This window comes from Calidris pugnax, unplaced genomic scaffold (assembly GCF_001431845.1).
Source record: "Calidris pugnax isolate Ruff unplaced genomic scaffold, ASM143184v1 scaffold252, whole genome shotgun sequence".
In the NCBI taxonomy this organism is placed as follows: domain Eukaryota; kingdom Metazoa; phylum Chordata; class Aves; order Charadriiformes; family Scolopacidae; genus Calidris; species Calidris pugnax.
Window position 1 is genome coordinate 4,684,852 of NW_015091118.1, and position 144,179 is coordinate 4,829,030.

General features: G+C 41.1%; 2 protein-coding genes across 3 annotated transcripts; one reads left to right on the forward strand and one right to left on the reverse strand.

The window, feature by feature from the left end:
• Positions 1-29,750: 29,750 nt before the first annotated feature.
• CCDC67 (coiled-coil domain containing 67) lies at positions 29,751-73,302 on the forward strand. Its single transcript, XM_014958257.1, has 13 exons — positions 29,751-29,821; positions 36,305-36,476; positions 37,818-37,913; positions 43,321-43,455; positions 46,593-46,706; positions 49,135-49,347; positions 53,072-53,217; positions 53,843-53,948; positions 56,659-56,856; positions 57,890-57,976; positions 61,004-61,203; positions 66,419-66,719; positions 73,129-73,302. The coding sequence occupies exons 1-13, from the start codon at positions 29,766-29,768 to the stop codon at positions 73,300-73,302; spliced, it is 1,998 nt and encodes a 665-aa protein (XP_014813743.1). The 5' UTR covers positions 29,751-29,765.
• A 9,506-nt stretch (positions 73,303-82,808) lies between these two features.
• On the reverse strand, positions 82,809-115,567 carry SMCO4 (single-pass membrane protein with coiled-coil domains 4). Of its 2 annotated transcripts, none has more exons than XM_014958266.1 (2): positions 115,390-115,567; positions 82,809-83,702 (listed from the first exon to the last, which is right to left on the reverse strand). In XM_014958266.1, the coding sequence occupies exon 2, from the start codon at positions 83,578-83,580 to the stop codon at positions 83,401-83,403; it is 180 nt and encodes a 59-aa protein (XP_014813752.1). In that variant the 5' UTR covers positions 83,581-83,702; positions 115,390-115,567; the 3' UTR covers positions 82,809-83,400. The 2 variants fall into 2 exon arrangements, with proteins under 2 accessions (XP_014813752.1, XP_014813753.1); XM_014958267.1 differs by lacking the exon at positions 115,390-115,567 and adding an exon at positions 114,772-114,863.
• Positions 115,568-144,179: the final 28,612 nt, after the last annotated feature.

Sequence of the window (144,179 nt, forward strand, 5' to 3'; positions counted from 1 at the left end):
CATTGGAGGGTTGGAAACGGAGAAGTGTAGAGGGGTCCCACCTGTGGGGAGGAGTGGACAGGACAGGTGACCCAAAACTGACCAACAGGGTATTTCATCCCATCTGCATCATGTCAGTATAAAAGCTGAGGGATCAAAGGGTCACCCCTCTTTCTTCAATGGCCAATGTCCGAAGAGGACCCTGTCTGTTAATCTGCCTTTGATCCCTATATGTGTGTTCCTGACTCCACAGCTGGAATCCAGTTCCCGTCTGTCGCTGAGTCCAGTCTGGGGATTCCCCAGTGCCTGTCAGAGGTGTCATCCTGAGATACAGTTTGATACAGTTTTGTATTTACTGTACCTATTTCATTGTTTCCTTCTAAATTTTAATATTAATATTTCATTAAAGTAGTTTACTTCATTCTAAACTTGTAAATCTCTTTATCTCTCCCCCTTTTTCCCCTGGGGGTAGAGCATCTGTTGCCATCATAGGCCAATTCAGCTTAAACCACAACATCACCAAATCTAGGAACTTGGTGACAGCAGAGGAGGGACGCCCAGTCAGGTTCTGCTACTGTTCTTCCATATAACCAGTGCAAACGAAAGAATCCAGATTCCCAAACAATTATTAGGAGTGACTTATTTCATGCGTTTTACCCATCTAGAAAGTAGGATCACTTCCCATAATACAATGTCATAAGCAAGTTTTGTCAGCACTTTCCCACATTAAAATGATGTGAAAATATTTAAGAAATCAGTCATTAGACTACTCCTTGAGGAACTCCACCCCTGACTTTCCTCCGCTCAGTACATTGCCCTTCAAAAGCACCTACTGCTGTCTCTCCTCTAACTAATTCCTTATTCACCTGAAATTTCTTCTGCTAATTTGCATTTTCTCCCATTTCCCATATGGTGTGGTAGGCCAGACAGATGACATTGATGGCATTTCTTTTGTCTAGAAAATGAGTTAGCAGAGAAGGATGTCAGGCTATTCAAATGCGATTCACATTCAGTAAACCCAAGCTGCAATTTATCTCATCCTCCATTTTTTCACTGTCTCCGGTTTCTTTTTCCATCAAAATATGTGTCAGGGCCCTGAGGGCACTAATAGGCCTTAATTGCCCTGACCAGCCTTGCCTGAGGCTTCCACCCACCCCTTCCAGCTCCACTGGAACCGCCAGCCCTGGCTGTTCCCTGACAATATGTTCTCAAACTTCACATGCTTTTGAGATCAGAATAATGGGCCTGTAGTTACATAAATACCACTTTTAACCATCCTTAAATAACATCACTGCATTTTCATGCTTTCCCTGGCTTGAGATCTCTGTTGGAAGTACTGTTATTAAACCAATTGCTTCGTGTATTCTCAGGTCTCTTTACAGAGAAATCTGTAATGGAGATGACACTCTCCTCCTGACCTGAACACATCGATCTCCCTGACGTTTTTGTATGCACTTCACTTCTGGTAATTTTTATTTCTACACTCTTAATCACAGAGCTGTCCTGCCTTTGCCTGTATGTTCAGAGTCATCACCTTTGCTAAAAACTAAGAAGCACAACAGCAATTAATGCTTCATCAGAAAACTTCTTTCCGTAGATCCTCCTTCAGTGAGGTTGTTGGATACAAGCCTAACTTAGAGGCCAGTGGGAGAATCTGCATGTTTAAGCACTTCACTCTGTTGGACACTTGCACCCAGATGCCAAGCTTGCTGTCACAAGATTAGTGACATTCTGCACTTTAGCTCTCAAAATGTAGTCTTCAGGCATCTCAAGGAGCTGACACAGGTGTCAAGAGACACTTTCCAAGGCTAAATGTTGGAGCTTGCATTTTAATACAGTCCATTATTACAGGCAAATATTCTCATCTAAGAGCCATGCACCATATGGTTATCCGGTTTCAAGCAGATTGCTAACCCCAGACCGCCTTAATGCAAATAAATCGTGGCACTCTCTTAGTGCATTGGAGACTGCATCTGTTCTCCTGCAGCTGTCACTGCTGCCGCAACAGAATGATTTATGGTTCTAAACTTCAGCTCGTTACGAGATGGCACATGGAGAGACACAAGTGCCACCATCAGTTTTGGGGACAGATGGAAGTGTAGCAGTGTCACAAACTTGAGACGTTATTTCCTGATAATATCAGAGCTCTCTGATGGACACTTCTTTGGAGAAACATGCCTGGATACTGGTTACTCACCAACATCTGCATGTTTCTTTGGTAACTGGAGCAATGCTTAACATCTGCCGGTTCAACTTGTCATACATGACGTGACATTCATTTAAAACATTTGTCTGCACTGGAGAAATGAAGATCAATACATAGCTTTAGAGTACAAACAAGAAAAGACCTTTTCTAATAATTTGTTGTTTGCACTTCAATTTAAAAGTGATTTTTAAAAAATTGATTTTATATATATATTCAGTTTAGAGAAAACAGACATACTACTTGTTCAAGAACCAGTAATGAAATATATTCAGAACTTCACTAATAAAAACCAGCTGCAATCTTGGTTTTAAGTTGTTTTTTCTTAAAGATAGGATGAATTTCACCTAACCTTCCCAATCTATTATAAATATGTGTCTTTTGTGGCTCTATGGACAATGAAGGGCAATTCCTCCTGTCTTAAAAATAGATATCAAAGATAACTACCTCTTAAGTAAGTGCAGAAGACATTTTTTGTAGTATGTGCCAAAATTTAACATCAACATCAAGACTTTTCTAAACATTAAGGTTAGGAATTATCAAGGCTTGCTAAGATTAAATGATTCATTCATCTATTTGCCCGAATTTTTTTCACAAGCTCCTTGCCCCAGCTTCCACCTGCCAGTTGATTGTACTATCACATATTACGAAGAAACTCTTACTGATGTCTGGACTTTTTAAAGTATTTAACCGCAAATGCAAGTAATTTCAATTACAGACTATTTGAACACCACGAAAATAATTCAAGCAGCTTGAAATACTACCAAACACCTTGAAGAAATTTACTTCAGAGACTCTTGGTTTTTCCCATTCTTCCATTTCAGCTTTCAGAATTACCACACTGTGTACTTGGAGAGCAGCAGAAGATGATTTTCTTCATTATCACATAACACCTTAGACAGCAAGATGAGAGGGACCAGAAATGCATTTCTGTGTAGCCTTTCCTCTCTTTCATGACCAAATTGGAGCAACTGAATTTCTAGAGCCTAATAATTTTATACACCAGTACAGGCAGACTATTTTTGATTGAGCTTTTCATTCATACCAAGAATCTGTAAATGACACCTGATCTGGTCAGAAATTCCCTGTAACAAATTGTTGTACTGGAGTCTTTCATTGACATTACTTTTTTGATGGATACTCGCCTGGTTTCATGCCAGCTTGCCTGCTTCATCAGCAGCCACCAAAAGACCCCAAAAAACTTTAGATGCCCCAGCTTTTTACCTCTGTGACTACAGTGGATTAAACATGACAGCTAAATTCACTATTTCTTCAGAAAACTGTGGGTTGACTAATGAAAGAGCATGCACTTGAGTAGTTACCTCTACATTCAGGTTCTTAAGAGCTTCGTCCTGTCCTGAACTAGAAAACTTGTTCAATCTCCAACTCCAAGGCTCTCTGACTCTCACACTCAACCAAGCAGGATGTTGTAGAACAGCAGCCCTCCAGATCCCCAGAGTGTATCTGCAGCTAAATATTAAGGAATTTGGGCTCCATTAAAATTTCTGGGGTATTAACTTCTCATCCCAGTTCTCAAAGCTATTTTTCATGGATGTAGAATTTGCTTTTTCAGCAAGCTGTGAACTAAACCCCTTGCACTAACAGATGTTACGGTGCATCTCAGTAGGCATCTCACAGCTCACTGGAGTTTTTATATTTGTTTGATGCTGTGCTGCAAGATTTTCAGGGGTTTTAGATGTGCAAAATTTCAGCTAGACACTTAACAGGATTTTCAAAAAGGACTATAGACATATCATTCCACTGATTTCAAATGTGCTTTTGCCTTCTGTATATTGAAAACAACCATTTGTGAAGTTAGTATTATTGCCTCTATGACAAATACTTTGCAACGGAGGACAACACTCCCTAGATTAGAGTTTTTTACAGTCTATGCATTATGAGAATTATTGATATTCTAAGGTTGTGATTTAGAACCTAGAAGGTATGTAAAATGCAAAATTATTGTCAACCTATCACTGTTTTCTAAAAAACATATGTGTGGATTTCCATGCATGAATGGAAACTGGTCTTTGAGAATACACATATATAAATTTTAGGATATTGGGCCAAATTCTGCCTCGATGTAAACACAGTAAAATCTCAGTATTTTACTGAGAATTCATAGACTGTAAATCAAGACAGATTTTGGCCAGTGCTGAGCAATAGAAACGTACCACCGTTGGAAGAGCTATAAATCACAAATTTAATTTTTCTATTAAAATTGAGCTGGCTTAGGCAAACTTCAGTTCTCACTCAACTGCTTTGCCTATATGAGACAGAAAAAGTACTATGCCAACCTTATGCTTTCAAGTGAAAATACATCATCAATGTTATTAGTTATTTAAGGATGGATCCAAAGCTTGTGGAAGTCTGCCACTTATTTTAATAGACTTTGGATCAAGTCTGTCAGAATCATAAACAGATTAATAGTAAATAGAAATAGAAAATACTACAAAAAGCAATCTCAATCATCCTTCATTGCTTTATATCTCCTGCTGTTAGAAAACTACCCTATGGAAGTTATAAACATATTTCTGATGTGTGAAACTGCATATGCAGGTGAATCTGCATACAGAAATAAACATCCTTCATGTTTTATCTTTTGTTTTCTGCATTTTATATATAGGCTGTTTCAACTTGAAACACAGCAGCCTGAAAGCATGTGGGAAACTTGGTAAAAAATGTACCTTATAGTTTCAACATTCTGAATGAAACAGAAAAGACAAAGTAATCATTGCTGTCTGAAACTGTATCACAAAAAACTATTTTTAGTTGAGTTTAAAATGTTTTTGTAGATTACCAACGATTATGTACAGAGAGACTTATTTAAAAAATCAATGGCTGTCAGATTGATATTCTTTAGGAAAATGACTAATGCCACCAATTTTCTAAACGTAATCATAATTTTTGTGATACTTAGTGCTTTTCTTGTAGTTCCAGTTTCTTTGAATACAGTAATAATGCAGTAATCCCGGGCTTCATTGGAAGTCAAATTAAGTTTCTGATCCCTAGATTTGAAGAGAAAGCAGCATGCCAAGGGACAAAAACCAAACAGCTAACAAAAGGATCAATTAAATCTGTAGGGTTTTTTATCCCAAATCATAGTTATTGGAACTATTAGGATTTAGCAGTGCTGAACTACTATTAAGGATACAAAAAAAGCTATGCTTGCATCACTTGGGGTCTTATTATATTCTCATTATATCATTATATGATTATATTCTCATTTATGCTGTGTTGATCAATGTAATTTTGGGGCTGAAAGTAAAATTTGGTTTGTGAGGCAATTTTTCTTATGTTATTGGCAGACCCTTTTTCCCCTTCCTGGTCTCAAAAAAGACTGGAACCCCAGGCAGTCCCCAGGAGGAGTCAGTTTAGCAGAATCACTCAAAAAGAGAGCAGAAGCAACGGTAAAGGGATTCAGAAAATATGGCCTGCTATGAGAAGTTGAAAGAAAAGAGCATGTTTGAATGATTTTATATAAAATGTTGCCAAAAAGGGGAAAGGACTAATTTGTTCTGCATTCCTGTGATGGACAGGATGAGAAGTCACAGGATTAAGCTGCGGGAAGGATCATTTAGTTTAGGTATTAGTGAATGTAATTTGATATGGTTTTATAATAGCCCTTTGACCTGTCCCTCACAATTCCCAACCCTGAATGTGTATTAGGGAAAAAGGGCATTTGTATATAGTCTAGTCTTTGTAACAGAAAAAAAGACTAAGGCATTCAAGTGTAAACCTGCTTAATTAGCTAGATTCTTTGATTTGTGGAAAGTGAAAAGATCAAGGCGACAGAAAAGTGGGAAGTGGTGATTTACAGCTGCTTTTGCCATACCCTTCAAGCATACATTTTATCATAATGAATCCATAATGCAGAATTTCCCACATCTTAGAGAAATTATCCCATCATTCCTCTTCAATTAAATAAAAAAATGAATCAGTCTCTTGAACAACACTAATCCAGGCTCTTTCTAAGACATTAAAACATACACTCAATCCTAAATTTCACATAACCAGTTGCATTACAAGACTTTGATGTAAAGGGGTTATGCCAACCACCAAAATTTTAAATTTCTGCCAATCTTCTCTTTTCAATACAGCCTAGAAAAAATGTGTAGTTACATTTATTTACTCCTTTCACCTGGAGGTATCAAAGTGCTTAAAAAACTTCAACTGTCCTCACAACAATCCCACAAGTTAGCAAAGCATTAGTGTGACCTGTTTAAACCACCAGAAAATAGAATGACAAAGACTAAATCATTTTCTTGAGATCATGCAGAAAATAAGTGGTTATCATTACAGCAGATTAAATAATTCTTTCCTATTCACTAGATAGTGCTTCCTCTCTAACCGCAATAACATCATGATTGTTTATTTATGGTAGAATTTATTTATGGTAGAATTGTGCTGAAATAATTCCACTACATTGCAATAACTGATGGAAATAAAATGCGAATCTGGTCCATCATGTGTGGCATTTCTACTTCTGTTGTCATTTGCCCTTTGTCTCAATTTTAACACACAAATTTGGTGTTTCATAATAGTGTCTGATCAGATCGAGCTTCCAGAGCATCCAATTTACTGAACCTGAAAGTGGAATTCCTCACCAGGGAGAACCAGGCTCAGTAGAAGTGGTAAAAGGTCAGCTGCAAGATATTTTGCTTTCTAAACTGCATGTGGAAATGATATTATTTGTGCTGTACCATAATAAGATGGATCTCCATTTGACAAGGTAACAATACAGAAACTTTGTTGTGCTGATACCATCTGTCAATAATGCAATTACTTAATTAAATGAGGTACCTGATATTTCAATTAAAATTAAGGAATAGAAAGGATTTTAAAATGATTCAATTGTTGTCCACCTGGATTTGGATTATCTACAGGTCCCCCCTCTCTGGTTAACCTGTGCCAGTGTTTCACCACCCTCATTATAAAAAAAAATCTTCCTTATATCTAGTATAAATCTTCCATCTTTTAGTTTAAAATCATTACCCCTTGTCCTATCACAACAGGCCCTGCTAAAAAGTTTGTCCCCATCTTTCTTATAGGCCTCCTTTAAGTACTGAAAGGCTGCTATAAGGTCTCCCCGAAGCCTTTTCTCCAGGCTGAACAACCCCAACTCTCTCAGCCTGTCCTCATAGGAGAGGTGCTCCAGCCCTCTGATTATTTTTGTAGCCCTCCTCTGGACCCTGGAGCTGGATGCAGTACTCCAGGTGGGGTCTCACCAGAGCAGAGGGGCAGAATCACCTCCCTTGACCTGCTGGCCATGCTTCTTTTGATGCAGCCCAGGGCATGGTTGGCTTTCTGGGCTACTAGCGCGCATTACTGGCTCACATTGAGCTTTTTGTCCACCAGTACCCCCATGTCCTTCTCAGCAGGGCTGCTCTCAATCCATTCACCCCCCAGCCTGTATTGATACCAGGGGTTGCCCTGACCCTGGTGCAGGACCCTGCACTTGGCCTTGTTGAACCTTATGAGGTTCACACGGACCCACTTCTCGAAGTTGTCCAAGTCCCTCTGGATGACATCCCGTCCTTCAGGCATGTCAACAGCCCCATTCAGCTTGGTGTCATCACCAAACCTGCCAAGGGTGCACTCAATCCCATGGTCTATGTCATTGATGAAGATATTGAAAAGTACTGGTCCCAGTACAGACCCCTGAGGGACACCACTTGTCACCAGTCTCCATCTGGACATTGAACTGTTGACCACTACTCTCTGGCTGCGATCACCCAGCCAATTCCTTATCCACTGAATAGTCCACCCATCAAATCTGTATCTCTGTGATTTAAAGAGAAGGATGTTGTGGGTGACCATGTCAAAGGCCTCACAGAAGTCCAGATAATCAACATCCATAGCTCTTCCCTTGTCAACTGATGTGGTCACTCAATCACAGAAGGCCACTAGGTTGGCCAGACAGGACTTGCCCTTGCTGAAGCCCTGCTGGCTGTTTCAGATCACCTCCATGTTCTCCATGTGCCTTATGCGTCTTGCTGACACTGAACCATTACGCTTCACCCTGCGTATTAAACCCTTCAGATAACTGCAGATGAAAACAGATCTACAGCAGATGGGAACAGACCCGGGTTCCTCAAATAAATACTTTTTTGTCCACCTAGCAGAATACATGCAGTAGGTTTCATCCACCTCTGGTTTGCCTCTGCTGACATTAATTAACATGCAAAGTAGTTGTTTAAAGTCACGTTATTAGATCAGTGGCTTTCATTGAGTGCTCACCTGGGCATCTCTGCACTGCTTCTCAGAGGTCCACATAAGGTAGTTAAACAAATAGATCTCAAGTATCTTAAACTTTCTCCACTGAAAAGTTTTCAATAGAGAACGATTATTATTAAATTGGATCCATATATTACTTTGCAAAAGAAAATGTAACAAATCAAACAAGAGAAGTGAGTTAGCTCTGTGATATTTTTTCCAAAAAAGTGTATCTTTAAGCACATAATGGTGTTTGTTATTTCATTTTTGAATTCTTCACCATCTCTTTTTGATATTGAGGTGCCCAGAACAGTTCATTGTTGTGACAGTTTCTAATATCTAACAGCCATTTAACATCTCTGTGCACTCTGTCTCCTGCATCTTTTCACAGTAGGAGCTATATATTCTCCCTGCCCCAAGGGCACTAACTAGTCTGTAGTTCTTTTTTTCTCTTATTTTGCTTACTTTTTCTAGGAAGACAATATGATTGACGTCTCCCTGGAAAATGTCAGGCAGCATTCACTCCACTCTAACTCAGCTACACCAGTACCCTTCAAAATTTATTAAACGAACCAGTCTTTCTATGACTATTATTACTTACTAGTTTTACTGCAGGAATACTGCAGTGCCTCAGCTTCATCTTGTTAGGTACTCCAGCAACACACAGCAAAAAATTGAACCTATTCTGAAAAAAAGAGGAGGGGAAATGATATGACAAATAAATGAGAGAAAATGCAAACCAATCATAGGAAATATTTTTTGCCAAATTAATTACAGAGGGGAAAACAGAGACAATGAATGTAATTCTGGTGATGGGTAGGTGAGCTACTTAGTATATGCAATTGCAAAAAAGATGCTCTGTCCTCCAAAATATGAACAGACCAATCTGGAAAAGGCAGTGCATCCTGGAGCGAAGGGAGAGTGTGAATCCTCTCTATCTTCTGCAGGCTGGAGGGCTAATAGCAGACAGAGCTTTTAACATATTTGTGGACTCCTTCTACCCTATATTGTGATTTAACTACCAGATGTCCATGCATTCCTAGTTCTTTATAACCAGCTTGGTATCTGGATTCTGTGATCTCCTTAAGGGCATGAACAGACCCTTGAATCCCTAAAAGTCCCTGTTGAAATGGAACTTCACTGGCTTTACTTCTTTTCAGAAATTCACATTTCTTTCCATATCCAATATCATGTGCCCTCTGGTGGATTCACAGTTTGTCTCTGAATTGTGAGCATGGTCATAATGTCTGAAGGGCAGTAATATTCTGAAAGCTAATATTCTGAAAAGAAACCTCAAATGGCACTGGCTGGATGCACCTTTAATCGTCTCCTTGGTACCTCTACTGCAAGCTGTTTACTTTGGCATATTTGAAAGACCATACTGTTATTTGCCCTAAAACTTGCTGCAGATTGATTTGATAATCATGCCAAGTTCTTTCTGTTTCTGATGTCTTCAGTCCTAATAATTCAACTCATTTATCAGTGGCAGTAAAGGAATGGAATGCCTCTTGCTGTGCAGTGCTCGCAGAAGTACAAGTGAAAGAATTTTATCAACGTTACGTGTCCAGAAAGTGCTATGAAACACTCAGCATGGTTCCTATATGTTGTACTTCTGAATTCACAGAACCGTAACCATTCTGGTTTGTCCACTTTTCTGACTTTCACTGTACTTTCAGAGCAGTCCTTGACACAGATGAGTTCAGCCTGCTGAGGACACAATGCTCTAATGTTTACATTGAAAAGCAGATTACCAGAAACAGAGAGGTTAGTTTCAATCCTTTGTTAATTATAAACTTAATTTCTGCTTTTAAAAAATTAACCTCAAGGAAGAATCAAAATCTTCCTTCATGTTGTAGTCTGTTCATACTCTTTCCTACTGCAAATAAAGAATACCCTGTAATCTGTTTCTTGAACAGAAGAAAAAGCAAAATATTCAAGCCCTGTAATATCTTAGTTTCTTTGATCACAGCTGGGTGGCAATATAGACTAGAGACACTAATGACTTGTAATGAAGAAGTATTCCCCACATATTCAAACACAGTTTACCTATCATTTTTCCACCTTCCACAAATAACACGAAGAAATTCAAACAGCTTTTTTAGAAAAAAAGTTTATACAAAAGTGGATGAAACAGGAGACAAAACTAGTAGGCACCAGGTAACCACGATACTAATTAGCTGTTGTTTTCTTTCAAGCCTTTATCTAACCCATCTATTTAGATTGCACTGCACCATTAGACTTCCTCTTCTGTCTATGGGTATACTTCTACTCCAGGCTCTGTCATCTGATGATAAGAAGGTTTTTGGAAGTCATTAAGTCTTCAAGTCATATAAAATACATGAAGACAGGCAACAAGGATCAGGATGCAAGACTCCTTTCCTCTCATCAGAGCATGTTTTCTTCTCACCAGTCTGCAGAATGCAGCTCTCTTTATTTTTCTCCTCTGGTTTCATTAAGCATGAATTCTTCTACACACAGTATCTTGATGCATCAGGCTACCTTGTGTAGAAGCCATAAAAACATGGCTCCAATAAAAGTGATAGAAAGTACACCCTACCAGAGATCCTCTAGACTTTGGAAGGCCAAGATCAGTTTTGCAAATTTGGGGTTTTTTCTAAAATTTGCTAACCACAAGGTTGTGGTGCAAGAAATATCTCCCACCATTACTGTCAGACTCCAGCATTTGGTTCTCTGATTCCTGAAAGACATGGATGGGATATAGGAATGGGACATACATAAAACAGACACACACTCTGGTAAAGTCAGGTTCCAGCTCAAATATAGTTGTGCACCTTGTGTTTCCTGTTGCATTCTCCAACTAGGCCCTTCAATGTGGTATGTAGTCAGAAGACTGTCTGTGCAATGTAAAGGAGCAGTATTAGAGAACTTTCTTTTTAATACTTCTGGCAGTGAACCCAGAAAAATAATAGCTGTATTAAATAAACAGTGATCATTCTAAAATACTTCTAAAATGTGGGAGACTGGCTAGCTGAGAAGGGTCACATAAACATGGGTCAGCTAGTCCAGCAAGAGCTCAATAAGCACCATACTCAGCTTATCTAGCTCCCAACAACTGCAAGGACGCTCTGGCCTTGAAGGCAGCTGTGGTCCAACAACAGAATATCTGTGATAAGGTAAACATGTAACCATAAGAAAAGAATTATGGGTGGAACTGTCTTTTTTAGAACTAACCAATAATGAGCTCGCATTTTGCAATATGTATGAGCTAATTATGTGTGTGCATAAAAGAATGATAGTGTGTCTAAATAAACAAAGCTTGCTGATCACTCATATTGAGTGCTCATGTCTTCCCTCCGTCGCGACACTAAAATTCTCTAATTATTGTATCAATCTGTCTTTTTGTACATAGAATTTCTTCATCAGAAATAGGAGACAATAAATTATAAGCAAAAGGTTCAAAATGTAGTAAAAATGTGGCAGCCATTGAACACAAAGATGTGGAGAGAAGTGTCCAGCAGAGCTGGTTGATATTCAAGGATCACCACCTCCAAGTTCAAAAACAATAAGGTAGAAATCAAGCAAAGGTGGCAAGAGGCCTGCACAGGTGAGGAAGGAGTTCCTAATTGAACTCAGACATAAGTGTACAAGAGGTGGAAGCAGGGGTTGGTTAGAAAAGCCAAAGGCAACCTGGAGCTGAATGTGGTGAGAAATGTGGAGGACAACAACAAAGGTTTCTTCAAGTACGTTAGCAGCAAAAGGAAAATCAGGGAAAACATGAGCCCACTGCTGAATGGGGCAGGGGAACTACTGACAAATGACATGGGAAAGGTTCTCAAAGCCTTTTTTGTTTCAGTCTTACTGATAAACCTGGCCTTCAGGAATCCCAGCCTCTGAGACCAAAGGAAAAGTCTGAGACCAGAGGGAAGACTGAGAAGGATAGGGCTGTTCAGCCTGGAGAAGAGATGGCTCAGGTAGATCTCATCAACATGTATAAATACCCGGTGGGAGGGAATAAAGAAGAGGCAGCCAGGGTGGCCAGTGTGACACCCATCTACAAGAAGGGCCAGAAGGAGGATCCGGGCAACTACAGGCCCGTCAGCCTGACCTCAGTACCAGGAAAGATCATCTTGAGTGAGCTCTCATGGCAAGTGCAGGGCAGGCAAGGGGTCAGGGCCAGCCAGCATGGGTTCATGAAAATGAGGTCCTGCTTGACCAACTTGATCTCTTTCTATGACCATGTGACCCGACTTTTGGATCAGGGGAAGGCTGTGGACATTGTCTACCTGGACTTTTGTAAGGCCTTTGACACCGTCCCCCACGGCGTTCTCCCGAGGAAGCTGGCGAATCATGACATAAACAAGTGCACTTTTCACTGGGTAAAAAACTGTCTGGATGGCCGTGCCCAGAGAGTTGTGACTAATGGGGTGAAATCTGGTTGGAGGCCGGTCACCAGTGGTGTCTCTCGGGACTCAGTTTTGTTTAATATCTTTATTGATGATCTGGATGAGGGGATTGAGTGCACCCTCAGTAAGTTTGCAGATGACACCAAACTAGGTGGGAGTGTCGATCTGCTTGAGGGTCAGAAGGCTATACAGAGAGACCTGGATAGACTGGATCAATGGGCCAAGGCCAAAGGGATGAGGTTCAATAAGGCCAAGTGCCAGGTCCTGCACGGGAATGGCCTGCCCAGGGAGGTGGTGGAGTTACCATCACTGGAGGTATTTAAGAAATGTGTAAATGTGGCTCTTCAGGGCATGCTCTAGCACCTGAGATTGTTGAGATTGTTGGGTGTGGTGATTGTTGTGGTGATGGGGTGTTGGTTTTTTTGTTTTGGTGTTGTGGGAGCTTTTTGGGTGGTTATTTTTTGGGGGGAGGGGGGGGTGGTTTTTTGGGGTTGGTTTTTTTTTTTATGGTTGGACTTGATGATCTCAAAGGTTCCTTCCAACCATGAAGATTCTGTGATTCTGTGACTTCTCACACTAGTGGCCAATGAGAGGACAAGATGTAATGTGCACAAATTAAAAACCATGAAAGTCCATCCACTCTCGCTCACCCTGCTTGACGGGGGGATTGGACTTGGTGATCTAAAGAGGTCCCTTCCAACCTAAATGATTCTGTGATTCTATGACAAAACAGTGATGTCATATTAGTCAACTAAGGTCAAATTAATCAACTACTTTCTCCAAACATGACTGCACTCATGAATTCAAACATAGTGAAACATGCTGAATGCCTCATTCTTGGGAAATAAAATAGCAATTTGGTCTCATAGAAAACCTAGTATCACAAAGGACTGAAATAAAAGCACAATGTTTCTACAGAAACACTATGTAGCTCTGGAAACCAAAATTCTCTGTAGAATTATGAACATCAGTCATCTTGAATCACATAAGAACTTGTTATTGTGAGGAAAGATAACAGACTATTAAATCAAAGGAAACAAATTCTGCTCTTTTTTAAAAGCTTTGCTTTCTCATTAAAGAAAGCCTTAAGAAAATTCAAAGCTTACAGAAAGTATTATTATTAAAGCAAAAGGTATCCAACAGTAACTGCCAAATGAAGATGGTCAGGTCGAACAGTCTGCTTAAAAAGTATACATTTTAATATATCATACCTCCTATGATGTGTGTCATAGATAAGCAAAGTAAAAGAAATCTGAATTTTGCAATAGGAATAAAGTCCATGCCTTCTGATTCTGTTTTCACTGTTTCTTGATTGAAAGTTTTAGAGCAAGGATGTCTCTATAATGTCTAATAAATGAAGTTTCAGATCCTGTGCATATCCTGTAGGAGTCACTACAATGCAAATAAATAAGTATAGCATGGAGAGGACAAAGGTGAAAAAGAGGAAATAATAGAAATAAAATTGATGTAAGTTAATCACAGACTTTGTAGGCAAAAATAAATTTCAGGAAAAAATTTCTAAAAGGTATTACATATCTAAGAAAATTAATAACTTACTATATGGAAGATAAAGAGCTTTCTCTTCTCTCTATAACGTCCTTGCCTCAAGAAAAGTGTGTTATAAAGCATAGTCAGTCTTTCTGGATGGAAAAGGAAAAGGAATGGAAGGCTGGTGTGTGAGCTTCAAGGGACCCATAGCTTGCTGGAACATCCACGTAAACCATGGAGCTGTAAAGGCCAGAGACCAGAAAACCAAAGTATTCTTTTTATCCCATTTCCAAAAGGACTAAAAATCAGTTGTTCTGTTTGCTGAACACAGGGCTTAGGTGCCTAAACACTGATATCTGGTACCATAGTAGACACTGTAAGGTAACTGAAATATCTGCTAGCATATATGAAACATAGAAGAAAGTAATCAGATGTCCAGATGAGAAAGAAATAGTTTAGTGGCACATACCATTCCACTATCAGTAGTTACAGAGCTTCAAAAAATAACACAAAGCTCCTTAGATTCCAATAAGCAGGGCAGTCACAGAGGAATAATCATCTGAGAAAGCGGGCAGGGCAGTCACAGAGGAATAATCATCTGAGAAAGCAGCATATCCTCACATTAACTTTGTGCCACAAGTAAAAGCGAATCCATTATATTGTAGAAGATAATGATTGTTCAAGATGTTAGAAAAATATTCAAATGCAATATATGGATTTTTGAAAAGAACCTGTGGATTAGGATAGAATTATTTAAGCCACTGATTATTGGTAGGACTGCAACCTTGGCAAAAGATCTGCCAATAATACTGCAGAAAGGGAGTGGTTTAGTGACCCTACCAGCAAAGTTATTATTGAAAATTCACAAGTAAAGACATACACAGAGGAATGGACTGTAGAACTCTCTGATGGGCTTGTTTCAACATTTCCTTTCATTAAAAAGTATTCCAAAATTATAAAATAAGAATAAAACCTTCATCTTCCAAAGTGAAGTATAATGGATAAAAAAGCTAAAAGTTATTTTGACTTAACGAGAATGTATGCCTCAGAGTGAACAAAAAATTTCAACAGATAGAGGTCACTGTCCCCCTCACAAGCAACTGTTCTCGGAGGACAAATGGTATTCTAGAAACACTGATGTCTGAATATGATCCATAGCATCCAAAGTTACCAATACCAACTTTGCCAAACACTCCACATCTAAGTAGCAACACCTTCTGAAAGAATCAAAAAAGAGTGCGAAAATGACAGAATGTAAAAATATCCCCAAAAGTCACACAACCCTTAACTGCAGTACTATCTTCTTAATCAGAATTAGCTATGCGTAATGCCTTTAAAAAATAACTTATAATTAGGGAAACCTTCTCCTTTGTTATATGCTGTTTAGAAACAGCCCAATATAAAGTCTAGGATGTCAAAAGGAAAAGTGTAGAAATAAAATGTCAATAATAATCTGGCTTTGGGGTCCTCTGAGACGTTACAGTCCTCTACAGTTAAACCAACTAACCAATACTTGAGTAACTTACTCTTAGAAATATCACAAGGTAACTTTTCAAGCTGGGATTAAGTACTTATCACTTCCTGTTCCCCTGCATTCAAAACTGTACTCAAAAAAAAACAGTCTTTAAAAAAACCCAAAAAACAGCAAGTCAGGGAATCAAAATTCTATCAAATCACATTTTTCACTTCCCAAGACATTATTTTGACAAGTTTCCCTATATCATTTCACTAGCTGCAGCATTTTTAAGGAAAGGAATGTCACATTAAGTAATAGGACTATATATTCAAACTGCCTGTGCACTATTTACTGCAGACCTTAATGTTCTTGAGACTTTGATTAACTTCATTTGAGCTAGACTAATAGCAAAGAAGCATTCTTTTTAACCAGATTTTGAAGAATCGCTTGCATACCTAAATGACATCTAGGTATTTATGTTAATTGTACTTTTAAAGGTATAGGTACCTTAAACATACATATGTACCAAATATATTTTTACTCGATACATATATTACAAAATTGATATAAGTGAAAAAAATGTACATAGTTTGTCTGTATTCTTGTTTACTTCCTATATATCATTAATCTTGGCTTCCAAAACACAGTGCAAAAATCAGAATTAACAGCAAGCCTATTATCACTGCAATCTCTTGTCTGTTCTTGGTCTTCTTAAATTATGAAATTTCTATGGTAAGAATGTCTTACCAGAAGCTTCCTCAATTGAAGGTTAAACCAGCTCAATTTACTTCCCATTTGTTGCATAACAAGAACACAAAAATGTGACTCTACTATAAACCAGCTGCTAGACAGTAGCTTGTTGAAATGTCTAGATCATAACTTGGCACCCAGAAACTACTGCTCTAGAAAAAATATTTAATGACATAAACATAGTGTAATTGAACCTGACTTGACTGAAATAAAAAATGCTCATACAATTGCCTCCTAGGAACTATAAAATAGTTTTGAAATGTATGCTTGACCTTGTGCAAGTTAAACAGCTACAAAATTAATTTTTCATGTATCTCATCACAAAGGATGATATGACCTGGGAAAAATCCTTAGTAGCAACAGGCAATCTGTCTTCAGTGAAGTTAATGGCACAGGGGTTATATGGGCAAAATGAAAGATAACAAAAAGGCAGTTGTAACAGGGAACCACTTAATAAGGAAATAATGTGTTTTCAATTGACCAGTGATTCCTTTAGGCATTTTTTCAAATACAGTTCAGTAAAATCCTCTTCTTGATTCAAAGATTTCACTTTAGGCCACTTTGCTCTGTGTTACACCAACTATGCACGCTATACCCTAAACAAACCATGCACATACCAATTATATACCAGCAATAAATGGCTTTCCAGACTGTGAGAAGGATGCAGAATTATAAGCCTGAGTACACACTAGAAGTGATAGAAGATATTTCCAAATCTACCATTTGTACAACAACACATGGCAAGTTTTATAACTAGGAAAAAAAAGCCTACTAGACCCTGAAAAGATTCAGGAGGCAGAAACAGAAACATTAGCAGATTTGGCTCCATGTGGCAGTAACAGATGACTAGCCATGTGGCTTGGGAGTGCTCTTAAAAAAAAAAGAGTAACATTCACTTCCCAAAGCTTAAGGAAGGGAGAGCAACGTTGTGAATCTTTTCGGAAAGCACACTGTAAATTTGCAAATACGGTTATTCTCTATGCACTGATAAAGAATTCAACACCTCAGAAGAACACAAGCTTTTTTTTACCAAGGTTTGAAGAAATGCAAGGAGAACACAAAAAAAATCTCTATCAGTGTGTCAGTTGACGCTTTGATCTGTGGAATTTTTCTAGCAGAAAACACTGTGGGAAAAACCCTTTACACTCTGTAACAAGAACCATCAAAGCAGCTTAATCTTAAATGGTTGAATCTCTCTGCCTTTTAGCACAAAGCTGCTACACTGCAACAAAGACCAAAATACAATGTTTCTACACCAATAAACTATTATTTAAATAAAGAAATTGAAAAGCATTAAAACACTAATTTCCAGATGTAGTAAGGCTTAAAGGACATAGAAAAAGTTCTAGTATCCCATTGATTCTGATAATCTGAATGCAATCCCCCTGATTTCAATACACCTCTAACAGTGAGTTTGTAAAATGATCAATGAAATGTGTTGAACCGCACTGGGAACCAGGATGAGAATGCAGAATGCCTCTTCATTACAGCGCATTAACAGAAGTGTTAGTTTGGCTTAGATTTATCTTTCTCTATCAGGCAAGATGAAATTTCATTAAACTGCTTTTGCTGAAGTGAGTAAGAAGAACAATCTGTAAATGAAGAATGTATGTGAATAATTAATGTCATGGCCACTGAGTTATTGAATGCCAGCCAAGAGAATTATTGGATATAATGGGAGGACTTGCTAAGCAAGCCAAGGCTCCGCTTCCCAGATATTGCATGCAAAATAAATAGGAAATGGTCATTGCTACAACAGCCAAAGATAAAGGATAGATAGACAAATAAGAATATAATTAATATGATATCAATTTTCCATATCTGGAAATTAATCCAAATGGTTTGCTGAAAAGCATATGAAGAGTATGACAAAGTTCAGAGTGGACTTTCTGAACTCATGAGTTCACAGAACCACCCTCCTCAATTTAGTAAGGGTTATGACGGCATAGATTTGGCCTTCATAGTTTCTTTTTTTGCAAAAGCTATATATAAGTCTTAAAATCCACACAGACTGACTGATTTCAAGCATCCTCTGATACTTTAGGTGATCCGTGACCCTACTGAATAGTTCCATTGACGTAAGTGCGTGGCTTTGTCTTCCAGGTACATTTCCAGTACCTGAAGGGGGCCTACAGGAGAGATCAGGAGGGACTCTATCAGGGAGTGGAGCGACAGGGCAAGGGATAATGGTTTTCAACTGAAAGAGAAGAGATTTGATGAGATATCAGGAAGAAATTCCTTCCTGCGGCGGTGGTGAGACACTGGAACAGGTCGCCCAGAGAAGCTGTGGATGCCCCATCCCTGGAAGTGTTCAAGGCCAGGCTAGATGGGGATTTGAGCAACCTGCTCTAGTGGGAGGTGTCCCTGCCCATGGCAGGGGGGTTGGAACTCAATGATCTCTAAGGTCCCTTCCAACTCTAACGATTCTATGATTCTATGATTCCATGAAATGCTTCAGGAATATCGCTGAAGCATAGGTATGGCTGACCCCTTCTCACTGATCTATACATTATGTAGGAAGAGAAATTTTGGGGGTGGGAGAAGTGAAACTGTGTAAAAGAAAATGTTGGACAAAGACCCCAAAAATACTTATACCAGTGAGCTCTATCTGCCTGTTGAATTAAATCTCCAGAAGCGTGCCACTGTTTCAGTCAATAATATCTAGCCTGGATATAAAGATCATTAGAACTGGCCTTTAAAGATCATTATGGCCTTGAGAGAAGCAGGTAATGTAGGAGGTTCTTTATAATACTGTGAATCGAGGGGGGGAAGCTATTTTTAGCCAGCAATTTTATATTTGGTTTTTCAATTTGAACTACTGGGAATGTGGAGAGCTGAAAATATTGCTTTAATATCTCCCCAGCTGTGGACTTTTTCTGATAAGATGGAAAATACTAATATCACCTTATATGTATGCAGCTGCCTTTGTCCCAGAGGATCCTAGGACATCGACAAGCTATTCATAAAGAAAAGTATATTCACTCAATCATAGACTGCAGCAATCAGATATTAGTCAGGAATACAAAACCAGTTAGCACAAGGGAGTAAACAAGGACATTTTGGACACTGAGCCGATATGCAAACCCCTGTGCTTACAGGGTATGATTAGACCACCCTTAAAGTCAATAACTTAATTATTCTATAGTTGGATTTGAAAAGTCAGTGGGACCGGAAAGGGAACAAAAGTGGAGTCCATCCTGAGATAGTAGAGGATGAAGAATATAGCATTTCTAGTCAAAAGTAATTTTTTATCTGAATGTCCCTAAAACAAAAATGTGTCATATAGCTGTGAGGGACAGATTTTAAAGAGAGGGAACTGGAATTGTGTCAAGGCAGAGGAATAATATTCAAGATTGTGAAAGTATCACCATAGAACAATTCCACGATGGCTCTCTTGTTGCTAAATAACCATGTTAGTTAGTTATTTAGAAAACAATTAAGTTCTTACTGAAGCAAGATGCTCTCTGGAGATCTACATCCACAGTAAATCTGGTTTTAATAGAACGCTATGAGAGTAGCTAATGAAGCTCTGGAAATGAAACAATATTCACCATTCAGACTTTCTCTTCCATACCTGTTGCACAAATTTGAAAGGAGGATTTCTTCTCCGTTTTGTACTTGTGCAGTCCTCTGTTTCAACTGACCTGGAATCCTTTCCTGCTCCAGCAGCGAAGGTGCCATGATGGGCAGTGTGCCTGCATGCACTACGGACTCAACAATTACTATACAGGTACATCATAAAATTGGACCAAAAAGCTTAAAGGTTGTATTATAGATCTAATTTGTCTTTTGAATGTTCCTCTTCACTTTACAGCAAACTACTGTTCTCCTAATTCCCTTCACACATGTGCCCCGTATCTACCCTGTCTGCAACAGGGCTGTTCCCATTCCCCTTCTTCTTTCACCTCCCTGGTCCTTCCTCAGCCTTTCTCAGCCCTTCCCTTAATCCTGGTGTTTTTCACACACCACACTGACGTCTGCGAGGGCTGCTACAGGACCATCTTCTTTCTCAAAACTTGTGTTTCAGATAGGAAGAAAGAAGCAGAAAATAAATCCCTTCACTCAAAGGTCAGAGACAGAGATAAAACTTCTTTCCTACTTTCTTGTCAGCACTTTACAGTAACACTATTGGCTTGTAAAGGCCGGTGTCTCTGCCCATGGCAGGGGGGGTTGGAACTTGATGATCTTTAAGGTCACTTCCAACTCTAACCATTCTATGATTCTATGTAAAGTGTGCACACAAGAGAAAAACAGATCTAGTTTCTGTTTCCTAGGGAGGACAATGGAAAATGCAACTAATCAGAGGTGGAAGTTCTTGAAATTCAACAGCGATGCTCCTTCTCACGTTATTGAAAAACTGGCTCAAACCCTGGACAGTTATTAATGAGAAAAACGTAAAATTTGGCAATGTCCAGGTAAAAGCAGGCTTTGATACCCTTTGTACCAGTAAGGAAAAACACAGCTCTCAGTCCAAGAGGGCTCAGCCAAGTTCAGCCAAGAGGTCAGCACAAGCAGCTGCTTTGAGGAGAGTCCTCACACCCCACAAATGTCCAGCAGCAACTTGGCCAAGCAACCTCAAAGCGATGAAAGGGCAGAGGCCAGAGCCAGCTGTAGGGTTTATGTGTGTGCATATGTGTGTGTGTGTGCTTCCCCGTGGATTCTGCACATTTTCCCCCTCTAATTTCAATCAGCTGCTCTCAATAAAAAGTAAATTGACTGTGGCTTATATCTGACCAGCTATTCTTCTGGGTAACAGCGTAATGCTTATAATATAATAATTAATGATGTCTAAGATAAAGTTGTAATGAGGTCTTATGAGGTGCAGGTGTACTGCTTAGGAGGAAAAGTCAAGGATTAAGGTTTCTCCCTTGAAGCCATCTGTTGAAGTTCCTCTGCTGAAGAGTGGGAGAGCATTTCAATCCTAATTTTCAGCTTTTAGAAAATGTAGAGTATTTCTGTTTACTCAAATTCTACAGGAAAACCTTGCTTGCTTTTGCTTTTTCCAGCAAGCTTAAAGTTTCCATTGCAGCTGTTGCTGTTACATATTTGAATGCAGTTGGCCCTGCAAGGACCTCTCATAATAACCCAAGTTTCATCACTGTCAACTGTCAACTGTTAAGCAGAACTTGGTGTTAAAGTAGGTGCGGTATTTGCTCAGCCCAAACTCAGCCTTAAGCATGTAAATGATCAAAAGCCTGCAAAAAGCAAAGAAAGTAAGCAAATGTCGCGTTACTGTTATTAGCACTCTAAATAGAATGACAACTCTCAAGGTCAGAAGGTTGAGTTTAGATGTTAGAATGTTAAAAAGCACTATTTTCTGTTTCTAGAGAAAAGGAAGAGAGTGACACAGTATCATATTTGCCTGCCTCTGAGTCCCTCACCGGACCAAATACCCCTTTACGGTCAAGTCAAATGGGGCTTAACTTTGCCAGGCCAGCAAAATAGCTCAGGCCTCATAGTGAACTTGTATAGAAGGCAACATAACATTACATTTTATTTGCTCTGTTACTGTACCCCAATATTAATTCTAAAAATAATGACATTCAGATCATTAGAAAGCTAAACAGTGAACACAAAAATAAAGGAAATAAAATTAGGGCAGAGTACATAGAATCATAGAATTGGAAGGTTCCTCAAAGATCATCCAGTTCCAACCCCCCTGCCGTGGGCAGGGACACCTCCCACTAGACCACATTCCTCAAAGCCCCATCCAGCCTGGCCTTGAACACTTCCAGGGATGGGGCATCCACAGCTTCTCTGGGCAACCTGTTCCAGTGTCTCACCACCCTCACAGTAAGGAATTTCTTCCTAATATCTCATCTAAATCTCTCCTCTTTCAGTTGAAAACCATTACCCCTCATGCTATTGCTACACTCCCCGACAAAGAGTCCCTCCCCGAGAACACGATCATCCAAGCATAACCTGAAAATACCATCTTAATGTAACCGATACAGCGTTGAAGTCTATATGAACAAATTCTTATGCAAGTGAGTAATGTGAACTCCCATGTCATCTCCGCAATTGCTAAGTCTGAAACCCTGAATGACAACTTAAATGTCAGCATTGTTAATTATTTCTCTACAAGTAATTTCAACAGAACATTCACTCAATGTGCTTGAGTCAAAAAAAGTAAATCTTAAATCTATGCAAGACTGCAAAAGTGCCAATTATCCACCCTTCAGTTGTCAAAATTAAATGTGACCAAAAGCAGCTTCTACAATCCTTATCACATTTCGTGCCACTGAAAACTAAACTTGTAGAGATATCATAAAATAATTTAAATTTAAGATGAATCAAAATGCTCAGTTTGTTTTCTGTAATCCCTTCAGACAGTACAAACTCAAATTTATGCTTTAGAGTGCTTATATTTTTCTATAACTTGCCTGTTTTAACTAGAATAATTTTTGATAAGTCCTTAGGTCCGTGTGGCACAGTATAGCAACTGAAGGAACTGTGGTACGATATATAGCAACAGATGAAATGCACAATATGAAGTTTAACAGTCTTTGCTCTTTTTCAGTTGCTGACAAGATCACAGACCACTTTGTTTTATAAGTAAAAAGATGTTGACCAAGAAATATTCTTGTCTACAGAGAACTAGAAACCATCCTCATGCTGCTAAATCATAAAGTATTATTTTTATGCTGCAGTAACAACAGCTACAAAGGAAGACTAAGCCATGCTAAAAGATGTTGCAGTAATGCTAAACAGGATTAGGAGTTTCCAGGAAAACATAAAGCTTTAAAAAAAATATTTTTCTTTTATGTACGTATTATCTAGCATTAGACAGAGAGGATTCAACATGGCTTAAGTGCTGGGTCCTGCACTTGGGTCACAACAACCCCAGGCAGCTCTTCAGGCTTGGGGAAAAGTGGCTGAAGAGCTGCCTGGCAGAAAAGGACCTGGGGGTGTTGGTCGACTGTTGGCTGAACATGAGCCAGCAGTGTGCCCAGGTGGCCAAGAAGGCCAACAGCATCCTGGCCTGTATCAGGAACAGCGTGGCCAGCAGGAGCGGGAAAGTGATAGCTCCCCTGTACTCGGCACTGGTGAGGCCTCACCTCGAGTGTTGTGTCCAGTTTTGGGCCCCTTACCACAAAAAAGACATTGAGGTGCTGGAGCGGGTCCAGAGAAGGGCAATGAAGCTGGTGAGGGGTCTGGAGCACAAGTCTTATGAGGAGAGGCTGAGGGAGCTGGGGTTGTTCAGCCTGGAGAAAAGGAGTCTGAAAGGAGACCTTCTCACTCTCCACAACTACCTGAAAGGATGCTGTAGGAAGGTGGGGGTCAGTCTCTTCTCCCATGCAGCAGACAATAGGACAAGAGGAAATGGCCTCAAGTTGTGCCAGGGGGGTTTAGATTGGATATTGGGAAAAATTTCTTCACTGACAGGATTCTTAAGCATCGGAATGGGCTGCCCAAGGAAGTGGTTGAGGCACCATCCCTGGAGGCATTTAAGATGGGTAGATGTGACGTTTAGGGACATGGGTTAGTGGTGGTTTTGAAGTGTTAGGTTAACGGTTGGACTCAATGATCAAAGGTATTTTCCAATCACAACGATTCTATGATTAATTTTTGTCATCATTAAAGAATGAGACAGTAAGATTAACTTGTAATTGTCACAGCAACAGGCCTAATGGCACCTTTATCTCCTTTTTGCATTGTCTCAGAGCACTATCCTTAATTTTCAGGTTTCCTATTACAGGATGAATTCTTACAGTTCTCCACTTTCAGACTAGGTCCCTCCCTACGGTCTGACTTATGGATCAGTTTACCTGGTAAATCCAACCAAATCCAAGCTCCTTCTGTTCTTCCCTTCAGTGATCTCACAAACGGCTTAGGAAAAGAGTAGTTTTCTGTTTAAACTAGAAACAAAATATTTAGCAACAGCACTCTGCTTCTATGCCTGTATTATGTCAGGATTTATCACCTCCTGCCAGTAAATCAGTTAGGCACCCTCAGAATCCTCATGCAGATTTTATGCCTGTCTAATTTTCACAAACAGAAATCCCTCTTGCAAAGGTTCCTTTTTTAAATGCCATTCTTCTTTTATTGCTTATGTCTTAGGGATTTTTTGGGAGTTTTATTGTCTCTCAGTGACTTCTGCATATTTGTTGATGGATGGCTTGTACTCAGCCGTTTCTTTTCCTTTCTGTCTGTCACTGCTACAAAGCTTCTGTAAATTAAGTTGGTGTGTTCATCAAAAAAACATCAAAACTAACATACAAAATGTAATTATTAAACTATTACAGAGCTGCTATGAATCCACCGCATAAATATCACTAAGCTCATGTGATTTCTACGCTGAAGAAATAAGCATGGTTCTTATGAGACCTACACTGAGCTTCCTGCGACAAAGTGTTCAATCAAATTTGTCATCTGAGATTGCAAGATAAGGTGGGAATATATCCTGTAAACAGAAATTGTATTTAAAGTTAAATACACAAATGCACTTAGCTTTTACCTACCATGCACTTAGCTTTTACCTACCATTACAAATTACACCATAGAAATAGCACACATTCAAGTGACAAGTATCTAGGAAGGATAACCAGTAGGTATATAATCATTTATCACTTAAATTACAACTCAATTATGCTACTTCCTGAACACTATCTCTTTTATTCTGCTCTGGAAATACGCTATATTGAACTGTATATTGTGGATTTATTATTAGAAAAGTGCCAAATTCTCAGAATGATTATTAGGCTAAAAGCATTTTGCTTTACTTAGGACTTCTTTAAAATCTCTTATTGCAATTTGGTGGTGGAATAGACTTGTTAACAGAACTAATGTTTCCTCTCTTTCAGCAAAGTCTGTTAAAATATCTGTGTGCTTCATAAATATTATCAACAAGAACTCGACAACCTCATGTAAAGCCCACACCAGTGACAAAAGGCATCTTGTACAAGACTCCTTTTCCACGGTTCTCTCCAACAAACGATTGTGGTGTATATTCTGTTGGTGACAGGATACCTGTCAGTAATGTGTTGCAATGTGACACAAAAGAGAAAAAGCAGAAAGTAAATTCAGAGTTGCAGATATTGAAAGATCAGCATTTCTCTTCACACTACTGCTTCCAGGTTTTCTACTGGAGCTGTTAATCTCACCTTGGTGTGTGCACCCCTGGACCAGGCTGAGCAAGGCACACGCAATCAGATATATAGAGCGTCATACACCCTGGGTCACTGCTTGGCTTTCCCTTCACTCTCGTTACCCGCCGGTTGTGACAGGGGGTATCTTCCTGGCTAATTCCCCCTGTTTTCATACAAATACCAACATTGTACCTTGTCTTGTTTGACTTCTGGTCATACCCTGTTGTGTCCCTGTCCTGATCTACTTCCTCTTTTTTTTTTTTTTCCTGCAGAAATGTGCTTATAGCTTTCTATTAATTTTAATCTATAAATTAATTTGAAAGTAGTTTCCATTATTTGCTGGCTATCATAATTTGTAAAGCATGCATAAAGCATGTTCTTTAAAGTCAACAAGTAAAGGTTTGGGGTCTCATAAGACAAGCTCCAGTCAAGAGATGATGTGAATGAGGAAAAGCAAATAGAAAATGTCAACAATTTGATATGGGATTTTTTTAATATAGTGAATGAGCTATTTAAAGGCACATCAGAGAGTTAGAAACACAACTCTGGATAACGGCACTGGGAATTGTACTTCTAAAAAGCTTTGAAAATGTTGATATGTAATTTTAAAATTATTTTTCTGTATTTTTTTAAGTTGCCCCTCCAATTCTGCTTGGGCATGACAGATGGAAGTTTAATTTCTGAATAACTGATTACCACTGAGAGAGGATGAGACAGGGAGGAAATTAAAATATATGCGCTGGGAATATGCCTGATGAATATTGCTCTGGATGAACAAATGGAAATTTGCTGGCACTTACATTAAAGATTCTTTCTAGTACATAATACTTCAAATCATCCTAAATTCAAGTATTCAAAATAAATCATCCTAAATTTCACTATTTTTAAAAAAAATCTTAAAACAGTATTCCAATTATGAGAAATTACATTTGAAACATTTCAGGTAATTACAGAAGTGTCATGAAGTAAATGTTTTCAGGGCTCTGAGTGTCTGAGTGCAGCAACTGGTGCTGCAACCTCCTCCCCTCTCCCCTAAGGGTTTGGTTGCCTGTCCTCAAGCCAGCTCTGACGTGGTGCAGCCACAACCTGAGGTGATGGCCACTACGAGGCAGAGCTGTCAGATGTTGTGTCGGTGGCCCGTGCCCTCAGCTCAGAAGCAGCATTTCAGCTTGGGGCCACGTTGCTGCCTGAGCTCAGCACCACTTCTCGCTGCTCCTAATTTTGCCTTCGGATTTGCCCATGGCTGCCCATCCCTTGGCTGTGGTGGATCCCCTGACATGGTCCTTGTCCCCTCTGCTCTTCTGGCTGAGTGCTGTGGGACTACAATATGTTGGGGAGAGCATTGCCCGGCCCCTGGCCATCACCCTCAGCTCTGGGCTCTCCTGCCATCGCCCCATGGCTGCTCCTGCGACAAATAAGGATCTAAAGTATTCCTAGAATATCCCTGAAATTAAATACAGCTATGAAAAAAAAACTTAGGGCAAAAATAAAACCATAGGATTATAGGATCCTAGCATGATTCAGGTTGGAAGGGACCTTAAAGACCCTGTCTGTGGGCAGAGACACCTCCCACTAGAGCAGGTAGCTCAAAGCCCCATCCACCTTGGTCTTGAACACTTCCAGGGATGGGGCATCCACAGCTTCTCTGGGCAGCCTGTTCCAGTGCCTCACCACCCTCAGTGGAATGGAATTTCGTCCTGATATCTAATCTAAATCTCCCCTTTTTCATTTTAAAACTGTAACCCCTCATCCTATCGCTCCACTCCCTGATAAAGGGTCCCTCCCCAGTGCTCCTGTAGCCCCTTTTGGGTACTGGAAGGCCATTATTATAAGGTCTCCAGGGAGCCTTCTCCAGGCTGAGAAGTTACATTTTTAGTAATCTTGAATAAAATTACAAAGGAAAATTGTCAGTTATTTTCTAGAGCGAGTAAGCAAACTTTATTAGCAACTTCCCTGAAACTCTGCATCTAATTTTATTTAATCTTTCATTTAAAAAATATTTTTCATAATTCATAGCTTTAAACAGTATTTCTGCTGACATCCTTACCATCTGCCTTAGCACCGTAGGTAGGAACCAAATGCAATAGATCATTCCTTACATTAAAAATACGGTTCACTTGGCTAATTTAAGTAAACAGTCTAAACAAAACAAACCAAAAGCTCGAAATGTGGTGTTCATAAATAGACTAGCACCTCCTGAAAATGCTCCATGCAATTTCAGGACAGTAAATACAAAGTGAATTGTACTGTCCTGGGTAGAAAAATTCCCTGGTGTTTGAAGAGATCTATAAACTCTAAGTTTGGAAGCACAAATTATGACTGTGAAAAGCCGAAATAGCTGTGATTCTTAAAGGGTGTTTTGCTGTTGAATAAGACAGACTGGAGTGCACAAAAAAATGTGAAGTGTCATCCAAACCTAGGTCGTTTGCACAATAATCTCAAAATTGTTTGAAGCTGTTTTCCAAAAGCAGAGCTAGTCATTCAGAAAGAAAAGCGTAATGCTCAGCCTTCTCATTATCTAGGAATAGTTGCGTTTTAAAGGAGAAAAAAAAAAAAAAAGGAAAAAAAACCCCAACCATCCTGCCTACTGTTTTCTTACATTATGTTAAAGCAAAAGTAAATGTTCTTTATCCCGGGTGACATTTTCTGAGGTGAAATTCACCCCAGCTTCCTTCAAACAGACGGGCGGGCACCAGAGGGACGCAGGGCCCTGCAAAACCCACGGGTGACACCGGGGTGGCCGCGCCGTGGCGGCTCCCTCACGGCCCGGCGGAACCCTTGGCGGGAAGCACCCACAGCCCCCTGGCACCACAGCCCGACGGGCCCGGGCCCTGCCCAGCCCCGCAGCCCTCCCCTCAGCCCGCCCCTCGGGCCACCGCCCCGGCCTCGCCCCTTGCCTTGCCTCGGTGGCCCAGCCGGCCCCCCCACCCCGCCTTCCCGCCTCGCCATGCCGCCCTTCGCGTTACCGCGGCGACGGCCCGCAACGGCCGGTGGAGGCGGCGGGCGGGAGCTGGGGCGGGACGGCAGAGAGCGGGGGTGACCGGAGCTCATGCCCCGGCCACGGCGACATCGGGTGCGAATGGAGACACCGGGGGAGCGAGGCAGGTAACTGTCGGGGAGGGGGCGGCACCGCCGCACTCGCCGCCTGACCGGCCGCGGAGGGCGAGGGGGTGCCCCGGTCTCCTCGGGTGTCCGGCACAGCTAAGGCTGCCCCCGTGTCTTTGTCACCTCAGGTGCCAGTCTCGTATGGAGCCAAGCGTGGTGGTCCGGTGGCAGTGTCACCTCGGGTGCTGGTTCCCTGTGGAGCCAGTGCTGCTGTGGCAGTGTCACCTCAGTTGCCAGTCCTCTGTGAAGCCATTGGTGGTGGTCCTGGGGCAGTGTCACCTCAGGTGCCTGGTCTCTGGGGAACCAAGGGTGGTGGTTCTGTGGCAGTGTCACCTCAAGTGCTGGATCCAAGTGGAGCCAGTGCTGCTCTGGCAGTGTCACCTCAGGTGCCTGGTCCCTGTGAAGCCAAGGGTGGTGGTCCTGGGGCAGTGTCACTTTAGGTGCCTGGTCCTGTGGCAGTGTCACCTCAGGTGCTGGTCCCTGTGGAGCCAAAGGTGATGGTCCTGTGGCAGTGTCACCTCAGGTGCCAGGTCCCTGTGGAGCCAAGGGTGATGGTCCTGTGGCAGTGTCACTTCAGGTGCCTGGTCCTGGGGCAGTGTCACCTCAGGTGCCTTGTCCCTGTGGAGCCAAGGGTGGTGGTCCTGTGGCAATGTCACCTTAGGTACCTGGTCTCTGGGGAGCCAAGGCTGCAGTATCCACACATCACGATGTAGAGATGCCCAGTGCACACCCTCATGAGGGATGAGGGTTGTTTCATGCCACCCTGTCACAGATAATGTGGCTGATTCCTGTTTTTGCATGCAACCAGACTTGCCCCATGTCCTTGTGCCCAGCTGGACCCGCAGAACCAGGCTGGTCCCAGCAACAGTCTTGTTCTCATCTTTCCCCCTCTAGTAGTGCTGCACCAAGCGTGAGAGCTGACTCCAGGAGTTTTCATCTTGCCCATTCCAGCTGTAATTAGAGCAACACGTCCCTGCCCCTGTCATTTGCAATGGGAGAACTGCAGAAATGGAAAGGAAAGCTAGAACTGTCCAGTATGAGCTACTTGGCTGTGTAAATGCACGCATTTGAGAATCTGAATTGCTTGTTTTTTGTTGTTTCAACAGGTTAAAAAGATGATCAGTAATATGGAGCAGGACTTAGAGGTGTTTCAGGAACAAGCTGTCACTAAGTAAGTAATAACTTATTTTCTGGGAGTTGAATATATAATGGAATTGAATTATGTGGGTTTATTAAAAATGTGAAACAAAATATTAATGATTCTAGAATCAAACATGATTCTCAGTTTCTTCTGCGGCTTCTCTATGCAAACTAGAGAGATTACTGATAATTAAGGCAACACATTGCTCTAGCTAATCTACTTACTCTTTCTGTTATTTACATTTTTTAAATCTTCATATCTGAACAAAAGAGGAAAAAATGAAAGCTACGTGGGGTTTTGTTAAGATGTTAAGAAATGTTATTTTGTACTGTTTTAAAAACTAGTTGAAGTTGCTAGGCTACAGCAGTATAAACTTACATATCACAGCTCTTAAAACATTCAAAAATCTTAAAAACGAGGCTATTAATTGCTAAAGCTCTAGTCATATTTTGCACAGGTAATAACCACAATTGTTCTTCCCAAGTAGTAAGTGCACCTTTCAACACAACACAATCATCTTTTTTGGAGATAATCCAAGTTTATTTCTTTTAGTGTTAATCTAAAAAAAAAATAAATATCAGTACAGCACAAAATCTTTCTAAAGAAGCTTAAACATGGTTGAGATTTGATGTAGGGCCTCACCCCATCCAACCTGGTCAAGGAACACAGCGATATAAAAACTACTTTCCCATATAATGAGAAGAATATTTATCTCTCATAATTTGTAATTAAACTTATTAACATTTTTTTCATATAAACCAATTTTTTCTATCATTATCACCAAGAACCAATCCAAGGTAATATGATGCATATTAAGTTTGAAAATATTTCTTAAAGTAACAGAAACACAACATTCTATCACACCTTATCCTGACCCAAGAAAATTTTAATAATATTTCAAAGCGGGCTCTGTTGAACTGAAGGATAACGTGAGCTCTTTTCATGATAGAAAAAAGATTGCTGCAGTAAATTATTGTATTTTGAACAATGTGGCTGTTTTTTTCAGCTTTGAGAGGGATTCTTTCTGTTAATGATGGGTAAATATAGTCATATCAAAACTTGAATTTAAAAAAAAGTCAAAATATTTCTACTCTTTGGATACTATTTTAACAAATCAGAAGCCTATTTCAAGAGTTCGGATCCTGCCTGGCCTTTGTTGTAGTCAACATACGTGAAATTTCAGGCCATTACAGATGAACCTAGAGAGTGATTTGTCCCATCATAAACCAGGTATTCTTGGTCGCTATGTATTTCCATTAACTGTACGAAGACTCTGGAAGAGTAGTTTAGAATACTCATCAAAAATAATTTCTGATAAAGGCCTGGAGTTGGTAAAAGTTCTTATCTGGATTTTGGTTTGTCTAAATTTGGAAACATCTAGATTTTACATCAAGATAAATAGTTACTAATGACAGCAGAATATGAATCATCTCTATTTTCACCAGTATGGAAACAGAATAAAAGTAGACTAAGAGCTTGCCTGCATCACTTTAAATACCTTTAAGCGTTTTGAGCTGTTTCAAAGTAAATGCAACCAAAAAAAAAAAAATAGCTGCCACTTGCTCAAGTACAAGTCATTACTTCCACATACGAAGAATCTTATGTATGCATACCTCAGTAAGTTCGCAGAGACACCAAGCTGGGTGGCAGTGTTGATCTGCTGGAGGGTAGAGAGGCTCTGCAGAGAGATCTGGACAGGCTGGATCGATGGGCCGAGACCAACGGGATGAGGTTTAACAAGGCCAAGTGCCGGGTCCTGCACTTCGGTCACAACAACCCCAAGCAGCGCTACAGGCTGGGGGCAGAGTGGCTGGAGAGCTGCCTGGCAGAAAAGGACCTGGGGGTGTTGGTCGACTGTCGGCTGAACATGAGCCAGCAGTGTGCCCAGGTGGCCAAGAAGGCCAACAGCATCCTGGCCTGTATCAAGAACAGTGTGGCGAGTAGAGCCCGAGAGGTCCCCCTGTACTCGGCACTGGTGAGGCCCCACCTCGAGTACTGTGTCCAGTTTTGGGCCCCCTACCACAAGAGGGACATTGAGGTGCTGGAACGGGTCCAGAGAAGGGCAACGAAGCTGGTGAGGGGTCTGGAGCACAAGTCTTACGAGGAGAGGCTGAGGGAACTGGGGTTGTTCAGTCTGGGGAAGAGGAGACTGAGGGGAGACCTTATCGCTCTGTACAAGTACCTGAAAGGAGGCTGTAGAGAGACGGGGGTCGGTCTCGTCTTCCAAGTTACAGATGATAGGACAAGGGGTAATGGCTTCAAGTTGCGCCAGGGGAAGTTCAGGTTGGATATTAGGAAACATTTCTTTACTGAAAGGGTTATCCAGCATTGGAATGGGCTGCCCAGGGAGGTGGTGGAGTCACCATCCCTGGAGGTATTTAAGAAACATGTAGACATGGTTCTTCAGGGCATGCTCTAGTGCCCAAGATTACTGGTTTGTGGTGGGGTGCTGTGTGGGTGGGTGATGGTTTTTTTGGTTTGGTTGTTGTTGTTGTGTGTTTAGGTGGTGGGAGCTGGTGTGGTTTTTTTGTTGTTGTTGGTTTTTTTAGTTTTTTTGTTTGTTTGTTTTTTGTTTTTTTTTTGTGGTTGGACTCGATGATCTCTGAGGTCCCTTCCAACCACTACAATTCTGTGATTCTGTGATTCTGTGATTCAGCAAAGTGGGAATGCTCAATGCACATGGGTAAAAAACATATGTATACTTCTTTGTTTTATGGGAAAATGTGTTCTTTGTGTGTTTGTTTACTTGATGGCATATTAAACAAAAGATATCAGAGTTTTCCAAATTCCACATCCAGTGATCGAAATGAATTCTCATGATTGTGATGCTGTGTTCTGAGGGGGACAGCTAGCACTCTTTTCAAAACACTGAAGTGACTAAAATAGTAGTTTCAGTGGCGAGTAGCACCTCTGTGCTGGTAGGTGGGGTTAACTGCCCAATGCATCGCTATGCGGATCTGTTTGTAATGCCAGATCCAAGATACAGAGTAGTTCTGGTAGTGGAACAGCAGCAGGAACCTACAGCTACAGGTAGAGCTTTCCTTCTTCAGCTGCAGGGTACCTAGAGGATCTGGGTAAGGAAGCAGTCAGAGAATGTGAAGATAGATCAAGAAGCTGTTTCAGAAGGGATTTTTCCTTCAACAGCTCCCTTTTATACATTGGTGGTTCTAGGTTCAAGAAACATGCAGAAACTCAAGGCAAAATTTTCTAGGAACAGCTGCAGAACTTGGCTTGTGCAGGATGATCTGAAAGAGACACCTGAGACTTAAGAGAGCAAAGATGTCAGCCATGGTGGGTCTGAAGGGGTAACCTGGTGATCCAGGCTGGAGGTTGCATTTGCACTTGCATACCAATATTTAGATAATCCACGTGTCACACAATAAAGAAAGGACATATTTCTGAAGGCTAAAAGCAGATAGTGAGTCATTGCTGGAGGTTAAGCAAAGTGCTGCTACCTGACAATACATGAGGCTGGAAGGGCACAGCTCCTTACAGCAGTGTCAGAGAAAAGGTAGCCATGATGCAGTATTGCTTCAGCTTCTGTTTTTAAAATCCCATTTTAAATCCCACCCAGAGGGAATCCAAGCTTGCTGCATCATTAATGCTATTTTGAGATGGGTTTCAGGCACTTGGGGAAGGGGGCATTTTTGTTTTGTGACATGTACATCACAATGTACTATTTGCTTGCACTTTGGTTATTATCATTTTATGACTCATATTGAATTCTAAAATGCCATTGCTAACAGTTTTAACGTTAAAAAGTCATTAAGATTTATATGTTTATTTAAAAAGCCATTCCAAGCTTAACATTGATAAAGTTTCAAGCATTTGTTGATATTAAAAAGTTTTAAAGAATTTAACTTCAAACAATCAAGGTAAGTTTTAATTATGATATTGTAAATCTAGCACATTTCCTCCAATTTCCTGTAATAATTACAAAAACAAGGGACATGCACTATTTAAGCACCAAAAAAAAAGATATTCAATAAACACATATCCACGCTAAGGAACTCTTTTTTTGGTGCAGTGCAGCCAGAAGCTGAGTGTGCAGGATATGAAACACAGGGTGTGTGGGACCAGCGCTTGGCCCAGAGCACAACCTACAGATGGGGGAATTCAGTGTGTCTGCCTGGGCACTGGGAGGGCAGACACTGAAGAGTTGGCTGAAGAGATGGGATGTGAAGGGTAACCAGAAAAGAAAGGAAGCATTTTCATGCTGGCATTCACACGAGGTGATGGTATCAGCGAGCTGCAGTAGAAACATGGGTGTACATTAAGGCTTGGTTTGCTCAGTCACTTACAGCAGGGGACCATGTTAGTTACTGCTCCTCAGCGATGTGCTGGCAGCACACTCAGCAGTTGAAGGCTCACTGGCAACAGGGATGTTACCTCTTATAACGTGCAGGGCTCAGTTTGCGTTTGGTTAAGTGCAGTTTTGCTAAAGTAGAGTTCCTAATTGCTTGGCACATTCTCGGCTGCAATGTCCCCCAAAAACATATGCCAGATTGTAATGTTAGTGATGAAAATGGCATTCTCTGCTAATTTTAGGTATTGAAATACTCTCCAACACTTCCTAGGATAGAATCATTAACCCTTTTTTAGGTTGCTGCTGCATTATTCAGATGCTGCACCATCTTTTGTCTCTGTGTGACTGTCTCTATGGCAATTATTTCATAAAATAATAGCTATGCTCATTTTAAGGAAATAGCTGTGCTCATTTTAACAAACCGTCATGCCATAGAGATATTAAAATGACTGCAGACTGATTAGGGATCTTCAAGGCAATTCATGTGCACACAGAGGTGTGTACCACCAGCAGTCAAGAGAATACACAGCTTTTAAATTTTTATAAATTGAAGAACCAATTAAATTATAACCAGTGGCTATCACTTTCACTTTTGGGGAAAATGTCAGTGAGATAAGTAATATTATTCAAAAGAAAAGAGAACATGTCATGACTCAAAACAATGTCACAGCTTTCATAGATTATTTTAAGTGAAGAAACTTGTTTATCAGAAGGCTAAACTTATTATTATGAAAAGTAACAGATTACAATACATTTTTTGCATCAGCTTAGATTTCAGCAGGGATAATTAACAAATCTATGAAAGAATACAATTGCTGGTTTTATCAACAGGAAATTCAATGCAGGCTTCTACCCAAAACCATGAGAAGAAAGAAGAGACTTGAAAACTGTGCAACAGCATGAGGAAATGGAAATTAATGCAGATTAAATTTCCGTTGTACAATAAATAGTCACTATGACAGATGAAAAAAGTGAAGGGAAAGGAGTTGTACCACTTAAGAGTTTACTAATAGTGTAACTGCTTGACAGTAGAGAAAAAACATTGATTTTATTGGTACCTTCATTTAGATATGGGAGTAATTGGATACAGTAGTCTTTAATTCATTGCAGAAGGAAAAATGCAGAAATTTTCACAATTATTAGGTCATTCCATTGAAAAGAGTAATTTGAAGATTTTAAATGAGATTTTTTTTTCATGCCAAGATAAGGTTGCAATGACTAAAGAAGACGCATTTCAATGCATTCCAATATGTGATGAAGATAAGATAAAAGTTTGTCTTCTAAGGAAAGAAATAAAGCTGGGTACTAGGGTAATTTATAAATAGAATCTCTTATTTAGGAAAAAATGTAAAGCAATTAAAACTAGAACAGGAAACAATAAAGGTATAAAAGAAGCTCTGAAAAAAGTGGGAAAGATGTAGAAAATTTTATCAACAGTTAACTCATATGAGAACAGGACATGCAGATAACAGAGGCCACTAAAAATCTTGTGGAAAAAGTAAATGTTTAGAGAAACAGTCAGTGAAAGGTTTTCCTTCACTCCGCTGGGATACATGCCCCATTCTTTTACAGAAGCTGTGGTATTTTCAAAAAAAAAAAATGAAGTTCATAAAAATAATTAAGCTCATAGTCCCCCCCAAAAGACAAGTTCTTTTTCAAAATGCATTTACTTCTGTGCTTCCTAGTGGCAGAAAAACTTACTGTTGCCTTATTATTTTAGTCCATTTTCCACAAATAGAATGGGAAAACAGAATGTAGAAGCTGAACTAGCAATTAAGAATTGTGGCTCGCTTTCAAGCCAGCTGTTTAATAGCTTCCACCAATAAGCACTGTGTCCATCATTAGTGGGAATTTCTGTGCCTATAAGCAACTTAATATTCAGCTTCTCCTGCTCTTGCCCATTGAGGTTTGGGCCTGGATAATTTCAGCTCAGCTTGTGCTCATTTGACAGTTGGTCCCTGAAAGAGTGAGAGGATATAAACCAACATTCAAGCTCAGCAAAAAGTCCATGCTAAATTCTCTGGTTTTGATTCCACTTACATTTGAAGGCATTATTTAGCTTTCCCATTTCTTCCTTTCTAATGTTGGAAAGTTGTTCTTTCCATCAGAAGTAAAATAAAATCTTAGCAATGTAAATAAAAAATTGCTTTCTCCCTTATTCTTTACTTGAAAAAATCTCTTTTTTGTTGGTTTTTTTATATTATTAGAGGTTCTCCATGTGAAGCTGAACTTCAGGAATTAGTGCATCAAATTGACATCATGGTAAACAGCAAGAAAGTGGAATGGGAAAGGAAGATGAAAGCTTTAGAAGCAAAGATGGATATCCAGGATCAAGAATTAGCAAGTACCCAAAGCAAACTGGATCAAAAAGGTCAAGAGGTATTTAAGAATATCACATTCTATAAAGAAAGTATTTATTCTGGGAGTTAGTTAATAGTATGCTCTAAGTGCTCTGTAAGGAGACCTGTTTGTTCTATCATGTAAAAATACCAAACACCCTTTAAAGGTCACTAATTATCCTTAGTGTTTTGTTTTAAAGTGTGCTTCTGTTCTGAAAAGTGATTGTAAAAATGTCATTGAAAGTCTCATATTTCTTCTATTTCCCTAAAGTCTAAATCGAATATTCTCAGTTTAGCTGTAAAAAGATAATTTAATGTTTTTTCTAAATGCCAACACTTCTCATTTCATCAGAAATTTTAAATGGAAATGTGCAGTTCCAGAAGTTTCACAAAATCATGTCTTTGTAATTCCTGTTTATACATGATTTTTATCATTTTGCATCATATACTGTCTGTATCATAATTTTAGCATTAATAGTGAAAATTAGCATTTTATTACCACTTGGACTTGTGTATCAAACTGAAAGCTCCAGTGATGTTGTCCATTCTTCACGATCTTGTCTGATGAATATCCATTCAGAAGCACCAGTAAATCCTAGCACAGCATTCAGTTCCAGTTCAAGGCATCTGAATTTAGGTGTTTACACGTGGGCATCCTTCTGTGAGCTGGGTGTCCAAACTGCCAGTGGGAGTTTTGAAAGTGAAATAACTCTCCCTAATGAGCAATTAGGAACTTGCCCTTAGTCATTGCAGTCAGAGGAGCCAAGAGAGTAATTCTGCTAGCCAGTCCTTAAAGCATCAATTTATTTGCCTGTACGAAGATGTTATCTGAAATATTTGAGCATATTCTGCCTAGCTTCCAGCTGCGCCTCCAGAAAAACGTAGGTCTTGTGTGCTCTTTGTCATATTTCTCAGACCTCTGTGAAACTCTCAGGTAATTCAAGACAGCTCAAATGGCACCGTACTCAGGGCAAAATGAGTCTACAGTGTCTCCCGATAATTTTCCATATGTAGTTTAAAGTCATTTATGTGATTATGTAAGCTATTTAAGCAAAATTTTCACAATGGGCCATAGCAGATCATTCGTGTAGTTGGGTCAGAAATGCTTTCATTAAATGGTCTTTCATGGCAGACTCATACAGTATTATCATTAAATCATAACATAAGGAGTTTTTTTACTATAAAATCCCTATCTTGATGCTGACACAGTATGGGTTTGTGGTATCCAGTTTTATTATTAAGTTACTGAATGAATATAAATTTTTAATATCTATCTTTTAAGCAACGGTCTTTTTTCAGAGTTTCAAATGACTATTCCAAAAATGACATTTTTTTGGAACACGTCAGAAAAGGTAAATTTGAATGCTTATTCTAACTCTAGGTAGGACTACTTCGACAGAAACTGGAAGACTTGCATGAAACTAAATATGAAATGGCTCAGAATTATGAAGCTCAGCTTAAAGCACTGAAATCTCAAGTAAGAAAAATGTCTGTTTCATTATTTTATGATTGCAGTATAAAGAGCTTATACATGCTAATGATATAGATGCACCTTTGTGGATATGGCAAGGATGCATCGTGTCATACAAATGATGATGACTACAGCTTCCTACTGGGCTCCATTATCATTTCTGTACCGATATGTCCAAATTCTTTGGATGGATTTTAATGTGATTGTGACATCTGTTATGAAGACACATATTTGATTTCCTGACTTTGGACTAATACCTTGGTGAATGAATAAAATAGATAACTAGATTCATGCTAATAAGACTGATGCACGTTAGGAATTTTAAGACTTAAACTGCTCATCATGTTTTTGCTATAATTTTTTCTGGTTTCAGGGTGCCTGATTGGCAGTGGTCTGATAGCTTTCCGTAAGAGAACATAATATCAAAACTAGAGTAACCTGGATTATTGACATTGGGAATTTGTTTTGGCTTTATTTATTTCAGTGTATGCTCGCAGCCCAGAAAGCCAACCATATCCTGGGCTGTATCAAAAGAAACATGGCCAGAAGTTCAAGGGAGGTATTTTCCCCCTCTGCTTTGTTCTCATGAGACCCCACCTGCATGACTGCATCTACCTGGGGGGTCCCCAGCAGAAGAAAGACATGAACCTCTTTGAGCGAGTCCAGAGGAGAGCCACAAATATGATCAGAGGGCTGAAGCACCTCTTGTATGAGGACAGGCTGAGAGAGGTCGGGTTGTTCAGCCTGGAGAAGAGAAGGCTCCAGGGAGACCTTATAGGCCTTCCAGTACCTAAAAGGGAATTATAAGAAAGATGAAGAGAGACTTTTTACCAGAACCCATAGTGACAGGAGAAGGGGCAATGATTTTAAACTGAAAGAGGGTAGATTTAGATTGGACAAAAGAATATCTTTTTTCAACAAGGGTTGTGAAATACTGGCACAGGTTGCCCAAAGAGGTTCCCATCCCTGGAAGTGTTCAAGGCCAGGCTGGATGGGGCTTTGAGCAACCTGGTCTAGTGGGAGGTGTCCCTGCCCATGGCAGGGGGGTGGAACTCGATGATTTCTAAGGTCCCTTCCAACCCAAACCATTCTATGGTTCTATGATTCTATTTTGCTGTGTTTGCTCTCCCTGTATTTTTCTTTCTTCATTATTTTCAACTTCAATCATGAATCTAAATTCTTAGCAAAATTCAATCTATTCTATTTCTCGCATTTTAACAAGTTAACATACACAAACCTACATATTTTTTCCTGCTATTGTGCTCTTTCCTTCATTGGATTGTCCTACCAGAGATTTAGTGTGTTAATTAAAGATTTCCAGTCATCACACTTCTCATAGAATCATACTGGATTGCATAAATTGGGTATCGTTAGTTTCATTTAGAGGCGATAACACCATCCCAATCCATCAAACCAATAAACATATAACTTATTTTTAAGGTTATGTTGTCTTCAATTTATTTCTTTCTTTTATGTATGGAAATTGATTTGGCAAACAGCTCTGTGAGTAAGCAGATAATGTTTTGGTTGTTTTTGTAATTAACACTTTTAAACATTTGGGAAAGTAGCTAGAAACAAAAGCCGTTTTATAATTTACACTAATTACAGAAAAATAAACAACATCTTAGCATTATTATTTAGAAGAAAAGCAATGGACAATGAAAAAAGGTATGACTTTTTGCCTTTAAGTTGTAAGGTACCTCTAGCAATGCAGAACTATCCCCCCAAATACAGCAGATCTCTCTTTTCTCATCCTTTTTCACATTTCCTGCCATATTTTTTGTCTTTTTTTTTTTTTTATCACATGCTAAAATGACTGGGATTATGTTACATGCTGTTGCTAAGATCTTCACTGAAATTAAACTTCCTGAAATTGAAACTCCACGACATTTTTCATAAAGCTTTTGATTTTGAAGTTGTTATTTATCCCAAAAGTCCTTTCCAGGGGCAAATATAATATGTTTTCTCTTTGTGTTTTTTTTAAGAATCTGACACTTTCTAACCTACAAGCTTCCCTCTGTAAACCTGATTATGCTTCTTGCCAAGATTCTCCTTTTTAGTTACCGCTCAGACCACCTAATCTTTCTTTGAGTGTCCTGATTGATTCTTCTTTTATTTTTATGCAAGTTTTGATTTCTAGCTCTTAAGAATATACATCACTTTCCCATCTTATGCCTCCAAACATTTCCTTCTCTCAGCCATCCTATTTATTTTACTAAAGGTTCCAGCACTGATGCCATTTGCATTTTATTTTCTGATGCCCATTCCTTCCCTTTCACCAAACTGTATGTCTTCATGAAATACCCATCCAGTACACATTGACCTCAGAAGGAAACTGTGAAGTGCCTGAGTTAGGAGGTTTGGGTTTTCTAGGTGATAAACAGAAAGTTTGCCTGTCAGAACAATTCTAAGCACCTTTGCTAGATGGTAGGACTATCCCACTCTGCTCCTCTGGCTTTTACTATGTCCCTTATTGAGTTTTTCTTAAATTACAGTGCTGCAATGTCTACAATAGAATTACTTTAATGTTCCAAATTCTCAACTGCACTGATTCATATCTCAAATATAGAGCTTCCCTGGCAATATTAATCTTTGCCTTGTCTCCTTGGTCTCCCTTCTTTTGGTTCTTATCCTCACTTGGAAGTTATACCTCTTCCTACACTGTATAATCTTCAGAGCTACAATTTAGTTTTGCACAAGCAGTGTGAGTGTTACTATTTGCCAGTAGCATTGTGTCTTTCTCTGCAGAGGTATTCTTAAAATCCCTCCCAGGTTTTGTTCCTTCTTAATCTTGGTAGACATAGAAAGGATACTCTTTCCAGCTCTGAGAATGCTGGGCTGTTCAGGTCAAATTTCTCTTTGATATACTGCCTCTGTGGTCCTCAGTGCTTTTTACCCTTGCTATTGATAAAAGCAGCTGTTTAATGAGCAGCTTTCCCACTGAATTGATTGTGTGCCTGTCCAATGCTCTAAAACCTGTATTTTTCTTGTATTAGGAAAATAATTCCTGATGTGTAACCTGAAACTCTTAGGCCACGCTGTTGCTCTCATTCAAATGTACAACATTTTGCCATAACTAAGTAGCCAAAATGTTAGGGGTTCATCTTCTTTACTTTCTTCCTTCATTTTTTTTCCTATATATATGTTTAGTAGTTATTTTAATTTTGAAAATTACAGAAGTCCCTCAGCAAAAGAACAATAATCCATTTTTGCTCTAAGCACATTAGCAACTAATTGTCTCTCATAGACATTAAAAAGCTAGATGGCTACATCTGAGCTACCTCGGGCTCCCTTTAGAATCAATAGAAGGAAATGGACACCCCTGGAATATAATTCATGTCAGTGTATGATGAGAATTTAAGATAGCTGAAAAAACTAAGCATTTGGAGGCAGCTTTTTCTAACACAGAGTAGCTCAAGCTTGGATGTCTAACTTTTAGAAATCTAATCTTAGATGAATTGTACCCCAGAACTCATGAAAATGCTTCACCTTTTTTATTTTTTCCATTTGTACAACATGGAAATAGAACAACTTAGATCTTATTTTTAAAGAAAATATAGAGCATTAAATTGAAAGATTCTTGGGTTTTATCTACTTTCTGGTCATAATAACATCCGGTCTATAATCTGTCTGAAATATCCTACTTTCGTAAAATAAAACTAATATTCAAAGTAAATTTTCTCATTTTGGCCATTCTGTTCCCTTCTAGACTGATTTGCTGAAGTGTTGGATCCTGTGTCTCCTGGCCTTTTTAGCAAGAACACTGTAATACCTGTCTTCATCTGAGTTTACTCTTCCAGGCAGTTCATGTACGCCATAATATATTCAAGAGCAAAACTCCTGTTATTTTCTTCCAAAAGCAATGAGTTCAGTGTTGTTTGAGCCTGGATACTCTGACCCATTTTAAATATTTTATCTTAACTGTGTTTTCTGGCAAGGTCAATTTAAAATATAAGCAGCTTCTCTGCAAGACTTTTGAGTTTGTTTTAAAGGTGATATCTCAGCTCTGTAAGTCCATGTTATAGGATTTCTATTCAAGAATTCCAAGTTTGTCAAATCTATCCCTGGACCTCCCAATTTCATGAAACTTTCTAGTCTAGGTCATCTCTCTCTGGTCATCTTTTCAGTTCTTTCTTGCTGTTCCATATTATGAGTTCCCAAAATCATCTCAAACATCTCTAGGAAGCTTCCAGATTCTCTGACTTCAGTTTCTGTTCTGTATCTTTTCTGGACTTCTGGACTTCCTTTTTCATCTTTGCTATCTGCACAGACCTCAGTTGCTCATTCCAGGTTGGCTCAATAGGGTTCCATTCCATTTCCAGTTTATTCCTTGGAATTAATTTCTTTTCCAGACAGTAGTTCACTTGAGCAGTTAACAAAAATATGAGATTTTATAGATTTTGTTTGGCTAAACGAAGAACTTTATGTTAGATTCAGAATTTTTCAAGTCATATATACTGGAATTTAAAGGAACAGAAAAAACAAGAGACATGATCAGTGTTCATAGTTGTAAGCTTCTTTTCTACTCAACTTTCCTTTCAAAGTTCTTTCACTCGGCTTCTCTCAAGACCATATTTTTAGTGTTTCCTTTGCCGATATCCTTGGGTTTTTGGTGTTTTTTTTTCCCAAACCAGGTGTACGTATCTCTACCAGACAATGTCACTTTGCTGTATCAGGCTGGTTAATGGCCACTAGTCCCTTTGCTTGTGCAGTACAGTGAAATGTTGATCAGACCAGCCATTTTTCGGAAGAGGCTGGTACCTTCTGAGGAGGCTGGTACCTTCTGTAGAGGCTGGTACTTCTACTGATACCTTCCCTTTTCTGCCTCTGATTCCTTTGCCTCTGACCATGCTTTCATGGTAAGCTCAAGAGGCAGAACTGTATTTAGTGTCTAATTCTCACAGACATTCTTTGGTACTTAATGATTCCAGAAGAATGCAATCATCACACACTTAACATTTCAACAATTTTTGTGACCAAAAAGAAACGTGCAAGTTTAAAATATGTTAATGATAATCCTTCATTCCGGCTGGTGAAGCACCCTTTAAAAATGTCAACACAAGATGGCAGTAAACAAGTATGGAACGTTTCATGTAAATATTGTAGGGGAAACGACTCTGTGGTAAGAGTGCCATAAAGAATCATAGAATAGTTTGGGTTGGAAGGGACTTTTAAAGATCATCTAGTCACTTCAGCAAAATTAAGTAGCTGTCAAAGGAACCAGTTTGAACAGTTAACATTTATAGGAGTTTAGTCTTGTTTATCTCTAATAAGTTATCTTTATTAATTGGTTCTTTCTTACATCGATTAAATATTTAAAATGCTGAAGCTGCAGTTGGTGATTCTAGTTTACGGGAAGCTTTGTCCATATCTTTGATAGATTCTGCATGTTCAACTCTGCTTTCATTTTTAGTTTTCAAAGTTGACACACAGTTATGAAAAGCTACAGTCACATCAGTTAAAACAAAAAAAGGTTGAAAGTAGAGAAGAATGTGCAGAAAGCCTAGAGACACCATCTGAACTGAACAATTTATACAGGAATCTGGAGGTAAGAATACTTTGTTATTATATTCTAATTTTAGTATGTTTTTAGAACTAATTTGTGGTTTACAGTTGTAAACGTTAATTTCCTGATAATTCTACAAAAATTATATCATTTTCTTGCTCTGGCAAGAAAAGGTGCATAGTTTAATATTCAGGTTTTGTTCTTTTATGCAAGTTTTATCAGAGTTTTCAGTAGTTCTATGAGTTAATATAGATAATTTTCTTCATAACTATAACTATAAATAAATTTAACTTTTTTCCTGATTTATATGGGTATGGATATTTATATTTATATGGATAATATATTCTCTTGAGGCATGAGACCTTTTGCGTACGCAGGATACTGTCACATAATACCTACCATTAATTCAAGTTTTATAGACCTCAGGACAACTTTCACCACATAAGGCTAGATAGAAAAAGGATTTAGGACTGGAAAACTGCTTGTTACACACATATCTTGTCAGCAGCCTTGTGCCTGAGGCAATCTGTGACCTCGTGCCTCGTTTCCCTAGGAAACGCATTAGTAAAGGATTCATCACTTAAAAATACATTCCACAGAATCCAGCATACTGAGCAGGGGACTAGACAGTATGAGATGCTGAGGACAGGATTCCTCATATTCCCTATCCCTCTGGGGGCAGATTGGATTTTAGCTGACATTCTTGGATACAGGGAGATACTAAGTTCTGATCATAGAATCATAGAATGGTTTGGGTTGGGAGGGACCATAAAGATCATCAAGTTCCAAACCTCTTGCCATCGGCAGGGACACCTCCCACTAGATGAGGTTGCTCAAAGCCCCAGCCCCATCATAATTCCTGGCCTTTACTTCTCAGAGTTAGGAGTTACTTTATGATCCGTGGAATAATCAAATATTTATCAGGGCCAACAGGAGAGTCAGCCAGCACAGAGAATTGACATATCAAGAGTGTGCCTCCAAATGGTGGTTTCTCCCCAAATACTCTTCTGGCTACGTTCACTGGTGCAGAAACTGATATATCCAGTCTCATTTCTTATAACTGAGTGATGTAATCTCTATGATAATTTTTGCTTCTTCTTTCTCACCCAATAAATTTGCTGGTATCCTGTGCAAAGTAAAACAGCTTCAAAAGGAAGAATTCCAGAACCTGTTGAAAAATAACATTTGTTTGTTAGGTAAAAAATTAACATGGAAAGATTCTGGTTCAGATTCTGCCTGCAGAGATTATCAAACTGTCTTCCACATGTGGGGAGAACAGTCTAACCACTAGTTTGAGGAAGCATAAGAGGATCACAAAAATAATTTACATTTTTCCCTTGCCATCCTTTGTAAAGAGCATGATAAAGTAGTGTGTGCTTCAAGCATTTACTAACCTGGGTCCTGTAGGGAAAGTCAGCAGAGGAATACCAGTTGAAAGTCTGCGCGTGTTGCCTAGATGCTAAGCCTTGTGAAGATGTACAGGCTTATGATGTAGATTTATGTAGATTTATGATATAGATTATTTAGAGACTCTGGGAACTTTACAATCAAAAATTTGAGAACAAATAGATTTTAAATACTTTAATACTTAAGCTGCAATTAAGCAGGGGTTTAAGATCTTTTTGCACTTGCCTATCTTCTGTGTTATTCTATAAGATATAGGAATAAATTCTGTGACCTTCAGGTGACTATACCTACAAAACAGGACACATCCTAGACGTGCATTAGCTCTACATAATGTTACTGTCTCTTCACAAGGAAGAGTCCTCATCATCAGAGAAGCTACTGTGCTTTGGATGGCAGCATAGCTGCCAACATTTGCTGCTACAAGAATAATAAATGGGTTATACATCTATCCTTGACTAAATATATCACTACTGTGAAACTGTCTGATCCAGCTAATTTGAGAATGACCTTATTCAAGATTAAAATGTGAAAATAATGTAACACAAGAATAATTTGATTAATTATGCAGTATGGAAAATGAGTGCTTGGAATATATTCAGCAAATTCTAGTATTCAGGAAATAATGACTGTGTTGAAAATCTACTGAGCTCAGCAGTGCTTTAGTAAGGCCTTGAACCTGCAGTCTTCATTAAGTAGTCTGAAGCTCCATTTGTATCACATTTTGTAAAATGGGAAGATGTTTATTGGTTTAAAATGGCAAAGCAGATATTACCAAAGCTATAACAGAGACGATTTGTATTAATAATCTATGTTGGAAGGCATTCAATTTTGTTTCAGTAGCAAATAAAATCTTATTTTTTTAAATATGGGGTATACACCAGTTTAGGTAATTATAAAAAAGCATATGTCCTTTTGGAAACATTTCCATTGTGAAAAAGGAAGATCTCATAACAGTTTATACGTATTATATTTTTCACTGTATAAAAGAGTATACTGTTATTTTGCTAATCCTTCAAACTAAAGAGCAACAGCTCTAGTAACTGGAGTTCTACTTATTTTGTAGGATACTGCCTTTAAAGTCTAGTTGTGAACATAAAAGATCTAGTAAGATTTAAGACCAACTTCAAGTACACTATGAATAGGAATAGAAGTGCAACTACAAAAATAGTATTAGATAAATCTGATATAATAGAATTTGCTTAACAAGTTTTTGTTTAAACTAGGTGACCTCAGAACCAGAAGCAGCAATTGTAAAGACAGCAAGAAGTAAAATTTATCCATAGTAGCTGCTGTCCCATTTGTTAAAAAAAAAAAAAAAGCAAGCACTCAAAACATTTGCCTGAATATTAAGAATTTGATTCTCTGCTGAGTACTCTACTTGACACTGATACAGCTTTAAAGTCACAGGAACTGCCCTCCAAATCGACGGGTGTAATAATCTAGTCATAATCTTAAAATCTGCAGCAATGGAAGTGATCTAAAATATTTTATCATTTATATTCAATGATTATGTTTACTACTGTTTTTCTTCAGATGAACAGCCATTACGACTGGATTTTGTCTGGTGGGGATGACTGAATGGCTGGTTTATATCATTGGTCTTTTTTTCGTCTTCTGAAAATTGTGGAAAGACTATTTATTAATTTAAAAACTAGATTTTTCTTAGAACTATGCAAATTACAAAGTTATTTAGATTAAATAAGAGTTATTTTAAAATAAAAACTTAAAAGTTATTTCCCTGTGTTTACTAGCCTTGTTTTGCTGTCTTTCAGGAATTTAAGGCAAAATTAAGAGAATGGGATGAGAAGGGGACAATCTGCCAAAATTATCTTGTTTATTTAGACGCTCAACAAAAATCATTGTCCAAGAAATGTAATTTATTTCAGGTAAAATTCCCACCTTCCTACTTTAGGGACACATGGAGCTGTTAGCTCAGCTAGTTATTTTAACTTAATTTTTAAAATCTGAACACCTCTGAATTTACAGTGAATCTGACAATAAATGGATATATTGGTAGTGAATGCATTGCTTTAGGTAAGGCAGGCCCATACTGAAAGAACTAATGATACACAGTTATTTTAATTTAATTTTTCTCATGAAAATGATAAAATTAGTATCATGATGAAAATGACAATATTTCTGATTTTAAAATACCTGCAAAAAGTGATGCATGTTCCTTTTTACTTTTTTAAGTATACTGTTGAGATAGTTTTATATTGTATGCTATGCTTTTATGCTTCACTAATAGGCAATTAATTGTGATGACAAGTTATTGAAAAATATCTTACCAAGTAATAAGTACATGCCATTACTATGTTGATTTAAATATAAAGTTCCCTCAAATCTAACATAGCCTTCATTTTTTTGAAGATCATAAATACACATTAATGTTATTTATGCAGAAAAATGAATTTCTACATGCTGCTCCAAAATCGAACTTGTTGTTTATTGGATCACTTAACCCTTTTTTTATCATATTTTTCAGTTTCAAGTTACAATTCAGTCCTTGGTTGACTTTGTGATTCTTTTTTACTAACCGATTTGCTATTGATCCAGCATATTTTTGTTTTTTTAATTCCTTCCAATTCAGAACACAAAAGATTTAATGATTTAATGATGTCTTGATGACCTATCCTGCTCTAAAAAAAAATTAGAAAATAACTTACAAGTTAACTGGGCCACAAGACAGCTTGAAAATTAAGTAAGGGGAAGCCAATTACGGTGCTAACTGGTAAATCCCCTTTTCCACTGTTACTAATCTCACTGGATCTTAATCTAGTGAAATGCTTTCTTAGCAATTCCTATGAGACTCTTTACCGATATCCAGAGTTTCCAAGGGTGACAGTTAAGTTTTGGGGTTTGGGTTTGCAACTATTGAAATTCTATACAAATGTGTTTAAAAAAACAAGGTTTTTGACTAGACAAAACTACTGACTGATGCATGTTGATTATATAGTTAGACAAGTCAAAATAGAGTACTCAAGGTGATCATCCACATTTTTATGTGGAGGCTTACATTGTTGCCATCAGTGAACTTTCTTTGAAGACAATTTTCTTCAAGACTGTGCCATACCACCAACTGGCTTGTTAAACAGAAATCTGAAGAACTGTTAGCCCTTAATGGTATCAAAAATCTTTGTTTGGTCCTGGGTCTTTGGCTCAATTCCTTTTGTGAGGTCTTTGATTTGCAGCTGGAGTCATGCATCATATTTTTCACAGGATGCTTTGACATTATGATATGCCAGACTACATAACTTAGATGTCAGGGGGACCTTAATTTATTATCTATAGAAATGTAACATACCTGCAAATTTCTTTTGGCTTTTTAGTTGATACCAGTGGTCAGTTCTACTTAGGTGTTCACCCAACATAAATTATGGGAACATAGTCAATGACATCAAAAGCTGTCTAACGCATGCCTTTTTGCAGTCCTTATCCATGAAATATGATATCTGTAACTCTATGTATTGTTTATATACATTTTCTTGCTCAACTTGATCTCTGTGCATGAAATATGGTTTCCAGCTTATAGTTTGTTGTCATTTTTCAGAAAATTCTCAGTCTTCTGAAAGATTATTGCTGCTTGTTAATCTCCCAGTAGAGGGACGCATGTGGATAATTTTTTAAACAGCAAAACCAGTTACCATAGTAATTATGCTTCTTCACGATGCCTGTGAATTCACAAATACTGGCGATACTGATTTTCTGAAGTATTGGATTTAGGATTTTAATTAGTACAAGAAACTGCGCGGACAGTGGGACTCGGCAGGATGTGCAATTGATTCTTCCCCAAGTTTAAGGATAATGATATCAAAGAAATACAGTTACTGTAGTAACTGAGCTGTTTATACATGAACTCTGTAACACTGTTCCTCCAGTCAAAGGTTAATATCTATCCCGAGGCGCGCACACACACAACTCCTACTGAGTTCAGTGAATCACAGAGGAACATTTCCCTCAAATTATTTTTTATAGGTAACTGCTTTGAGTAGGTCATCATAATCACCTTTTTCACATTTGGGGCTAATTAACATCGAGTGCTAGAGAAACACACAGCAGAGGAGAAAAATCCTTGAAAAAATTCTGTGCCCTTGAAAGTTTCTGAGGCATTTTTCTTACTGAGGCCAAAGAACTTCAGACTAAAACAAGGAAGTATCCTTTAGAGAAAGCAATGCAAACTGTTCCAAGCAAATACTTTTCTAAGCAAATACTGGTGAAATAGAAATAGCTTTATGATTTTAGTAGTAATGGTTTGGTCCTAACAAATTACATATAATTTTTGAATTTCATTTAAAGGATTTTCTTGTTTTATAGAAGCAGACCCCGAATTATCAATTCCAAATAAGCAATAAGAAACAGAACCTAGAAGAGGTAATTACCTATGAACAGCCCCAAAGTGAAAAGGAAGAGTTGATTATTGAAAAGTTAAAGGCAACTGTGAATGAAATAGCAATAAACAAGAATAAACTAGAAGAGGAAAATCTGAAACTCCGGGAGGATCTAAAAATGTACCAAAACCAGTGCCAGGTAGTAATAGTTTTTCTTTTTCATGATGACTGTGGAATTAATGTTGGAGAATTAATTACTGAGGAGTATACTTTAAAAAGTTGTGCTGAGATGCCTGTATAAAAGATCCTTACATTAGGTATATTCTTTGCAGGAACACAGAATGAGCTGTGAACAGTTCAATTTGTTGAGTAACACTTGAAGAGAAAGCAGAAATACATTTGATGTGGAGTAGTGTATGTTATTCTTGTCTGTTTATCTAGGGGTTTATAACTTTCCCATATCTGTAGCATCTACAGGAATTTAGCCTAGTTCACTTGGTTCCTTGAATATAAATGACTTCGATGACATCTCTTTATCTGATTTACACCTTGTTGCAGACTGTGCCATATAGCTAGTAAATAAGTGTATGAAAAAGTGTACTGTATACTTTATTATTGAGAGAAGATTTTGCAGTCAATGAATTTTTAAGTTGCCAGCCATGTGAAGAGCCATCAGTTGTTACCTTATCCCTAGTTTACCGTTTTTCAACATAGCACTGAACTGTGAAGACACCCATTTGGGACACTTTTTTGGATCATGATATATGAGTTCTGACAAGATTAAGACAATAGAAGACCTTTACAGCATTTTTTATTAGCTATGCTTGAAACAGATCAGGAATGAGATTCTTGTTGCTCTTTTTTTTTGTGGTAACATATATAAATTATGCTTTTGCTTATTTATTTAAGCACTTCAAGGTTCAGTAATGTATTGAGTGGCCTATAGTAACTTCAACTCTTTCTGGAAAAAAATAATCCATTTCTGTTTATAGACAACCTTGCAGAGTTATAATTTCATATGCAATATACTTTATAGGAATTAACATATATATGGTGGAGGTTAATTTCAGGTGGTGTCAGAACTGCCAAGTTTAGCGCGTGCGATGTTTATACATGTCATTTGCACATGAGCTCACAGAATGCTGTGCCTGTATACAGGCTGTGGGTATGAAAGGAAAAACCTCAGTTTTGGCGCCTGCTAAAGGGCTGCCATCACAAGCAGTGGGACTAGAATAGGGAGTGAAACAGATCATGGCAGTTGGAGCAGGTGGATAGATGCTCTACCATGGAGAGAGTAGATGTCATTCTGCTGGGGCCTTTAGGAAAATCTTCAAAGGAGACGCCTTTTGGAATCATGTCAATAGAATACAGGAGCTGTAGGAAGCACTGAAGACATTTTAAGTAGAAGTGGAGGTAGATGTACATAACATCACCAGCTAAAGGGCAGGAAGTTGCAGAACAGCTGTGCTGGTGGCGTGGAATACCCCTGGGTTAGTTAGAAGGGCCACATTTGCAAATAAATGCAGGAGGGAAACACTGATGTAAAGTCGATGTATGGTGAAAATGTGTAGCTCAGAGAAAGTATTCTTCAGGAATGTCTGTATGAGAAAGAAGGAAGTGCAAGGCCTGTTGTGAGCCAGGAGGAGTAAGAGGTTTGTGTGAAGGAGTGCTGGGTGGAGGGTGGGAATGGGTGGAGCTGTTGTGGGTAAAGGAGGGAGGAGTAAATGGGAATCTTGGTGGGGAGAAGGCTGATGGCAATGGCAGCAAATCTTCTATGCCTATGACCATTTCCCATCTGCTTCTAAATGTTTTTCTCATGCTATTAATTAGCAAGGAAACAGGGATAAAGTGAAACGTATGGAAGACCAGTTTGTTGGATGTAAAGAAAATATGAACATTAGAAGATCCAAGCTGGGACTGCAGACTATTTCTCTACCTTATGAATGGTCAGACAAACTTAATTGCAGTCATATATGAGAGGCAGCCTGAAAACATCATGCAGGAGGCTTGGTTCTTGGAAGTCTGCATTAAGTCAGCTGCTGGACGCTAATTTACATAGAAGTAGACCATATAATTATATTTAAAAGGTTGAACAGCTTTGACTAGAAGTAAAACAGGAGCTGATCAGGAACTTTTTGACAACAAAACTTCCTTTTGGTATCAAACACAGCAAGCTAGTTGAAGCAAGACTTTTCACAGAAGAAAATTGGTAAATTTTTAACCTTGAAAAAGATTTTTTAAAGTTTTTTATTACCTATTTTCTAAACAAAACCTAAAGTTTTCTAGTTCAAAATTAATTTTCATTTTGGTGTTTTAATTAGATGCAATAGATATTTCCTAAAATAATAAGTGGTACATCTCTAAATTATTTTTTTGAAGTGATGTGTGAAGCTCTTGACCTGAAGTTCTGTTTCAATTATTATTGTGACTGCTGCTGTGGCTGCTGTTGCTCATGCTGTTATTATAATTCACAGAAGAAAATACAATTTATGTAAATATGTACGATGACTGCAGCCTGCCACAGACGATATGAGTTTCACTATGCAATTGTGCAGCATTCAGTCCCCTTATCTACCCCAGAATGAAATAAGAGAGGTAACCCTCCCCCAAATCCACATATTATAAAATAATTGTGGATATTTCTTGAATGTTGAAATCACAAAGATGATCACAAGCAAGTCTTGCAGACAATTTTAAGAATTCATTAAGCTTTATTTCACTTGAATATGCCCTGACTTGCATTTCTGAGTTTAAAAAAGCGCTCTCAGCCTTAATTTAACAAAGGATAAGATGAATGAATCTGTATATGCAGTCCCTATAAAAAACGGAAAAGCGCTTCATATCTGTCTTCGGCAGCCCTTTCAGCCAGAGGAAAACCACAGGCTTCTTGGAAGGAAGGTCATTCTCATATGAGGCTCTAAGGGAAATAGACCTTTGAAGTTCCTTGCATGCGGTGTCATTTCTGGATTCCAGTTGTCTTTTGAAAGTTTAAAGGCTTTATTTTTGCTTTTAAATATGGAAACTATATTAAAATAAAATGAAGAAGTGATGAAAAATGCTGCTGTTTTTAGTGCAGTAGTTTTAAAGGCAAAGGATCAACACCCTTGGAAATTTTTTTTTATCTGCTTTTGGATCTTGGGTGAGAGGAAATAAGTATTCTCTGGGTATTATTATTGTAAGAATTTTATTAATATTGCTAATTTTGTTATTTGTTGCTTAGATGTCCAAGTTATTATCTTGGGTATGGTTTTGGTATAAAATAGAGACAAGATTTTTGGAGTCCCTAAGAAAAATCCTTTTGTGATTGCTTTAAATTTTGTAATGCTCATTTAAATAAGCAATTAGCTCCGTGTAGATAGAACTATTTTTGAACATGATTGAGCACACACCTTATCTAAGTACTTAAATCTACACGTATCTGCTCCAAGCTTCCAGGCAATGGTTAGTGAAGACATGCACCTAATCCTGACTTTCTATAGCCTTGTAGTTTTCAAGCTTATAAATTTGGAAATGTTGTTAAGAAAACAGAAAATGCAAGTTACTTATGGCACTAATTCCTGCATGTGAAGCATGTTCTAGGGTAAAGAACCTGCTGAAACAAGCAGACTATGTATCATTTTAGATGCATTTAGTACAATAAAGAACTTCTGAATGATACTTCCTATGATAGTTTCAGAGACAGATGCATTGGAACATTGCAAGAGCTAAAGAATATTCAGCATCATATTTTTTAGATGACATTTCTGGAGAAAGGAACTGACATGAAAGCAATGCCTTTTTCAGAAATGAAACTCAATATAAAAGCATGAATGTACTTTTACACAAATTATCCAGGTATCAAAAATTATGTGTTAAAATGCAGCATCTTGAGCTACTACTGTCTCATTTTATTTAACTATTTATGTATTTGCTTGTTTATTTAGAACATGGAGGCAGACTTTTCAGAAATGAGAAATGAGCTGCAGTCACGGGATGCTCGCTGGAGAAGGATACAACTGGAATGCCAACAGTTGCATACAGAATTATTGAAAATCAGAGACTATAAAGATATGCAGGAAAGTCAAATACAGTATGTATGTTGAAGACAATATTTAAATCAACAAGTACTTCTGAGCTAATAACTTTTCTTACAGTTGATTTAAATTAAGTCTGTTTAAAAGGATACTCTGGATTCAAATGTTAGATTCTAAACAATTTTGGAATAAACGTTTTCATTAGCAATTATATATGACAAGATTGCAGGCATTAGATGCAGGCTCTGTTAAAAGGCTTTAATGCTGCCTAGATCTTTAAAAATCAATGAATTTCATTTATTTCTATTTATATATTTACAGCGCCTTTCATTTTCTCGGCATCAAAACACTTTGGAAATATTGCGATTAAAATTCTCCCTAAGGTCCTTGGAGTAAAATGTTCATCTTCTTATGGTTTATCTAATCTACCATAGCTATTTGAGATTATATGAAATACTAATCTACAAGACATTTCAGGATTCTTTCTGCAGGCGCTTGCGTTGACCTTAGTCTCTAGATATCTTCCAAGATCGAACCTGGTGTAGGTCAAATCTTTTCATTGTTTTTTTTTTCTGTCAGTGAGCAGGTCTTCCACAGCTTTACACTGAGGAGAGGCTACTGTAAGGTAAAGGTTATTGAACTTTCTGCTTTTTTCATGTTTTGTTTATTTCTTATTTAAAGGCATCAATCAGCTTGTGTGCAACTTACTGAACAACTAGAAAATAAAAACGCTGAGTTATTCCTATTGGCACAAAGTCAAGAACACCAACTAGAAGAGCTAAACAAGGTATTTCATATTCTAAAGTATTTCCAGATCTTAAGTGCAATGAGTGATTTTAAAAAGAGAGCTGAGTACTGACCTTGGCTATGTCCATACACAAAAGAGATCAGGCAGATAAATTGTGGCTTCAGGAGAGTATGAAGTTTTCTTATATGAAAATGTTTTCATATATAGTTGCATTTCTGGAGGTAGTTGTATTACCGTACAGCTGACATTCTGACTCTGTGCACTAACACCACAGCCATCTACTTCACTGGAATTATGGAAGAGACTGTGCCTACGCGTACTCAGATAATACCTTGCAAGTCATAAACCCTCCAAGGCTATGAGTAGTTCATAGGCTATAGGAGGTAGGTAGTAGTTTGCAGGTGGTCTCAGATGTAAGATACATCAACAAATCAACTGATACAACTCACTGGGGCAGGTACTCCACAAGGCTGAGCTTAACGAGTCACCTGCTGCACGGTCTAGGGCACTGCTCTTTTGTTAGAACTGTTCATCACGTTGCATTGCACATTTCGGAAGTGCTGCATGGGACCAGCAGTGGCGTGGCACTGTGGGATGGCATATGGCTTGGCAGGCCAAAACACTTTGGAAGTAGAGGATTCTCAGAACTCATCTCACAAGCTTGTCGTGGTTTTGCTGAGTAGCAAATGTAAGCAGGGACTTCTGTAAGACCTTTGACACGATCCACCACAACATCCTCCTTGCCAAACTGGAGGGGTACGGATTTGATGGGTGGACTGTTCAGTGGACAAGGAACTGGCTGGATGGTTGCATCCAGAGGGTGGTACCCAATGGCTCGAAGTCCAGATGGAGAGCAGTGACAAGCGGTGTCCCTCAAAGGTCTGTGCTGGGACCAATACTGTTTAACATTTTTATCAATGATATAGACAGAGGGATTAAAGGCACCGTCAGCAAGTTTGCAGATGACACCAAGCTCTGTGGTCGATACACCAGAGGGATGGGATGTCATCCAGAGGGACCTGGACAGCCTGGAGAGGTGGGCCCAGGTGAACTTCATGAGGTTCAACAAGAACAAGTGCAAGGTTCTGCACCTGGGCTGGAACAATCCTTGCCATCAGTACAGACTAGGGGGTGAGGTATTAGAAAGCATCCATGAGGAAAGGGACTTGGGGGTGCTGGTGGACAAGAAGCTGGACATGAGCAGGCAGTGTGCAGTTGCAGCCCAGAAGGCCAATCACATCCTGGGCTGCATCAAAAGATGCATTGCTAGTAGGTCCAGAGAGGTGATTCTGCCACTTTGCTCTGGTGAGACCTCACCTGGAGTATTGTGTGCAGGTCTGGAACCCTCAGTATAGGAAAGATATGGACCTGATGGAGCAGGTCCAGAGGAGGGCCACTAAAAAGATCAAGGGGTTGGAGCACCTCTGCTATGAGGACAGGCTGAGGGAGCTGGGGTTGTTCAGCCTGGAGAAGAGGAGGCTCTGGGGAGACCTAATAGCAGCCTTCCAGTACCTGAAGGGAGCCTACAGGAAGGCTGGGGAGAGCCTGTTTACAAAGGCCTGTAGGGATAGGACGAGGGGCAATGGCTTTAAGCTGGAGGGGAGCAGATTTAGATTGGAGATGAGGAGAAAGTTCTTTACTGTAGGGGTGGTATAACACAGGAACAGGTTGCCCAGGAAGGTGGTTGAGGCCCCTTCCCTGGAGATATTCAAGGTGAGGCTCAACGAGGCCCTGGGCAACCTGGTCTAGTTGGGGGTGTCCCTGCTGACTGCGGGGGGGTCGAACTAGATGGCCTTTGGAGGTCCCTTCCGGCCTGGACAATTCTATGATTCTATGATTCTAATTGCATGCAGCTGACTTGGATGCAGTGATTTTGGCATGATGGTCATGATCTAGCTCTTAAGTTTTTCGCATCTCCATCTATTTGTTGACAATTCTAGAATTTCTGTGTAGTTTGCATAAATTAAATGAAGTGCCATCTGCTACCGATTGTGCGCAGTACTGCGAGGAATTATTAAAATGGGTTCAAAGGTTGTTGTACTGCCTTTTCTAGTTTTGTTTCTTACATAATACAAAAATCTATCAGTACTAAATTGTTGGTTATAATAGGAGGATTATGAAAACAATCTTTGTGTTGATTCTTTGGAGAACTCTGTACAGGAGATAGTGCAGAAAGTTTGACCTTAAATTTTATCTATAATGGCAGGAAAGATCCTCATAAAGTAATTTACTATATACATTCTTTATTTCTAACAGTTTCTCATTAAAGAGGCTCTAGATTGATTTATTTATATTGCTCCCAAGTTAATTTAGGCCACATTAAACTTATTTTAAACCAGAATTAACTTGGGAGCAATATAAATAAATCATACTTAGGTTTATTGAATGGATATTTCCTTGGATATTCTTTGCCATAAATTCCAATTCTTAAAATTAACATCATTTTTATTACATTCTTTTTAAATGTTAATTTAAATGCCTTGTAATATGTTCTAAAATTGACAAATGCTGTTCTAATACTAAAAAGGCAAATGAAAACACAAGAGAAGGATTGAAAAAAGATGCGAACACAAAGCCGTGTGCACTGACTCATGAAGACATTTTATTATAAAATCTCAAAAGTCTCTGATTTGGTTAGAAGAGTTGGGATCTTGGAAGCAACATCAAAAAAAAGCCACTACTAGGTAGTAAGTGATGCAATCATATTTACTGCACAACCTTTTTTCTTTTTGAAACATATTTGCTACAGATAAGAAACCATCTTTATCGAGAGGAGCAGTCCCATCGCTCTGAGCAGGAAAGAATGAAGACAGAAATCTCTGACCTGACAGAAGAGCTTCATCAGAAGGAGATCACTATAGCAACTATCATGGAGAAAGCTAGTCTTCTGGAAAGACAGTTAAAAATGGAGTTAGAGATAAAAGACAAATTGTTAGCAAAACAACAGGTATGCAAGCAGGCAAAACCAGCCCAGATCGTTTTACTCCACACTATTGATAATGACATACATTATCTGTGAAAGAAGACATTACATTTCTTGCTGTAGCTTCCATCAGCAGTGCTGTAATATCTGTGAAGTATTATTAAAGCAGCCAAATTGATACTGGAACAAGAAAACATCAGTAAATGTCAACTGTACATCAAAATTGCAATTCCTTCTGACCATCAAACTTAGTTATCATTTCAACATGCAAAAGATCTTGAAAACTTTATCATTAGAACCTTTTACTAGAATGTTTCCTAATTTTTCAAGTTTTTTGAATGCTTTTTGAAGAGTGTTACAAATATATTGAGGAAAGTCTGGTAATTTTAAAGCTGAAAACTGTAAGATACCAGTGTTTTAATGGCAAATTTCAGTTTTAAAAAGAAGTATGTTACCTTCATTACTTAGTTTTGTAAACCAAAAGAACCTTCATATTTAGTTTCTGGGTATCTCTGGGTTTTCTGAGAGGGTCCCTGCATATTGAAAATCGTAATTAATGTACGACTTTACTTTTGACAATAGGAAAGTTAGTGTTTGGGAAAATGAGTGATTTCTCCTACTTTGTGGTACTCTTTGCCAGACCATATTTCCTCTCGTGTCACTGAAAGAGGGGATGTCATCACTAGGCTTTATGTCTAGGAGTCCAGTTTCAGTGGCCTGCAAAATCTCTCCCTCTTTGTATCTCATAAATGCCTCTGACCTCCTTTATTTTCCTAAGTGATTACTTCTTTCAAAAAAGTAAATAAAATCAGAGGCATTGCATTTGTATAGCTTTCAGAGACATTTTGAGACTTCTTTCTGCTTTAGTATTGCTGTATTTAAAAAAGAATTATTGCAGTTATTATTATATACATTTATTATTATATACATTATACTATTATTACATATATTTTTATGTATATCTTGTAAAATTGAATTTACATGTATTAATAAGCAGTGCTATTTCCAGTTAACAGTAATGTTCTTGTATTTAACTAAGAAATTAATCTTTTCCTAGTTGTTGGATTTCCGATACAGAGTTATCAAATCTGAAAACACACATCTAAAAGAGATGGTGGAAAACCAGGAATGTAAAAGTTGCATGGTAATTTTTTTTAAACTATGCAATATGCAGAACTGTCACTTATATTTATTATAAATGTAGATTGACATCATGGCAGATTTAGATATTTCTGGCTTGCATGAAAAAAATTATTAAAAAGAAGGTGTATGACACAATCAAAAGCAAGTGGTATTCACACACAGCCTGGAGGTGGGTATAGCTGGGAATAATTTTGACCTTAATAGTAGTAAAGTAGAAACAAGCTAAATTTTTCAGTAACTGTCTAGACACTAAACAGTTTCTGGGCACCTATTTTTTGTAAGTCATGCCACTTATTTCAGAAAATATTTATTTTTAAACAGTCATCATTCTCACAGATGCAAAAATATGTCCCTTTTTCACTATTTTACCCCTTTGTTCATATGGTATTTAAATAACAGTGTAAAAAACTGACACATTTTGTGCCCACGCAGTGTATTTTCAGAGATTAGTATTTAATTCTCTCCAAACAGGAGGTATTTAAAGTTTAATTCATAAAAAGTGTGCCATAACATCAGGTAGAATTATAATTTATATGGATACAATAAATAAGCTGCTTTCCACAAAAAGCTTCAAAACATCCTATGCTTACAGAACACCTGGATTATTGTATCTATCACCAGAAAAAACACTGGAATGTTACTTGTAAATACTGCTGTAAATTCATTTTCAGGGGATTTGTAGCCTGTTAATTGTCTTACCATAAACTGACAAATGCATGAAAGGACATCCCATTTTCCACTCCCTTAAAATTGCGTGTATGTCTATCAAGTGATGTATTACCTACATATACATGTACAATATATGGATATATATGTGTAGATATGATCTATTATTGTGGAAACATCCATGGATGTGTGGATCCATATCTAGCTCTTCTCTACAGTGTTATTCTTAAGCAAGTAGGAGAAGAGCTGTAGGACAAGAGTCACTTGTTTGTTAAATTTTAAGGGTAAAATCTGGTTACTACATATATCAAGGTCACTACACGTGTCAATGTGTTTGGGGATTTAATAATTATTTCCTGATTGACTAATGTATTGTGAGGATCTAAACATTAAAGATTGTGAGGTATTTGGATATTAAAATTGCAGGGGCTGGAGAGATTTTTACAGATGTGTTTGTGGGCCCCCTACCATAAAAAAGACATTGAGGTGCTGGAGCGGGTCCAGAGAAGGGCGACAAAGATGGTGAGGGGTCTGGAGAACGTGTCTCGTGAGGAGAGGCTGAGGGAACTGGGGTTGTTCAGCCTGGAGAAGAGGAGGCTGAGGGGAGACCTTATTGCTCTCTACAACTCCCTGAGAGGAGGGAGTAGAGAGGTGGGGGTCGGTCTCTTCTCCCAAGTCACAGGCGACAGGACAAGAGGAAATGGCCTCAGGTTACCCCAGGGGAGGTTCAGGCTGGATATTAGGAAACATTTTTTCACTGAAAGGGTTATCAGGCATTGGAATGGGCTGCCCAGGGAGGTGGTTGAGGCACCATCCCTGGAGGTGTTCAAAAGACAGGTTGATGTAGTGCTGGGAGGTATGGTTTAGTGATGATGCTCCTTGTTTGTTGTGCGGGTGTCTATTTTTGTCAGTTAGGTTGACGGTTGGACAAGATGATCTTTAAGGTCCCTTCCAACCTAGAAGATTCTGTGATTCTGTGATTCTGTATAGTACAGTAGAGCCCTCAAACTAGTGCCAGGCTGAGTCAGTGTGGTGTGAGGCATCATCAGGCAGGGTTACCCCTTTGGATTTTAAAAGCAATGTGGCTGTTGCCAGCTCAGTTTTGGGGTTCATGCCATTATAACTGTACTGCTCGTTCTAGAGCTATTAGTGGCAGGGTGACATAGCACACTCCTTCCTCTCTTCTCCCTATCCTTGCACAAAAAATTAGATTTTCTTATACTTTCTGGCACTTCCATGACAGCTTGGATCATAAATTTCCCCTAAAACTAGCTAAACAAGGCAAGGTTTACAGGAAGAGATGACATCAGAGCAGTTAGTGCAAGGAATAGATGAGCTTTCAGGTGCAGGAGCCCGGTTGTGCTGGCAGTATACTAAGAACCCAAACCTTAATACTCATGAATTACTGGGTTCCCAAAGAATAAGGTAAATCTAGAAATAGATGGAAGGACAACTTAATAAACTGTATGAGTTTTCAGTCTTCTGAAATCTGATAAATCTTTTGAGAATTTTCTGTTGATGACAGTATACTGTAATTGCAAATATATTTACACAGTGCAGTGCAGAATCCTGCAGAGGACTAGTTCCAGATTAGCTAGCTCGGTGTGCAGCGTGGGCTTCATGGAATAAGAGAAAGGACAAAAAAGAAATGGAGCATCCTGGCCAGTCAGCATCCAGAACTGCTCTCCATCTTCCTCTCCATCTTCCTCTCTTCATATTCCAGTTGATGGGCATCGTTAGCCCCTGCTCACAGTGCACGTGTCACTCGCATTTTCAGTATTTTGACTTTTACACCATGTGGGCCAACCCAGCTGAGAAGTTTAGTTTAGAAGTTTAGAGTTTAGTACCACAGATGGAGAGCACTGTGCTAATGTGGCTTTACTGCTTCTGAAGCCGAAGGTGACTGTGTCTCAATACAGATATTAAATCGTGCCTGTAGACATACCCTGGATGTAGTATAGTAATGAACTTCTATAATTTTTCTTGTTATTTTTGGTGGAATTGTTACTGGAGGGAGCAATACAGTCTGCAGCTATAGCTGTTACGGCTGCTTTTATGTCATAAGTTTTACAGAGCAAGCAATGAATTTATAACAATAATATTTTGAATGTATGTTTGTCGAGAAATTTTAATTCGTTTTATTGTGTTACAGAGGCTGCTACCCCTTTTTTCCCATTTATCTAGTGTTTTTTTTTCTGGAGGCAATTCTCTTGGTTTGCTCTAAGTGCTGCATGATTATATATGGTGGCTAGGTCTTTCTTTAGCATAGAACATCGTTTGGTGTTTGCTTGTTAAAAACACTAACATCCATTTATTGAGGAAAAAACTGACTATTTAATGATGTTTTTATGTGCTTTCACAGAGTATAGATTTATCTAACAAAGAACATGGAAATTTCACAGCTTCCATTAAGAAACTGGAACATGAGAATGTAAAATTACAAAATAGTCTTGTTAAACTACAAAATGACACTGAAACATCAATACTGGGTCACATGGATACGTACGGAGAAACAGAGCACAGCTACCAAACCCATTCAAAGATGCAAGAAGAGGAAGAGAGGTAATATTTAGATTGTACACATATATGAAACTACCTGTAATTTTTTTGGAAGCATTGTACTAGGCCAAGCTGTTAAGCTTTTTTTTATGTCTCTGTTCATTCAGAACTCCAACTAACACAAATACCAGACCTAGCTACTAGGTAAGAATTTCCTACATTTTGGTGGGTGCCTAACTGAATTTGGCAATAAACGAAGTCCTAGAAATGTTTGATCATTATTTTAATATTTGTCACATGGAATAACTTAAAAAACTTTTTAAGTTATTCTTAGTTCCAGGTTTTGCAAAACAGGACAGAATGTATGTTTACTGCCAAATGAAAACAAGACAAGGAAAGGACATAAAAACTAACATGAGAGGTAAACTTCTCCACAGGAGGTTATCTTAATAAGCAGTTTGAACTACAACTCCTGCTGAAAAGCTTTGTGTCCTGCCAATTGCATTTGTTGGAAGTTTCATTAAATGTATTTTAATGCCTTGTCTAGTTTTGGTGTTCTTGGGCGACCTGATTTTTAAAAGAAACGTAATTTCAGATGCCCTGAATAAATCATTACTACAATAAACTCCTTGTTAGGGAAAAATAATGAGACTTAAGAATATTCAGGCTCCTAGAGAATGTATTGTAGTGATTACTTCCTTCTTCATTCCCTGTATTCAGTGAAGCACTGAATTACCTTGAAACATGTTATAATCATGGCATTGCAGTAATAAAAGGAAAATTAAACTCACTGCTAGAGGATATTTCACAGTATGGGAGAGTAAAAATTAATAGGGAGCTAAATATTTTGATCATTTGTAATTAATAAAGAACTTACATGATAGCGCTAATGTAAAACAGTTCTGTGAAGTAAAGTTTAAATAATTGGATCCAAAGTTGTACACGTTAAGATTTCAAACTCATACATTCAGTCTTTGGCAGAACTTAGTTATTTTATTCGTTCTGTGAAATAAAAAGGTGTCCCATAGTATGTAGCTATTTTCTCACCTAAAATTTCCTTTTAGATACAATGTTTAGGGTTAAAGGTAGTATTCATGTGTATGTAAATATATATTTTATATGTTGTACATACGTATTTTTATATATATATATACACACACATAGAGATATATGGAGGCTCAAATGATGTTGAAGGTTTTGCTGAAACAAATATTTAGAAACCAGGCTACAGACTGTTCTGCACCGGTAGGTCTCATAATTTCACCAAAAAATGGTCAGGTCAATTTTTGCTTGTGCTTCCACCCTTCTTAAAAGTGAGAAAAAATAAGGGTTTTTTCCCATTTTCTCAGGAATTACACTTACTGTACATGAGGAACTGTGAAATTTCATTCATGAGAATTTAAGTGTAAGAGACAATAGAACTATGCAGGTAGTTGCAGGGTTTGATTTCATAGCCATTAAAAACAATGTTAAACCAAAAAACCTGGGAGAGAGAAACCTGGGAGAGCTAACCTTCCTCACCACACAAATCTCACCCACGCTAATGAACACAATTTAAATTATGATTCTGATTAATCTGATCAAACAGATACATTAGCCTGGTTTTCAGGATCTAAAACATGTGTTTGATTTTCTAAATGAAAAGCTATTTAGCTAAATAAATACCGACACAGATTTCAAAAAAATGTGCAAATTCCATGTGTCCTGCGTAGACACATCAGCCAGGCAGGTCTTTTGAAGATTGGGCCCTTTCTGTGCTGTCAGTTCTCCGCTCCCAAACAGGGAACTACCTCAAGATTTTCTCAGAAAACTGAAATTAAATTTTCACTCATCAAAAACCAGGCAGTTGATGTTGGTTGAGTTAAACTCTGGGGTATGTTTTATTTTATTGTGAGCATAAACCATGTTATTTCTGTTTTAATTTTCAGTTCTGTTTCCATGGTAATTATGGCACTGGAGAAAGGGCAAAAAGACTTTTTTTACTAGTAAAAAAAATAGAAAATGTAGTGTTTGTATAAGGGGTGTGTGTTTGTGTTTTAAATAGTAATTTTCAGAAGCTGTACTTTTTGTTTCTCCTATTTGCATTCAGAAACCTGAACAGGTTTGCACAATGCAAAAAAGTATGTATTCAACCAAGTATATTCTATAATATTTTTAAGGCATGTCTCACAGTAAGTACTAGAATCCTAAGCATGGGCACAGTCATTAATTAGATGGGAGACCTCTAGAGAAACTACAGGAAATTGCAGGAAATTACATTGGCAATTTAGAAAGAGACATGATTTCTTCTTTTTTTGCAGTATACAGTGAATTTCTAAATATTACAAAGTAAGATATGCAGGAGTGGCATCTTTTTGCTGAAAAAGACTGTGGCCACATCCTACCAGTAACCACTTTAAATAGTTGTTGTTTTCAAATATGATAATTTACTTCTAATTGCCATTTACAGAAGCTTTCCCCACCCTCAAGATGTCAATCCTTTATTTAGGCCTTGGCCACATACAGCTGATACTAATTTTGACATGGTTGAAGAGGGCTCTCTCTGATGAAGCTGATGCTTTTAGCCTCTTTCTTCCAAAATTAAAAGAGTCATGTGAGTTTCTAAATGAAATACTACTTACTTACCATAAAAATATTCACCAAATAGGTTAACTGGGCAAGCCAAAGTGCACTTTCATCATGTGGCAAAGGCGAGGGGTAAAGGCTGGGACTGAATGCTTCTTCAGATGGCTGGGGATCTCTTAAAGGATCTGTGCTGACAGTGGCATATCTGTCTGAAGGAGTTTTTTATTACCCTTTGGAGGTCACACACTCTTGGCCATACTCACCACGGCACCGGTTATTGCAGTAGAAAAACTGGAAAAAAAAAAATTATCAGGAAAACACTTTTTAACTGTTTTTAGAACAAAGGTAGAAGTTAGGCTTGCAAGGTAAAAGCAGCAACAGGAATTCTGAAGACATTCCGTTCGTTGAAGGCCTGTTGTTTTCTTTCTCAGGACTAGGTATGGCACCAGCACAAGCTGGGCAAGGAGGTCGTTTTGTGCCACTGAAGCCATCGATCGCATAGGGACGAGGCTGATTTCATAGCAGTCTGGAAAAATCGATCCTGTCTATATAAATTCCCTTTGCAAGGACTTCTTGTGCCAGATGTCGTCATATCAAGAGAGATATTATTTTTGTGAAGTATGTGTGTATATTAAATACTCTAGGACAGTAAACCCTGAAACCCTAGAACAGTAAACACTGAAAGCATAAGTTCAACTGCAGTTATTGTATATTTGAGTTGCCAGTGTTAACAAATGGGCAGGTTTTTTACAAACTTGCAGAAATTTGCCTACCTTTACATTTGTATTCAAAGTAGAACTCGGTTCTTAGATATTATTTTGCACTGAACTGGCAGAAATTTAAACCCCAGCTGTGAAATCTGTCTGAAGTGAAGGCATAGGATCCATATCAAAGCACCTAAATGTAGGTGTCATGTTTTTCCAAGATAGCAAACAGCCCCAGCAATCCTGGGGATTACAGCAGGAACCCAAGTTCCTTTAAAAAAATTGGTACTTTTGTGGGGAGGAGGGGTATGTCTGGTTTTACTGTCTAAAAGCCACCGTAACTGTAGGCACCCAAGTCTGAAAATTCTGGTCTTAGTGAGGTAAGCTATAACATAACAGTAATAACTGTTAGTAAATGCATAGAGAAGCAGTTCTGGGGTGGAAAAAAAAAAAAAAAAAAAAGAAAACAGATCACATAGACTTTACTGTGGTTTTACAGAGGAAATTACTTCCAAAAAGGTCAGAACACAAGATGAAAAAAAAAATTCTGTGATTTTATTATACATGCCATCTATCTTCAGTTGTGGCAGTTTTTTTTACTGTGCCCATCATCCAAACAATAGATAGAAAGGACTTTAAATAGTGGGGGGAAAAAGAGAAAAGGTATTCTCCTGTGCCTACGGAGCAGAGTATATTTATTTAAAGGAAAGCGTGAAAGAAAGGAGGAAAATCTGCCCCCATAAATGTAAACATTTTAGGTGATTTAGAAAGCTGGAAGGTTTTGTGAATATTCTCAGAGAGTTTTATGTTAGAATGTGTAATAACAATATTATAGTAATAATAACATTATAGCATCATACTTATAATTTGCTTTCCTGTAGCATTCAAGAGTATCTTAATCACTACTTCTTTTATAATCAGAGAAAAATATGTTCTTCATTAGTTCTCTGAGTTGTTCTGCACAGTCCATTTATGGAGTCTCAGTTTCATGTTTCAGGGCTTATGTACAAGGAGGATGCATTAAGACCACACTCTCCCAACACCAAATATTTAAATTAAGATTGAAAATAATGGTGGGATCTTTCTGCAGAAAACACTGTCCATTCCCTGTGCTTGACAAATTCTTTTTTATTTAAAAGTAAAAAAAAAAAAGCAGCATTTTTCCTTGGATCCTACCAGCACATGCATTTGGATATTTATGGTAATTGTATTTTAGTGGTAGAGAACTTGATCTTTAAAAGCTCTTTTATAGCTGCATTTCAAATTAGAAAGTGTTTCAGGATATTTGCAATGATAGGATCTTTTCAAACAGCTCTCATGGTTAAGTACATTAGTTACCTCCCAAGACTAAAATTTCAATTTTATGATAAGCACAGACCTCAGTAAAATAGAAATTTTTACCTCAGTCAGAAATATTGTAACAGAAATGTGATAAAATCTGAGATATTTTAAATCTTTTTATGTTTTAATATATAATACAAATAAAGATTTGTTTGAAAATTAGTCTAATTCAGCAGACATCTGGGCAAGCTAGTTTCAAAATTCTCTGCTCTTATCAATACGGTTTCAGAACTGTTCAGCTAACTGTCAGGAAAAGAAGATATTTTGAATGGGAAGAAAATAGCTGGTTTTTTTTAAGTTGCTTTATAGCAACTTAATGCCTATAAGCATTATAGGTTTTGCTTTACAGAACTACAAATATATGCTTTCACATCCATTGTGATCATTATAAGTAAGATACAAGAGCTACAGAACATCATAATAAAATATTTAAAAATTCTTTTGTAAGGTTAAAGAGTTCAATTATTGTTACAAAAGCGTGTTCCTGTACCATTTTTTAAAACATGTATTTTAAAAATATAAATTTAATAAAATAGTATTTAAAAAAATTTCTTAAGTAAAAAAAAATTGCACAAACAAGTAAATAAATAAAAAACCCTTTGGCTTTGCTGCAATAGCTTAGAGCTTTAACTGGTTTTCATACTTTGTTTTCTTTTTTTCTCTCTTAGAACTTTCCAAAAGAAAGAAGGATGGGAAATTGAATGTCAACAGACTGCTATGTTCCCAGCCAGTGGCTACCACAGAACCTGTTGTCCTGCTTTATACGGCCAAGGCAATACCACTCTTTCAAAAAGTGGTAGCACTTTATCTTCTTACACACTTCACAGAGGTCACGAGAAGAAAATAGAGGATAAATCTCCGTCAGCCCCAGTGAGGTCTCCTTTGGGCTTTGGTGGGCCGTTTCCTGAAAAGGGCAGAACAGGCAGCTTTTTGAGCCCTGCTTACAGTGCAGAAGAAATCCAATTATCAGTAAGTAACTATTTCCCTATAACATATATTCTCAAAGTTCCGTTTGTGGACCAAATGCAGCCTTGGAGGAGCCAAAAATTAAATCACACCTGTTGTCATTATTTATACAGTGCCAGCCCAGCAAAAATGGAAATGCCTTATCCTAACATAAATGCAGTTTTTCTGGAGATTAAACATCCCCTACTGGGCCATACCTCTGTTCTAATAACGATGGTGATAATTACCTGCCATTATGTGATTGTGAGAGAGATTTCTACATTTTAGCTCATTACCTTCTACATTGGGGCACTCCGCTTCATATTACCTTCTGCAAGGGCACTCTGCTTTAAGTGTATTTTTTATAATGCCTGCAAACTTACTGCTTTGAGTGCTCTTAGACAAATCAAGTTTCTACAGCATTCGTTTGATGGGTGAAATTAGAGGAATTGCAGCAACTATTTTCTACGTGTTAGCTATTGTATTTGAAAAGGAACACACGATAACTGCTGTAATCCTTATTTTTCTTGAAATGAAAGAGTAATAGTGCAGCATTCTTTCTTTCAGTCTTCACAGGCTGGAGATTACCAACCTCCATGACAAGTGGGATAAATCCCGCTTTTCCAGGGCAACTTCTTAGGAAAACTTTCCATACTTCTTTGACTTTAGATCTCTCTTTAAATTTGAGCTTTACCCTCTTTCTTAGCATCTTCTGTTCTTCCTTAGGCCTCCACTACAACTTGAAAACTTAGCACTTCTTTTTCAGACCTCAAACCATGCAACGACACCATCATTAAATAATGGAACTAAGAGATTAGTGAGGAATGGACTGTAGCCATCCCTCTGTCCAGCTGTGACCCAGCTGTGATCTACGCATCTTTGTGCCCAGGAGCCCCTGAACTGCAGGGGTGTGCCTGAGCGAGAACAGGGAAGATTCAGCATTTACTGGGGGGAACCAATAGGGAATTTTCTTGCCATTCGTCACCTTAAGTAGAAGTGAAGAGGCATCATGATACCAACAATCATCTTCAAGGAGTTTGGGGTGGTCCCCAGATCTGCTGTCTGCTTCAGAAATGTGCACACATCCTGGCCTACTGAGAACACAGCAGCTGGAAGACTGTGTCCATAGTCCAGAATGTCACTGTTGATAAGGGAGTGCCATAGTGCTGGTGTCTGGGAAGCTGGGATTGCAGTGCAGCCCTTCACTGACCATGACCTTCACCAGCTGTGCCCCAGTAGTCAGAGAACAGCAAGAACCACATAGTCCTGGGTGTTTGACCTCACTTCTGTTTTTCCATTCTTAGGCTTCACAGGAATGTTAAGTAAATGGCTTTTGGTTTCTCATGGCTTGAGAGTTTTCCTCTTTAAACTGCTAATCGTGAAAAGAAATGTTTGGACTTTTTCAGGAGTCTCTGATAAACACCAGCTCTCCTCCTCTCTTCTGTCAGAAGTGTCAGACAGAGACACCAGACCACAAAGCTTCTGTTTCCAACCAGGCCAACGAAAATATCCACTCTGAGACACTTTTGCAAGCTGCAGGGAAATTATTTCCCAGCTGGCACTCAGGACAGGGTCAATGCCAAGACAGTTGACTAGATTATAAGGAAAACACATTCCAGCTGGTGTGGGGGAAAAGTACATAATGAAACTATTAAGCAAGGGATATTTCTCTTACAGTGTCTAAGTCCAAATCAGTGGCATTGAAGCAGGTACAAGTTCAGAAGATTGCTAAAATTAAATCATCATTCAGACCGACATTGGGTGCCACAGCTTTAGTGCAGAGATGATTCAACAGTCTGTTACTCTAGAGCTCCATGTTCAAATGGAAAACCATTCCATCAAGGAGAAAGAGGAAAAAAACCACACACTATTTGTAAGCTAGAGCTCTTTGACAGAGTTTTCAGGCCTGATGTTTCACCTAAGTTGAATCTCCATTATGTTCAAAATTTCTGAAGATGTTATAAGGGACCATTTTTCTGAAGAATATTTGTAGCACCAATTGAAAACATTGGAATTGCAGGTGATGTCCTGTTACGTACCCAAGTAACTCTGTTGGTATTTAGGGAAGAGAGAAAATAGTCTCTAGGGCTTTAGACAAGGACTTGCATTTCTCCTGCCAGTAGAGAGTCTTCAGACAACCTTAGTAAATGTTCCTTTCACATTCCTACTTAGAGGCTACAAGTGTAGAGGAAATCACTCCTGCCTTTGGGTAAACTAGAAAGCTCAGCTGGGATTCACTGGAAAGTCCCATAACCCCAAAAATTCTTGTTTCCAGACTTTCCCAAGCTGGGGAAATACTTTATCTCTGAACAGTGCTTTGGGATGTGCTCTCCTTCTGAAACGAACAACTTCAGAAAATAGTTGCCCATCCCAATAGTCTCTGGGAAGACTATTCTGTGGAACAGTCCAATGTCCAGCTTCAAGTTTAATCTTTCCCACAAAAAGTAAATAAATAAATAATTAAATAGGCAATAATTATTTGCACCTTCAGAATAGTCCATTTCTACACGACTTTTCCATTTCAGGTGGAGCAAGCAGTTATGTATGTTTTGCTTCTCCATCTGGATCTTTAACATGTAGTCACAAGTACCTTCTCTCTCTTCAGGTGATGGACAGACATTGTCTGTTCTTCCTTTCAAGACTTGGAAATACAAGAAAAACTTAAGCTGTAACAAGTAAAATTGAAGTTAAGCCTCAGGAAACTTCTTAAGGGAGGGAAATTCCTTAATACATAGATTGTAATGGAAAGTTGTGGAAATTCTACCACTGGACATTATTAGGAACAATTTTGAGAATCTTGAGCCTCCCCTGAGGCATGCTGTGGTACACGCCTCTCACTCTTAGGTGTGTTCCTGGCTGGTTGGGTACTTAGGCTCCCTAAAAACCCTTCCTATATGGCTTGCCAGTTACCCAGGCTTCTCAATTTTGGTTGTCCTACCTGAGCAGAAGCGTGTTGAAGACAGGCCTCTGTACCTGCTGCCTGAGGTGTATTGCAGTGTAAGGTTAGAGAAAACTCCCAAAAGCCCCCAGATTTAATGACAGAGAGAGAAAAATCAGCCAGGTCAATTCCTAGTCTTGGTGTAACAAGACCTTTCCTGGAAAGCAGAAGGGACTAAACATGTGAAGACTTTAACACTCTGGGATTTGAACACTCATTATTTTACCACTAAATGTTAGAATCTCCCACGTGTTCAAGCTTTCTTCCTGCCCTGCTGAAGGTGCATCCAAGAATGCTGGGAAAACTCATGGGGCAAGAAAGAGATTAATTCTAGGCAAAGGAATTAGACCATCAGCTAGAGAGAACAGACCTAGCTTCCTGAAGTGCTTCTCCCCAACAACCCAGAGTTAATTCATAAGCACTTTGGGTAGTTCTTGCCTAAGGAGAAGACATATTTAGCAGCGATTTCATATGTGAAAATAGGTATTTCTATCAGGTGTGCTCCTTCATTTCCAGCAAACGATGAGGCAAAAAGGTGATTCTCATTACTGGTTTGCCCCGAAGAGATACAGGATCAGCTGACACTGTAGAAATTAAAAAGTAGAATTCCTGTTGCTTAACTACTCAAAAAAGTTAGCTTGCCAATGAACCCATTTCTATCCAGCTCCACTTAGAAAACTGAAAGACATAAAAGTGTTATCTGAGGAAAACGAATTCAAAACTAGGGACCATGAATCTCATCTGAGACATGGATTAAAGCAGTTTCTTTATGTTTTTTTCTTCCTCAGGCACTGAAAGTAAAGACAATAAAGTACATGGTGAAAGAACAAACCAGAGGCTTGAAAGCAAAGCTTAGCTGCTAACAAGAAATGTTGCCTTGTAGACCTGTTTAGATACGACTTTCTCTCAAAGTGCATAAAAACCAGTGCATTAGGGACCTATCTAAAATGATAGTGATGCCTGACCCTCGGGTAAGGAGCTGTAGGGAACCATGATCTGCTTATTCTAAGCGATAAACATTCTTCTCTCAACTCTGAGGAAATTCAGAAATGTATCATTTGCTGTTTACAGTGTATTTCAAGAAAAAATACATCAAAGTAAGTACCAGCTGAAGCAAAGGACACTAGCATTTTAGGAAGATATCTTGATCATGAGGCCAGTATGTTTCTAATGAGAAGTCATCAATTGCAAACATTGTTACAATAAATCTCTGAGAATCTCTCATAACTTGATAGAACATTTCCGAAGGCTAGGACTCATGTCAATCTGCTGTCCGTATGGAAAGGCCTGACAGGACTTTACTCTAGGTGATGAAACCTATTCAATTAATATTTTAGATTCATATTTTCCCACTTTCTTATGCTCCTCACTGAAAGTATTTTATTTGCTCAGTATTGAATCAGTGATTTCAGAGCTGGTATTCAGTAAGCGAAACACATGGTGATGCTTTAAGTAAAGCCTGCAAATCCAATGTCTTTTTCATAATATGAAAGACTTCTTCAAATTCTTCAAAATACTACTGCCAACTCTATCACTGAATCCAAAGATCACAAGAAGCTATTTTTCTGGCCATGAAGGAATAAATGTGCCTGTCGCCATGGCATTCAAAATCTCAGGAACAACTCTTTAGCAAGGCCAGGCTGGATGGGGCTTTGAGCAACCTGGTCTAGTGAGCGGTGTCCCTGCCCATGGCAGGGGATTGGAACTCAATGATGTTTAAGGTCCTTTCCAACCCAAAAAATTCTATGATTCTATAATTCATTGGAAAACAATTGCTGATTTGAGGGTGGCAAACCATGCCTGTGTTTATGAGGATGATGATGTTCCTCCAGAGTTTCTCAAACATTGGAAGATTAACATTCTTTCTCATCCCTGCTAGTGCAGGGGTTGATAGAAGAGTGTTGTGATCCACAGAGTGATCCAATACCTTTGGGTTCCTTACTCCTACATGGCCAATTACATCACTTTTTCTTCCCTGCCCTGTTAAAACCCTAATTTGGAGGGACTGAGAAAAGGAAGATTCTGCTTTATCTGTGAATTTCATGTTTGGAGCCCTATCCTAGAAAGTCTCTCTCACTCTAGAAGGATGGTATTACATGCTGTACTTTGAAAAGAAAGGGGGTTTCCTATAGGAATTCTCTAAATTTTATCTCAAGGTCTGCTGCAAAGAGTTTGAACAGAATAGTGCTTTAAAGCATTTCTCTAGTTACTATCTTTTTGTCTGAAAAGCTGCTAAACAGCAGTTTTAAACAAGGCTGAAAGCAAAGACCAAATCTGCCACTAGTTGCTGTGGAAATAGGGAATAAACCATTCTAATACAATGGAGCCTAGAATAAAAATTTACAGGTGTAATAGAATTGGCCTTTTCCACAAAACATTTCAATATTTAAATCATTTGAAGCCATTCCTATTTGATGCACTGACAGATATACTTTCCTGAAAACAAAACCAGAGATTCTAGACTAACAAGCAGTTATTAAAACTATTTAACATGTTCCAATTAATATAATAAATGTCAATCATCTTTCTCAATATATGATCATATAAAGAGAGAAAATTATGGTTTTTTCAGTATTACAGCTCCTATACTAAGTTTTTTCTCGATCGACTTTTAAAAATTCATATCATAAAATTGTATTTATCTACACAAATAAACGCTGAATTTATTTAAATAAGCATAATGTCTTTAGGCAAAGAAAAATTATTTCATATTTCTTTTGATAAAGACATTCCAGTGAATGCATCTTAAATATTAGCAAAAGGAATTAACAAAAATTGCTGCTTAAAAATTTAGAACTAGTTCCAGCAAGGATTCACTCATGTCCTTTGCTTTATACAGCTCTGCATCCCATGACAACCATTTTAGGCCCGATTTTGGTGTGGTTTACGTCTCAATCTACTGAATGCTCATTAAATGGAAACAAGATTTTTCGGTGAACTTCTTGCAGAGTATAAAATTTAGTACATTCTCCAGAATATCAGGGTTTGAAGTTGATAGTACTGAAATGAGCATGGGTTTTCTTCCTTTTCTCAGAAAGCATCACATCACAGAAGCAGAGAGGAAAATTACAGGAGGCAATCAGCAGTACTCAACTAGTTATATTCTGTAATGCCAAAAAACACATTATTGTCCTCTCTGCTGGCCTAAATTATACAAGTGACGAACATAACCTCTTGCCGATCCAAAGACTTTGGAGATTGTGGAGCAGCTTAATTCTGTCTAATGGCATATTTAAATTTTTAATGGCAAATCTACATCCTAATGCTGTGACTATCACAGGTATTCAAACATCATGTTCGCATTATGTCATTTAGGCTCCTGAATGCCTTTAAAAATGTATGCTCAAATTCATGTTCTCTTGGAGAGACATAAAGTGTTACAGCACTATAAACTGCTATAGGTTAAGATGTTTTTCAAATGTAAAATTTGATAATGCAAACATGTCACAGCACTTGCTGGTTTTTACTAACTATGATTTTCTGTTCATTGTTTAGTATCCTCCTGAGATGTCCTTCCTTGCAACAACAGAGAAGTTCCTTCAAGAGGAGGAGAAACATACAAGAGAGCTTGAAGAACGTTTAAATTCGCACCTTGAGGAACTGCAAAGACATTCTGAAAACACTCTAAAAAGATATGCCAGGGTACAGGAAAGCCAGTCCCTCAACTAAGGAAATAAAACCAAGTAATCACCCATGGGTTTCTCAGAACTGAAATCTGCAACTGGTTGCTTCATGTGTTCAGGCACGTTGCCAATCACAGGTATTTTTAACACCAAGGTTTCAGTAAGATGATCACTATCCCACATATTCAGGTATATTGTAAATTGACTGTATTAGAAAAGATCGTACTCTAAACGTATTCTAAAATATACAGGTTGGTTTTTTCCTAGTTAAATAGTGTGTAGCAGAGACTCGGTAACAGCACTGTGAATTAAGTAAGATACTTTCAATTCTGTGATGTACGGAGGGCTAATCACTGGAATTATTCCCTTGAAAATATAATCAGCCAAGAGAAATTCTCTAGATTGCACAGAACAAGAATAATAGGAGCCTTTAGCCATGTCATAGCTCCCAGCATAAAGAGCTTATCTATGCTCTGGTTATTCTTGGCTATAGAAATAGCCCTTGGGATTCCTGAAATGAGGAGTTTGAGCTCGCTCTTTCTTACGCTTTAAGCCCTGCAGGTCCGTGAGGGGAACATAAATAGACAAAGCACAGATTTTGAAGCCACCCATGTTGCCTCTTTTGCCAGACCTATAGAATTCACCTGGGGCAGAGCCTGATCTCAGGTGCTTTACATCCTTTACATTAATACTTTATAACTTTTAAATTCAGTCTTTGAAAGCACCTGTTTTGGTACCGATGTTTAGATACTCTGCTGGCTCATTGCTTAACTACATTGAAATAGGGAAAAAACCTTTAACTTTACCGAATTTTCACTGAATTTTCACTGAATTTTAGAGTTGGAAGGGACCATAGAGATCATCTAGTCCAACTCCCCTGCTGAAGCAGGATTGCCTAGAGCTAGAGCATGTTACTCAGGACTGCATCCAGGCGGGTCTTGAAAATCTTCAGAGAAGGGGACTCCACAACCTCCCTGGGCAGCCTGTTCCAGGGCTCTGTCACCCTCACTGTGAAGAAGTTTTTTCTCATATTTGAGTGGAACCTCTTATGTTCCAACTTGTGCCCGTTGCCCCTCGTCCTCTCGGTGGGAACCACTGAAAAGAGTCTGGCTCCCTCCTCTTTCAACCCTCCCTTGAGATACTTGTCAGCATTGATAAGATCACCCCTCAGCCTTCTCTTCTCCAGACTAAAGAGTCCCAGCTCTCTCAGTCTCTCCTCATAAGAGAGAGGCAATTTGTTTTAGGTAAGGGCCTAAATTCTTTATTTTTTTCTACAACATAGGAAAACATTATAAAACTGAGCAGAGTTAATTCAACTCCATGTGCCAAAAAACTGCATAATGTTGAGATTCCTTTTATTTGCAATTCATACTGAATTCTATTGCTGTGCAAGCGAAACAGAAATTACAGACAGTGTTGATGAACCACCAATTTCAGTGAAAAAGATACTGAAGAACTGCTTTCCAGCATGTACTGCTGCCAACTTCCTGGAAAAATCTGGATAAAAATAATACCAGACTGTCAAAACAGCTCCAGTTTGTGAGTAAATGAAGTCTCGTTAATATTCAAGACCACAGCAAAAATGTAAATTGTTTTCGGAAGCTATATTGCCATTAAGACAAAATACACCACATCACACTTACACAAAATACTGAGATTTTAAATACCAGTTTGGCTTGGTTTGCAATAAAATGAGTAATGAAAATGAGGAAATCAAAGAACCTTTTACAGGAAAATTCAGGAAAATTACTAGACTCAGCTGGAGGGACGAGGACTGAATGAGAAGATGATGGAGGGACATCTGAACAAACTAAATATATACCATCCTCAGCTTAAGGGGAGATGCATCTGGGAGTTTTAAAAGAACTAATGAAGAAATTTGAGGAGCCTCTGGAAATGAAGCTAGATTTTAAGCTGGGAAAGATCTGTCGAAGCAAAATGAAGCAAAATGTGGTCTTTCGGAAGGCAAGAGAAAAAAAAAATGTGGGCTATTGGCCAGTTAGCCAGGTTCTTCTGCCACGATGAAATTTAAACATACAAGACAGTGTGCACCAGTTCTTCAAAGAAAAGTTGTGTCTGAACCCAGTCCAGGCCTGAGGATCCCTCTCATGACACAGATCTGTGAGATGATATACAGTGAATGAATGAAATTATCAAAAAATTAATAAGGTTTTTTATTCTAAAGCTTTTGAAGATCTGGCCAAGCCCCTAACTTTGGCTAATGAAATAACAGAGTTAGCTTCAGCCTGGCTTTTGTGTAACGCCATAGAATAAACTCCTGTGAAAAGCACTGAAAACTGCAAAGGACCTGCATCTGAAAAGCCTCCTTGTTTACTGGCTTGTCCTGCTCCAAGAATATTATGCCCCAAATGTGCTGAGACAGTATGGATCAAAGTGCTGGTTTTTTAAGACATCCTTACCTGGAAGGTCACCCTCCTCTTTCCAGCCTGAACTTGCAAGGGTTCCTCATCTGATGATCCCCAATTTAAACAAGAACCTGTTGCTGCCCAGGTACGGGCAGAGCTGCTGGGTCTCAGCACTTGAACTGTACTGAAAGGTAGAAACTTGATTAAACTGGTGAGAGTTTCTGAAGGAAAATACATATTCCTGGTGTTATCACGCCAAAAATAGTGTGTACAACGCGTACCACATTTCAAGTCATTGTGGAACCTTCTTAAAGAATGATGGACACAGAAATAATGATGACTGAGGAGTGATACACTTTATGAACAGGGATTGGAGATGTATGTATATTGTCAAAAAAGAAATAATCAGGAGGGTCCAAGGCTATAAATGCCTGAAAGCATCAATAAAAATGAAAAAAGAAAAGAATTATTTATCATAAATTCATTTGACAGGACAAGGTGCAATGTTCGGGAGCTACAGATTATCCAAAACATACAAAAAAATTCTGTTCTACTTTGTGAATAGCTGGGCATTGGAAAATTCGTGTGAGCTGCTGGACTTCTGTGATTTTTCAAAGCTTTACCAAAAAGCATGTTTTTTTAGCTCCTAGTTGAAAGACGTGTTTTAAATAAAAAGAACAACAGTTCAGGCTGCCACCAGCTTTTCTCGCTGAAGGACAAGCAGAGGTCACTACACACAGCTGCCAACACGCTTCGTCGAGATGTAATTTTGAAATAGTTGGTGGTAAAAGAGGTGTCAGACCATCGCTGACCAGTCACTGCCCAAACCTGCTCTGATGGGGATGTCGGTGAAATGACGGTAACTAGAGAGAAATCTTCAACAGTGGCTCACGTGGAAGTTGGGTGTTCAGCCCATTTTCTTCCTACCGTTTCTTCTCTCTTCTAAGGGAAGTTTAGGAGTGCAGGAGTGGGAGGGCGTGGGATGGTGGGGACGCTGAGCCATGCCCAGAGGAACGTCAACAGCAGCAGCAAAACCCAGTGCCAAATGAACATAAAAATGGATAAACATGAAAAATCCCCGGCACGGCTTTCTTGCATTTCCCATGTGTTAACTCAAACAATGAGTTCAGTTTACCCAGTCAAAGGGTAATAGATCTCCACTCTGATAGAGAAAACCCTGCTGTCCCACTGTTTGGGTTTATCATAGTGTCCCTGGTGATAACTCCTCATTTCGCAGTGATACAGAAACGTCAGAATCAAGCCCATCACCATTTCATGATTCAAAACCAGAGTAAAGACCACCAGTGGGGATGAGAAGTCATAGTGTCATAGAATGGTTTGGGTTGGAAGGGACCTTAAAGATCACCGAGTTCCAACCCCCCTGCCCTGGGCAGGGACACCTCCCACTAGACCAGGTTGCTCAAAGCCCCATCCAGCCTGGCCTTGAACACCTCCAGGGGTGGGACATCCACAACTTCTCTGGTCAACCTGTTCCAGTGTCTCACCACCCTCACAGGAAAGAATTTCTTTCTGATAGCTCATCTAAGTCTCTTATTTTTCAGTTTAAAACCATTACCCCTCATCACTCCACTCCCTGATAATGAGTCCCTCCCCAGCTCTTCTGTAGACATCATCAGAGACTATCTATTGAGATGAGCCCCGGGTGATGGGACACCCGCGGTACGTCAGGGCAGTCAGCAAAGTTTTATTTACACCACCAGCTCGGGTGGGTGCTGGACTCCAGTCCCTCCTGCTGCTTCCTGCCCGTGGCTCTCCCAGAGACCAGGCAGCTGGAAGGAGGCAAAGGGCACCAGGGGAAGGTCCTTACCCTGCACCATACGGACAATGGGATTATGTTCTTGCCTAGCTTTACAGCCTGCAGCAGCCAATTACAGCATCCCCATTCAGAGAAACATAGAATTGTCCAGGCTGGAAGGGACCTTTCAGATCATCGAGTCCAACCATCAACCTAACTCTGAGAAAAAACATCACTAAACCGTGTCTCTAGGCACTATGTCAACCCAGCTTTTGAACACCTCCAGGGATGGTGCCTCAACCACTTCCCTGGGCAGCCCATTCCAAAGCTTGACAAGCCTTTCAGTGAAGACATTTCTCCTAATATCCAATCTAAACCTTCCCTGATGCAACTTGAGGCTGTTTCCTCTTGTCCTATTGCCTGTGACTTGGCAGAAGAGACCGACCCCCACCTCTCCACACCCTCCTTTCAGGTAGTTGCAGAGAGTGATAAGGTCACTTTTTTCCAACTTTTAATTTCTTTCTATGCAAAAGAGGTATCCACTAGATTTTACACCAACTGCCTTGTGCCAGGGAGGTTTTTTTTCTCCTCAGACACACCAATCTGCTGGGAAATGCCGGGTTAAAGGTTGTTCATGGCAGAGCTCGTGTGAACTGGCCAAACCAATGTGGGAACCATGGGTTCTTTTTCCCTCACCATAGGGTTCACATCTCAAAGTTCACTGTGTCCAAGTTACTATTTAATCACCGGGACACCCTCAAAGCCATAAATAGGCTGTAATTTAATGTGCTACACCTAAATTTCCACTAGTGGATTGAGCAATGTCCCCAGACAGTGACACGCTGCACTCCTGCCGCCCTACCTAAAGCAACACACCGATGGGCTTGTTCCTCTGATCTGCTCTGCCCCAAACCACTACGGGCTTTGGAACAGACTGAGGAGGAGTGAGTGTGCCCAGGAACCTTGTGAGAACATGTCCACCTGCAAAGAACAGCCCTAAAGCACCCCCTCACTGAACCTCTGTGACAGATGTAGGGATTATTTAGAATCACAAAATGGTTGGGGTTGGAAGAGACCTTAAAGATCATTGACTTCCAACCCCCCCTGCCATGGGCAGGGACACCTCCCACCAGACCAGGTTGCTCAAAGCCCCATCCAGCCTGGCCTTGAACACTTCCAGGGATGGGGCATCCACAGCTTCTCTGGGCAACCTGTTCCAGTGTCTCACCACCCTCACAGTAAAGAATTTCTTCCTAATATCTCATATAAATCTCTTCTTTTTCAGTTTAAAACCATTACCCCTGGTCCCATCACTCCACTCCCTGATGAAGAGTCCCTCCCCATCTGTCCCAAGTCCCCTTCAGGCCCTGGAAGGCCACTATAAGGTCTCCCCAGCACCGTGACAAGACTTGTTTTGGTTGAAGCCTGGAGATGCACCACCTGGGCACTGAACACAAATAGTCTGAAAAAAGAACGGTGCGGTTTCTCTGCAGCACGTATTTAAAACTGCTGTTTTTCTGAACATCAGGCTGTGAATAAGGAAACATTTTCTTGTAGACGGATTGAAACAGAAAACCCAGAGCCAATTTCTCTGAGTTCTGAGAACAGGTGTGGTTCTTCCTTCAGAGCACGGGCAGCGCCCCTGCTTCTCACCCTTGGTTCTGTGGGGCTGCAGACATTGATAACAGAGATGGGCATTTATGTACCCACCACGAGAACACTCGACACCATCCCTTTATTTTCTCAGCACTTCGAGGACATTTATAAAACTCCCTTCAAACCTTGATTTTTAAGTATTTGACAGGTACAGCAGGGGCAGAGGGCTACAAAGATGCTGAGGGGCCTGGAGCACCTCTGCTACGAGGAGAGGCTGAGGGACTTGGGTCTTTTTAGTCTGGAGAAGAGAAGGCTGAGGGGGGATCTGATCAACACCTATAAATACTTAAAAAGTGTGGGTGTCAAGAGGATGGGGCCGGACCTTCTTCTGTGGTGCCCAGTGACAGGACAAGAGGAAATGGGCACAAACTTGAATATAAGAAGTTCCACCTAAACAGGAGGAGAAACTTCTTTACTTTGAGGGTGGCAGAGCACTGGAACGGGCTGCCCAGAGAGGTGGGAGAGTCTCCTTCTCTGGAGACATTCAAAACCCACCTGGACATGTTCCTGTGCAACCTGCTCTGGGTGGACCTGCTTTGGCAGAGGGGTTGGAGCAGATGATCTCCAGAGGTCCCTTCCAACCCCATATCATTCTGGGATTCTGTGACTCTGACTTGATTTATGCTTTGAAAAACTGCTTTTAAAAAATTGCTTCTATAACTTGATTTCTCAGAAGGCAATGGCAGGTTTTTAATGACTTCACCCGATAATGAGCACTCTCGGAAAGCCTACCATTGGACACTGCTGCAGAAGGATCTCAGCGTGGGTTTTCTGGTAAAATGCTTGTAATAAATCATTCAATTTTGCCCACAAGCTACTGTGTGCTGGGAAAAGGTTCGAAAGCCTAGTTCTAAAACGTTTTTGAAGGCGACTGACAGTTGGAGTAATACAGTTAAAAAACCAGAGCCACCGTTCCACCTTCGGCTGAGAACTTCACGGGAGCTGACATTTGGGCAACTGCCATTCATTTACTTCCCGATTATTTCCCAGTGATTTTTGACAGTTTCTGTCCACGGAGGCTTCGTGCCATCTTTCCGACCCCGCGTTCTCACGTCCAAAGATGAGTGAAAGGGGATTTGGTAGAAAAATGTCAGAATCCAACGTCATTGTTTACCAGAGAAAAATATATTTTTTTTTTTTGAGTCGAACTGTGAAATGAGTCGTAGCTTCTCCGTAAGGAACAATCCGGAACGCCTGACACTGTTTTCCTCTCAATTAGCGCTCAGTAAAATCGCACATTTCAGGGAACTGAAATACACAGCGTCTCCTATTAGCACCACGCCATAGGTTCGTATTAATAAACATTTGGCTCTGTAAAGATCATTATTGTGACCTGCAGAATCTGCAGCTGACAAGAGACAAGGGGAGAGCGTAAGAGGAAGCAGCAGAAATGGAACATCTCATTAGAGAAGTAATCTTGGGTATTATCTAACCCAACTGGCCTTCACCTATTTAGTTGTCATCAGCCAGTTAATTGCTCTTACGTGTCACTGCCTCAACTCTTGCAGGAAAAAAAAAGGAGGGAGAAAAAAAAATCCCATCAGGACTCTGAACAGTTTCGGGGGTGTATTTCCAAGTTATAAAATTTATAATTTTTATGAATTTGTGATTTTATAAATGGCTAAAGAAGCGCTGCCACTGGGACAGACAGAAAGACACCTGCTGTGATGGGAAAGTGACAGGGACTTGGTCAGAGCCACCTGGAAGGATCAGAGCAGGAACAGGGGCAGGGAGACCTTGGTCGGGAATCCCTGGAAGAGGAAGATGAGGAATTTGTGGAAGAGGTTAGTGGGAAGTTTCCTTCTATTCTAGATGCTCCAGTCGGCAAGCACCCTGCAGAACGCACATATTTACACACACCAATTTATTCACTTCCCCAGGCACAGATTTTATTCAAGCTGAACCCCTCCTCCCCAAGAAGGGCAATCAGAGCTCCCTCACAGCCACCCCCTACCGAGGGGCAAATAAAAATAGGACAAAAAGGGTTTAGTGCCCGGGAGAAGAGAAACAGCTGGGAGATGACACAGACGGAGCAATTACTCTCCAGATGCATCATTTCAGATCTCTCTGGCTGAAGGAAGCGGTTCTCTTACCAAAGCACAGCTCGTTTTCAGTCGGGCCAGCTTCATTCTAGGCACTACCCACAGCAGGGGCACCGCTGGTCGTCCCAGCATCACCGGGTGTCTGTCCCATCTGAGCAGGGTTGGGTAACAGCTGGCCATGGATCATGTGCAGTTCAGGAACACGTGCCTGAGGGCAAAGGCCACTGCAGGGAACTGCATTTGCTCGTCTATGGTATTTGTCATAGAATCATACAATCATTTGTGTTGGAAGGGACCTTTAAGATCACCAAGTCCAACCATTAACTGACAAAAACCATCACTAAGCCAAGTCACTAAGCACCATGTCAACCCGTCTTTTGACCACCTCCAGGGATGGTGCCTCAACCACTTCCCTGGGCAGCCCATTCCAATGCTGGATAACCCTTTGTGCATAAAAACTTTTCCTAGTATCCAGTCTGAACCTCCCCTGGTGCAACTTGAGGCCGTTTCCTCTTGTCCCTTCGCCTGTAACTTGAGAGAAGAGACTGATCCCCACCTCTACACCCTCCTGTCAGGGAGTCGTAGAGAGCAATAAGGACTCCCCTCAGCCTCCTGATCTCCAGGCTGAACAACCCCAGCTCCCTCAGCCTCTCCTCATAAGACTTATTCTCCAGACCCCTCACCAGCTCCATTGCCCTTCTCTGGACCCGCTCCAGCACCTCAATGTCTTTTTTATGGTAAGGGGCCCAAAACTGGACACAGCACTAGAGGTGAGGCCTCACCAGTGCCGAGTACAGGGGTATGATCAACTCTCGGGCCCTACTCACCACGCTGTTCCTGATACAGACCAGGATACCATTGGCCTTCTTGGCCACCTGGGCACACTGCTGGCTCATGTTCAGCCGACCGTCGACCAACACTCCCAGGTCCTTTTCTGTCGGGCAGCTCCAGCTCTGCCCCCAGCCCGTAGCGCTGCAGGGGGCTGCTGTGTCCTGTGACACCCGGCTGGGGTGTGCAGAGGGGCTCTGCACAGCAGCAATGCACAGGTGCACACGGGAAGCCAGGCACGGCCCTGCGCTGGCACGGGTAAGAAAGTCCCACTGGCCTCGCTGGGACAATCCCTGTGCCCAAAGAGCATGGGAAGTACAGATTTGAGGGCTCTTTGCCAGCACAGAAGTATTTCCTGCTGTGGCATCACGTCCCCCCTCGCTCGGCCTGTGTTCAAGCAGCAGCCAAGTCCTCCAGTTCCCTCCCCGGTCTCCTGAAGGTTGGTGCTTACCCAGTGCCTTAAAATATTTGGCTGAGAAAGGGCCGTAGAAGAATAGGGGGTTATTGAAGCATTTTGATCAGAATCTATAGCTTGGTTTCCTAGAACAGAACTGTACGCCGTGCTCACAGCTTGGTTAAGTGAGGGGGGAGAGGGGGTGTCAGAGGACAGCAGCTCCCTTCAGCAGAGACCCAAGTTATAATAACGGTGCTTCTCCTTCCTTTAAAAAAAGAATAATTTAAAAAAAAAATATCAAGGGCTGTATCCAAAAATCACCTTTTTATTGCCACTTATACAGATTTAAATATTAAACATTCAGATAAACAACTTCCTGTGTTTATGTAGCTTGTTTTTACTTCACCGTAAACTGGTAGAATCTCCCTTTCCAACTTGTGTGGGATTCCTCCTGCTGGATCCTGACGCGTTCCCTTTGCATGTTGGCATCACCCCACAAAAAGCAACTCCTTTCGAGTGAACGAGATAGTGTTTAATGAAAAAAAAAATATTACACAACGTAGGCTTTCACAATAAGTCACATTTTTTTTGCAAAATAATTTGAAGATCGCAAGTAAGACTTCTCTCTTTTATTCAAAAAATAAATATATCCTTTCTGAATCAAAGCACTTCATATGACAGTAAGTAAAAAGAAGAACTGTACTTCTTTGGAAGTTCTGAAACAGGCAGACAAGAGCTCACGGGAGCAACATTATCCGTAACAGGGATAAAAGCTGAAAGCTGATTTATTTTTATTATTTTTTTTTAACAAATTTATAGCAGGACACCATTTCCTTTTACAATATAGAGCTTCAAACAGATTTAAGAAAAAACACCATTGGAAAGTTCTGAAAGGCACATGAACCGGACCATAAAACGTACAGGCTCGGCCGCTAATACGTTTTGTTACATTCCCAAAGAGAACCTGCGGGACCCCAACCAAGAGACAGACTGAAAATACCAGCGAGTTCCTTGGTGAAGCACTGGAAGAGTGGCAGAGAGTTCCTTTTGGCTCGGGATAAAATTATTAATACCCCAAAGCTAGAAAGTCTGAAAAGCTGCATCATTCGGTTGTATTGGGACGAGTCGCGACATAAACGAAGACGACGATCAGCAGCACCACCACGGCCAGCGTGGGAAGCACCACGGTGGTGATCTGTTGCCGGGCCTCTTGCATCGCCTGTTTTCTCTCCTTTTTATCTTTGGAGGTCTCTTTTTTGGGTTTTCCTCTCAGCTGCCTCATCCTCCTCTTTGGATCTTGCCTTCACCAAAACAGGGAGTTGAGCGGCGGAAACCAGTCCAAGGTCTTTGGAAACAAAAGGTTGAAGAATTCCTTCTCCTTCAAGTGGTGGGCTGTGCAAGGAACTGCAAGACAAGGGGAAAAAACAAATCTTTTGAGCAAGAGCTACAGGTACTCTAGTTACTAAAACCATCTGCGGTTCCACTTGGCAAATCTTTTATCCAACTGGCACCAGTATCTGTGCAGCTTCTTTCAAGGCAAGGAATGGCAGAGCACTCGTCCAGCTCATCACCAGTAACACTTTCCCCCTGAAAACTCCAGCCGTTCATCAGGGCGCGTGTGTTTGCCCCAGAGCACGGACCCTGCACTCTGCTGGGCCAGAAACAAAGCCCAGCACCCCACACTTTGTCCTCTGAGGCCACCGAGACAACATGGCTAAAGGCTTAACGAACATAACATGAATCAGTCTTCACAGAATCGAGGAATAGAATCATAGAATCATTTATGTTGGAAAGGACCTTTAAGATCATCTGGTCCAACCATCAACCTAACTCTGTTAAAAAAAAACAAAACAAAGCCACACATCACTGAACCCTGTCTCTCAGCTCTATGTCAATCTGCCTTTTGAACACCTCCAGGGATGGTGCCTCAACCACCTCCCGGGGCAGCCCATTCCAATGGCTGATAACCCTTTCTGTGTAAAAATTTTTCCTAATATCCAGCCTGAACCTCCCCTGGCGTAACTTGAGGCCATTTCCTCTTGTCCTGTCGCCTGTGACTTGAGAGAAGAGACCGACCCCCACCTCTCTACACCCTCCTTTCAGGGAGTTGTAGAGAGCAACAAGGTCTCCCCTCAGCCTTCTTGGTTAGAGTGTTAGAAGGTTAGAGTTAGAAGGGACCTTAAAGATCACCTAGTTCCAACCCTGTGCCATGGGCAGGGACACCTCCCACTAGAGAAGGTTGCTCAAAGTCCCATCCAATCTGGTCTTGTGCCAACAGAGAGCACCGGCCACCCCAGCAGCTCCCACTAAAGGTCTGTGGCTCCCCACAAACCTAAGGAACAAGGAGGGACAAACACACCCCCTGCTATAAGGAGAAGCATCAAGCATTGATCATCCTCACCAGGTATTCATTGGAATAAAGGGAATTCCAGCAGGAAGAAATGTGGGGAAAGAGCTGCTTAACTCGCTCTCATGGCTCTGCTGCCATCGAACAAAGTCAAAATGGTACCGTGACCCAGTGCTGTCACTCATTACAGCTCTCATTTTTATGAGAGAAGGATGCCAAGTGACAAGCAGCCTGGTGACACATCACTGGGTAAACGAGCCATCGTTAATAAGGGCGTTGCTCTGAAGCACCTACTAAACCAATTTTTAAAAGCAGAAGTATCTATACAGCGGATTAACAAAAACACCGCACAAGGTGAAAGTCACTCTAAAATGAGGACCATTAGTAGGTGCTTAATACTTCCATCCTTTAAGTTTTTTGCCCCCAAGCTACCCACCACTATGTAAGTCACCGACGGTGTGGGAGGGAACGGAGGATGCCAACTCTCTGGCTGGTTTCCTCTTCGCCATATTCCCCATCTCTGCTGTGGCACAACACTGGGACCCAGGGCGGATGTACCTAACCCAAACTGGGAGGGTGACAATCACTGGTGCCACATAATGAGCTGAATTGAAAGTAAACTATGAACGGATGTTTTTCCGTTACTCCCACCCGTGCTCAGAAGGAAACACATGAAGAAATCAACGGGTTAATGTCACTGCCTCTTTTCTTCCCTCCGTCTTCGTATCAAACCATAAGATGATTTTAGCGCCCTGCTGTCGGTGAGGAGCTTGTGTCACCAAGCAAAGCTGCAAAGCTCACTCAGGTCACCCCAGACATGATTTCCTCTCCGTGTGTCACCTCTGGTCTACGTTACGCGTTGTCTTATGACTACTTCTTTAAAAAAAAGAGAAGTGGTTTTCCCTGAAAGTAGGATGCTTTCTCTTGATGTTAGCACTCAACCCTCTTGGTCAGCCTGGCCACAGAAGCGAAACTGAACTAAAACGCTCACGGTCAAAACAAGAATCCCCACCTAGAGGTTACACGTGACTACAGAGGGGTTTTCATCCTTTCCCATAACAGCACCAACCTGCTGCCAGTCTCCCCCAGCCCAGTTGGTTGGTGAGACACTGCATCACTCAGGGCAAAACGTCAAAAAACTCTACTAACTCAAATTTATGGAAGCGACCAGACCATCGGAGCCACCATGTGATACTGGGAAACCAAGAGCAAATCAATGGATCAGTATTTCTGTCTTCACATGGTCCTTCCTGGATACAATCTGAATAAAACCCAACAACAACAAAAGCCATCAAGTGTGACAGGATCTCGGGGTTCAGCTGGATTCACCCGTTCTACACCCCATGTGCACACACCTGTCAAGCAGTTGTTTTTTCTGATCATAAACTTTGCCAATTCAACCTGGACTCTGAGGCAAACACTTCATTTCAGTTTTGATAAAGAGTAAAGGGGAAATCTTGGTGACTGGGATGATTTTCAAAAGAGCAGACAATAAAGTTCAAGTCTTAGAAAGAACCAATTCCTTCTGCAAGCTGCAGCATTAGAACAGATGTGGAGACCAGAGGTGCTCAGTGAACTTCACAGCAGGGAGATAAATAGGAACTGGATGGAGCCCTGTACCAGTCTTTTCATCAAACTTCATTTCAATAAAGTTCAAAACTTCATTTCAAATTTCATTTCATCTACTTCATTTTGAAACTTTCATAACTGCTACTTCTCAGCAAATCTTCAGCTTCCTGATTATTTGGTCGAGCCTTTGGCATTTCGCCTCCTGCAGCCTATTGGTTTCTGGTTTGGTCTCGTTGTTTATCACTTCTCTAACTTCTGAATGTCATAGAATCATTTAGGTTCAAAAAGACCTTTAACATCATCGAGTCCAACCTAACACTGCCAAGTCCATCACTAAACCATGTCCCTCAGCACCACGTCCACCCTTCTTTTAAATACCTCCAGGGACAGTGACTCAACCACTTCCCTGGGCAGCCTGTTCCAATGCTTGACAACCCTTTCGGTGAAGAAATTTCCTTTGGGGCGAAAGAAATCTGTTTTACCACTTTCATGTCATTGTCGTCCTGCTCTGGTCACATGCTTTATAACCAAATTCTAGAAAAACTCCTATGCAAAATAAAGTTTTACCCATCATAGAATCATAGAATGGTTACAGTTGGAAGGGACCTTAAAGATCACCGAGTTCCAACCCCCCTGCCATGGGCAGGGACACCTCCCACCAGACCAGGTTGCTCCAAGCCCCATCCAGCCTGGCCTTGAACACTTCCAGGGAAGGGGCATCCAATTTGCCCTTTGGGTTAATGAGACAAACCAGAGCATTTCAGGCTACAGTATTTTCCTATTGTTTTCTGTCTCCCCTGTTACCACACGTCAGTGGGTTTTGTATCCCCATTACTCACAAGACCCAAGAAGTGATGGACAGTAAAAGCCTTTGGGACTTTCTGTGTTCCATAGTAACACAGAGGAGTTGCCATGAAACCATCTCTCGAACAATAAATGTATGCCTTGCTCTACGCAGCATCGCTTGCTACCCAGACATTAAAAACAACAGGATGTTTTTTTTCCAAAGTCTCTTTTGAATGAATATTTCATTCTGAAGCCAAATTACACCAAGTTAATTACAGACACTAGCTAACATCTGACGGCTTAGAACAGAAAGCCTTCCCGCAAATGTCAGCACCACTTGAGCTGCGAGCGGATGCTCTCCAGTTTGGGAATCTGGCATCAGCCTCCCAACACGTTTCCAGTGGATGGGGCGGCTTGGCTTTGTGGCTGGCAGAGATGGACTTGCACAGAAACTGGCCCCCTGCTTTCAGAGAGAAGAGCCTTAGGGTTCGTCTTAACCGAAGCAGAAAATGGAAGCAGGGAGTCTCTGGGAGCTGCTGCCAGGCCCCCGCTGCCGCCAGGAGCCCCGGTGCTGCTGCCAGTGTCAGACAGTCGTTGTGAGAGACAAGGCTCCCCCCCACAGGAGAGGGCCGGGGGGTTGTACGTGCTGCTGTGCTCATGTTGGTACAAAATGACACTTAAGAACCAGTGCTCAGCTGCACCAGAGGAAATCGTGCAGCCCACGTTGTGCAAGTGGAGTAAGGGAGCCACAGCCACCCACTGCCACTGCCAAGCCTCCTACCGGCCACCCATGGGCTTCACTGGAAGGGAGGTGGTGCCTACTGATCAGTGTGGAAGGGAGAAACTGATACAGAAATTGCAGTGAGTCAGGACCAGGATTACAAGGTTTGGGTTCAGTTCCTTGCGGTGTGCACGGCCCACAAGAACAAATCTTCTCATGTTACCTCCTCCAGCGTCCTCCTCCAGCCAGTACTCACCCTGCCTGGGCACTGGGGAGGCAAAACACAAGCAAAGAGAGGAAGGAAAGCATATGTCCCCCTGTACACAGCACTGGTGAGGCCACACCTCAAGTTCTGTGTCCAGTTTGGAGCCCTCACTACAAGAAAGACACTGAGGTGCTGGAGCGGGTCCAGAGAAGGGCAACGAAACTGGTGAGGGGTCTGGAGAATGTGTCTTGTGAGGAGAGGCTGAGGGAGCTGGGGTCTGAGGGGAAACCTTATTGCTCTTACAACTACCTAAAACTTGGTCTCATCTCCCAAGTCACAGGCGATAGGACAGGAGGAAACAGCCTCAAGTTGCACATGGGGAGATTTAGATTGAACATTAGGAAAACATTCTTTACTGAGAGGGTTATCCAGCATTGGAATGGGCTGCCCAGGGAAGTGGTTGAGGCACCATCCCTGGAGGTATTTAAAAGACGAGCAGCTGTGACGCTGAGGAACATGGTTTAGTGGTAGCTCTGGCAGTGTCAGGTTAATGGTTGGACTCGATGATATGAAAGGTCCCTTCCAACCCATAGACAATGATATGATTCTGTGATATAGCATTGGGATGGGTGCAATTAACAGTCTAGTTAGCACTGCCCATTTACAATGTCTCAGAGCGAGTAGCTATCAGAAGGACAATGAAAAAGTGATGTCCCACGGGTATTTCAATCTTCTGGGAACTACAACAGCAGTGATCAGCTACCTCCCAGTGCAGAACTCACTTTTTCTCCTCAAATGGAGGCTGAGAGTCTCCTTTCCTTTCCCAGTCTCCCCAGAACAGGAGAGGGCTCTCTGCCACAGACCATGCACATCCTCCTATGGCTGCTTCCTATTTCTAGTCACCACTCGACCTGGCCCAAATATCTGCCAAGGCTGGAAACGCTCACCAAACCAGATCAGCTACTGCTTTTACTGGAAAGTCAGAAGTCCCTCCACTGGGACGTTTAGAGTAAGAGCACAGAAAGGATGAACAGACTCTAGTAAAAGTGCAATACCCACAGTCCACAACCGCGTGACAGGAGCCTGGCACTATCCAGAGGCTGAAGCTTCACCTTCCTTGTCTGAATTTCACAATTTAAGATTTGGTAATAAAATTGCATGAGATCCCGAGATTGTTTTTAAATTCACTACAGCAAAGTTTCCCCCCAAAGCAGGAATCTGCTGGCTAGAAGGAAACCATCTCGATTGCCAAGTCAAGAAAATGAGCGTTGGCTTGGTATAGCTGTTGGAAACATCATTTTCACAGAGAGAAGCTCTTCTCTCTGCCACTGCAGTGCTCCAACCTGACACTGAAGAGCTAAGGTTTCAAACAGAACAAAACATTAAAAAGCTCGAGCTACTGAAGACAAACCTAAAGACATTACTCTTCAACATCATAAAAATTCACAAATTTAGTACGCTGGCTTGACGTCTAGAGCAATTGCATTCCTCCTTGCCCGTCATCCAAATTGCTTTTTATATATAAAAGTGCTCTTCGTTCTACCTCCTGGGTTAAGCTGCTCTGAACTGTTTGAGGAGCCAAGCTCAGAGCCTCATTCATGCACTTGCTGAAGTCCCTCACACTAACGCTGAAGCATTTGCCGGCATCTTAAAGCACACCAGCTACGGGTAAGCAGGGGTGCTTTTGTACCAAAGGCTGGACTGGTATCCCTGTAGACAATCTTCCAACCAGAACATAAGGCAACCAGACATCTCTTTGTTTTGTTTTATTTTTATAAAATTAACCCTGACAATTAGTAATCAGCAATTAAGAGCTCCTCACACTACTCAGGGCTATTCCTGGGAGCTGGGAAGGGCAGCCCTGACTCCGCTACAGTCCTGGAGTTCTGCATCTCCCTCTACTTGCAAGACATGCACAAAAGATTTCCTTTATCTGCATTGAGTGTAATCGCAAGTCTAGACGCCTAAAGAACTAATTATCACCAACCTTACGGCATGAATGTATTAGCCACGTTAAGCTGAGTAATTTTTTTCTCCAAATCCCAAATTACAAGTGTTTGCAAGCCAATTTGGATTAACCTGGTCTAACCTGCTAGTGAGACTGTAACACTTCTGGAACAGCACATCTTGAAATTCAAACAATCTGACCAGAATTAAGTTTTATCATTTAAATTTTCCCCTAGGGCCATGGATGTTACTCATACATTAAAAAATGAATACCCAAACGAAAAACAAGCAACAGACCAGCAGTCAGTCAGGACACACTGTACTCAAATTGCCTGCCAGCAGTTCCCAATCACTGGGACACACCGGTATCAGTCGAGAAGAATTAAACCCCAAAATCTTATCAGCTTGTTACTTATTTCCACGACTGGGCTGATTACTTTAGGGTACCCCAGCCAGAGCTGCTGTAGGGAGGCTGGAAGAAGAGTTGAACCAACGAGGTGGAAATGAGGAGAAGGTGAGAACCCAAGGGGCAAGGGGAAGCCTGGGCAGCAGGGAACCGGGTCTCAGTGCTGAGGGGTCATTAAACCAGGCCTCGTGATAAAGACCATCCTTCTTCCCACCAGTGAGAGAGGATTGTCCCTCACAGTGCTGCCCAAGCCCCCGGCCACGGAGCACTTCCATGGTGCCAGCAGGTGGGACACAGCGGCTCTGCAGGGTCTCCTGCACACGAGGCTTTAATCCCCCCTCACCTCGGGCAACTTCAGCTTCACTGTGGTAGAGCTGGAGGCCACTGCAAGGAGGTGGCAGCTCCTGGCACAGCAGAAGGAAACCTGACCTGCTGCCCCAGCCTGAGACCAACAAGTTGGCTGAAGTAATACTGTTCTCGCTTCTAACCTTAATTAGAGCGGAGCCTACGCAACAGATAAATGTTATTTCCTACCTTTGAAACCATGCAAATGTTTTGGGTCTTTTTTTAATAAATGACTGAACTGCACGTAATGCTGTCACACAAACCCTGGGTCGTATTTAATAAAGGCCAAGACTCGTTTCAGACTACCCCATGGAATACAGATTTATTTTTTTTATCATTACTCCACAACTGATTTTACCTCGAGGTGAAATACCCCATTTTGGATGGAGAATTTTCTTTCCTGCAGTGTAAGGTCTGGCCACTGCTAGAGAAGCATCAGCAAGGTCACTAAGGTGATGTGGCCAGCTTAGAGGTGCAGCTAAATGGGAATTTATAATGTGTTTCAGTAGGAGCCTGGGAGAGTTACAAAGAGGAATACTTGTGCTCGGAGCTCTAGATGGGGTCTCCAGAGACCTCTGTTCCCTCTGTCCTGCTCGCAGCCTTTCCATCCACACAGGTCCAGCTCTGACACCTTTTTTTTTCCTTGTGTTTCACTCCTGGCAGGTGTAAAGGCAGAAAAATATCGATCTTTACATCTTTTATGAAGAACATCTTCATCCCTTTGGATGGCTGCTACCAGGGTAGGATTTACACAAGCACTTAGACCAATTTGCTCCCAACTCCCACACCAAGACAGAAGCTAAATCTGCTCCTGTGTGTGTCAGGCACGTCAGGCACCTAATGTCTGGAGAACCTGGCTCTGAGGGGGCTTTTTAAACAAAAACAAAAACAAAAACAAAAAACCTGATTGTAACAGCTTTTATGCAACTGCAGAGGTGATTGTCCAGCATTATTTCCCTCACATTCAAGCACACTCATTACACTCCATTTTAAACACAAAATGTAAAATAATAGTTTAAAAAAATCTTCCATTATTTGACAGGCTCTAAAGGAGCAAAACGTTCTGTGTAATCACTTGTGTGGGTGACAAAGATGGATAGAGCAGAGATTTGCCAATTTGACTGGGAGAGCTGAACCCTAAAGAGCAAGCCAGCCCAGAGGATTAACCGAACGCTTTAATCCCAGTCACATCCTCCCTCCTTCCCCCAAACCTCCCCAGCCAACCCACTTTCAGCAACACGACAGCAGCCCCGTGATGAAGTGAACATCCCAGTTGCAGGGGAGTTCATATAATCATAGAGCTGTCTTGGTTGGAAGGGACCTTTAAGATCATCTAGTCCAACCACCAACCTAACTCGGATAAAAACCATCACTAAACCATGTCTTTAAGCACTATGTCAACCTGGCTTTTGAACACCTCCAGGGATGGTGCCTCAACCACTTCCCTGGGCAGCCCATTCCAATGCTTAATAAACCTTTCAGTGTAAAATCTTTTCCTAATCCAATCTGAACCTCCCCTGGTGCAACTTGAGGCCGTTTCCTCTTGTCCTATCACTTGTGACTTGGGAGAAGAGACCGATCCCCACCTCTCTACACCCTCCTGTCAGGTAGTTGTAGAGAGCAACAACATCTCCCCTCAGTCTCCTCTTCTCCAGGCTGAACAACCCCAGCTCCCTCAGCCTCTCCTCATAAGACTTGTGCTCCAGAGCCCTCACAAGCTTGGTTGCCCTTCTCTGGACCCGCTCCAGCACCTCAATGTCTTTTTTGTGGTAAGGGGCCCCAAACTGGACACAGTACTTGAGGTGAGGCCTCACCAGTGCCCAGTACAGGGGGGCTATCACTTCCCTAGTCCTGCCGGCCACGCTGCTCCTGATACAGGCCAGGATGCTGTTGGCCTTTTTGGCCTTTTCCTTTTTGGTACCAAAACACAGCTCTGTGCGAGCACTAACAAGGGGAAATGATGATGACCTGCTTAAAATAAAGAAACTTTTCATTTGTACAAGCCGTGCCCCTAACGAAAGAAGAGCAACCCAAGTGAGCAAGGGCTCTGCAGGGAAGAGCCACACAAATGGCTCTGGCTTCTGCCCTGTCACACGCTCTGGGCCACCCAGCTCGTTCCCTTTAAACAGAGGATGCCCAGCAGAACCGATACACAGCTGAAGACAACGCTCACAACGCTGAATTTGAGATCAGCATGTTTCGGTGACACTGTCCCTCGTGATTTCAGAGTGTGCTAAGAATGAAGAAAAGCATTAAGAGAATTTTTCTGTTGATGTTCTGTGAAAAACGGATTTTCATGTTACAGCATGAGGCCAATTCTTAATATCATAAAAAAATTACCTCGGTCTATTTGACTGTAGCAAGGAAATATGATTAGCAAACCCAAACAACCCTGTTTTCAAGGGTAAAAGCTTTAATTACGCGCATAACAACATGGCACTATTAAGATGCTGTTTGAAGTCAGTTTAACATTATTTTTTAGTGAAGGGTGGTGGCTTTTTTTCCAAATTACAGACCGAAATCTGAATTGACCCATCATTACTGCAACATCACATTTACTGTAAATGTAGCTTCGAGAGTCTCCAAGCGACTCACAGCGTTTGGAAAATGAAAGCCAGCACTGAGTGCTGCCAGAAAGTCAGAGAGAGCAAGGCCACCAAAGCAGAAAGCTATTTCAATATGATTTTCACAATTCTGAAGACTTGGAAATAGGGAGTAATCTGTATTAGAAACAAAAAGCCGCGGATCTCTGCCTCTGGGAAGGCATTGTTACACGCAGACGAGGTGACGGTATTTTTGGCGCATACGGTGTCGCAGTGCAATCCTCTCTGCCCTGAATGCAGCAAAGAAACAGAACAGAATTCAATTAAAAAATAAATAAATAAAAAGGCAAGTCCTTTTGCTCCATGAGCAGGTGGATAAATAACCCATATTTTCCTTTGTAGATAAAGCACGGAGACAACTTTTGCAACAGGCAAATCCAATGAAGAAATGCCATTGTTTACTGAAAACACGAGAAAAACAAACACATAATTTCTGTCACTGCATGAATTCAATTCCTAGGGGAGGCTGCAGGAGAAGAGTTTGCCATTCTCCATCTATAGAGCTTCAGACGATGTTGCACATAAATGCAGCAAACCACAGCACCTTGCATATGACTTGATATTATGTGTTTGCTCAGCTGTTTTCTTAAAAAGTAATTTTCCCAGCTGTTCCTGACAAGGCTCCTTTGGATACAAAACATTTATCTTTCCAATGTACCTACAGAAATTTAGTCAGTTTCTAAATAGCAACACTAAATAAATAAATAGAAATAAATGAGTCATTGGTGTCAGAGCTCCTCAAAATTTATGTGCTGCTCTCCCAAACCAACCCCAAGCGTTTGGCATCTGTAAGAAGGTGCAGCAACAGGAGTCTGGTGTGAAAATACCATTTCTGGTTTCCAGCACAGCTGCGTGGGGGTCACAAGCCCACCCAGACCTGGACTGTCGCTGCCAACTCACACCTCAAGTGGAACCGTCACCAGAGGGTAGCAGCACTCGTCCTTGGAGCTGAGGAGGACCTAGATGGGAAACACACTTTTCCTATGATCCAGCACTTCTCCTGGTCAAACTACTGGGTTCCCAAAGTCACTCCGTGGGCCAGCATCACTATACACGTGTTAGAAAGGGACACCTGAGACACAGAGCAAGCAGAACACCAGCGAGGCCGAAGCCCGATGTTACAGTCTTGTAATGCAAACAGGAGACCTGAGGGACTGTCACCCCTTTTCATTGTCGTCCTACTGTCGTTAAAAGTTTGGCACAGAAAATTCAGTCCAGGCTGAAACTTGGCAGGCAAAAAAATCCATGCCCACAGCAAGAACGGACTGTTAAATCTAAACCCAGAAAAACCCCAAAGGCAAGGGCTGAGCCGTGGGGCAGGAGGGGGGTGTGTGTTCACCGGGGAGGGGATGATGGAGCAGGACCTACAGAAGAGAAAAGCTGGAAGAGCAGCTCCCAAGGTAGAGGAGACCATCGAGAAACACCATCTGTACTTCCTGACCACAGCACAATCTGTGTACACAGGGCTCCAACTATTTGTGAAACAGCTTGTTTCTTCAGCAGGCACTAAGGGAAATCTCCCCCTTCCATACACAACTGTCTGCCACAGTAAAGCAAGACAGACGCCTACTTGGTCTCCTGAAACCCTCCTGAGATAGTGCTGGAGGGGAAAATGGCCTGCACTGCACTGATGGTGACACAGCATTGTATTTCAGGAAGGTATTCACAGATTTAAAGTGAGCTGGATGCAATGGCAGAGCAGGCTGAACGAGGGGTTCTGATCTCAAACTCACCCCCTTCAGGCCTCGTCTGAAGTTCTGGTTTTTCAGGCTTTTCTTGGCACCAGGGTTTTCCAGTAGGAGGCTGAGGAAAGGCTGCTGGCACCATGCCTGGCTCTCCCTGCTCGTACACGTGCCACGTGGTGCTGCAGAGTAACTAAATCACATAGAAATCAACCCAAATAGAATCGGTGAGTTGGGTGCCTGTGTCACTCCCTCACTGACTTCTTTCCAAGCAGGGCAGGTGTTTTAGAGCTTGTGCAGCGCTGCCGCTTGGCAGATCTCATTCCCACCTCTGTTGCCTTCCACACGCTCCCGTTTGATCCGGGTAATCAAGTTATCAATGAATGAAATAAAAACCTCCACCCTGCATTGGAACAGCACCACAGGTTTAGGCTGCAGTTCTTCCTCCAGCAGCCAGAAATCTGTGCCTTTCCCAAATTCCTTTCAAATTACAGAAATGGTCTCAACATCAGCGTGACAACAATGCAATCAGGGCACCTTTTTTACAGGGGGGAAAGGGGAGATAAGAACTGAGATTTGCGACACAGGATGGGTGGGGAGAGTTTTTTCTTCCTATCACTGGTCTCATTAAAATCTCATTCTGTTTACTCCCCAGCTTAAACCTGAAGTCTTATTACATTTCACTAAACAATCCCACGTTATAATAAAGCAGCAGGCTTTCCTGCCATGATTGATAGTCTCTGTTTGCAATTATTTAAGGAGAAGGCACATAATTACATACAGCTGGATTAGGCTGATCAAATCCCCGTTAGTGTCTGTCAATATACACATAATAAGACAGTGTGACATTAATGTAAACTAATTTAAATGCAGAAAGTTTAATTAAGACTTAATAAAATTACAGGGACGGAAAGAAAAAAAGTTTTGCACAGTCTAACCACAGGGAGTTTCCCAGCAAAGCCACCCTCTGAACACAAGGCTGGTTTTGCCTAATCAGTTCTGCAACACTGGTTCTTGCACCACTTACTTATGCTCTTCTATTCACAGTCCTCCTGCCAGGACTTTCCACCAGCTCAGAAACTCAGAAGCAGAAGCAAACGCGATGGAGCCACGTGTGAAACCACGTCCATTTTGAGCAAGCCCAGGCAGTCAGAGAAGGATGGCTCAGAAGTTCCTCTACAACGTTCAGCAAACAGCTATTGATCAGTATCACAGTTCAACTGCCACAAAATACATGTGACCTTCTTTCAAAGCACTTACCAAGACCAAAACGTTACATCCCCCTACATAACGGTATTCATATTTTCCCTTCTTTTGTTGCTGGGCAGCCTCCCTTTCCACTCAGCTTGTTTTTAAAGCAATCCACTATATTGGGAGTGCTCTCAGAGAGCCACCAACAACACACAAGCGTGCATTGACCCCAATAAGCTCAGCAGAAGACACCACCTTCATTCCCTGATGAACAGACACAAACTTTTCCAAGGGTAGTCACACTCATGCACCCAATCGTCTTTTTTTGTGCAACTCATGAGCCACGTGGATGCCACTGAACTCCTACCACTGGTGAAATACATTAAACAGAATCACAGAATCTTCTAGGTTGGAAGGGACCTTAAAGATCATCTTGTCCAACCGTCAACCTAACTGACAAAAATAGACACCCGCACAACAAACAAGAAGCATCACCATCACTAAACCATACCTCCCAGCACTTCATCAACTTGTCTTTTGAACACCTCCAGGGATGGTGCCTCAACCACCTCCAGTGGGTATGGCACACCAGCCACTTTGGCTTGTGTAAGCACGCAGAGGCAGTGCCGGGGGGATGTGGGCACGGACACCAGGGTCCTGTTGTCCTCACACACATTCCCTTTCCTCCCTCACTCTGCGATAACGACTGTACGTGCGTTAACATAATTTCTCACCTAGATGCTTCCACTGTTTCTACACCAGGTGTTCTCCAAGAGGGTAACTGAGAGGAGAAGGGAGCAGGAGAGACACTGTGCCACCACAGAGCTCCTCTCCACCAGCCTCTGTGTCGCCACGTTAAAAAGCAGGATCTGGGATCTCACACAGAGCAATTCGCTGCTCCCCAAAGCACCGATTTTCCCACGCTACCATTTCCGAGCATGTTCCCTGCCAAATTAAATCAATTTGAGTATCTCATTAAAGAAAAAAAAAAATAAAAAATTGCAGATTTTGATTCATTTTTAATAGTCTCTCTGCCAGTTGAGCCTGCTGCTCTGATCTGGTTTACTCGACGATTTGTTAGTGTTCCGCTCAGACACCTCTCTGCGGCGGCCCTACAGGGTTTCAAGAATTTTAGAAAATGCTGAGTGACACACAGGATCCTCACCCTCACCAGAGCCTTATCCAAAATGGCAGCTAAAATTCGGAACGAGCCCATTTCCCAAATAGGAACGTTTCCAGCAGAATTAGTTTTTGTCAGCCGGGGAAAAGGGTAACAAGGAAAAACTTGAGAAACATTAAGTGCTAGAAAGGATTACAGTGCAATCTCCTGGTAAATACATTAAAATTCAATACTATATTAAAAGTGCCCAAAGAAGTTAAGCCCTCCCCTGCTCAATCACATCCCTCCAAAGCTCTTGGCCAATCTCTCCATGCTAGGGACCAATCGCTGTTAGATAACCTTTTCTGAACAAGTCTATCACTTATTCTAGTTTATGTTCCCTTTCCTTTGGCAGCACAGCTATTTCAGTCACCCTTCTAAGCCAGAGCCCCTGGTAATTTTTCTTTTCTGCTGTTCCACTGCAATTCTTCAAAGCATCATAAAGGCAAATTTAATAAGCACCTCAATTTGTATTGCTTTCTATTTATAATACTGCAAGCACCTGCTGCTGCTGAGATCCAAGCAGGTATCTTTCTTACTTTAGGTAGATTAATTCAGATTAATCTTAATAGATTCATATTGTAGACCGATTTCAAGAAACATTGCTCCAAGCTGTTGTGTGATTTGCTTGGGGTTTTTTTGGTCTCAGGTGGGTTTTTTTTGGTCTTTAGGGATTTTGTTGTTGATTTGGTGGTGCAGTTGGTTCTCTCCCCACCCCCCATTATAATTAAGATGCTGCTGACCAGCTCTTAAAAATACAACTCATTTTGCTTCATTGTTCACATCAGCCACATTCAGCAGCAGGTCTTGTACTACTCTGCACTCGTGAGACCCCACCTGGAATACTGTGTACAGCCTTGGAGCCCTCAACACAGGAAGGACATGGACCAGCTGGAACAGGTGCAGCGGAGGGCCACGAAGATGATCAGAGGGATGGAGCACCTCTCCTATGAAGACAGGCTGAGGGAGCTGGGATTGTTCAGCCTGGAGAAGAGGAGGCTCCAGGGAGACCTTATAGCGGCCTTTCAATACCTGAAGGGTGCCTATAGAAGAGCTGGGGAGAGACTCTTTGCCAGGAAGGGTAATGATAGGACAAGGGGAAACGGGTTTAAATTGGAAGAAAAAAGATTCAGATTAGATATCAGGAAGAAATTTTTTACTATGAGGGGGGTGAGACACTGGAACAGGTTGCCCAGGGAAGCTGTGGATGCCCCATCCCTGGAAGTGTTCAAGCCCAGGCTGGATGGGGCTTTGAGCAACCTGCTGTAGTGGGAGGTGTCCCTGCCCATGGCAGGGGGGTTGGAACTAGATGATCTTTGAGGTCCCTTCCAACCCAAACCATTCTATGATTCTATTCCGTAGGTGCCTCTTGTCAACGCAACAGCAGGCACTCAACAACCAAACCTCTTCAAGCCATACTCTGAACCCATGACAACGGAAGCCAAGTCAGCGTTGGGGCCCAGGGCTGGTTTGGGAACTGGGAGTGGACAGGGAAGGGGTGTTTAAAGGCACCTGCTCGTGATCCAGTAGATGTAGGGTTATTCGACCTTCTCTCAAACCAGGGATATATTTTTAATCTTATCTAAGTGCCTGTGAACACCAAGTGACAGCTACGGCGGCGCAGTACCGAAGTTAAGTCCTATGTCTGACCTTTCAGAGGGGCTGAGGAATCATGTCCTTGGGCATCTCTTCGGAACCTGCCTTCCACGGCTTACGGACAGAATATTAACGGCTGCACCCCGGGCTTTGGACACCCTGGTATCTGCAACATCACCACCAACCGCTCTTGCCGTTATTTCACCTCACAAGAGCAGATAGGAAGTTTAATGCAATGGGGGGAAAGAAAAAAAAAAATAAAAATTATGATGCAGCACAAGTGAGTGAGTGAGATGATAAAGCCCAGACAGAAAGAGCAGGAAATCTCCCTTAGTGTGCAAGAAAAACAGTGAAACTAAAGGAAACGGCTGTATGGAAGAAAAGCTGCAGGGAAGTGAAATAAAGACTAAAAGCAGCGGATGGAAGAGTCAGGCCATTGGAGAAGCCTGACACCAATTATCGTTCTTATCACTCTGTTCATTTACTTTTAGTGGCTGACGAGCGAGGTTTGTACTTCTCCTCCATCCCTATTTAGGTGTGATACAGCAAACTCCTCCACAACCTGCCAGGAGATCTCACAGGACATTCTGAGGACAATTTCACCTCAAGAGTGACTCTTGACGCCTCAAACTCCTCCTCCAGATGGATGCTGTGCTATTTGCCTCTCTGCAACATTTAATATGGGATTTTAAGTGCTCCCATTAAAAACACACATTTTTCTCAACAAAAGAAAGTCCCACTGCTGTTTTTATTCAGCCCGCCCTTGCCAAGATTCCAGTTACCTTCATGAGAAAAGCACGCTCATAAGTGCATTAAATGAAGTTTTTAAACCTGTTTTTAATTGAATTTGTTGAAAAATTAAGCAAATAAAAAGGCTCAGAGACACAGCAAAACACCATTTTAAGGTATGCAGTATTCCACCTTCCTCTTACTTATCTATCAACAGCAAAACCTCAATACAGCCATTATTTTTTAAATTCACAGATTTTTAACTTGCTATTAACATGAAGGAGGTTCCTCAGAAAACAAACGAGGCACGGTGACCTCGCATGTAATTTAAAAAGACGAGATGCCATATTTCTTTTCAGCCTCTGGCTGCAGCTTCCAAATTACTGTCCCAAAACATCTGTAACCTTCATGTGTTCTCATGCTCTTCCGCAATTACTTCTTATCATGTGGGGAGGTTTCAAACTTTTGCAACAGCGATATTGAGTAAATCAGCTATAAACAGATATGCTACAGATACTCCAAGCCGGTACCTAATCATGATTTTTAGTCTTTCAAGCAAATGGGACAACTTAAAATGGCAAACATTGCTCTATCTACCCATCCATAAATTAGGAATGACAATAGCAGATTATTACTCATTCACTCAGAGCATTTGTTTGGCCCTGAGAGAACTGGCTTTATTCCAAGAGCTGGCAAACATTGGTTGATATACATGTAAATGTTTTATTTCTCTCAGAGTAGGCAATTTCACAAAATGAAATACCGAATTAAAGACGACCCTTGTTTTTCTGCTGATGCCTGTCTCGGCTGCAGTGCTGCTGAAAGCCTTTGCAAGCTTTTTCACACTGAGTCAACAGGGAAAAAGCCACCTTTTCTTTTGAGAGGGAGATAATTTCACTGTGGAAACATGAAAGCTTTTATATAAATATTAATCATCGAAGTTGTCCTGGAGTTAAGTGGATGGAGACTGGTTTATGTAAGATTGCAGCACGGACTTGGTAACAGTGAGATGTACTGAGATGGTTTTGCAAACACCGCTCCAAACTGGCTGCTCCTCAACACACCAGCTGCGGTGCCAGAAGTAGATTCAGCGACCCCAGTGGTTAATCCGAGGATACTGTAAATTAGCACTTCTCTCCTAAGAGCAAAGAAGGGGCATTTTGTCCTTTGAATTTCTAGTGCAAGCATAAAGAAAAGGATAATGCTATTTTCCTCAAAAACTGCCACTAATTTGAACTGGGAGGAAGAGAAGAGACTAACAAAAGGGATGGAGGTTCACCACAGAGAGACAAATAAACTAAGTATCTGGACAGAAAACCAGGCAATGGCTTAACAGAGCCTCTTACTAACCAGTCCAGAACCTGAATATTACTCTCAATAAAACCAAGTGTGATGAACCCATACTCTTAGGCTCTCCAAAACGCAAAAGAATCAACAAGCACATTCTGTGCATTTGGAGGCGAGGACAGCACACTCCACCTCCAGCAGGAATCTAGGAACCATTTCTTTCCTACAAAGGACTAGAGGTATCAGAAAATATTTAGATCTACTTACTCCTCCTATGATACACACACCATCAACCATTGCTTACCGCTCTGTCCAACAGAGAAGAGAGGGTTATTTTTCATGACTTAGCCAAGCCTTGAAACAAAAACTACAACCACAAAGCAGAATTTTGGAAAGGGAGAAGCAGAGCCTTTTATCTACTGTACTGTACCACTGGGTATCATCTCACTTTCCTTGAGGGCAGGTTAAAGTTTCCATCAACTGGGGATGCTAGCAACAGGTCAAAATTGTTCATAAGCCTCTAGACATAAATGACACAATATTAATGTTTTTCAGAATAGCAAGTTTAGAATGAAATACAAAATAAAGTAGAAAGCACTAACATCACAGTAACTTATTGGAACCCAAGAGCAAAAAGTGTACAGCACTTAAAAAAAAAACCAACCATCAGGACAGCTGCAGTCAAAATTCACCTCCTTCAAGCGAAAGGAAAGATGGAAAATGAACTGATTGGAAGGAATAATAACCAACAGAAGACACCTTCAAAAGCTACAGGACTATGTACACGCAGCAAGAGATGATGAGAAGTTCAGTTTCCATCTGGCACCTTGTCTCAGTTGCTACTACAGTGCTCCACAGGTTTCAGCCAGGTCTCTCCATGGACATGAACATTTACAGATACAGAATGGACTGTAGATCTGTATTTTATGGAAATAAATACATCCAAGACTGCTGGCGTGAGAACTGCTCTTCCTTGCATTCTCCATTTTAACAGGAAAAAAATATAGACTTTGCATAAAGCTACTTCTGAAATCGTTTCCATATTTACTTCCCAGAATTATATGGAGCTTTTTTTTAACCCGCAGAAAATTAGAGATGATTACTGCTAGAGCAAGCACACTGTCTAGTGCTTGACAATACTTTGCTTTGAACCTTGAGCCTAATGCTGCACTTCTCAGTGCTGCTTTCACACTGGGCACACTCTCCCTCCTCTTGTGCCCTACTGCTTACATGACACTTTTAGATCTCCCAAGGAAATCTGCTGAATGGAAGGGCGACACGGCAGAACAAGACAGTGCCAGGTTCAGCACTGAAGAGGATTTTAAAATTTATTACAGGGTATCACTTGGATGCTCAATGTTATACGTGGCTGAAATGAATACAGGCGCTGGCAGAACTGCAAGAGAAGGTGCCTCTATAAGAGGCGACAGCACTATTACCAGATAAGCTACCAGTTAGACATCACTGATTACCACAGTGGACAGAGATTTTAACTCATCTAGAGAGCAGACAGCTAATCGGATTTCTTAATGGGCTTCTCTCAGTTTCACCAGGGCCGATGCATACTGCATAGAGGGTTTAGAGAGAGATTTTTCCCCAAATAGCACGTACCGCTCTGCTACAGCGTTGTGTTATCATCTTGGCTTATGCTTATATAAAGTACCAGATGGAAAGCCAGAAGTTACACGAACAGTCACAAAGAGGTTAATCATTAAATTCAAGCTATGCCAGGGCAGCAACAAAGCTGACCTCTTGAATAAATTGAGCTTGGATAAAGGTACTATTGATTTTCCTAAAGAGGTTTCATTACTTAACTCTAGATTTGTGATTTCTTTTGAGAGTATGAAGTTAATCCAAATTTACTATTTCTTTTCTACCCAAACAGAATCCAACCCATTTAAAATGCAGAGAATATGACAGACCTCCCTCCCTTTCATTGTTCTCTCCCCTCTGAGAGAAACTGAACTTCACAGGACTTCAAACCCCAGGGGAAAAAAAAAAAACCACAAACCTAAAAAACCAACAAAACCAAAAACCTTAAAAAAAAAAAAAAAAGAACTCATCTTTATTCTACAAGCTTTCTTTCTAGCACTGACAATCCAATGCATATTTTCTCACAACTACTTCTATCTCTTTATTTTTCTTAACACTTTCCTAGAAAGGAGTTTCTTTAGCATCCAAGTGAAAAATTTTAATTTGATGAAGGGCCAGGGACCGCTGGGAGCCTAATCAGTGAAAAGACACAGGTAAACGTTTTGGATACATTACATGACCCCATGCCTTTCTGCTGTATTTTCTGATTTCCAACTCTGCTCTTGCCACGTTAATTTTTTAAAAGTTATTTACATCAGAGTTAATCAGCTGACTATGACTAGCTATACCATTAAACAGAAGAGTTACTTCTTTACTTCCTTTAAGTATGAGAAGGATCATTCATACAAGCAAAGTGATCTGTTCCCAATTTCCCACTGGTACTCTAAAATATTTATTGAACCATAGTGATTATGCCCACAACAAACAGAGTCTTACAGACTCAGGGCTTTCCTAACTTTCTGAAATCACTGTTTTGACTCACATCTTGGGGAACGTGAAACTTACCTAGATAAGGTGTAAGAAAAAGCAGGGAAGACTAGAGATCAGAAAAAAACAACAACAAAAAAAACCAAAAAACCCCAAACAAAAAAACCCAAACAATAGCATATATTTTATGAGAAAAGGGATATAACTTCTTACTCTCCTATTTAGAAAGCCTTGCCTCTTTCACAGTTAAGCAAAGTTTCCCCAAAGAAGCTATCACCGATTGCACTCATCTGGAATTTTTATGTAAGCAGGTATTGGAATATGAAATGGAAAGCCAACAAAGGATATTAAATCACAGGATATATACATCCCCCAAACCTTGCATGTATCTCTTTGGAGAGCAGGAACACCAAAAAAAAAAAAAAAAAAAAGAAAATTGGACATGAAAAAGAAATAAAAGTAGACAAGAATGTGAAACCTGAAAGGTTTTTTGCTTAAGGTCCCTAATGTCTTAAGAATTTATTGAAAGATGTTAGAGCACCTGAATTCAGAGAATTACTTCAGAGATGGCTCCTGTTGCAGCAGTTTCTGCTGGAATATTTTACTCTGGCTGTCAGCCAAATCTTTGCTATGCCGATGCCAAATAAATGATACCCAATTTCAACGACAGATGCTGTTGTGTTGACACATAATTGATACGTTTATATTCAGGGCTCTCTGGAATTCTGTAACAGCAACACTTTATTCACAAGAAATACAACTGACAGCAGAATTCAAAGGGACTTGCACAAAACCGATGCCGCAACAGTGCTGGCATTGAGTCTGGAGGGAAGAGATCACCACCTACACAAGGTGGTCAGGAACTGGGAGACCACAAATTTTCCAGGGTGATGAAAAGTACGGAGTGGTGGCCCAGCAGTAAAAGTTCACTGGCTCAGCCAGAAACCTGCTTGCTCAGAGAAACAGGAAACCTAAAAGTTTTCAACACAAGTGGTGGATCGCTTTCCTGCAGAGCTTGTAACTGCGTAGGAGATGGAAGTCATAGAAACGCCACAGCCCTGAAGTAACAGATATGTCCATAAACTCCTTCTCTCTTTGACTTCCTTGGTTTCCTAGGCAGGAAACAGATTAGAAACCTTTAGAAATATATTTAGCAAAGGTATGTTCCAAAGAAAACATTATATACCCACTCTCCTGTAGGTAACTTGAAATAAGCTTTCAAAAATAATATTTATTTTGCAAAGCAACTATGTCCCTCCCCAAGCTTAACAAACCTTCAGCATTTTTTGCAATTCTTAAAGGAAAATAAAAAGAGCAGATGACATTACAATATATGCCTACAACCTAAATTGTCTTTATTTTTAGTAACACAGCATCATATTATTTTCACACAATGAATAAAAACATTCACAGAAAGAAAATAGCCAGAGAAAAATTCATACCTGTTCATTTCATAAAAAAAGAAGAAAACTAGCAACAACTAAAATTTAGCACAGAAGACTGCAGCAAATATACATCATATAGCAAACTTTTCAGTCGTTTATCCAGATAGTATATGTTGTTCAGCAAACAAGCAATGTGGAATATCCTCCCATGATGCCTCTTTTTACTTAAAGTTAAACTTAAAAATACTTTTGAAATGCATTATACGGGGATTATTAAATACATTTGAAGCTTATAGATGAAGAGGCATCACTACCTGGAATTCTTTTCAATCCCTGGAAAACATTTAGTTGACTGTTTCTTGAACCATATTTTAGAACGCTGATCACAGTCCAGGAAGACTCTGCAGTGTAATGTGCTTCTGCTGCTTGTGGGGCCTTATCTGGCTCTTAAATACTCTCTGTGCTTTTCTGCTCGTACCACGGAAAAGGTTTCTGCCTCCAGTCACCCCCTTCCTTACATTATATGAAGAAGAGACTGAAAATACTGATGTTAATTCTTGAGACTCTGCACACTGCAGCTCTTGCCTTTAATTCTTCCTCTCCTATACTTCTAAGGGTTGCTAAGGCCAAAACTGTCAGAAGACCTCTCTTCACACTGAATTTCTCCTCCAGGAGTGCCCAGCACAGAGTATAAAGATAACGTTATACAGAGAAAAAAAATATGCATTTATCATCAAAGCTCCGCGTACCTCTCAAAACCCTAAAATTGTGATTTAGCTCAGCAACATGGGATATGTAAAATATCCAGCATTATATCCTTGCAAAAGCACGAAGTGGTTGAAAAGGTCAAAGAAGTGCATTAAGTAGAAAAGCTTTAGGGGCCAGTGGGTTCTTTTCACTGTTGCAAGAGGTACTGGAAAACCAGTATTTGCCAAGAAAACATATCCAGATATTAAAAATTTAAGCACCAAGTGCGCTGGTACCTTCTTCCAAAAACCCCCAAAACCCCAAACCAAAGCAACAACAACAAAACTCAACAAAACTGCCAAATAACCACTGACCACCCCCCCTCAAAAAAAAAAAAATAAATCCCACATAAGTTTTTCAAAGTCACAAAGAACATCTGAGACCAACATCCCAGCGGAGCATACACAGAGAACGAGGAAGGGAACATGAAAAAAACGGCTAAGCCAGCTGTCAACAGCTTTTGATTTACCAGAACAGTCATGGGGCATGACGGGGTGGTTCACCACAGGCAGAGCCAACCCTCCTCACTCCTGTTCAGAGAGGATCAGATGCCAACCAGCTCCAGTTCAAAAGCTGCAGCAATTTGTTAGATGGGTGCTGTGTCTAAGCTAAAAAAGCTCAGCCACTCAGCACTGGATTTTAAATCAAGCACAGCACTGAAATAACAAAGCTAGAGGCTTACAGAGAAGATCCAACTCCTGTCTAATTACCTGAGTGTGGGCAGAGGGGTGTAGGTCAGTCTGCCAGGCATTGTATAGCTACCCCCTATCTGTGTTAGGAGGGGCATAATTAGTCCAGGAGGAAATCAATGTTAAGACATACACACCAAATTGAATATTTCTGCTTGTTACTGAACTTGCTCCAAAGATTTATTCCTACAGGTTTCTTTGGGTGCCTGGAACTCCCTTTGCTCTCCCCTTAATCACACACTAAATTTAATAACTTTCTCTTTTAAAAAAAAAGAAATCATGTTCAATAGTAATAACCCATCCTTTTATTAACAAAGGCAAGGATTTGAAAAGTAAAATTGATTCTCACTCCCACTTCTACTATTGGCTTCTGCATTTTGTTCTGTTTGGACACAGAAGAGAGAGGTCTCACTTTCTCCCGCTCAGGAAGGCAGTGCTATAGCTGGAAGACGTGGAAAAAACAATAAAATGATTGTATGCAAATATTTCCGTTTCTTTTCCCCAACTTATAATGTCATTTAAAGAAAAGCAAAAGTTTACTTGTTGCAAATTACTGTGCAATGAGCTAACATGCTAAATAAATTAGGAACAGAAAAATCAGTCAGCTTCAACTTTTAGAAAAGCAAGACTTAGAAATAGTTCAGACAATCAGATTTCAGAGCAAATCCTACTTTTACAGACACCGTTTCCTATCCTGGTAAATATTTCTCTTACCACTGTGAGAAAGCCTTAAACAATGGAAGGAAGCTGGCTGAAGCTTGCTCTGCAGCCTGAAATAATCTCAATTCACCAGCAAGACTCAGCATCATGACCTCTGACTATCAAACCTAAATATTTAGGTAAGAAGCTGAAATGCACCCCTTACTTCCCCACTGAAGTCCTTCACCACAAGTAACTCCAAGTCTCCAAGCCTTCAAATGCTCCTTTAAATTGTATCAATTCAGTAAACTTCAGTTTTTCTCATGCTCTGCAGCATGGCCACCTAAACCCCTCAAGCCATTTAAGACAGATGTTTATCCTTTAGTTTGCAGGATGGCACGACTGGATGGATAGATGAAGGGAGGGGGGTGGATATTGTCTACCTTGACTTCAGCAAGGCTTTTGACAGTCTCCCACAGCATCCTCAAAGGTAAGCTCAGGAAGTGTGGGTTAGATGAATGGATTGAAAACTGGCTGAACAACAGAGCTCAGAGGGTCGTGATCAGTGGCACAGAATCTAGTTGGAGGTCCATAACAAGTGGGGCTCCCCAGGGGTCAGTACTGGGTCCAGTCCTCTTCAGTATATTCATCAATGACTTGGATGAAGGGATGGAATGTACCCTCTGCAAGTGGGATGATACAAAACTGGGAGGGGTGGCTGAGACACCAGAAGGCTGTGCCACCTACAGCGAGATCTGGACAGGCTGGAGAGTTGGGCAGAGAGGAACCTGATGAAATTCAACAAAGGCAAGTGTAGGGTGCTGCACCTGGGGAGAAATAACCCCCTGCACCAGTACAGGTTGGGGGCTGGCCTGCTGGAGAGCAGCTCTGAGGAAAAAGGCCTGGGAGTCCTGGTGGACAACAGGATGACCACGAGCCAGCAATGTGCCCTTGTGGCCAAGAAGGCCAATGGCATCCTGGGGTGCATCAGGAAGAGTGTGACCAGCAGGTCAAGAGAGGTTACCCTGCCTCTCTACTCTGCCCTGGTGAGGCCCCACCTAGAGTACTGTGTCCAGTTCTGGGCTCCCCAGTTCAAGAAGGACAGGGAACTGCTGGAGAGGGTACAGCAGAAGGCTACAAAGATGATTAGGGGCCTGGAGCATCTCTCCTATGAGGAGAGGCTGAGGGACCTGGGTCTTTTTAGTCTTAAGAAGAGAAGGCTGAGGGGGAATCTGATCAATGCCTATAAATACTTAAAGGGAGGGCTGTCAAGAGGATGGGGCTGGTCTTTTTTCAGTGGTGCCCAGGGATAGGACAAGAGGGAATGGACACAAACTTGAATATAAAAAGTTCCACCTAAACATGAGGAGGAACTTCTTTACTTTGAGGGTGGCAGAGCACTGGAACAGGCTGCCCAGGGAGGTGGGGGAGTCTCCTTCTCTGGAGACATTCAAAACGCGCCAGGACAAGTTCCTGTGCAACCTGCTCTAGGTGGACCTGCTTAGGCAGGGGGTTTGGACTAGATGACCTCCAAAGGTCCCTTCCAACCCCATATTATCCTGTGATTCTGTCAAGTCCTAAACTATGCTAAAGTTTACCTGTACACAGTGGGCTGCACCGTGACGGTGGGTGCGGTGGGTTGATAGTGTATATATTGGTTTCTAAGCAGATCTAATTTTGCAAAACCAAACTACAGGTGAATTAATTCCCTGAGCGTTTTTACGACATGGCTGCAGGCTCAGAGCTATTTTTTTATAATGGCACCAGTAAGGTCTAATAAAAGGTCCCGGAATCTTGAATCTTGCTTGTATCATGACAGCCATGTACCTAAGCTATGTTTGAGGGTGCACATTTATAACTAAAAGCTGCATCCTGCAGCTTCACCTGAACAATTGCTTATTTTTGTTATCCATCTAGTTGGGTGTCAGAGTCAAGCACAAGATCTTTGATGATGCAACGACGCTATATTAAGCGTAAGATGCTATTGACATCTAACTACCAGTAAGCAGCCAGGCTAGGAACAAATATTTTAGAGGGAAAGCACTCCAATGAGGTTTAATAACAGATTTATCCAGCACACCTTCTCTCCAGACCTGATACTAAACACTGTACCATGGTCAGAGAACCCTTTTCCAAATATACAGACAAAACCAAGGTGTGAAACAAAACCAAACTGACACTGGGTGAAAAAGCAGTGAGACCAATTTATAAACAGAAAGCTGTCTGAGAAGGAGACAGATATACACCCTGAGAGTTGGGACATCCAAATCATGATTATCCACACCTCTAGCATGATATGAAGCCCAAAATCAACACAGCCTGAACACAAGGTTTTTATATTTAGCAATTAATGAGGCTCAAGGAGCCTTATTAAATACTTTTATCAATGAGCCTATCCAAAGGCAAATAGTACTTTGAGCATTAAAGCCACCCCTGGCCACCTGCTCTGATTTAATTTTTTTCCAAGCTTACCATCATGCAGCCACAGCTCTTCAACTCTTTAACCACAGTATATCTTTACTCTTAATGAATTGTTTTAGAGCTGCCTACGGCCAAACAAACAAACAAACAAAAAATCACAGCTACACAACTGCTTATAAACAAAAGTACCAAGGCAATACAGGGTCCCAATCAGAATGGACCGAGTTTGTTACTGCCAAAGTCTAAGGGGTGCCCACGCAGGCAAATGTAAGGTCTGCACTCCCCCCACCCCACCAGCTCATTTCAGCCTGGAGAAGTCGTTTGTGGCTGCAGCAGGGCAGGCCACATTTCTGCTCTTCATGTGACAAAGACACAAACACATTGGTTTAGGCAGAAGCAGCTTTTGCACTGATGCTGCTCTGTATTTTCCACTCTTTTTGTGAAATACAGAGACAATTTCTGAGCAAAGCCTTTGGGGAAAGAGCTTTACTCAAAATCACTAGTCCTCTGTCTAGCACAATAAGAGCAGAGAATGCAAATTAGTTTCAATAAAAGCAGCTGGCAATCAATAAGAAAGGGCTGGTCTCCAAGAGTAAAAACTGGTTCCTCTAAGGATAAAAGTTAAAAGGGGAAAAATATAAGAAGATGAATAAAGGAAGAACAAATGTAAACAACATGAGGGGGGTGCACAGAAGGAGAAAAATCTAACGATGCAATTAAAAAAAAAAATCCAACTGCCAAAGAACAGCTGGGGGTAAAAAGGAAAGAAAAATACAGATAACCATAGTGCCAAAAAAGGATCATTAGAAAAATGGAAAACGTGCAATCCAAACAAGATAAAATAAAAATCATGGAAGGGAGCAGATAAGAGGCCAACTGGTGCTAGGGCTTAAGGCACCAGTGATGAGTTCAGGTTCCAGCCTGGTTACCAGGCGTTGGCAAGTCCGATACTGAGTTCCAGCATCTCTGCGACTGTGCATCTGACCATTTCACAAACACTTGTACACGCATCTCCTCTGGCCTTCTGCCATAATGCAGAAAGTCAATACACACCTGAGTGGGCCAGAACCCACCCGCTCTGTATGTAGTCGGGCTCCTTTCCTATGTCCCCTCACCTCAGGAAGTCCGCAGTCCTGCAAAGGACTGAGAAAATCCCAGCATTATTGTTACCACCTGTTAAAAGAAAAAACATAATTCCTCAAGATTGATAGTTTCACTGAATCTCTCCATTACTATGTCTAATTTTTCTAAGTCAATTAGATAATATGGTCACAGAGGAAGCCTTCCCTTGCAGCTGTTACAGATAGGACGTGATATAAAGGGGAAAATACAAGTATTTTGGTGCTGTTAGCAACCTCTGCCCAAGAGAAACCTAAAAATCAACAGTCTCGCATACTGCGAGTCAGTGTCACAAACCACTGACACTCTGTCTTGCATCTGCAAACCCAGCTCTAGTTTCTGGCTTTATCAACATCCTCCACCAAACGCTTGGTTAACATGGAACTAAGGTCCGTATCTCGCACCGGCCTTTAGTATTGCATATTAGCAAACAGGAATGCAAGCAGTTACTTTGCTCAGAAGCTTTTCAGCTCCATCTCACCAGCAAACTACAAAACATAACTCCTTTGATCCCAAGAACGTAGCCCCCATCTTTAATAAAGTAGCTGCTTAGATAGCATACATTAATTACACGGGGTGGAAAGTGGTGTTTTCTACACACATATAAAACCACAGGGCAAAGTCCTATCACTGCACACTATTTATTTAGCTTAAGTTTTGACCAGCATGCTGATGGACTACACAGAGAAGTCTCTGCCAAGCTGCTAATATTATGCTTACAGTTAAAATGATGCTTATACTTTCAGAACTTGAACACAGAATAATTCAATTGGGGCATGCCCTGCGCTTCAAGAAATTCAATGAGACTTGAAATGACAAAAGTGGTCAGAAACATCTAGTCACACAGACACGGAGCTCAAGTTTTAAAAAGAGTGACTAACTTACTCGCAACAAAAATTGGCGTGCAAGGAAAAAAGGAAACAGGATGGAGAAGACAAAAAAAAAAAAAAAAACAACACCAACCTGAAACTAAACTAGTGGTAGGGCAAAAAACAACGAAGAGAACACTACCACACATTTTCATCCCTTTAAGATAAACGTGAGCCTAAAGGGCTCACAAATACCTGATCTCTGGCTGTTTGCCACATTCAACATACAAAGCCAGCTTCCCTTATTGCCTACAGCAATCATTTTAGTGTTTGTCTTAACAAGTAAAAAAACTCTTAAAAAAAACCAAACAAACACCAATACACCCCCACACAACAAACAAAAAAAAGCAGAGGGAGGAGGCCTGCACTGTTGCAGAGTTTTACATCGACAACCTCATGGCCTGCCACTACTGCTAAGACAATTACAGCGTTTTAACAGCACATTTCCCTAAGGTAACAAGCAGTTAAGACCTTTATATACTGAAAGAGATGCTCTTCCACATTAGCATGGCCTATTAGCCACAAACAGGATTAAGAGCTCAGCAAATCCTCACAGAGCCCACATCTGTCAACATAACTCTCTCCCATAATGGGCAGAAAGGAAGGCAACTTCTCAGCTTCATAGAGCATTTACTGGAAAGCTGATACTGCAATAATTAGGAAAAGAAAAAACCAAACCAAAACCAAAAAGGGAGCAACACAGAAAAGTACAAAATCGTGGAGACCCCTTCAGGATTTCTTTGTGAAAAAAATCCCACCTCTTACAGAATTTGTGGTCTTACAGAGCAGCCCTCTTGCAGCTCCAGTGGCCATGTACAATAATCAGCGTTAGGGGATCTCCAGAGAAGACAACAGCCAACATCTCTTTGCTGGATATTTATCCAAGCATAACTGTTTTTCCATAATCAGTCAAAAAACGGCCATTCAGTTTAGCATGCAACAAATATTGCTATTGGACAGTGTAAGACCTCTCCTACAAAGACAGGCTGAGAGTTGAGATTGTTCAGCCTGGAGAAGAGAAGGTTCTGGGAAGACCTTACAGTGGCCTTCCAATACCTAAAGGGGGCCTACAGGAAAGATGAGGAGGGACTCTTTATCAGCGACTGTAGCAATAGGATGAGGGGTAACCATTTCAAACTGAAAGAGGGGAGATTTAGATTAGATATTAGAAAGAAATTCTTTACTGTGAAGATGGTGAGGCACTGGAACAGGTTGCCCAGAGAAGCTGTGGATGCCCCATCCCTGGAAGTGTTCAAGACCAGGCTGGATGGGGCTTTGAGCAACCTGCTCTGGTGGGAGGTGTCCCTGCCCATGGCAGGGGGGTTGGAACTCAATGATCTTTAAGGTCCCTTCCAACTCTAACCATTCTATGATTCTATCATGGCCATCAATCCACTCATCAACACTTCTGGCAGCGCACGATGGAGAGACTAATATGGAGACAAAGATCGTTTTATTGTGGAGCACCTGGACCAAAGTAGTTGAATCAAGAGATGCCAGATCCACTCTCAAAGGGCTGAGATGGCTTTGGGAGTAGTGGGGGCACAACTGTAACAGTAAAAGCAAAACCCAGCCCAATTCAGCAGAGAGAATCAGCATTCAGTTCTCTCAAACTCTGGTGCCTCTGTAAAAGACCAATGTATTTCTCTCTGAGGGCAGTCCCTATGACAGCAGTGCTACCTGCTGAACCAGGGCAGGTCTCCCATCACTCTTCATGGAGAAATTATTTCAGCTCCTCTACACCACCGCTTCTTGGTAGTGCACCCACCACTGGGACAAGTCTTGTCGAGCTTCAAAGTAACAGGCAAGGGAGAAAAACCATGGAGGAGGAAAATTTGTAACAAAAACGAACAAGGAAACCGTGTAACATCACACATTAAGTGCCATGGCCAAAAGATTTAGTTTACAGTCTATCTATAGTCCCACAAGCCAGCTCGTATCACCTCATCAGCATGTATATCATATATATATGCAAAAGCATTTCACTATCTATTTAATGCATGGAAAAACACGATTAGAATTTAAAAAAAAAGAAAAAAAAAGATATTATTTTGCTAGCATATGGATATAGCAGCAACCAACGAGGAAACAGTCCACTCTCTCACTGTTGCTGTACACACCGCCAAACAAGCAGCAACGAACCCGTGGTCAGCTACAGAGCGTGACTGAGGGCTGTCACCTCACACAGGGCAACTTCCACGCGTGTCTGACACGCTGGGGTAGCTCCAAAGCTTCAGTGGTGTGCCCCAGACAGGAGGTGTGGGTGTGTGGCAGCTGCTGTGTATCTTACGCCTCACACAAAGTACTCCCATCAGTCTGTGAACACCAATCACACCCTAAAGGGTGCTAAGGACTCCCTAGAACCAGGGCTTTTCGATGTCCACCCTGGCAGCACCTGAAGATGTCCAGCTCTGTAAATGGCTTGTCTTTATCTCTGTATGTCTGCCAGTGCTGTCCATGCTCTTCTGTATCACCCTGCATTTGTGGTGAACAGCTGCGCCAAAACTCTCTCGAGAAGCAGAATTAAGAGACCTGTGCAAGCCCATGCTGGAAAAAAGCACTAAAGAAACAGGTAGTTCCCAGAGCTTCCCCTGTGATAAGGGGTATTTGACAGCTGAACCTAAAATTGCTGTTGGCAGATGTCCTTTCTCAGTTTCCCATAGAGCACAAGGGGAAAGCAGCAGCTAAAACTGCTGTGACAAGGAGCAGTTCATTTATCTGACAAAGATCAGTGAAATTTCTACCTACAAAGGTTGAGTATAGAAATCAGCTTTGTTCTTAACTTCAGTCTAGGAGGTCTGTACGTTATAAATAGGCCACTAAAAGGCAGTTAAGAGAGCGAGCGAGCAAAAAGTTATTAAAAACGTACTAATGAGAAACTCATTTCACTTTTTTTTAACAGGGCATCAGGGAATTCCTGCGAGACTTCTAGTTCATTTAAAGGAGGAAATTTTTAACAAAGCTAAAAATAACTGACAATCACATTTTCAAAATTGAAAGAAACATGAAAACCTCAGGAGGTCCCAGCCCAGGGTGGTACCACACACACCGATAAAAAAGCTTATACAGATTTCTGGCAGGATTGGGACCCTGGAATGGAAATCTCTGTGGCGCAAGAACATGTATTTTCTCTACTGCTTTTAAAGAAGGCTTGAACCGTAACTGGTTTAGAAACATAAGAGAAAAGAATGGTTTTGGATTGGGGTATTTTTTTTTAGGTAACCAACGATAAGGAGAACCAAAAAGCTATGAACCAAACTCAGGTCAGCACACTGCAGGGACAGAAACCGCACAAATGAAGGCACGGTGCTTAAAACATTTTTACATTCAGAACGGATTATCCTGATTTTTTTTTTCCCCTGGGTCATCTTTTAACTCTTTCCTGAGATTTTTTTTTTCAACAGGCTGCTTTAAACACACACAGGTCTCGGTCGTTTCTCGGTGCTAGTGACTGGGGAATCGAAATTAAGAAATAAGGGGGGGGGGGTGGGGGGGAAGGAAACCCACAAACCCAAAAAGTCTTCAGCGAGTCTTTTTTAAGTGTTCTTCTCCTCATGAATCTCTCCGCGGTGCTTCTCGGGGGCCGCGGCCCGGCTGGGCTCAGCCGCCGGCACCCCTGGTGCTCCCCGCCGCCCCCGGGTCCGCTCCACCGGCCCCGGAGCCCTCTTACCGCGGGGTCCCGACCCGGGAGGTTTCCCCTCGGGGCTCGGAGCCGGCCGCCACCGGGCCGCCCCACCGGGAGAGGCCGGGAGGGCGACCCGAGGCTCCCTCCCCTTCGCCACACAGGCTGAGGCGGTGGCTCTCCGCCTCCCGGCCCCGCTCGCCGCCCGGCGCTCCGCCGCGGCACCCAGCCCGCTTTTAAAACTTTCCCGTTTTAACCGCGGCCGCCGGACTCGCCCCCCCCCCGCCCCGGCCCCCGGGGCCCGCTCCCGCTGCCCCGGGAAGGAGCGCTCGGAGCCAAAGTCCGCAGGAAGTTGGCCCGCCCGGCTCCCCCGGGGATACGGCGGACTCGACCCCCCGCGCTCCCCGCCGCCCCCAAGCCGCCCGCACCCACCGTCCCGCCGGCCTCCCCCCGGGACAGCAGGCGGGAGCGGGCCCGCCGCACGCCCCGACTTAGAGTTGCGCTCACCCGGTAAAAGACGGGCGGCGGCGGCGGGGGGAGAGGGGCAGAGTCCGAGCCGGCCGCCGGCAACTTCCCCGCTCCGCCACACGTGGGGCTGAGGCGCGGGCTGGCTTCCCTCGCCGCTCGGCGCGGAGGACGTGGCAGCTCCGTCCCTCCCTCTCCCTCTCTCTCCCCGGCCGCGCCGCGCCGGAGGCTCCTCCCGGCCCTGCTCTGGCGGAACGCGGGGCGCCCTCTGCCGCACGCCGAGGGACCCGCTGCCCTCGAGCCTCGCCACCCGTTCCCCCCCAACCCCGGCCGCAGCTGCGCTGCCGAGCGGAGGCGGCCCGCCCCGCTGCCGTGGTGGCGAGGGGCGCTGAGAGGAGCTCCACCGCGAGGGCGGGAAACTGAGGCGGGCTCCGCCGTGAGGGAGTAGGAGCGGGGCGCTGAGGGGAGCTCTGCTGTGAGGGCGGGAAGCTGAGGGGAGCTCCCCATGAGGGAGTAGGAGCGGGGCGCTGAGGGGAGCTCCCCTGTGAGGGCGGGAAGCTGAGGGAACCCCCACGGCCAGAACGAGGAGCTGAGGGAGGGAGGCGCCGGGAATGAGTCGCCGCCGCCCCTCAGCCCCCCGCCACGGCGGGCGGGTGGTCGGGCAATGGCCGCCTGAAGGGAAGCCCCGTCTGGGTGCGAAGGTGGGTGAGTTACAGCCGATCCCCCCCCGCACTCGGGTGCCGTCCCGCCGGCCGTGCGGGGCGGGTGCGGTGGAGGGGCTCAGGGAGCTGTTGCGGTTTGAAAAACCCACCACAATTTATCGCCGTTCAGACGATTATTCTCTCACCCGGTGAACCCTTCCCCAGCCGGGAGGGGGAATCGGAAAAAAATCAAGAAACCCGGGGGTTGAAATATAAACAGATTTAATAGAATACGACTACATAATTAACATTAGGAATACTAAAGAACCAATATTGATCTTGATACACGAGCCCAGCCCATTCTTTCATCAGGAAGCTGCATTCCCAGAGGGAACAGCAAATGGGATCCGGCCAGCGCTGGGGCTTCGGGAGGAAGGGAAGGGCTCAGGGGTCCGGCACCGGGACAAGGAGTTCTCAGGATCACAACCATCACAGAAGAGAGAGAACTCCTCAGCAAACTTTCTAATTTATACTCAATGTGATGTTCATGGTATGAAATAATCCTGCTGGCCACCTTGGGTCAAAGGCCCAGGTCTCTGTCTTCCTCGTTCCGCCTCCTGGCTAACTGAGGACCACTGAAACCTTGAAACCTGCATACCATGGCTGGCTATCAAGTAAATATTTTCACAAATTCGGACACTAGAATCTCCTAAAAGTACGGTTTTCCCAAGGATTAGAAGAGAAGTTCCTCCTGTATCGCTCAAACCAGGACAAGAAGGGAGCGTGGAAATCTCAGACGCTGCCACACAGAAGGCGTTACTCAGAAGTCATGTGATGCCGCCTTTATCAGTCAATTAGAAAGGAGAATGCCAAAGTAGGTGGAATCACAACACCAGTTGCCTTCTTGTGTATCAGCAGGATGGAAGCGCTGCAATAATGGGCCTAAAATCAAAATGGAGAGTCGTCACCACATCGTCCAGGAACCGGGGCTGAGTGGGGACAGCGAGAGGACTGACTTTGCTGAGGAACCCCATCAGACCCAGTCTGAACTGCTGTTTCCTCTGTACCAGCAGGACCCCAAAACTCCTGTAGCCGCTTCCCAGTCTCCATGGTTTGGGCTGGCTCCACCACAGATCTTCTTTCTTACTGAGAAGAGACCCCTTACCATGTTCTTCACGAGACAGTAGCTGTAGCTGATAAAAATAAGACCTCAGACATATATTTGCATTTTCTTCTTTTCAGGATTACACATTTTGAAAATAAAAGACATAACCTGAGCTTCATGGTTGCAGAGCAGCTGACACGGAGGTTTTAGCTGAAAAGGTCAGTTGGGAGGAATCTCACCCTTCTTCCAGGTTAATAACAGCTACAAAACTCTTCCCAAGCTTAATGGTGTCATCCTTTTCCTCGTGCCTTTCTTAAAGTGTTTCCTGTAAGAGCATTCATGTCAGGCACCTTAGTGTAACCTTAACGTACCTTCTAATTGAGTGATATTAGGCTGTCATGTTGTTACCTCCTATTGCTCTTCTTGCTGCTGAAAACATTCATTTCTTGCAGTGCCGGTCAGATTTTTAATCTCAAGGTGCACTGCCAATTTGAGATTAGAATCTGACTTTGAAGTTGTAAAGAAGTGCTGCTGCTGATGTTCAAATAACGCTGAACTGCTTAGGGCTAAAGCAGAGAAGAAATAAAATTGTGTTTTTCTAAAACATCTCTCACACTGTGGTTATCTCAAAGGGCTTTATGAAGTCATGTCAAGTAAAAGAGCACCTTTAAGCATAGCAGCTCTTCTGTGCACAAGAGTTATCTATACTCATTTAGTAGGGCTATTATGTGTGTTTAATGATCACCTGCGACGCCATGAGACATGTGCAATAATGGCCACTGCTTAAAACCATTAAGGAAAGATAAAGTATGTGTCTGTATTGAATTCCTCCTTGGGCTGATTCTAGGTAAGAAAATGCAGCCCAGTAGATTTAAGGTTAAAGTGAATGTGTGAATCTTTGCTACATATTCCAGTAAAGCTGTTACACTTATAAAGTATGTAATTTGTTGGTTATTAAGTTATGCATTTATGCTAAAGGACTCTAACAACAAACTATACCTGAACTTAAGTTTGAGCAGTAGATCTATCTAATGCTGGCTGGCACACAGTTAATTGCTGCTGTAATCACTCCGGCTTCAGCAAGGCTCTAGCAACAGGACGTTGCCATTTAGGAAACACAGATTCATTTCTAAGCTTTAAGCAGAAGGCAATACCTGGGCCATATAGGATTTTCCAATCTGCCTCTGTCCAGAATAGATATGATTAAGTGCATTTTTGTTTAGCTATTGATTTATTCACCTGGCTTCCTCAAATGTCAGATATATGTATGTTTTCTTGTCCAAGAAAAATAGGGCTGTTTGGAGTATTGATTGCAGCAGCAGAGTCTGCAGTACAACTCAGTAGAAGGTTCGGTTCACATTTTAAGACATTGCACAGTTCCTCAATAAACCTGTACGTCCTTTGGATGTAGATGTAAAAAATCTTCTGCCAGGATTATAATATAATCTTTATTATTTTTTTTTTTAATCTGGGAAAAAGTTATTTTCAGGTTGAGCTATGAGTGTGCAGTAATCTCCCCTTAAAGCTGCTCAGAATTTATAGATTTTTTTTTGTATGTAGTACTGTAAAAGGATGGGAAATGCTATGACAGAATTCAGTATTTTTTCCTTTTGTGGTATCCTACTTCTGTGACAGTAGCAGCTTAGTATTCTAATAAATACATATGTTTTTACATATGTGTGTGTACAGAGAGAAAGAGGAAAAAATCACACATAAACAGTAACGGAAGTGCAGTAGCTGTGGTAGCAGTTACAAGTTCAAATACAAAATGTAACTGTATGGATGCATATGTGTATGTGCTACAAGGGCCTTTCCCTGGAGGATTTTTTCCTTCTCTGAGGACTTAGAGTGGCAAAACCTTCCAGATGATCTTTCCCAACTGGCAAAATATTTCCTGACAATAAGAAACAAATGTTGTTTGCCAAGGCTCTCAGGATTTGTGATTTTCACAGGCTCCAGCAGTTCTGAACTTCTCCAAAGGGTGCCAGAGCCACAGGGCTCTTACAACAAATCCTTCCCACCTCTGTGCAGTTCCACCTCTGGGTTTTGCTGGTGTCTTTACCTTTCAAGAACTCCTTTTCTTTTCTCTGATTTCTTTTTGGTTCCATGCTTTCTTCAGATTTACTCTGGGCTCTTGTTTTCCTTATTCTCTGTCCATACCATACTCCTGTGGGACCTCCCCTGAATCATGTCATCAGAATGTGGTTAAGGTTCATTTCAGAGAGTGCAAGTTAGTTAGAAGAGACTTAACTGCAAATTAAAATTACTAAAAAGAAAATTGGTTTTATTCTACCTCAAACCTGGGCACAGAGTCTTCTTTCTCTCATGTCAAATGAATAGATTTAGCATGGAAATCTCCCTTACAGTTGCCTGAAACATTCAAGCTAGGTGATATTCATCTGTCAAGTTTTGGATGGGAGGGATGTGCCATGGAAGTACGTATTTATGTTCACAGACTAGAAAAAGTACTTAAGAAGTAGATCAGATATAAGCATTTAAAGCCGGGTGAGATGAAATCCACCTTATGAGGACTTCTCTGTTGCCAGTGAAGTCAGAGACAAGCTCTGAGTAATTTCAGTACTGAAAGATAAGGCCCAGAAATTTTTGTCCTGGTAACAATGGTACCTGAGGTGATGGATAATGAATGCCTCTTTTTCTAGCTCAGCAGCTACCTCAGAACACATGACCATTAGTTATTACTGTCTGAAAGTAGTTTGGGAGTCTCTGAAAAATGAGAAATCCACCTGTTTCTTAATCTGTGCTCTCAGAGATGACTTCATGATAGATCTTACTGAGCTGTCCCAGAGCCTGTCTTATCTTTCTCTTTGGGAGAGGAGACCTCTGGAGCTCAATCTAACTGCGGGAGAGTGAGTGTATCAAAGAGGTGCTTTAAGGAGCGAATCAGCTGTGAAACTGGAAGTACGTGTGGGGGGGACAAGACTTTGGGAACAGACTCTTCAGCATCCCTGGTGAAAGTTAGAGCTCAACATATTCACACTAAGAATGAGATTAAAAACATGCAAGCAAATAGAGTAATCTACATCTGGTATGATTTAAGAAGTGTCAATATTGGTGATGTCTAAATTGAAACAGGATGCTTTTCTAAAAAAATTGCTGCAGTTTACGCAAGAATTGAGCCTGGAATTTGGGATGACATCTATACATACAGAAAGTCAGAGCAAATCATCACAGTGCTTTCTTCTGACTTCACAAACTATGGGATAAGTTTTTCGAACAGAAAGGCAGTCCATATTGACAAGGTAAAAGAGGGGGTTTGCACTGTCACCATTGTGTACAACTCTTTTCTGCTGAACTCTGGATAACAGTTGCACAATCACAACCGTTTGCTCGGTGTAGAGCCTAAAATAAACTTTAGAAGAAAATGTGAATTGGGATAGAAAACAAAGAACTGGGTTCATCTGCTGCTGTTGATGTGGCACAGCTCCGTTGAAGTCAGTGAAATTATATTGATTTACAAAAGCAGAAATTCTGATTTATGAACGTTTGAAGCGAAGACTAAAACACACTAAGACGCTATCCCATTTCCCTAGAACTCAAGTTTACAGCAGGACTCTTGGACTTCACTTTTCCTTTTTCAGCAGGACAGGATGTGTAATATTCTGAAAGATATTGTAGAAATGTGATCTCACCAGAACTTTAGCTGATCTTATCTGAAAAGCATAAGAATATTATTCAGAAACTTCTGACAGATAATTTACATTTTGTATGTTGGGTACACTACAATAGCTATTATATTTTGCAGGCTAATTCTGTAGTGCACATTTAGTCTTTTTACATTTCATTCGCTGTCACAAGTGATCAAATGATAGATAAAAAATTTACTTGATAATAATTGAGCATGTCATCTGCTTTCAAAGGCTCACGGTTCCAAAGCTGAAAAAGACGGAATGAGGAGAAATGTATAGTGTTACATTATACTTGATCATTCAGGTAGTTAAATATTGTGACTAAAAGTCAGATTAGACAGTTAAATCTGTACCGTGTTTTACGGAAGTGGAAAGATAAGTCACAGACATTGACAAAGCTTTCTTCAGTACAGACTATTGATATAAATGCTTTAGTAGATCTGCTTATAATTTGTCACGCTGTCTCCTCTTTTGGCACTGAACTATAGGAAATTTACAAAAGCAACACCTGCAGCTCTCTAAATCACAACTGTTTTGAAAGTTGATGTCTACCTATGACATTTTCACGTTCAATCATCATAAATATATTAGCAGTTACGTGACTTATGGTGAATCCCTGAAGACGTGCGCTCAAGAAAAGATTTTCCTTGCTTCAAGATGTCTTTCGTTCTGAAGAAGCTGTCATACCAGCCAGACTTTCAAAATCTGCACTACAAACACCATGGTGTAGTGCTGAGCAACTTCCTGCAAGTTACTAAATGTTTTTGACTCCTATTGATCTTTTAGGAATTGAAGGAAGCTGACTATTTACAGGAAGAGTGGAGACTTTTAAAGGATCAGGTGAAATTAATTCTATTAGCTTACACATTTGTAGTTACTTTTAGGTGTAGTTTGACATTTTCTATTTTTTCTTCTTGACATAAAAATATCTTTAACTGGCAAACACCTACTGTCACTTCCTTTGGGATTCTCACACCAACCATCAGCTTCTTGTTATCTTCAGTGTTAGAGGACAAAATGTTTTGGAGACACTTAAGTGTAAAAAGCTTTTAGTTTTAAAGGTTAATGTGCAGTTCCATGACTTTCAGCAGATCAGTTGCCTCCCTGATGTATATAAACATAGTAATGCTGTGAGCTCTTTTCTATTTTTCCTAAATCACAGCAGCCAGATACCCAAACGGCTTTTTCGGTTGAGGGCTTTTTCTCTAAACAATCAGCCTAATTCCAGACTGGAGCTGTTGACTGCTCAATGATCTATTGAAAGATCCAGTGGCATTTGGCACATCGATATTGTTTACAGCATGTCCTTTAATTTTTTCTGGCACATAATGGAGCCTTCTGCTTCCTCCTGCTTCCCTGATGGTCACCTTACAGTGACTGGGGAAGGAAAATAATGTCACTAAAGGGAGTGTAGCTATCTCCAGAGAACATTAGAAGATCACATAGCAGTGTTGTCCAGCTTTGTGCTTAGCGTGTTTAGCAGGGAGATGGGTCCTGTGCTTTTTTGACATGGATGTCAAAATTATATGTTCTTTGTGATGGGCCTTCACATTGCAAAATCCAAAAGCTTTAAGTCAGAGTGGGATAGATTTAACCTAGAAATAAAAAGCTCTCTGTGAGAATAAGTAAACAGTAGGGTGCCTTAACAAGGAAGTGGTAGATCATTATAACTTAGGCTTTTTTAAAAATTAGGACTTAATATCTTTTTTTACAAAATTTGCATTAATAATCTGGAATTTACAGCCCATGTGCTGAGGTTATGGGCTGGACACATCGCAGTTCCTTTTGGTCTTGGGAACTATGAATCTGTGAAGCATTTCCTCACTTCTTGGGTCATGGCACAATGAGCAGAATTGTGTTGTTGGCCTTGCTTAGGAAGTTTTCTCTTCCTTGCCCCCTCACTTGCCTGGGCAGAACTGGACAAATGTACTTTTATTTATCTTTTCCTTCACCAAAACCATTAAATGTGAGATGCTGGATTGCATGGACTGGTGATGGAGGGTGAAGATGCCAGACTGGCTGGCTGGGATGTCTGGTTCCTGAGCCAGCTTTGGGCCTAGGAAGAGAGGTCAGGCTTGGACTGTAAAGTGGATGTACGTGTTTATGTCAGATGGGAGGGGTTGAGGACTACAGAGGACCACAAAGATGATTAGGGGCCTAGAGCATCTCTCTTAAGAGGAAAGTCTGAGGGACTTGGGCCTTTTTAGTCTGGAGAAGAGAAGTCTGAGAGGGGATCTAATCAATGGCTATAAATACTTAAAGGGTGGGTGTCAAGGGGATGAGGCCAGTCTTTTTTCAGCGATGCCCAGTGACAGGACAAGAAGACATAGGCACAGACTTGAATATAAGAAATTCCACCTAAACATGAGGAGGATCTTCTTCACTTTGAGGGTGGCAGAGCCCTGGAATAGGCTGCCCAAGGAGGTGGTGGAGTCTCCTTCTCTGGAGACATTCAAAACCTCCCTGGACAGGCTTCTGTGCAACCTGCTCTAGGTGGACCTGCTTTGGCAGGGGGTTGGATTACGTGATCTCCAGAGGTCCCTTCCAACCCCATATCATCCTGTGATTCTGTGAGGGATTGTGCTTACTGTTGGGTGGAGGAGTGGAGGAGATTCTGACTGTAGATCAGGTGGTTGCAGTAGTATCACTAAAGATATCCCTGTAAGACATTTTCATATATAACATGATGAAAAAGAGAATGCTCAGTTCCTGTTTACCTGCTGCTGAAAAGAAGTTTGTTATTTGACTGAAAAGACTTTTCCAACTAGCACATTTCTCAAAAGCTTGGGCAGAGTCTGAGGGTAATATTCTCATGCAAATTGAACTAGGCAGTAAAGATCTGTCCCTCATAAAACTATGCAAGTTTAATTCCAGCCTGAAAACCTTTTTATTTATTAATATCAGACTTCAAGACTTTAAGAGAAGCATAAGGACCTCTGCCTTGTATCAGCAGTTCTTTCTGGGCTCAATTCCAAAGTCTTTCTCCACATTGTATCAGTGGATATAATATCTAATATTATATCTGTGGAAGTTCTCATCACTTCATTCCTGTGGATCCCAGAGGCCAAGTTCGTAGCCTTTTTTTTTTCCCCCCCTGAAGGTTTTATATTTATAATGCAAAGATATATATTGCATTTTTCTTGCGAGAAGTGAAGGGGGGAGATCCTCTCACCCTCTTCTCCTTCAGTCTAATAACTTGCATGAGCAGGTGCCGCTCAGCACGAGCGGGGACTACAGGAGCAATCTCACAAAGTGGGCATGAAATTCTGTTGTGAAACTGGACCCACGTGGAAGCTCCCCGTTAGGGGTGGGGGTGTTGGAAACAGTACGTTCCCAATGGCATCAGACTGGGAGTTCTGGTTCCAGATCTTTTTCCAGTGGAGATAAGGATGATTATGCACCCTGGCAGTTCGAGTAATCTCTAGTTACATTTGGATTCACTGCTACGTATGTTTCATGCTTCCTCTCATATAAAATATTAGGGATTAGTTCTCTTCACCTCCATCTGTGTAGTTGGGGTTTTTTTCCTACAAAATTCAATAACAAGAAGAAATCCAATGCATTTGTACTTACAGAAAACCAGTCATGCAAAGCATTCGTTTATGAAAGAGAGATGGTTACACTGAGTCAATACTAATACAATTACCTACTTGAACAAGCTCAGCCACTCTGTGCATTACCTAATTCTGCTTCTTTAGATTCTTGCTGGTTTTTCTCTCAGGTTCTTTTTCTGTATTCTCTTATTCTTGTGTTTTCAAGAACCACCACTAGCTAGAAATGTAGAAGTACACACTGTTGTCATGGAAAACCTGAGTTACCTATACAGATATCTTACCATCGTTGTAAACAAAAACCAGATGCAAGATCTGCAAACTGTAGTTACAGCTCTGAGACACAGGAGTCTATTCGGTGGAGGTGGCTGGGAAATGTTTTTTTTCAGTCTGTGAAAATCTTGAAATAAGCTCTTCTTATTCCCAATGGGACAGAAGTTTTCCTTCTTCCAAGTGGGAGAAAAGCTTCTTCACCTTTTTTTTGAGGGGCAGGGAGATGAGTGGGATGAGAACTGTCTCTGTTAAATTGTTAAATAAATATAAATTAATTTTAGATGAGTTCTCATGTTTTACCTTAACCTGTTCCAATATTTTCTTTCAGTTTAAATTTCTTTTATGTGAGCTTCATCACTAAATGGCAAACAGTTTTTGAAGTTAATCATTTCTCATTTGGGGAATACTGAAAGAGGAAGAGTTTCACTATTTCCTACTAGAAATTGTTTTGAAATGCATAGTTTCACATCAAATCCCCACTTCTGTAGAAATGGAGTCTTCCAAATAAAAATATTTAGATTGCAAAGCGTGACTGGTCTGGTTTGTCACTGATTCTTGAAGGTGAAGACTGCTACTTTGGAGTGAGTAATGTCTGTGACCCTCTGAAATCAATGGGCATCTTCTACTAATTTCTGAAGACTGAATCATTTTTCCTGTTATGTGTCAAGATCATTAAAAAACCAAACCACAGCAACTGAAATTAGGCTTCACTTCATCTTAGGGACCTACTGAAGCTACCCAGCTCCTGACTGGTTGCCCAGCAATGTAGCGGGAGCTGATTTAAGTGATTGAACAACCCTCTGTGCATCCAAGGAGCGTGTAGCCTGGCTCTTCTCCTCTAGTTGTAGTTAGAGGAAGTCACTCCATTGCACTACACCTGTGCGCTTGCATTTAATCCTACAAAAGTATGGATTACCCTGGAGTAATGCACTTGATCACAGTTAGAAGTTACTTCAGAGGGTGCCAGAACCCAATCGTGACAGACTTCAGAGAAGTGAGTGGTAGAGATGCTCCGTTACCGCAGCAGTTCATCTCTGAGCACGGTTAGGACCAAATTTAAGTCTGTGTCATTGTGCATTGCCTGCCTAACATTCATCTTAAATTTTCAATCACATACTTAGTAAATTAAAACTTATCTAATCCATGGAAAACAGACAAGAAACCCCATTCCCTCTCCAGATTCCTACCTTAATCACTCACTTACAGGCCATACTTTCTCAGGACCCTGTGAATATTAATTATTCTACACGGAGTGGAACAGCTTCAGCAGAGGTAGCCCAGAGAGACATTCGGAGTGCTCTATAACTTGGATATTGTAGCACTTTAATGGGAAAACAAGCTTAAACCTTTAAGGCAAAAGAAGCAACTGGGCCACTTGTGTCCTGGGCTGCATTCAAACTCACATCCTTATCAGCGAGCTGTTAGGTTAAATACTTATCAGGAGCATCCAGCAGGCCCAGCAGAGCTGAGCCTTGAACCTAATCTAAGCAGCCTCCGAGTAGTACACTAGTCACAAGATCACTGCTGATATTAATATGCTTTCCTCTGGTGTTAATCGTTATTTAGAGATAATCGCTGCAGTGTTTTTTGTATTTATTATTCTTTTTTTCATGCAGAAGGAATAAGGGTGGAGCATCCCTAACGCTGGCTGTGTCACGGGGGGAATGGGAAGCAGTAGCTCTTTAGGGCAAGATGCGGCTGGAAATCTGCATTGGTGCAGTCCCTTCGCAGCTCACAACTGTGAAATGGCCTGTTTTGTTGAGCTTGTCAGCACTGTGCATCATTCAGTTGACAACACTGAAAGCTGGGGTTGGCTCATGCACAGTAATTTCCAGCTGACGAGTTGGTTCAATTGATACATTCACTTTGGGAAATAAAGTACGAACACTCTTGGTTTGAGTGAGGCTGCACTGTGTGAATATCTCCCTCCTCGAAAACAGATGATAACTGCATACAAGACAAGGCATGATTAGCAGGAGGGAAAAGAAAGAGAGGCAATGTATCTTCTGGAATTGTTTCATTCATTTTTCTTTGATCTTTTTGAAGGAGATTTTGTTTCCTTGTTGGTCATATACCCCATCTGAAGCCAATGGGAATGTGTATTTCCGTCCTTGTCCCACGTTCACTGCATAGACTGCACAGCTACGGGTGTGACTTAACAGTTGTGCATGGACTGTATTTCTTCTAGAAAGGAGAGGGATCATTACTTTGTAAATATAGAATTAAAGACTCAGGAATTAATTACTCTCTTTGATAGTCAAAGAAGCGCAGCTGGACACAGGGGGGAAGGATCCTTGTGAGGTTACAGGGTACTGAGGGCAAATGTAATCTCTAAAAGAGATGCAAAAGATGGGAAGTTCTGGATCAGACAGCCAGCAGTAAGCTTCTCTCTGTTGCTTGGATTTTGGCACCTTCTGGAGCAAAGCAGGTTGTTTTTTGAAGTTGCATGATATAGCATTAATAAGAGCAATTCCCGGTTCAACACTGCTCTTCTGGGCAGCACTTCATCATTTTTCGGTGCAGGAAAAGAAGGAGCTTTTGGCTTTTTTAAAAAAACTAAAATGTGGCATGTGCAGGAGGAATTCCTCATGTTTTATGTAGTCACTTGCTGCTAGATTTTTCTGCCACTGGCATTCAGTCTCCTTTGTTATTGCTGTTTGCCACAGGTCTAAGCGCATAATAACGATGCAGTACATGCTGGCAAAAAATCAGAGTGGCCTCTCACTATATAACTTGCTGCTACTGCTGCTGCAAGAACCATTTTCTATTCCTCTTTCTGCTTGGAGGAGATCTTTAAATAAATTAAATATTCCCAGTAAGCAACATTTAGTGCCAAACTTTCCAGTTTTAAGGTGATTTTTCTCCTTCTGCTTTGTACAGGGTATGTGTCATGGGTAGCCTTACAATCCTGCAGTGTTAATCCAACCATCCAAACAGTGGGCTTATTTTATTTCTCGTGTAGATACCGACCCTTAATTACCCCAGTATTGTTTTAACGACCTCAGCCCGTCCCTGTCTGTTTTGCCGCACTTCATTTCGTGTTACACATTTCCAGTTGGAGCTGTGACAGGAGGCAGAAGCAATCAAACCACATTGTCTGGCGTAACAGCGGGGAGACTGCCATGTCTCTCATGCAAAAGATTAATAATAGACTGTGCACTGTCTTTGTAAAACAAAACCACGTCTGGCTTAAACGGCTTAAAAGTTACATCCTGTGTGATGCTGTCAGTGTGGGGGCCCAATGTCAGACATCTAAAGGAGTTTTAAGCTTTGAAGAAGCAGCTTTTTTTTTTTTTTTTGCCTTGCAAATCATACTGTAAGTTCCTGCTGCTGATCTCAGGGCAAGATGCTTACATGAGAGTCTTGCTGCAGATGGGAAGGGACGAACTGTTGCTGGGCAGAAGAGGATCGTGGAAAGCCACAAACACCTCCGGTGGAGAGGGAACAGCCTGCTATTGCCAGGCGAGGGAGCTGTTCAAGTGCAAGCTTGGATTTCAGACCCAGGCATGATTTCCGGAATTTTAAGGAGCCTGATTGAATCACTGCTGCCCTAAAACACCTGTGAGAGCCAGGAACTTTATTGCTGGGTCTGACAGCTGCTGGGAGAAACCTACACAGGCCCTCTCTCCCCCTTTGCTTTGTTTGATCTGAGGAGGAAGGGATATGTCCAGAACTGTTAACTGGAAAAAACAGAGGAGTAGCAAGATTTAAGAAGAGGCAGCAGAAGTTTATTTGGCAGTCTGACACATGTCAGAGTAAGAAAGACTTCAGAAATACATGAAGTCACTCTAGGGACTGGTTTTCAATCCAGGAGTATAACGACTCCACGTTGCATTTTCTGTGATCCATCTTATCCCAAATGTCTGAATTAACAGTAGTGCAGCGCAGAAGCACTGCGTTTTATTAATCTTACCAGACTACAGAGAAATGGCTAAACATAAAAAAATTTGCAGGTGGTGAGGAGGAGGCGGATAGAAAGTGCTGGCAATATGCTTGCAGGGAATGTATAATCTTCGTTAGAAAATTCAAAGCCTGTCTGCTTGGCGCGGATCCTGGCTGTGTAGCGGTTTGTGCAGTGATGATGGAAAGCTCACTCTACATTAATTCCTAATGGATTATTGCAAAGTGTTCTGTAATGATGACGTGCTTGAGCTGTTAATTGATTATGAAATGCTTTAAGAGCTTTATGAAAAGCATAAGATACAATTATTATTGGATCATGCCGCTCATTAACTTTAAAGAAAATAAATGTGCTGTAATTCCAACTGACCCGTAAATCTCTTTTGTTTGGAAATAGATTCATGTCACCCTCCTTTTCTGCTGCTTGTTTGAATGGAAATACGTTCTGGGAGATTAAGGGCTTGAGCCAATCTGACGGAAGTCAACTGGAGTTTTTCCCATTGGCTGCAGGAGGAGTTGGAGCAGTCCTTGTTTGGTTTGTTCAAGTCCCCAGAAAAAAAGGTTTCTGGCAGAGACACAAAGGCTTGAGGCACGGCAGCCACAAAACTCTCTGAAGAGAGGGAACGTGAAAATCCTTGTTTCTGAACTGAGAACATTACTTTATTCCTAGAAGTGTTTCAGACTCCTAGCCATCTTTTGTTCTCAAATAAATTTTGCATAAATGGTGAGGGACAGGAGATTGGGACCACATTTGCAGGGATATAACTGTGCACTTCCATGTGGCTGCTACAGCAGTAGTTGTGCAAACTACTTTTGTGGCCATTTTACAAAGTAAAGTGCTCTTTTTCAGCACTTTGCATTGTGTTTTATGAGGAACCCGTAAGGTGTATCCTGTAAACTCACCTTGGCAGCACGCGCTTTCCTCTGTTCCTGCTCTGTGCTTTTGAAAGCCACAGGAACAACGAAGGGATTGCAATTCTGAAGGAACCTAAAGCCTGTACTCTTGGTTAAGCACTGGCCTGATGCTGTCATATCCCAGACTGACTTGCTGTTTTATGTTATGACAAGCCTGTGCAAGGAAGCAAGCTGAGCAGGAGGCTGAGTGCTTGAAATGTGGGTGAATATAACCCCGGGGTAAGTTATTCACACTGCAGAGCTGGTGAGAAACCGACCCTGAGAAGGAATAGTCTTTCACCCTGTGGCTCTGTGACCAGTGTGGGGGGGAGAAGGCAGAGAAGGGACAGAGTGGGATGGGGACACATCCTCCCCACATAAGACTGCAGATCCATATGTAAATCATAGATTTTCCCTAAGGGGAATGTATCTCATTATCTGTATCTCAGCTTTTAGCATGTAAACCCCAATGTGTTTTACTAGTGCAGTTAATTAAAAATAAAGGTGAATATGCCTTACCTCAAATAAGGAAACATCAGCCAATGAAATAAAATTAACCTTCATGACTATTTGCTAATACAGTCCGAGAACTGGGAAATCCATGGGCTTTCTAATTTATTGTTCAGGAAGGTTGTTATTACTGTTTACAAAGGAGAAGTTTTCCACACAAAATCTGTTGGACTTGCCAGCATCTCTCCTGCATTTGAGTGGTGCCATGTGAGACAGCTGAAAATCGCACCTGATGATAAGCTGTGTTAGAAAAAGGCATCTCTGACAGAGAAAGAAAGCAGCACTTGTGGGTAATGGAAGTAACGAAACAGTGATAAATATTTTCCAAATTCTATTTGCAAATTGACCTGCCATTTTGAATATTAATTATTAGTGAATATTTTGGCATCTTAACGGTGATGGTTACTTACACACTACTATAAATAATTAATCCATACTTTTTAAAATGCTGCCTTTGATTTTTGAGATTAGTAGGGTTTTCTCAACCTCTGATTCTCGTCTCTGCAAATTTTTAGGAATGGAGTACAATCTCTGGAGTTCTGCTAAAATCTGAATGGATTTAATTTTCTGGCTCAGAGTTGGTCTTGCAAAGAATTTTATGTAATTTTTTTTCTTATACACTTACCTTCAGAATAACTTTAGTGTGAAAAACAGTTTTGGAAGAAAGAAATGTTTTATTTCCTATTTAGATTTTCAGATTTTAAGTATTTAAACATTTCATAGAACCATAGAATGGAAAGGACCTTAAAGATCATTGAGTTCCAACCCCCCTGCCATGGGCAGGGACACCTCCCACCAGACCAGGTTGCTCAAAGCCCCATCCAGCCTGGCCTTGAACACTTCCAGGGATGGGGCAGCCACAGCTTCTCTGGGCAACCTGTTCCAACATCTCACCACCCTCACTGTAAAGAATTTATTCAACCCAAAAGGGTCACTCAGAGCATGGAGACTAATGAGTGAGACTTAACCTTGTTCTGAGTGGGACTCACACGTGCAGCTTCGTGCTGATCCTCTGTGCAAGGCTGAATTCCAGCTCGAGTTCCCAGACCTGTGGCGACTATAACTGACAGCTAAGCATTTTTATAATGGATACATTAGAAATAGTTTAACTAGGAGACATGATAGTTGTATTTGTGTTTTCAAGTCATATTTCTTCAGAAATAATGCTGTTGCCACCACTTACTTGGGAGGGACCACATACCTTGCAAAAAGATTTTCTGTTTTTGCAGAAATAGTGTAGACCCCTAATTTCTGCAGAGTGCTCTGTCTAGAGAAGTCAGCAGACTCCCACTTTACTCCAGTCCTCAAAGGCTGACAGGTACCACCAGGACTCTGGAATAACTGCAAGTGGAAAGTGAATTCCCTGTATTCATATGTAAATTGAAATAACTGATGTCCCATTGTGCTTTTGCTTTCAAAAAAAAAAAAGAGAAAAAAAAAAGAAGAAAAACCCAAACGATAATGAAGTATTTGCATATAAAAAGGCTTTTAACTTACATTCTTTGCTCATTGGCAATCTTTGGAAACCCATTATTCTTTGCTGCTATTAAATTTACCCAGAAAAACATCCACATTTCTGGGCAAGTGGAAGTTCATCAAAAATAATTTATTCTTGTTCATTTATTTCCATAGGATTCAGACCTTTCTAGACACAGGGCAATTATTTCTAGACACAAATGGGAAAGCGGTGTAAGATTCTGTGGTGGTGTAGGTTGTTTTTTTTTTTTAAATTATCCTAGCTAAAGGTTTACAGATGCTCTTTCAGTAGAAAGTCTTATTATAACAGCAAAGGAAACGTGGATGTCTTCAGTTTCTAATCCTGAGTGTGCAGCTTTGTGACTAGATAACCACGAGCAAATGGCTTATTCTTTTGAGGACTAATGTTAGTCTTATTTCTACTGGGGTAAATCTGGAATAACGACACAGAAGTTAGTGGAGTTACAATGCTAATCCCATGTTGTTTCCTCATCTGTAAAAGAGGTTAATGACATTCTTCCCTCTCAGTGAATAGGACAAGGATATTTAGTTAATGTTGACTCTTCACTGTGTAAAAAGCTAATACGTTGTCATTGTTAGAGCAAAATTTGTACTGTACAGGTGAAAGAAACAGTTAACACACGAGGTACTCATGCTTAACCCGCTCTGCTAAAGACACATGATAATATATTGGCTTTCATTAGAGCACCTCAAGCACTTTTCCCATGACTGCTTTCATTAGGGAAGGAAGAGTGGTCTATTCTGTTAGGGAATTAACCAGGTGCATGTAAATAAATCAACACCAAAAGATCACTAGGTGTAAAATGTGCATATGTCCTCCACTGTGCTGCTTGTTTTTGTACAGAGCATTGTGAGAGAACATTCTAAGTTTCAAATAAGCACCTTTGATCGTGTTAGGTAATATGTTGTTATATGTACACTGAGAGACAAGTATGCACAGACAAAATGGTGGACAGATAAATAATTATTGCCAGAAGTGATCTGCAGCTTTCAGGTCTGTCTCATTATTTCTGTATATAAATGAGAAATATATTTGCAAGAAGTAGCAAGGATACCAGGCATGAAAGCCTCAGTATATGTCTATCCAATGCAATCAGAAATTTAACTGCTTAATTCTTAATAACTCAGAACTAGCAATTTATGAAGCGATCGTGGCCTGGGACACTGTCACAAAGCAAGTCAGGGCCAGTAAAACTGCAATAACAGTAATTTCCACCCCTGTTCTGAGGTTCATGCTGTTAGTTCTCAATGCATTTTTCAAAAATGGGTATATTATTCCCATTTTGCAGCTGTGGAAAGCGATCCCACTAGGACAAGTGCCTCGCCTAAACAAATGAGCTGGTGAATGAGGTGGGAGGAAGCCATGCAGCCGAGCGCAGGGAGGAGAAGGGCAGGAGCAGGGCTGCCATTTCCAGCAGCATCCATCCCACGGAGCTGCTCCCATCCTGCTCTCGCAACTGGAAAGAGAACCTTGGCCTACCAGCTCCCATCATCTCTCCACTGACATTAGATGAAAGGTGGAAGGCAGAAGAGTACCACGTAGAATAACATCAGCTTGTTAGAGAGCCCTTCCTTGGGAATGAATGTCTCAAGTGTTTGGAACTCCTTTTTTCTTTTTTTTCCAAATACCACTCCTCAACCATGTGTTAACACTGACATTTTGCATTTTATCTTCAACTAACAACTTACCGCTCTGGTGAGGCCTCACCTTGAGTACTGTGTCCAGTTTTGGGCCCCCTATCATAAAAAAGACATTGAGGTGCTGGAGCGGGTCCAGAGAAGGGCGACAAAGATGGTGAGGGGTCTGGAGCACAAGTCTTATGAGGAGAGGCTGAGGGAACTGGGGGTGTTCAGCCTGGAGAAGAGGAGGCTGAGGGGAGACCTTATTGCTCTCTACAACTACCAGAAAGGAGGGTGTAGAAAGGTGGGGGTCGGTCTCTTTTCTCAAGTCACAGGCGACAGGACAAGAGGAAATGGCTTCAAGTTGCGCCAGGGGAGGTTCAGGCTGGATATTAGGAAAATGTTTTTCACTGAAAGGGTTATCAGGCATTGGAATGGGCTGCCCAGGGAGGTGGTTGAGGCACCATCCCTGGAGGTGTTCAAAAGACAGGTTGATGTAGTGCTGGAGGTATGGTTTAGTGATGATGCTCCTTGTTTGTTGTGTGGGTGTCTATTTTTGTCAGTTAGGTTGATGGTTGGACAAGATGATCTTTAAGGTCCCTTCCAACCTAGGAGATTCTGTGATTCTGCTTTGTTACCCCCTCGGCCAGTGCTGCTGTGACAAGGAGGCCAAATGAAGTCCTTCCTCTGTGTCGTTTTCCATGCTCTAATCTTTCTGGGGGTTCCATTATGATCTCTTGAATGAGGTCTGCAGTACACAGCTTTCCAGCGTGGACCAGCTCAGGTTTGTGTACCTCGCACCGTCTAGGGAACTCAGACAGTAGTGGCAGAAGCTTCTTTCTGCCCTAGCCAGTGTGATTGTGGCCAGTGAGATAATTTTTCCACAGAAAAAGATTGTTAAACCAGTTCTGTATTAGCCAAGACTGTTTTTGCGCTGATCTCTTGAGCTGGCAGTGTAGTTGGAGGAGCTTGGGCACCAGCTACCAAGTATTTACACAGGATTTCCAGCTGGCTTGTTCAGCGCATGCTGTGATAGCTCCATTGCTACTGCTTCCCAGACATCATGTTCCTTAGCTTGGTTTTTTCAACATGATATAAGAATATACTAGACTAATCTTTGTTGCCAAAACATTTGCAAGGAAAAACGAAGATATTACAACAATCATGGGAAATTACACACTGGGAAAACATTTTATTTCCAAAGTCACGCTTTTGTATATTCGCATGCTACAAAGGAAAAGAAGCAACAATGTGTCCTAGGAAGTTTTAATTTAGGAAAGAAATGAATCAAGTAACTTCTACTATAACCTCTATAAATTAGCAGCATAGTTTGGTCAACTTGTCCTGAAAATGAGCTCATTAAATCTAATTGGACACACCGTATGGTGAAGAATCATATGATAAAACTATGAATTTAGTTCAAAAACTACTCGGTGATGTTCATCCACATATATCCAATTCAAAAACTACTCGGTGATGTTCATCCACAGTGGTGGATGTCTGCCAAGATACATTTAACTAAAGCGTACATGTGGGTTAGATTAATACATTTTGAGATAGAATCAGCCCTGACAACAGGGAAGGCATCTAGTAGCGGCAATAACTCAAAAATCACAGTAAAATTGCTTGTTAAAAGAAATAATAAACTCAGGAAAATATCAATGTTTATTAAAATTTATTATCTCTGATTTAAATTGACGGCTTAGTAGAAGACATGAGGATTTTCTTACGATCTTGTAACTTGACCGTAGTGAATCAAAATGAATGAACTTGCAAGTAGGAAATAGGGCTCGTATCCTCCCCTGCGGTCAAAAACAAAAGGAAAATGCACAATTAAATGATGTGAGGATGAGATCCAAAGTGCTTATTTATGCACTATTTACAGGCATCACAAAGTCTGGTCTCAGCAGAGTGAATCAAAGAAGTAAAATTACGCGTGTAAGGTCCATATTCTGAAAGAAGAGAATTAGACACTTGCCAGGGTAGCCCAGAATGCCACCCAAGGCCTTGGTGGCCAGCCAGTATAAAATCCTGAGGATAATACGTGTCTTGAGCACTTCTCTTCTCCTGGACTTTGGAATCCTACAGATTGTCTTGAACTTCATACAAAACACCTCCTGACTGTTAGAAGTATGTACAAAGGTCCTGTGTGACTGGTTTTTCACATGTAGGAACAGTTTCTACTGCCTTTTTACAGATGTCTGTATAAAGTTTGGTCAATTCTGCAGCAAGAGCCACATCAGGGAGATTATCCACCCAGAACGTTAATGTTAACAGCCCTCTGTTTGGCAAAATCTCTAGAACTGTTCAAAATTCCTACCCAGAGAGCTTCTGTGAAAGTTAGAATTTTTAATTGCGAAGGTGGCTGGAAGTCCAGTCAATCGCTTTGCCTCAAGTCTGTCTATTGTTTCAGATCAATCTGAATCATTGACACAGGTGGGTAGCTGGGGAGCTCCTAGACCATGCAGGGGATTTATGACTTAAGGGCTCTGTGTGTGCATAGCCCTGGTAGCCCTGTAGCACATCTGCAACTAAAGGACAAACTTGGGTTTTGTGATTACAGCTTCAGTTCCATAACTCTTGCCGTGTTTCATTACCTCAGGGCCCAGACTCTATGGTCAGAAACTCTTCAGTTGCTTCAATGTGCTTCTCAAACGGTTTCCTTCTCTAGATCAGGATTTCTCAAAACAAAGCTTCATATTACATCTTTAGTAAGGGAACGGAGTATTTTAGAACAGAGATTAGAATACCATATCCAGCATGGAAGCTAGCAAACAAACAAGAAACATATGTTTTCAGTAAATCTAGATGCTTGTGCATCTCCCTTCATTACAGTATCAGAACGAGTCATTGCCTTTATATATATCATTAGTATTAACCTCATTTTGTACTTCAGTAACTGAGTCTCAGATTTTTTGAGTACCAGCCCAGTGTCTACCTCTAGCTCAGGCATTCCATTCTTACTTGATTATGGGTTTTTCTACTAATGTTGCTTTTACAGATAAGAAAAGAGAAGTGCAAAAAGAAAACCAAGAGCATAAATGTTGTCTGTCTCCTTCTTAAACCACTTTTCACTCATGTGCAATAAAATGTAACTTTTAGCAGAGGACTGAGCAACAGACCTAAGCACGCTGACAAGCACTGATTGGCCTTGTGTGTGTGGAATTTAACCTTGGTCAATCGTTTTCATCCAAACAATATTGCTGTCTGGCACGGATCCGTGCCGAGCTGTTCTTTGCCACCTGCAGTGGAATGAGGTGCCTGACCAGCCAACCCGGCCTGCGTAAGAGGAAGCGAGCAGATAAAGTGCAATAGAGCTTTATTTTTTCCCCAGTATGTGTTTACTCTGCATCACAGAAAATCCATTTGTCAAATATTAATTGAATTCTCCAACATTTGGCATATTTGCATAACTATTATGAAATGGAGCATTATCTCCCTTGGTATTATACCCATTTCCCTTAGATGGTGTCTCTTTGATCCATTAATCATGTTTCCTGTATCCTCCCACAGAAGCTTAATTGCTCACATCCTGCAGAACCCACTCACAAAGAAAGAAATTAGCTCTATGTAAATCTAAGGTTATTACCTTTCCTCTATAAATATAAAACAATTAAATTATCCTTTAAAAAGGACAGTGATAAAATTCCAGATGAGCATTGATCACCCAAGGAAGCAGATTGAGGCAATTTTATTGGGCCAGTGGGAAAAAATGTTTTTGCTTTACCAAGGACGTTCCTGGGGCAAATGATACTGCTGCCCATGGCTTTCTCCTCTACCGTTGCTGTCACCTTCAGTGACTTCAGTATTACTGTAATATCTGAAGAGAAGGGCCAGATTTAACAGGTGTCTCTGATTTTAGGGCTGATGTAGGCTCATACTGCTGGGTACATCACCTGGGCATTACTGGCACCTCGAGGTGCGATCTAAGGATGTGAGCACACCCCTAGGGAACCACTTAAAGCCAAAGGTGCAGCTATCTAGCACCAGCTTGTAGGAAATACTGAGAAAAGAAATATATCTTAAATTCTACCTCTCAGACCTATAAGGATATGCTTTTCAGAAAATATATCTTTAGCCTCAAACCTCTACTAAATATAGGAACCCACATTTTCCAAAAAAAGCTGGGCTAAGCTTTTCCTTTTTTTTTTCCCCCGACAGGAGCAGGCAGTAGGAGTTGCATTGACTTAACAGCAGTTTGGTGGTCATGGCACTTGTGGAGGAAGTGGGAAAGACTCAATTTTTTTCGTAGAAGTCAGAGTCAGCTCCCAGAGAGGTGGTCTAACCACTGGGCATAGCTTGCTCTAGGAAGATGGGATAATCTGCCTCTTCCAGTGAAGCCACGCTGCTGATCAAAACGTTGGTTCACAAGTCATTTGGCCATAGAGAGAGTGAGTAGATGGCTCTAATCAGGCTGTTCAGGCAAAAACACAGAAAACTGGAGACCTGGTCTCCAATTGCCTCTTCTCTCCAATCACAAAATAAAATAGTAGTGTGTTTTGTGCAGAACCCTGTGCAGTTGTTGTGTTGCATGTACTTTGAGTACACTAGATGTTGACTTATATAAAAAAAAAAACCACCAAAGTATGATTCCTGAATCTTGTTCAGGTTTAGATTCTGAGCCACTCAGTCCTGTCAACATTAGAAGAACCTGAGCATGTAAAGGTCAGCAAATCTAGAAGATCGGGGATCTATAGGATTAAAAACCGCTAACTTCTCTTAGACTTCAGTAGCTTAGCAAGGCTTTTCAGGATCAGGAGTCTGGGACTTAGCTCCATTTATTAGATCAATCTCCAAAAAACTAAGCCAAGATCACACACACGAAAAACTATGGTCTTGCAAAAAAATGAAGCTCAGACTACAGTTCACCAAGCCAGTGTCTAACTCATTAATCATCTTCCCTTCCACATTTTCTTTTCTCAGACTTGACTTTAAATTTACCTCTTTCCAATCACTAAAGACTCTTTGTTCTTTCATCCCTCCTTGGCTTCTATAAAATTTAGCAAAACTGTGACAGAAAATGTCTCCATGTCTGTAGAGAGATTGGTTTCTTTTAAAAAGAGTAAAATGGGAGCAATGAGAACCAATATATCACTGCCCCAAGTTCACTGCTTTCTTCTAAATACAAGTTTGTTCACTCTGCAGCTTTTTCCACATTCTTCCTCTTGATGCAAATTCATTCTCACTCCTTGTAAATTTTTCTTCACCATCCATTCCTTTGAAACATATTTCCTCTGTAAAGTCTTGTAATGACTCAATCTATACAATCATTTTCTTTCTACTAAAGAAAGCATCAAAGCTAATTTGCGGTAGAAATGTAATCTGGTATATCACAGGTCTGTCTGATCATATAGTCTGTTTGATTTAGACTGTGAAGGCCCTGTTTAAACCAGGATTCATTCTTTTACACTGTGCTCATATTTAAAAAACAATATTAAGATATTATAACAGATATCCAAGGATAACGACATGTATTTTCCTGGGAGGAGACCTGCATTCTCTATCTTATCTTGTATGTCACTCACTGTAGAAGTTGGCGGAGGCAGTAGAAGCCAGCAGTAAGGAAAGGGAGTATCTTGTATACATTTTTGGTTGCTTTATGTATAAATGACTATTAAGATATCAAAAGGGTTTCTGATTGACTTAAGGTTAGTAGGACCTGACCATTTATTTGGTCTTTATTTTTTCATCCAGAACCTTTAACCTCTTCTTTGGTGATTTGTAGCCTTAAAGCCTTAAACTATTCTTTAAGATGTTCTTATACTAACTTTATTTCTTACAGCACAGCATTTGGATGCACATCTGAGGGAAACTGAAGCTTGTGAGAACTCCAGTGCCTCCTGTATACAATGTAATAAACATAAGCCATCAAAAGGAGGCAAACAATAGGAAACAAGCCAATTTAGGTTGGAGAAAAAGTAATCATTTTAAAATTAGGAAAAAAATTAGTTTCATCTGCACTATGTGCTGAAAGTATGGTGCTTACTACTAACACAGACTGAACTGAAAAAGTATTTTTAATCGCATAAGGAGATGGTTTTCTACAAGGTAAAATTTTAAGCCATTTAAGAGATCTTGCTGGAGTTGAATCCATTATTTGAAGGAAATACCAGAAAATTCAGCACCATTCTATTTTCTGCTTGAAACTACCTGCAATAAAGCAAGTCATGTTCAGTGTAGTTTCTGAAATTGAATAAAAGTAGATATTACAAGAAGAAACAAAGGAAGGTTAGCCAAACAAGATATGGCACAGTAATTGAGAAAAGCTGGCAAAGACCAGCTGTAAAATTACTGGACTGAGCATAATTGGCCTATTTGTGCGCATAGTTACTATGCATATTATAACAATTGGAGAGAATTCTATGCATGCTTCCAATTTATTTTAGAAAGCTGAGTGCATGTTACAAGAATTTTAGTAAATGGATGTGCACGTACCAAGTTTGTCTTGTGGAATTCTGCGTGTGCTGGCATCACTGGGTAGTTGGGCAGACCGAGTCTGAGGACATGCAGCAGTGTAGCTGCACAAGGCTCCTTTTAGCTGTAAAAACCTGAATCTGGCTCACTTCTGTTGGCTTCAAGCTTTGGGAGAGAGCTTGAGAGCCCATTTTAAAATGACCTTGTGGAGCATCATGGTTCATACATGAATAATAAGCTCTTAAGCACATGGTGTTGCTCTTACCATCCCAAAGCTGGTTGTTTTCCAGAGACACAAACCATTAAGCTGGGCTGAGGAAACTGGGTGAAGTCCTGGGGACATTTGTGACAGAAAATGGGCATTCCTTAAGGTTACTGTTGGTTCCTTAATAAGAGCTTCTGGAGTAATACCATAAGAAAACATATCTATTTTTTCAGTAAGACAGCACCATTTATATCTAAAACCAGATCTGAATTTATAGCCGTTTCTTTGTCTTTCTATGACAATAATTTTAGGATATTGTAAATGAAATATTGTATTTCATTTAATTACATGTAATTATCCATTTACCAGCTACTTAGCTTTTTATGCCTGCTATTTTGCTCCATTTTTTTTACTGTAGCATCGTTCTTAGGACTAGAATCTGCAAGTTGAGTATTTATACAGGCACAGCTCTGGATACAGTTGCCTTGGTACTGCAAAACATAGCTTTGCAGCCTTCTATTACATGTGATGGAGTATAATAACAAAAGCTACCCTTCCACATCCGTCAAGAAAATTTATCTCCAAATCAGTCTCAGGCAGAGACTATTATAGGCTGTGTTTGCATGGGCTGACCACAGATCAGTCAGTCTCAAAAATAAAGATTAGCCCTTTCTCCTTGTTAGGAAACTTCATCTGTGTTTGTGAAGCTTACATATAAAAATCATACTTAACACAAACTATTTAACAAAATTACTTTGCAGTTTTCAGACTGGAGAACCACAAACCTTTGTAAAATGACAGCCCATTAGTTCCTGGTGGTCAGGATTCGGTGTCAGGTGCTGAAAGAAATAAAACAGCATGAGGGAAGTAGTCACAGATCAAATCAAAACAGAACCACAGGGAGACATTTAAGACCATATGATAACGTGATAGGTGACATTGAGGAATACTGAAAGCGGAGAAAGGCCAATTCAAACTGAGAGAAGTTCTCATTTCAGTCAGGTACTTCAGTAATCAGCAAGGAGGAGAGAAGAAACAGGAAACTGCATTACTGTCTAATGAGATGTTAGAGGGCTGGGACTTTAGTGTCTGAATATGATGCTTTCTTTAAAGCTCTTCCTTCAGAGGTTTTCAAGGAGAATACTTAATTCTTGCAGGGCGCCAAGTCCCGCACAAGGGTGAGCTGTCAGGTGGTTGTACAGTTCCATTACTGGATCTGAGAAAACCTATAAAACCAGCGCTTCCCTGCTGAAGATGCAGAAAAGCCTGCAAGGTCGTCCTTCCCCTGTGAGAGGGAGAGAAAGAGACAGCCAGATAAGAATTTCTAATGAAGAAAGAAGCAAGTGCTCCTGTATGGCAGTAAGAGGTACAGGTTGCGCACGCTGGTCTACTTGACCTGCCTACGAGACAGGGAATCTGTTCTCTCAGGGCACACGAAGGTGACTCTGGTCTCACTAATCATCTGTCCAGATTTCAGAGTCCCAGTAGTTCATCTGCTGATGGAATCCACATAGAATCATAGAATGGGTTGGGTTGGAAGGGACCTTAAAGATCATCCAGTTCCAACCCCCTGCCATGGGCAGGGACACCTCCCACCAGACCAGGTTGCTCAAAGCCCCATCCAGTTGGACCTTGAACACTTCCAGGGATGGGGCATCCACAAACTCCCTGGGCAATCTGTTCCAGTGTCTCACCACCCTCACAGGAAAGAATTTCTTCCTAATATTTAATCTAAATCTCCCCTCTTCCAATTTGAAACCGTTACCCCTTGACCTTTCATTACACTTCCTGACTCAGAGTTCCTCTCCGGCTCTCCTGTAGGCTCCCTTCAGATGTTGGAAGGCTGCTATGAGATCTCCCTGGAGCCTTCTCTTCTCCAGGCTGAACAACCCCAGCTCCCTCAGCCTGTCCTCATAGGGGAGGTGCTCCATCCCTCTGATCATCTTCGTGGCCCTCCGCTGGACCCATTCCAACAAGTCCATGTCCTTCCTGTGTTGAGGACTCCAAAGGTGGACACAGTACTCCAAGTGGGGTCTCACGAGTGCAGAGTAGAGGGGCAGAATTACCTCCCGTGACCTGCTGGCCACACTTCTCTTGATGCATCCCAGGATGGGGTTGGCTTTCTGGGCTGCCAGTGCCCATTGCTGGCTCATGCTAAGCTTCTCATCCACCAACACCCCCAAGTCCTTCTCCTCAGGGCTGCTCTCCAGCCATTCTCTGCCCAATCTGTATTTGTGCCTGGGATTGCCACGTCCCAGGTGGCAATGGTCACATCCTCTGTGACAGGGCAGTACGGACAGTCCCACTCTCAGAAGCCATTTTCTGGGACAGCAGAAGGCCCACACTGTTATTTGAGCTTCTCACCATGTGCTGCAGCCACCTCAGCAGCAGACTTCATGGTCATACAGCCCCTCTCCAAACACATGAAATAAAAATGGTTTATTTTAAATCTGTGTTTTTATGCAGGTTCACACTGCAAGATATTTTTTATGTATGGAAAGTATTCTGTTCCTGAAAATAAATAATTCAGATTTTTCCCCCAGCTATCTTGGGAATTTGTAGATAACTCCTCCAAGTATCATTCTTTTCCCCCAGGAAAGGGTAGGGAGGCTTTGCAGAGGGATCTGGACAGCCTGGATCGGTGGGCTGAGACCAACGGGATGAGTTTCAATAAGACAAAGTGCCGGGTCCTGCACTTGGGTCACAACAACCCCAGGCAGCGCTACAGGCTGGGGGCAGAGTGGCTGGAGCTGCCCGGTGGAAAGGCACCTGGGGGTGTTGGTTGACTGTTGGCTGAACATGAGCCAGCAGTGTGCCCAGGTGGCCAAGAAGGCCAACAGCATCCTGGCCTGTATCAGGAACAGCGTGGCGAGTAGAGCCCGAGAGGTGATCGTCCCCCTGTACTCGGCACTGGCGAGGCCCCACCTCGAGTACTGTGTCCAGTTTTGGGCCCCTTAGCACAGCAAAGACATTGAGGTGCTGGAGCGGGTCCAGAGAAGGGCAATGAAGCTGGTGAGAGGTGTGGAGAAGAAGTCTTATGAGGAGAGGCTGAGGGAGCTGAGGGTGTTCAGTCTGAAGAAGAGGAGGCTGAGGGGAGACCTTATCGTGCTCTATAACTACCTGAAGGGGGGGTGTAGAGAAGCGGGGGTCGGTCTCATCCCCCAGGTCGCAGGAGATAGGACAAGGGGAAATGGCCTCAAGTTGTGCCAGGGGAGGTTTAGATTGGATATTAGGAATAATTTCTTCACTGAAGGGGTTATCCAGCATTGGAGTAGGCTGCCTAGGGAAGTGGTTGAGGCACCATCCCTGGAGGTGTTCAACAGATGGGTTGACGTGGTCCTCAGGTTTAGTGATTTTTTTTATTGCTTATTTCTTATTTGTTGTCTTGTCAGGGTTAGGTTGATGGTTGGACTAGATGATCTTTAAGGTCACTTCCAACCTAGACGATTCTATGATTCTATGAGAAATGTGACCAGTGACTGAAGCACAGGGGAGCCATTATGTCCAGTTTTATACATGCCTGGCGAGATGCACCAATATTGCTGCATCACTGTTCACCTTTTATAAAAGGAACACCATCTACTTCACAAGGGGAAAGAATTAATGCAGGCCTGTAGCACTGTGATTCTAACAGGTGTAGTAAAAAATATAACACGTTACACTATTAAAATGACTGCTACATCCCTGTTTTTCAGTACATGTATGTAAATTAAGTGGTAGCAGAAATAATTCTGCATTACATTGAAAATACCCTTGAAACAAAATTCTTACCCAGAACATGTAGGTTTCCTAATATCCCTTTTTCCCAGTAGTCTAATTGAGGAGCATATATTTGACCTCTTTCACATTTTATAAGTAGAGGATTCTAAAATCTATAATCTCAATTACTCTCTTAATAGACTGCCTTCAATTTTTTTTTTTTACCTGTTGACCTATGGGATAAAGCTATTTAGAAGAGACGTTATTGTGGAGAGCACTGGCATAATGAAAATGCTGAAGGACAAAAAAAAATCCAATAAGGAGACTGGAAAACACATTTGGAAGCCCAGTGCTCACATTTAATTTATTCAGTATGCATACCGGGAAGCATCTGGGTGTCTTTAATGTACAATCAGGTATTAACTTGGTACCAGCTATTACAGTCAGCAGTTTGCAGCAAGTTGCAAGCACTTGACAGAAAGCAAATTAAATCCCGTAACACAGAAGTCTGTGACTTAGAGGGCAGTTTGGCTGTACAATGCAGAAGGCAGGGAAGAAAATGCCTGCAGCTGCTGTGCTACCTCTTCTTCCTATGCTCATGTCTTTTGTTTTGCAATCCTGTATTTTTTTTCAGGAAATACAATCCTGTATTTGCTGTGTGGCCGTGCATCTGCATGCACCAAAACACTAAGTTTTACCAAGTAAAACTTTCAGTCCTGTAGGGCACAATACGGTGGGTTACTATGGCAGTTAGTTCCTGGTACAAAATTGGGGTTCTTTCCCTTTTCTAGAAGAAACTGGCACAGAAAGTAGCGATATTTTGCAGTCACCTTTCAGCGTGAGACAGCCCTCTGTCTCCTTTGTGCCTGACCAGTT

Coding starts and splice junctions, on each gene's coding strand:
- SMCO4 (XM_014958266.1), bottom strand. CDS start 83,580: ATGAGGCAGCTGAGAGGAAAACCCAAAAAAGAGACCTCCAAAGATAAA.
- CCDC67 (XM_014958257.1), top strand. CDS start 29,766: ATGATCAGTAATATGGAGCAGGACTTAGAGGTGTTTCAGGAACAAGCT. Junction 37,914..43,320: donor TTAAAGCACTGAAATCTCAA/GTAAGAAAAATG, acceptor TTTCATTTTTAG/TTTTCAAAGTTGACACACAG. Junction 56,857..57,889: donor AATTGTTAGCAAAACAACAG/GTATGCAAGCAG, acceptor ATCTTTTCCTAG/TTGTTGGATTTCCGATACAG.